Source organism: Danio rerio, chromosome 20, assembly GCF_052040795.2.
Source record: "Danio rerio strain M-AB ecotype USA chromosome 20, GRCz13ab, whole genome shotgun sequence".
Lineage (NCBI taxonomy): Eukaryota > Metazoa > Chordata > Actinopteri > Cypriniformes > Danionidae > Danio > Danio rerio.
In genome coordinates this window covers 28,172,450-28,312,780 of record NC_141040.1, presented here as the reverse complement: position 1 = coordinate 28,312,780, position 140,331 = coordinate 28,172,450, and the positions used below count along the sequence as shown (strand labels likewise).

General features: G+C 41.6%; 39 non-coding genes across 39 annotated transcripts; all 39 read left to right on the top strand.

The window, feature by feature from the left end:
- Positions 1–53,045: 53,045 nt before the first annotated feature.
- trnas-uga (transfer RNA serine (anticodon UGA)) lies at positions 53,046–53,127 on the top strand. Its single transcript has one exon. It is a non-coding gene; the product is annotated as a tRNA-Ser (tRNA).
- A 1,607-nt stretch (positions 53,128–54,734) lies between these two features.
- Positions 54,735–54,816, top strand: trnas-uga (transfer RNA serine (anticodon UGA)). Its single transcript has one exon. It is a non-coding gene; the product is annotated as a tRNA-Ser (tRNA).
- Positions 54,817–55,864: 1,048 nt separating this feature from the next.
- On the top strand, positions 55,865–55,946 carry trnas-aga (transfer RNA serine (anticodon AGA)). Its single transcript has one exon. It is a non-coding gene; the product is annotated as a tRNA-Ser (tRNA).
- Positions 55,947–58,431: 2,485 nt separating this feature from the next.
- trnas-uga (transfer RNA serine (anticodon UGA)) lies at positions 58,432–58,513 on the top strand. Its single transcript has one exon. It is a non-coding gene; the product is annotated as a tRNA-Ser (tRNA).
- Positions 58,514–59,561: 1,048 nt separating this feature from the next.
- Positions 59,562–59,643, top strand: trnas-aga (transfer RNA serine (anticodon AGA)). The gene has a single exon. It is a non-coding gene; the product is annotated as a tRNA-Ser (tRNA).
- Positions 59,644–59,980: 337 nt separating this feature from the next.
- Positions 59,981–60,062, top strand: trnas-uga (transfer RNA serine (anticodon UGA)). Its single transcript has one exon. It is a non-coding gene; the product is annotated as a tRNA-Ser (tRNA).
- Positions 60,063–61,110: 1,048 nt separating this feature from the next.
- trnas-aga (transfer RNA serine (anticodon AGA)) lies at positions 61,111–61,192 on the top strand. Its single transcript has one exon. It is a non-coding gene; the product is annotated as a tRNA-Ser (tRNA).
- Positions 61,193–61,529: 337 nt separating this feature from the next.
- trnas-aga (transfer RNA serine (anticodon AGA)) lies at positions 61,530–61,611 on the top strand. Its single transcript has one exon. It is a non-coding gene; the product is annotated as a tRNA-Ser (tRNA).
- A 337-nt stretch (positions 61,612–61,948) lies between these two features.
- On the top strand, positions 61,949–62,030 carry trnas-uga (transfer RNA serine (anticodon UGA)). The gene has a single exon. It is a non-coding gene; the product is annotated as a tRNA-Ser (tRNA).
- Positions 62,031–63,498: 1,468 nt separating this feature from the next.
- On the top strand, positions 63,499–63,580 carry trnas-uga (transfer RNA serine (anticodon UGA)). Its single transcript has one exon. It is a non-coding gene; the product is annotated as a tRNA-Ser (tRNA).
- Positions 63,581–64,629: 1,049 nt separating this feature from the next.
- trnas-aga (transfer RNA serine (anticodon AGA)) lies at positions 64,630–64,711 on the top strand. Its single transcript has one exon. It is a non-coding gene; the product is annotated as a tRNA-Ser (tRNA).
- Positions 64,712–65,048: 337 nt separating this feature from the next.
- trnas-uga (transfer RNA serine (anticodon UGA)) lies at positions 65,049–65,130 on the top strand. The gene has a single exon. It is a non-coding gene; the product is annotated as a tRNA-Ser (tRNA).
- A 1,048-nt stretch (positions 65,131–66,178) lies between these two features.
- Positions 66,179–66,260, top strand: trnas-aga (transfer RNA serine (anticodon AGA)). The gene has a single exon. It is a non-coding gene; the product is annotated as a tRNA-Ser (tRNA).
- A 342-nt stretch (positions 66,261–66,602) lies between these two features.
- trnas-uga (transfer RNA serine (anticodon UGA)) lies at positions 66,603–66,679 on the top strand. The gene has a single exon. It is a non-coding gene; the product is annotated as a tRNA-Ser (tRNA).
- Positions 66,680–68,141: 1,462 nt separating this feature from the next.
- Positions 68,142–68,223, top strand: trnas-uga (transfer RNA serine (anticodon UGA)). The gene has a single exon. It is a non-coding gene; the product is annotated as a tRNA-Ser (tRNA).
- A 1,049-nt stretch (positions 68,224–69,272) lies between these two features.
- trnas-aga (transfer RNA serine (anticodon AGA)) lies at positions 69,273–69,354 on the top strand. Its single transcript has one exon. It is a non-coding gene; the product is annotated as a tRNA-Ser (tRNA).
- Positions 69,355–69,691: 337 nt separating this feature from the next.
- On the top strand, positions 69,692–69,773 carry trnas-uga (transfer RNA serine (anticodon UGA)). The gene has a single exon. It is a non-coding gene; the product is annotated as a tRNA-Ser (tRNA).
- A 1,048-nt stretch (positions 69,774–70,821) lies between these two features.
- trnas-aga (transfer RNA serine (anticodon AGA)) lies at positions 70,822–70,903 on the top strand. The gene has a single exon. It is a non-coding gene; the product is annotated as a tRNA-Ser (tRNA).
- Positions 70,904–71,240: 337 nt separating this feature from the next.
- trnas-uga (transfer RNA serine (anticodon UGA)) lies at positions 71,241–71,322 on the top strand. The gene has a single exon. It is a non-coding gene; the product is annotated as a tRNA-Ser (tRNA).
- A 1,048-nt stretch (positions 71,323–72,370) lies between these two features.
- Positions 72,371–72,452, top strand: trnas-aga (transfer RNA serine (anticodon AGA)). Its single transcript has one exon. It is a non-coding gene; the product is annotated as a tRNA-Ser (tRNA).
- A 1,463-nt stretch (positions 72,453–73,915) lies between these two features.
- trnas-aga (transfer RNA serine (anticodon AGA)) lies at positions 73,916–73,997 on the top strand. The gene has a single exon. It is a non-coding gene; the product is annotated as a tRNA-Ser (tRNA).
- A 337-nt stretch (positions 73,998–74,334) lies between these two features.
- Positions 74,335–74,416, top strand: trnas-uga (transfer RNA serine (anticodon UGA)). Its single transcript has one exon. It is a non-coding gene; the product is annotated as a tRNA-Ser (tRNA).
- Positions 74,417–75,464: 1,048 nt separating this feature from the next.
- Positions 75,465–75,546, top strand: trnac-aca (transfer RNA cysteine (anticodon ACA)). The gene has a single exon. It is a non-coding gene; the product is annotated as a tRNA-Ser (tRNA).
- Positions 75,547–75,883: 337 nt separating this feature from the next.
- On the top strand, positions 75,884–75,965 carry trnas-uga (transfer RNA serine (anticodon UGA)). The gene has a single exon. It is a non-coding gene; the product is annotated as a tRNA-Ser (tRNA).
- Positions 75,966–77,432: 1,467 nt separating this feature from the next.
- trnas-uga (transfer RNA serine (anticodon UGA)) lies at positions 77,433–77,514 on the top strand. Its single transcript has one exon. It is a non-coding gene; the product is annotated as a tRNA-Ser (tRNA).
- A 1,467-nt stretch (positions 77,515–78,981) lies between these two features.
- Positions 78,982–79,063, top strand: trnas-uga (transfer RNA serine (anticodon UGA)). Its single transcript has one exon. It is a non-coding gene; the product is annotated as a tRNA-Ser (tRNA).
- A 970-nt stretch (positions 79,064–80,033) lies between these two features.
- trnas-uga (transfer RNA serine (anticodon UGA)) lies at positions 80,034–80,115 on the top strand. Its single transcript has one exon. It is a non-coding gene; the product is annotated as a tRNA-Ser (tRNA).
- Positions 80,116–81,163: 1,048 nt separating this feature from the next.
- On the top strand, positions 81,164–81,245 carry trnas-aga (transfer RNA serine (anticodon AGA)). The gene has a single exon. It is a non-coding gene; the product is annotated as a tRNA-Ser (tRNA).
- A 3,008-nt stretch (positions 81,246–84,253) lies between these two features.
- Positions 84,254–84,335, top strand: trnas-aga (transfer RNA serine (anticodon AGA)). Its single transcript has one exon. It is a non-coding gene; the product is annotated as a tRNA-Ser (tRNA).
- A 343-nt stretch (positions 84,336–84,678) lies between these two features.
- trnas-uga (transfer RNA serine (anticodon UGA)) lies at positions 84,679–84,755 on the top strand. The gene has a single exon. It is a non-coding gene; the product is annotated as a tRNA-Ser (tRNA).
- A 1,044-nt stretch (positions 84,756–85,799) lies between these two features.
- On the top strand, positions 85,800–85,881 carry trnas-aga (transfer RNA serine (anticodon AGA)). Its single transcript has one exon. It is a non-coding gene; the product is annotated as a tRNA-Ser (tRNA).
- A 337-nt stretch (positions 85,882–86,218) lies between these two features.
- Positions 86,219–86,300, top strand: trnas-uga (transfer RNA serine (anticodon UGA)). Its single transcript has one exon. It is a non-coding gene; the product is annotated as a tRNA-Ser (tRNA).
- A 1,048-nt stretch (positions 86,301–87,348) lies between these two features.
- trnas-aga (transfer RNA serine (anticodon AGA)) lies at positions 87,349–87,430 on the top strand. Its single transcript has one exon. It is a non-coding gene; the product is annotated as a tRNA-Ser (tRNA).
- Positions 87,431–87,767: 337 nt separating this feature from the next.
- On the top strand, positions 87,768–87,849 carry trnas-uga (transfer RNA serine (anticodon UGA)). Its single transcript has one exon. It is a non-coding gene; the product is annotated as a tRNA-Ser (tRNA).
- A 1,048-nt stretch (positions 87,850–88,897) lies between these two features.
- On the top strand, positions 88,898–88,979 carry trnas-aga (transfer RNA serine (anticodon AGA)). The gene has a single exon. It is a non-coding gene; the product is annotated as a tRNA-Ser (tRNA).
- A 1,882-nt stretch (positions 88,980–90,861) lies between these two features.
- trnas-uga (transfer RNA serine (anticodon UGA)) lies at positions 90,862–90,943 on the top strand. Its single transcript has one exon. It is a non-coding gene; the product is annotated as a tRNA-Ser (tRNA).
- A 1,467-nt stretch (positions 90,944–92,410) lies between these two features.
- trnas-uga (transfer RNA serine (anticodon UGA)) lies at positions 92,411–92,492 on the top strand. Its single transcript has one exon. It is a non-coding gene; the product is annotated as a tRNA-Ser (tRNA).
- A 1,467-nt stretch (positions 92,493–93,959) lies between these two features.
- On the top strand, positions 93,960–94,041 carry trnas-uga (transfer RNA serine (anticodon UGA)). The gene has a single exon. It is a non-coding gene; the product is annotated as a tRNA-Ser (tRNA).
- Positions 94,042–95,500: 1,459 nt separating this feature from the next.
- Positions 95,501–95,582, top strand: trnap-ugg (transfer RNA proline (anticodon UGG)). The gene has a single exon. It is a non-coding gene; the product is annotated as a tRNA-Pro (tRNA).
- The last annotated feature ends 44,749 nt before the right edge of the window (positions 95,583–140,331 follow it).

Below are 140,331 nucleotides of genomic sequence, written 5' to 3'. Positions count from 1 at the left end.
GACTAAATGTAATGTAAATCTAAATTTAAAAAGGATTAAAAACCCATGTTACCCATCTTACTTATGTTTTTAAACAAGTCTCCATGAAATATTATATATACACTGTATATGTTTAACAGGAATTTTATTTTGGCGTTTCACACTTTGTTTCACGCTTCTTTGATAAGAAAGTTGGAGAATGTCGCAGAAATTGACATTTCCTGTCATAGCATCAAGCAACAAACATGTTTTTATATAAAAGGCAATCTTCTGTGTCAGTGATTGCAAATGCTCATGCATATCCGTGTCTTAATTGTTCAGTTTTTAGCAGGTGTCAATGGCAATTTCCTTTTCTGCTATACCTAATCAGGCATTAGAAAAGAACTAGGCTTGGCCCCTGCTGTGCATAATCATATTATTTCTCTTGTGCTGTTTGTGCATCACCCACTTTTTGAAATGGCTTGATTTTATGCTGGGATTTATGGAGAGGGATTTAAAATCTTTTCATGCAGCTTCTGTTTCATGCGTTTTATGCAACTAAATTGAAAACTTTAGTAAACTTCTGCCATGCCCCCTGTTTGACAGTGCAGTATGAACAGCATGTTATCCATTATTTATGGTTTGTTCGATTTATTTCAGAAAGGTTCAGTTCAGGACTTTCAATAATTTTCTTCAACGTTTCCCAGCAAACTCTGACATGTTGGCCGGCCAAAGTTAAGCAGAGTTTTACGTTCAGTGCTGTTGCAATTTTTTGATGGAAAAAAATACTAAATCAATAAAAATATAAACATTAAATTTATTTGTCATCATTATAACAGTTGCTGTTATAACTATTATTTGAAGTATTGCTTGTGTATTTTGAAGGTCTCCTACAATGGATTTACATTTGAAGTTAGAATGTTTGTCCCCCTTTTGATTTTTTTGTTTTCTTTTTTAAATATTCTCAAATTATGACAGGGCATGAAAATTTTCACAGTATGTCTGATAATATTTTTTTCTTCTGGAGAAAGTCTCATTTGTTTTATTTCAGCCAGAATAAAAGTAAAATATTAGCCCCTTTTAGCTATTTATTTTCAATAGTCTACAGAACAAACCATCATTATACAATAACTTCTCTAATTACCCTAACCTGCCTAGTTAACCTAATTAACCTAGTTAAGGCTTTGAATGTCACTTTAAGCTGTATAGAAGTGTCTTGAAAAATATTGAATAAAATATTACGTACTGTCATCATGGCAAAGATCAAATAAATCAGTTATTAGAAATGAGTTATTAAAACTAATTATGTTTAGAAATGTGTTTAAAAAATCTTCTCTCCGTTAAACAGAAATTGGGGGGAAAAAAGGGGGTCTAATAATTTAGGGGGGCTAATGATTTTGCCTTCAACTGTACATCAATTTAAAAAAAATTAAATCAATTAAAAATGATCTTACTATATATTGCAGCGAGGCGACATGCCTCACAGCAAGAAGGTCGATGGTTCGAGTCCCAGCTGAATCCGTTGGCATTTCTGTGTAGAGTTTGCATGTTCTTGCCGTGTTTGTATGGGTTTCCTCCAGGTGTTCCAATTTTCCCGACAGTTCAAAGAAAAGATGTGCAATAGGTGAATTGAATAAACTAAATTGGGTGTATTTATGTGCGTGAATGAGTGTGTATGGACGTTTCCCAGTCCTGAGTTGCAGCTGGAAGGGCTGTGTAAAACATATGCTGGATAAGTTGACGGTTTATTCCACTGTGGCGACCCCTCATGAATAAATGGACTCAGCCAAAGGAAAATTAATGAATCAAAATATTGCAGCGGAACAAACCGCCAACTTTTCCATCATATGTTTTACACAGCCCTTCCAGCTGCAACTCAGTACTAAGATCACGTCCATACAGTCTACTTTACTCTGATTGGTCAGATGATACAGTCTGTCTCACAATTGGTCTACTGCTTACAGGCTGTGTCAGAAACCAAGCACCCATTATCATTTTTCAAATATTGCTCTGGAAATTTTATCAGCACTTGTAAACAAAGTGATGCAAACAGCAATGATTGTGTCTGTTTTTTTATATGTCAGTTTTACAATTCAAGACCAAGTCCTGATCTTTTGGAAGTGCATTCAAAGAGGATTTCCTTTTGCTATAAACAAACAAATAATAATTAGAAATTTTGACAACACAGACAAAACTTGGCTAGGCCTCAGATACAACAACAGTGTTTAAGTGCAACCAGGACCACAGGCCATTATGCAAATTTGTAACAAGTAGTTTTGTGTAGGAAGTAAAGCTGGAATTACTTATTACAGAATAAGTTCTTTCTTGTAGGTGACAATAACTTTGATCTTTGCAAATCATCTATTCACAAACTTTTTTCTTAGATAGATTAAAATGAACTTTTTAATGATTGTTTTGGGGCAAAACTGTGGCTTATTGGTAATCACTGTCACCTCACAGTATTAAGGTCGCTGGGCCAGTTGGCATTTCTGCATGGAGTTTGCATGTTCTCCCCATGTTCGTGTGGGTTTCCTTCAGGTACTCTGCTTTCCCCCACAGTCCAAAGACATGCAGTATGGGTGATTTGAATAAACTAAATTGTCCATAGTGTATGAGTGTGCGTGAGTGTTTCCCAATACTGGGTCGCTGCATAAAATAAATGCTGGAATAGTTGATTAGTTTATTCCACTCTGGCAACCCCAAAATAAAGATTAAGCCAAAATAAAATGAATCGAAGAATGAATGAATGAATGTTGGGGTATTCAGAACTTCTACTAGACAAATAAAAATATTAGACAAACCCAGAATTCAGAAGCCTTAAATTGGAAAAAGATATAAATATATTTATCGTTAAATTAACCCAAACAATTTATTCACTTTCAGCTTTAAAACAATCATTGTTTGCAGATACAAAATAAACAAATAAATTTTGTTGTTATCAAAGCCTAATAACACACTAAATTAAACGTAATATTATTATTATTATTATTATTATTATTATTATTAAATTTTTGCTTTCTATACTTCTTGTTGCATTTTTCTTAACCAGCTGTAAGGTTGTAGTTGCACATTTGTGATACATGGCTTCACATTCTTTAACCTAAGAACTGAAGGAATGCATGAATTTACAATCTATGTCAATACACAAGAGCACTAGCTTCAGGTCTGCCTCCATTACTCACAATGTGCAATGCATTCTTTGACATTTCTGTAGCATTCGGCGCATTCTTTTTTCACATGCACTGTTACTGTATACGTCCCTTGTGTAATCAGGCTGTGTACTGTATAATGCTGCTGTTTCACCTGAAGCATTGGAGCAGGTAAATAATGAGGGTCAGAGGAAAAAGAAAAAAATGAACAGCAATACAAATGCACCATTTCTCACCTTGCCAATAAACCACATTGAGATAGAAAGCAAAAGAGAGAAAAACAAACAAAGACAGATAACTGAAGAAGAGTAAATAAAAAATAAAGGATCTGAACTTCCCCAACAGGAACAGGACGTCAACATGTACCCCAACATTGTGGGACATTGCATTTTGTTTGGAAATAAAAATCAGGTTGACATCAGAACCCAATGTCAGGCCGATGTCAGTATCCAACGTCAATATAATGTTGGTTTAAGATGTTGGCTCGAAGTTGGATTTTGGTCACTTTCTGACCCAACCTAAAATCAACCAAGTATTAACGTCTGATGATTTTACAGCTTGTCGTTGTGTAGACATTACCACATTGACATCTATCAGATGTTGGATATTGGTTGCCATAACTGTCAGAATGTCAGTATTTGACATCAATATGACATTGGTTTAAGATCTTGGCTCGACGATGGATTCTGGTCATTTTTCAACCCAACCTAAAATCAACCAAATGTCACTGTCTAATGACAACTTGAAGTTGTGTGGACGTTATCACTATGGCATCTATCAGATGTTGGATTTTGGTTGCCATACTGTACCTGTCAGTATGTCAGTATTTCAATATGATGTTGGTTAAAGATGTTGTTGTTTTATCTTTGCCATGATTAGAGTAAATAATATTTTACTAGATATTTTCAAGACACTTCTATACAGCTTAAAGTGACATTTAAAGGCTTAACTAGGTTAATTAATTAGGTTAATTAGGCAGGTTAGGGTAATAAGGCAAGTTATTGTATAACGATGGTTCGTTCTGTAGACTATTGAAAAAAAAATTAGGCTATTACTAGGCTTTTTAGGGTAATTTGGCAAGTTGTAAATTGATGGTTTGTTTTGTAGACTATCGGGGAAAAAGAAAACTTAAAGGGGCTAATAATTTTGACCTTAAAATTTATTGAAACAATTAAAAACTGCTTTAATTCCATCTGAAATAAAACAAATAAGACTTTATCTAGAAGGAAAAATATTATCACACCTGCTGTGAAAATGTCCTTGATCTGTTAATCATCATTGTGGAAATATTTAAAAAAGACAAAAATAATAACTCAAAGGGGGGCTAATTATTCTGACTTATTCAACGGTATATGTTTTGTGTTTACCGTATTTTTCATGTTCTTCGTTTACTGTAAAAATAAGATATGTAAACAGCATTAGCAAAGTTGTTTTTAGTAATGAGTAATCTAAAAAAATTACTTTGTTATTTTTACTTGTTTCAACACCATTATTATTACTGACAATAAAATGCATTTGTAGAATTAGCTATAATTGAGTTCACTAAAGCAGTTTTCATCTTAGCAGGCTCTTTTAGATTTAGGACCTGCTTTTTAAGTGTTTTTTTTTTTAGATGTTTTTCTTGTAAAACCTATGAAATTTCCTTTAAAAACGTTGATAATTAGTTTTATAATGTTTTAATTTAGAGATTAACTCAGTTACTATTTTTACTGTCAGTAACACTGATCATCATACAGAGAATTGATAGCACTCTCTGAATATTACATTAATTAAATCTTGTCAGTTGATCTGTTTTAAACAGTTCATATAACATTAAAATTACACAAATTAATTGAGTAAACACATACTCAAGTGCGGTTTACTCTCTCCACTCAAAAAGAGTAAGTGAAAACTGTTTTAAAGGAGAGAAGATCCCAGTTGAGTGTGGTGCTGCGATACCCTCAGCTCTCTATAATCCCAGATCACAGTGTTTTGATAGCATCTGCTCCTCTCACTCAGGATTAACAATAAGACAGCGCAATCCAACCAGCCCTGTCACACATCCGTCAGACATGTGGCCCTTTCTCCAGTGGGTGGCCAACCAGAACACAAGCATGGGTCACTGCGCTCATTACATGATACACGCTGAGAGTAATTGATGCCAATCTGTTTAAATGGCAATTAAGCTTAAGATATTTGCTCATTGAAGCATGTCACTGAGGTATATATAATAGAGGAAGAAACACTGTTTAACAATTGAACATATTTGACAATTATTTGATTAGTCAAACAATAATATACTGATCATAAATGTATATTTAATTTTAATATTATTTATAAATGTATTAAAACTTTATAGATATAGCAGTGAATGCATTAGTGACTATAGTTTGCAGTTCCTAACTGTAAAATAATGTATGTACTGTATGTATGTATGTATGTATGTATGCATGTATTAATTAATTAATTTATTTATTATTCAATCGTTCATTCATTAAAGCAGTTTTGACCACAATATAAGGTAAAACAAGCAAGTACTAAACCCTATTAAACATCTCATAAAACACTGCAATATATCTAAATAAATATAAGAAATAATTATACTTATAATTTATGAGTAACATCGTTTTATCCTGCCTGATCTCACAAGGAAACGTGAGTATTTTACGTTTTGTCAGTTTAGTGGCTGAGTTAATTCGTGCAAAAATGTAAGATTTTTAAAAAGAGGCGTGGCACCTAACCCCACCCCTAACCCCAACGACATTGGGTGATGAGCAAATGGTACTAAATTGTACGAATTAGATCGTACGAGTTAATACGAATTAGCCACTAAAGCAAAAAGTTACAAATTGCTGTGAGATTGCGTTGTTTTGTCATATTTTGTTTGGTGAGGGTATACAATTTTTTTATTTATTTTAACGTAATTATTACATCTGCACAAATGTGTCCCCCACCCTCAATCATGAAGCAGTCCAGCTCTCAAAACAGTAAAGATTTAGCTTTAAAAAAGTAATTAGTTCATTTATTATTTGCAGACATTTTTTGCTATTTCTGCTAAGAATTTTGTAAAATAAAATAAAATAAATAAATAAATAAAAAACTGAAAAAAAAAATTTTGCAGAATAATTTTGGGAGTATCATAACAACAAACAACGTATAAAATAAAATAATAATAATTCAGTTTTACTTTTTTATTTAATGTTTACAATGCAAATCCAACTAGATGCACTAATTTGGTAAGCAAAGTAAGTCTCTCATATAATATATCAACTAAAACAGAAAAAAATTCTTTACAAACTATATTGTAAATAAATCATATGAACATTTTCATATTAGTCAATAATAATATTAAAATTAATAGGCGACGCATTGGCGCAGTAGGTAGTGCTGTCGCCTCACAGCAAGAAGGTTGCTGGTTCGTGCCTCGGCTGGCTCAGTTGGCGTTTCTGTGTGGAGTTTGCATGTTCTCCCTGCATTCGTGTGGGTTTCCTCTGGGTGCTCCAGTTTCCCCCACAGTCCAAAGACATGCGGTACAGGTAAATTGAATAGGCTAAATTGTCTGTAGTGGATGAGTGTGAATGAGTTTGTGAATGTTTCCCAGAGATGGGTTGTGGCTGGAACGGCATACGCGACGTAAAAACGTATTGAATAAGTTGGCCGTTCATTCCGCTGTGGCGACCCCAGATTGATAAAGGGACTAAGCCGACAAGAAAATGAATTACTGTAATTAATTTAAAAACTGAATAAATATAAATTTCCACACATTTACAAAAGTAAATAAATAGACTTGGCTAATGATGGGCTAAAAATCAGTGTGGGCCTAGTAATAAGCCACAACACAAAAAGAATGGAACACAACAGAAATGTTTCAAGGGAACCCAAAAATGTGACGAATACCCCTGTGCCGTGATTATTGCTCAGTGAAGTTGTTTGTGATCTTTGAAAGGTGTTTTTTGATTGTTTATTTTAATATCGCGATTCCTTAGCATCGCGAGTCTTTAGCATTTATTGGTCTTGATAACCATAACTTAAATTTCTTGAAACTATTCCGTTGTGCTGTGAGAAAATGCAGCGCGTTTTATTAATTGTTTGCATTGTGTGAAAAAGCAGCGCATTTTTAAAAAATGTGCATTTTTTGTGACTATTTGCAGCATGTATGCTGTCAAAGTGATAAAGATTTTTTCTCAGTTTTCTGGCATTTTTTTGTTGCATGTTTTCTTAAATTTCTGCACGTTAAGCTCTTTTGGCCACTGTATAATTACCTATTAAATGTTATATTGTATGTTCAGTATTAATATTATCTTTAAATAATTGTAAAAATGCATTTTACATAAATGTACGTATAACTTAACATTTTTGTAGTCATAATTTGTTGGATTGAATCAATATTTTTCACTATAAAATGCAAATATAAAAAAAAATCTATATTTTTCAGAATATCATATGCGGGTCCATTTTTCATTAAATTCCTCTATTAGTGATACATTCTCATGCTGGTTCCATTTTATATATGGAAAGGCTCATGAAGAAATAGTGTGCAATGGTGGCCCAAAGGTTTACTTTGACTGATGAGCGCTTTATGTTGATTAAAACGTGAATGAATCCATAATTTTGCCTGCAATTAAGAACCGGCATTTCAAAAGTGCTACTCAGTACAGACAACAGCTCTGCTTTACACGGCCCTCACAGCTGTGGGCAATTACGCTGTGGAGCACCAGGGCCGACACGTCCTCATCTAACTGTGTTCATCAGTTCAGTGAAGTTTAAGGAAAGCTGCTGATGCAAAGCAGTGTGCAAACAAGGTTTCCCCTTATGTTCACACTGAAGAGTAAGTCATAAAGCAGAGGGTGTACAGTATGTATGTGTATGTGAAGATAGAAGGCCAAGCCAGCAGTTCTGATTGCGCTGTCGCATCTGTTTATGTCATAAAAACATTATTTTCAGCATTTTGATGTCTGAGCAGAATGTCCTCGTCACTGTAAAACTCACATATAGAGAGCCTGCCTCTGGAGAAACTGAGTGTACTGTTCTCAAGTTGCTTTCACATCCTGGCTTGTTTCGTAAATTGTAATACTGCTTGTAAAAGTGAACCAAACCTCTTCACAGCATGAAGGTTGCTGGTTTGAGCCTCGGCTGGGTCAGTTGACGTTTCTGTGTGGAGTTTGCATGTTCTCCATGCATTTGTGTGGGTTTCCTCCAGGTGCTCCAGTTTCCCCCACAGTCCAAACACATGCGGTACAGGTAAATTGGGTAGGGTAAATTTTCCGTAGTGTATGAGTGTGAATGAGTGTGTATAGATGTTTTTCAAAGATGGGTTGCAGCTGGAAGGGCATCCGCTGCGTAAAACATATGCTGGATAAGTTGGCGGTTCATTCCACTGTAACGACCCCAGATTGATAAAGGGACTAAGCTAAAAAGAAAATAAATGAATGAATGAATAATAGGCCACCTATAGCTTCCATCATGAGGCCATCTGCATTCAAAATGGCATGAAAGTGCACTACGATGGGAGCACAATTGTCAATATATAGATTGCTAAAGCTGACTGTAAAAAAATATTTGAAAAGCAAATTACACCTAAGAGAAAAGAATTAATGTTTTTTTTTTATTTTTATAAATAATTTTCAACTTTAAGTGTTTGAACATTTTGAAAGGAATATGGCATTGGGGGATAACTGAAACTAGAACACAACCAGGAACTTTGCTTCTAACTACAGCTCTAGAGGTTTAGTTGCAATCATACAAGTTTGCGATGCAGTTTTGCAAATGTTTGTTAGAATGATGTGTTTAGGAAATGCCAACTCAATAAACTATGTTTGTACTGACAGAACTTGCAATGCTAGTTGGTTTTTGAAAACACCCCCCACCCCCCAAAGGGGGTAACCATCCCCATTTCATAATTGGCTTCATCACTCTGTCTCCTCTCCTCCAATCAGTTGGCGTGTGGTGGGCGGTCTGACGCAATATGGCCATTATCACGTCTTCCAGGTGGATACTGCACACTGGTTGTGGATGAGGAGATTTCTCCAAAAAAATTGTTTTAAGTGTCCAGAAAAAGCACTATGTAAATGTAAGGAATTATCAATTATTATTACTACATTCTCACAAAAGTGAGGTGCTTTTTACAGTAAAGCATTTTAGGTTTTGTTACAGTTACACCAGCCATTCACACTACTCTGGAATCTTTGACCCATGAAATGATAATGGTAAAGACCCTGTTTTAGTTTGGGAACACTGGTGTTCCATTCCAGTATCCCTAAATATAGATGTAGTGAAATGCAAACTTTTAAAAATGTGCTCTGATTTAAGCATCTCATATTATCATTCCACAAGTGGTAAGCTGCAAGTATGTAAGTAATTTGCACATGCCCAGTGAGCGTGAATGGTCACGTATCATACATTTTAAACAGCATAGTGTTGATGGAAATCATTTTTATGAAACACAATAAAACATCTGTCTGGATGAACAACGTTTCTCAAACTAAACGCACTATTGTAAAATCACCTAAAAGATAGCAGTCAATAAAAATACTGAATCACATAAAAAAGTGTCATGACTTTTAAAAAGGTCTGCTCTATAAATCACAATATAAACATTGAAATATTGTAATACACTTTGGCAAAACATTTTGAAAAAGGCTTTGTATACCTTGATAAAAATACTGTCTCAGTGTGGATGTGAGGCTGAAAGGGAGAAAGAAGCAAAAGAAGAATGAAGTAGCATTTTTCAAATGAAAAAGTATTAGTGTAGACAAGGCCTCAAACAGATTGAAAAACTGGCAGGGCGCACATTCCAAGTCATATTGACTCCATGCTGAATTCATCCAGACTGTTTTCAGTAACTGGCACCCTTACAAAATAGCCATCAGAGAACTCCCTCCAAAACACGGTCTCTTTGCTCTTGTTAAAAAAGACCCCTGTAGACTAGCAAAATAGTTTCCCTTCAGCATTACTGAGCAAGACGATGCTGGAAGCTCTGACAACCACCGGCCTCGATGCATATGCGAATGGATGTCAACCCACTGCCACACGCAAACTGCACAAGCTAGAGGAACAAATTCGATTCATGCATTTTAGAGTTTCTCATTATGCATGTGCAGAGTGGGTTGAGCTGGAACACTTATGCAAATCAGAAGCCAATTTGAGCCAAGTAGATGCGAAAGCACAGAAATGTTCTTAAACTGCCTGGTTTGACAGCTATTTTAGTGGAGGGCTTGTGACAAATATATTAAGGATATTAGCTTTCACCAAGTATTTACTTGGCATGGTGTGCCTGGTAATTTTTTTGCACATGATAATTATTAATTTTATTACAAAAATTAATAGTGATTATTATTTGGAAATAATGATTGTTTTTTTTTATTAATTTGTTGTTATTTATCTAATTCGATTATTTATTTATTTATTTATTTTATTAAATCACAAATGATCTTACGGGTTCCGCAAGTATCATAAAGTCAAATTTGCGACTTTTAGGACCATTATCAATGAAATTTAAGACTTATAAACACTGTAAAGATTTTTTCTAATAGAAAAAGAAAATATTTTTACTATTCTCATCCAATATATATATATATAATTTACTTATTTCCTAGTAAGATATTTTAAATGTGTATGCATCAAAACAAGCAATCTCCAGGTCAGTGTCCTCACCATAAGTAAAATACTTTTAAATGAATGTTATTGTAAGTAAAATATATGGTCACACTTTACAATAAGGTTCATTAGTTAATGTTAACTAATGCACTTACTAACATGAACAAACAATAAACAATACATTTACAACTGTATTTGTTCGTGTTAGTTAACGTTAGTTAATGAAAATACAGCAGTTCATTGTTAGTTCATGTTAACTCATCGTGCATTAACTAATGTTAACAAGCATGGACTTGGATGTTAATAATGCATTAGTAAATGTTCAATTATGATTGATAAATGCTGTACATGTGTTGTTCATGATTAGTTCATGTTAGTAAATGCATTAACTAATGAACCTTATTGTAAAGTGCAAATAATTAAACTATATTGGTAAGCAGAGGTAAAAATTAGGGCGGTACAGTGGGTAGTGATGTTGCCTCACAGTAAGAAGGTCCTTTTTTCGAGCCTCGACTGGATCAGTTGGCATTTCTGTAAGGAGTTTGCATGGTCTCCCCGTGTGCGTGGGGGTTTCCTCCATGTGCTCAAATTTCCCTTACATGTTCAAAGAGATGCACTATAGGTGAATTGGGTAAGCTAAATTGTCCATAGTGTATGTGTGTAAATGAGTGTAGGTGCTTCCCAACGATGGGTTGCAGCTGGAAGGGCATGCGCTGCATAAAACAAATTCTGGATAAGTTGGCGGTGCATTTTGCTGTGGCTAGTGACCCCTGATTAATAAAGGGGCTAGATCGAAAAGAAAATTAATAAATGAGTTAAAAATTAAACTATCTGTTAAAAGTTTTATTGAGATGAATTGTTGGTAATTAGATGATTTCGGCCTCAATGAGTAGCTTTTTGCAGACATAAGAAAATTAAGTACTATTTAAAATGATTTAAGACTTACAACACAATATTTTGGTAAATTTGAGTGTTTTTATGGTCTAAAATTTAGTTTTAGGAATTAGATTTAAGACAGTTGAAGACTTTAAGACCCTGTGGACACTAAGGACATAGAATTGGCATGGACGGAAGAAACATGTCCCCACCAATACCCGCTAATTATTGAAATGTCCCAAACAAAAATTGAATCGCCTTCAAAATAAAATAATTCTCCATGTCAGTGACAGTGTGTTCGGCTGGGCCTTTTCTGCTGTCAAGTGACTAATTGCTGTAGTTAAGTTTGGATGTGAGAACCACTAAAACAAGGACATTTTCCAGTCCTCCTTCACTGTGCAAGTGTTGTGATGAGTCAGAAGGCATTGAATCCATTTGCAAGCTTTATTAAGAGCACACATACAAACAAACACAAAGGGGCAATCCAGGAGACAGAACGTGGGACAGGCAAAAGTTCAAAGGCAGGCAGATATCTTACTGGTCAGAATAACAGGCTGGAGATCAGGGGCAGGCAGATGTCTTTCGTAATCGTAGAACAAGCACAGGGTCAGAAACACAGATCAGTCCGAAACAGGGAGTATGGAACGCTCAGAAATGACAGCCAGGCAAATCAAGACTTCGCAACGAACCGGAGCGTGAGTGCGGTATATATACACGAGAGCTGATGAGTTGCACCTGGACCGTAATCAGTGCCAGGTAGCAGGGCTTATGGGATTTTGAGTCCGTGAGTCGAATCAGAATTCTGGCGATGGTTCCCTCTGGTGGTGCACAAGAGGGTTGGCATCGCCCTCATTTACAACAGAACCCCCCTCCTGCGAGCGGCTCCTGAAGCGAGAAGGCACCTGACGCCGGGGTCTACCGCGCTGTCGGGGGGCTGGTTTCTCTGGGAACCTTTGATGAAACTCTTCCGTGAGAGTTGGGTCTAGAATATCTCTAGCATTCACCCAGGACCGTTCCTCTGGACCGTACCCTTCCCAGTCCACCAGATATTGGAGGGCGCCACCCCGACGTCGAGAGTCCAGCACTTCTCGAACGAGGTAAGCTTCCTCGCCCTCGATCATGACAGGTGGAGGGGTCCTGGTTTCCGATTCCTCCTCAACCGCCTCCTCTCGTGGACCACCAGCGGGTTTGAGTAATGACATGTGGAAAGTAGGAGAAATACGATAATGATTAGGCAAGGCTAAGCGAAAAGACACTGGAGTAATCTGGCGTACAATTTTGAATGGCCCTACATACCTGGGACTGAGTTTGCGGCAGGGCAATCTCAGACGAAGGTCTCGTGTCGACAACCACACCCACTGCCCCGGTTGATACGTGGGTCCCTGGCGTCGGTGACGGTTCGCCTGAATCTCTCTCCTCCTGACTGCCCTCATGAGATGTCTGTGAGCCTGGTTCCAGACATCCTCACTCCGCTGCAGCCAATCCGTGACAGCAGGTAACTCAGTGGGTTCTCCGGACCATGGAAACAGGGGTGGTTGGTAGCCAAGAATACATTTGAATGGCGTAATACCCGTGGCTGGCTTTATTAATGAATTTTGTGCATATTCTGCCCACATCAGATAGCGACTCCAGTCGTGCTGTTGCTGATGACAGTAGGAACTTAGAAATCGAATGACTTCTTGATTCATACGTTCAGTTTGGCCGTTGGATTGAGGATGGTACCCTAAGGTGAGACTAACATTAATATTTAGATTTTTACAGAGAGCGGACCATACCCGGGAAGTGAATTGGGATCCCCTGTCTGAGACGATATCATCAGGTAAGCCAAACATTCGAAATACATGATTGCACAGGGCTTCTGCGGTTTCAAAGGCAGAGGGCAATTTGGGCAACGGTATTAGGCGACAAGCCTTGGAGAAACGATCAACCACCGTGAGAATGACTGTGTTGTTCTGGGAAACAGGGAGATCCGTAATGAAGTCCACCGCTATATGGGACCAGGGCCGTTGCGGAACCGGTAGCGGTTGTAACAGGCCAGCAGGGGTTTGGTGAGATGCCTTCGTGCTTTGGCAAATTTTACATTTCTGAACATAATTAATTACATCCTTAGTGAGGGACGGCCACCAGAAACGGGCTTTGACTAACTCCAAAGTTGCAGTGATGCCTGGATGCCCCGAACTGGGAGTGTCATGAATATGGGTCAGTAATCTGGTACGTATGTTATTGGGTACAAAAATCAGGTGATTCGGACAGTCTACTGGAGGGTTGTTTTCTCGGTTGGCCTCTTGGATCTCGGTAAGTATGTCCCACTGTACTGGAGCCACTAGTAAGTTCGTAGGAATAATGGTTTCATCACTAATTGGGGTTTTATCCTCTGATAGCCTGGATAGTGCATCTGCCTTACTATTTTTACTCCCTGGTCTATAGGTGACAATGAAGTCGAATCTGGTGAAGAACAAAGCCCAACGAGCTTGTCTGGGATTTAGACGTTTGGCTGAGCGAAGATATTCCAGATTCTTGTGGTCAGTTAATATGGTGAATTGCTGACTAGCCCCCTCCAGCCAGTGTCTCCATTCTTCCAGGGCTAATTTCATTGCCAGTAATTCGCGATTTCCCACATCATAGTTTCGTTCTGCGCTGGACAATTTACGGGAGAAGAAGGCACATGGATACATTTTGGATGGTTGACCCTGACGTTGAGATAACACAGCACCGACTCCTGTGTTGGATGCATCCACTTCCACAATGAAAGGTAGGTCTGGATTGGGATGACGGAGAATAGGAGCTGTGGTGAATTGAGTCTTCAGATCGCTAAATGCTTGGCGTGCTTCAGAGGACCAGGGTAGTTTGTGGGAATTTCGTTTGGTCATGGCTGTTAATGGTGCGGCTATTGAACTAAAGCCTCTGATAAACCGTCTATAGAAGTTGGCAAAACCTAGAAATCGCTGCAACTCCTTGAGAGTCTGGGGTAACGGCCATCGTTGAACTGCCTGTACCTTCGTATCATCCATGGTAATCCCTTCTGCACTGATGACGTATCCCAAAAAGGCGATCTGTGTCTGGTGAAATTCACACTTCTCTAATTTGGCGTACAGACGATGTTGAATCATGCGTTGCAACACCATACGTACATGTTCAACATGTTCCTTCATCGTGTTTGAATATATGAGGATGTCGTCGATGTAAATGATGACCCAGCGATCCAGCATATCCCGAAAGACATCGTTCATAAAAGATTGGAACACGGATGGACAGTTTGACAGGCCGAAGGGCATTACCGTGTACTCATAGTGCCCCCTAGTGGTGGAAAACGCGGTCTTCCACTCGTCACCAGCACGGATTCTGACAAGGTTATATGCACTGCGAAGATCAAGCTTGGTATAATATCTAGCCTTTCTTAATTGTTCCAGGGCAGGAGGTACGAGGGGTAATGGATAGCGGAATTTTACGGTGATTTCATTGAGCCCTCGGTAATCAATACAGGGACGTAAACTGCCATCTTTCTTCTTTACAAAGAAGAATCCAGCTGAAGCAGGAGATGTAGAAGGTCGGATGAAACCCTTGGCCAATTCCTCGTCGATATATTCAGACATTGCCTTGTGCTCAGGTTGTGACAGAGGGAATATTCGACCCGTTGGAGGACTTGAACCTGGAATTAACTCAATAGCACAATCACTTGGTCGATGTGGGGGAAGTTGAGTAGCTTTTTGTTTGCTAAAAGCTTCGTGTAAGTCATGGTACTCAATGGGGATTAGTTCATCAACGAGTTCAGGTAACACATTGGTGGTTCGTAATGGAATTTTGTGAATGGGCTGGATGCACTGTTTCATGCATGACTCACTCCACTGCAATATCTGTCCGTCCCTCCAGGAGATATGAGGATCATGTCGCCTTAACCAGGGCAGTCCCAACACCAGTGGATGATTAACTGAATCAATAATGTAGAATTGCATTTCTTCAATGTGTAGAACACCAACTTGTAACTGTAGCTTATTCGTAATCATACGGATGCGTCCTTCACCCACAGGACGACCGTCTAGTGCTTCCACTGCCAGACAGGAATCATATGAGCTGAGAGATAGTTCGTGACATAAAGCAAATTTCTTAGATATAAAGTTTCCGGCAGATCCAGAGTCGACAAGAGCCGTAGTATTAATCATTCTTTTATCAATTTTAATAATCACAGGAATCAGTACACTGAAAAGTGCAGGAACATGGGAAGGACTCACCGATTGAACTGGTGTCTGAGGTCGTACGCTGCAGGTGGATTTCCTGTGCCCTGATTGACCGCAGTACAGGCATAGATGATTTTGCAATCGATGCATTCTTTCTTCATGGGTGAGACGGGTGAAACCCAGTTGCATGGGTTCATCAGGGGGCGTGTCACTTGAAACATGGAGCTGTGTGCGAGGATTTCTACGGCTGCGAATCAGATGATCAAGACGGATGGTAAGTTCAATGAGTTCGTTCAATTTCTTTCCTTCGTCACGGCAAGCCAATTCAGATTGTAGATTGGTATTCAGACCCCGTCTGAATAGTGTCTTCAGTGTATCCTCAACCCAGTTAGTTTGAGCGGCGAGAGTGCGAAATGACAGGGCGTATTCTGCAGCTGTGTTACGCCCCTGTGTAAGAGAAAGTAACTGCTCACCGGGGCTTCTCCCATCTGCTGGGTGCTCGAACACTTCCCGAAATTGCTTGAGAAAAGTTTCAAATGTGGGATAGTTACATTCCTCCTCCTTCCATATCGCTGTAGCCCATTCCAGCGCTTTCCCCGTTAACAGGTTGCATACAAAAGCCACCCGACTAGAATCAGTGGGATATAATGCAGGTTGTTGGTTAACAAATAGTTTGCATTGCAATAAGAAGCCTTTGCAGCGAGAAGGTGACCCATCAAACTTTTCAGGAAAAGCTAATCGGGGACTTACGGTAGCCGGAGCATTGGAGACATGCGTTGGTTGAGAAGCTGTCATGGTAGCAGGCGGGGTAACTGCAGGATTCGGATGACGGAGTTGCTGCATAGCTCTCACCAGTTCCTCCGTGAGAGAAGTTAGATGGGTGAGTTGTTGATGATGGGTGGCTAACTGAGTGGCTTGAGCGGAAAGTTCAGTCGAGACTTGTGCTAAAGCTGCTGGATTCTGTAGTGGCGAAGTCTTCTGTTGTGATGAGTCAGAAGGCATTGAATCCATTTGCAAGCTTTATTAAGAGCACACATACAAACAAACACAAAGGGGCAATCCAGGAGACAGAACGTGGGACAGGCAAAAGTTCAAAGGCAGGCAGATATCTTACTGGTCAGAATAACAGGCTGGAGATCAGGGGCAGGCAGATGTCTTTCGTAATCGTAGAACAAGCACAGGGTCAGAAACACAGGTCAGTCCGAAACAGGGAGTATGGAACGCTCAGAAATGACAGCCAGGCAAATCAAGACTTTGCAACGAACCGGAGCGTGAGTGCGGTATATATACACGAGAGCTGATGAGTTGCACCTGGACCGTAATCAGTGCCAGGTAGCAGGGCTTATGGGATTTTGAGTCCGTGAGTCGAATCAGAATTCTGGCGATGGTTCCCTCTGGTGGTGCACAAGAGGGTTGGCATCGCCCTCATTTACAACAGCAAGACGTGCACAAAGTCAAGAGCAAATCTATGCCCTTGGCGTACACCCTATGTTAACTACAATCTCATCGGGAACAAATGTTTAAGCAAACAAAATAAATTTATATATATATAATTTTCGTCCTGTCTTGTCGATGTGATTTTATGCATTACTACGGAGACATGTTAATGTGCGCAGCTGTCAATCAATATTGGTGGGCGGGGGGACCGCACTCCTACGCAAAGTTGCGGTCGATCTGAAAACCAACAAATTGGTCCACCGTTTTTATATTGTTAAATATTAAAAAATAAGGACTGGGTGTTTATATCACCCCAATAAGACAGTATATACACTATACTTACACACGTCTGTCCAAACAGCTTAAAAAGTAGATCTTTCACCATAGGTGCCCTTTAATGTAAAACTTAACACACATCACCTCATGTTAGTGATGTGCGCTAAAGCTATTTGAAAAGCAGAAATAATTTTGTCAATCGGAAAAACAAAAGTGAGGACAAAAATGACTAAGTGCACCTGTAAGTGCTCTGACCTTTCAAATTCCATGAAATGTAAGTATTATATATCAATCATCATCGCTGAGTATTTGGTCCCTGTCCTTGGTTGCCATGGCTCTTTTTGTCTGTAAGTGTTTATCAAAGATGTATATGAAAGAAAACACTCTCTTTTATACCACTATTATTTTCCATACCCTCTCTTGCAATGTTCTATTTCTCGCCCAGTATCCTCTGATCGTAATGACTGTTGTAAATACATTTGACATTTTTGTCAGCCAAAGCTAGAGGACAGCTGAGGATGAAGCGGCCGGCTGACATTTATGGTAATAAACAAGGTAGTGGACTTGCGCCATTGATCCTGTCTCTGGCTCCCTGTGTTGACTATGCAACGCTTTGAAGTGGGATGTTACATAAAAAAAGTTAATAAGCGATACAGCAGAGATGAAGCCTGTCAGGGCTGCTGTTCCACGTAAAAGAGGAAAACAAAAGAACACCATTTTCTCATCAAAAGATAAAGAAGATGGGTGCGAGGTGTTGTCGTCACACAGGATGGAGAACATAATGGATGGAGTGATGCGTTCTTGACCTGCATGTTTCAGCCTGCTGCATTTTTCACACAGATGAAAGAAGATGGGAGAATTTTGCACAATCACTATTTTCATATTTTAAACAGTAACAAAAGACTTTGCTGGAATGCGATTATTAGTATAGTCATTTGTTCTTGAGACAACCTTTTTTTTAGTATCTACACTTCAGAAAATCCCTTTCATGGACAAATTCATTGCTGTAGCTAAAAAATGTGGCCAATGTTCTGACATCAGTTCTGACTGATGAAAAATGAGGAGAATCAATGCATGACTGCAACAGTATATGATTTATTGGTGAATTTGTTTTTGCTAGGTAGGATGCAATCCTGTATTAAAGGTGCAGTAGGTAATTGTCGTCAGAAAAATGTTGTTGTGCTGGTGAAACTCTTATATTCCAATAGTAATGATTAAAGTAAATAATCTAAATGTATAAATACGTATTTTTATGTTTTGAGTAAGGCAGAATTGGCAGGCCAACAATTCCCATAATTCTGATAAGTAGCCCAAACTGAACAACAAAACATAAGTAAATAGCTCTATTACGCCTAACCTGCTTTACTGAGGTGAAGTTGCTTTTATATTCACATTAATCTATTTTTGAACAATAACAACCTGTGACGCCCTCCCTATATTGTCTATCATGCTATTCTGAATATTCTGTCTGAAATATCATGTAAGCATGGCTTAGTAATAAGTGTAATTCCTACATGCTGCCGGACAAGCACTAAGCAGTCTGACCTCTAGTTGCTTTAGGACAAAGCATGTGAGACCAGCAATCCTTGCATGAAACCCATGCATGAAATACTGCACATTATGACAAGATTTGCTTGCTAACTACACAACTAAAAACATGCTAGATATAATACAGTTTTCCATTCAGATTTGTAGTATTATAAAGTTCTATAAAGTTTTCTAACTGGTGAATGACATGGCTTTGGACAGCAGGGGAGGGATTGTGTTTGAAATATATTGTGCTAACCAGTTAGCATTTAGGTAGATCGCCTACTGCACCTTTAACATCTATTTTGCAACTGCATTCCTGTTTGAAAATATAATCCACTCCTAATACCTACCCCTAAAGCTAACCCTAAATATAAATTATTCACAAAATCAGAAGGGAATGATTGTTATATAACAATGATATAACCTGAGCTCGGAGATACTTGAGCCCAAGGCTCCCGCCCAGTCAATAAGCATATAAGGGGATCCGAGATCAGGTAGGTTGTTTTAGAAAATGTGTACTTTTACTTTCACTTGAGTACATTTTTAGTGCTGTATTGGTACTTTTACTACTTTTCTTTAACCTGTATGCATTACTTTTTTTATTTTTTCTTGTCTATGGTGACTGGCTAGTAGAGAAGAAGTAGAGAAGTAGAATAATCATTATACAGAACTACCTCATGACAAAATCTTTCCACGCAATGACTAAGACTGTTAAGACTTCATGTCACTGATGAGAAGATGGCGGATGTCTACTGTATGGTGACTAATCACCCAGTGTGGCCAGTCACCAAATGGCCTTAAGCAATCACTAAATGTACAACAGAATGTACAAATTGCCGCATCAATCTTTCACATCCCAATACTCACTTCTCTAAAGTGCTTTTGAAAGGGCTACTTTTTACTCATGCTTTAAGTAATATTTAGAACAGATATTTTTACTCAAAGTAATGGTACTTTTACTTGAATATGATTTTTCAGTACTCTCTTGACCACTGTGAGCAAATAATTCTAAAATGTACGAATGCGATCATACAAATTCATATACAAAAAATACCAGAGATGAGTCGTGGCTGGAAGGGCATCCGCTGCGTAAAAACTTGCTGGATGAGTTGGTGGTTCATTCTGCTGTGGCGACCCCGGATTAATAAAGGGACTAAGCCGACAAGAAAATGAATGAATGATAAATGCTATTCTAAAAACTTTCCATTCTACATAGAATCTTGAAAAAAAAAATGTGTTGCTTTTTACGACCATTTTTCCAACTGGGGCGACAGAAGTTTTTTAAAGGTCACACTGGTGTGACTGCAAAGTTTACATATAATTATGGTTGAAAAGAATGCACAGACCTATTATATTAAAGGCTCCTCCAATCACTCTCCACTTTTGCCTCACCCTCCACCATTCTATCATCCTCTCAGGTACACACATGTGGTAAAATGCTTGTCTGTCACATTTGCACATACACTTATGGTGTTTTTTTAGTTAAATAAATGTAGCCTTTGCCAGCAAAAGAAAACATGTATACCTTGTGTATACCTGCTCCTCTGAGTTGTAATTGTATAGCAAACACCACTTATCCTTAAGTATGTCTTCAAAAACATATTTTAATTGAAGAGCAACTTCACACGGAATGGAATAGAGTGCCTGCAGCAATGTGCTCCCTGACACTGTCCATGATGAAACCTTATATATGGCTGATGGAATCAATCAGAAATACCACTAAATGAGAGAGCGGCTAAGAGCAAGGCTGTTTGCAGAAAATTAAGTCATCTTACCAAAAAGATATATAAATAATTGAAGGGAAGGGCTCGTAGGGTGTTTTTGTGAGCATAAACGGATTGACCAGAATGCAAATTACCACATTTATGAATGTTTTTTGATTAATTTTTGATGCTTTAAAGTGAACCCACCTTACAGCATTTTACAAAGGACTTTCAAGTTCAAACATAATAAGCGCTTCGCTGTCAGCAGGGGTTTTCAAATATATATATTTTTCTGTCATCTATCTTCTTTTCTTTCTTTTTTCAGGAACAAACATTGTATACTTTCCGAAAGGAAACGGTCGATAAGGGTTAACCTCAGTTACTTTATTGCAAAGTGAATAGGTGAACTCGACCAACTTCAAAAACAAACTTCAAACGCTTAAAAGAGCCTCTTCATATCAAACAAGAACTGTCAGCTTTCTCAGTAGCTTTACCAACACAAGCAGCAGCCGCCGACGCCACCCTACCTGTCCTCCATCGACTCACTCAAGGTCTTCCTTCTTTAACTGATCGCATGCTGGAAACACCTCCAAAGCCTCTGTTCTGCTCCATAAGCGTTTCCTCTGCTTGTCCAGCCGTCACTGTTATAATCAGAGGCTGACAGGCTCCTGATCTCTAGAACATTCTGTGTTGAAGCGTCATTAGCCTCTGCTCGACCTTCACCTCCCTCCTGAGCTTGCTGAAAAAAGGGAACACAAAGAAAAGAGTGGAAGTGAGTGCTAAACTGACAGGTCTAGGTGTCCGAGACTTTCTCCTCAGGCAAAAGTAGAACCACTTGGTGGCCAACAGCACCAGAGATTAAATTGGTTGCTGTACTTGTTGAATTGAGTGTGGCATTAGTTCAGTCTATGAGCTCTGACTGGGCTGAATGGCCCATTCACTGTAAATGGAACCATTAATGGGTCTGTCAGGTAAAGGAGAGAGCTCTTAAACAATTATCTGCCAACACTTGAGAGCGAGGTGGTCCAGTGTAATGAGAGCGCCTGCAATGTCCATGGAACTACTAAGGCGGTTCCACGTGATCCTAATGCTAATGTTGAAATATAATATGATGGTATTGTCATGAGCCAGGGACACAAAACAGCGGCTCTTGCTTTTGCTTTATTGAATTTTTATGACGCACTCAAGGTAAGTCTAATGCAGTGTTTGTTTTTTCAGCCATTCTCATTTCCTTCAGCCAGTTCCAAATCACAGTGTGTGACACCAAAAAATACAATTATAAGTGTGCTAGCCAGAAATGCAGATGGGTTCACAAAATATTTATATTAACTGTTTCTTAACCATAATCTTATTTATGCTATTATTTTATTTTTTATTTAGACAAAGCCAGTCTAATAAAAATTTATTTTAAAAAATCTTAAAGATAATTAGGCTGACATTTATTTATTTATTTTCCTTCGGCTTAGACACTTTATTTATCAGGGGTTGCCACATCAGAATAAATCGCCAACTCATCCAGCATATGTTTTATACAGCAGATGCCCCTTCCAGCTGAAACCCAGTATTGAGAAACACCCATACAGACTCATTCACACTCACACACTACGGCCAATTTAGTTTTTTCAATTCAATTCCGGAGGAAACCCATGTAAACACAGGTAGAACATGCAAACTCCACACAGAAATGCCAACTGACCCAGCCAAGGCTCAAACCAACAACCTTCTTGCTGTGGGGCGAGCGTGCTACCCACTGTGCCCCCATGTCAACTATTTATTTATTTATTTAGAAACATTTAGCAATATTTATATTTTATAAATATTTTTCCATTTTTATATATGTATTTAGAATCAATACCCAGCAAGCTTTTTTTGTTTTTAAAAAGATGTCTAATAGACGTCTAAACATAGTTGTCTTGGCTAAAACAAGGCTAAATTTGGGCTGTAAAAATGGAATAGACAACTAAGAATAGGCCAAAATAAGACTAGTTATCGAATATACAGAAATGAATGACTTCACATATAAAGCCTGTATAATCTGTCTATTTGACTAGTCTAGTTTTGGGCTATTCTTATACATTACTATTATACATACTATTAGATTTTCACTGACAGTCCAAATTTAGCCTTGTTTTAGAAAGGCTGTCTACATTTAGATGTCTATTAGACGTCTATTAAACACAAAATTGTTTGCTGGGTATACTGTATATTTCTTCATTATTTGAACAATAGATTTAAACAACAGTTTATGTTTATACAGTTTCTACATTTTTTTGAAGTTATTGACTAATAAAATCAAACTTCAACTGTGCACCAAATTAAAACTTTTATGTCTATAAATGTTAAGATTTATTTAAAGAGGTCATCATGTTCTGGGTTTCTACTGTATATGAAGGAATTGTAATGTTTTGTTTACTTAACATTAGGGATGTCCAGATTCGGTCACGTGATTGGAAATCAGGCCAGATCGGAATCAGATGTTACCTCCCAATCAGGAATCGAATATATATATATATATATATATATATATATATATATATATATATATATATATATATATATATATATATATATATATATATATATATATATATATTCTCATTATTTTTTAACACATCTATAGTTATGCAGTGGCACAGAGTTTGACCTCTATCTTGACTTCACACAGAAACAGCAACGTGCGGCATGACATTACTTTGTGTTAAATGCTGGCAAAGTAGAACACGGACACAGCTTGCAGCAGAAAGCGTGAGTATGTCTGTAGTGTGGAGGTATTATAAAGTTAATGACGTGTAAGATGTGTGATTGCCTGCCGGGTATTTTACAGTAAGATGAGGTGCTATTTGTTTTTATATTTGATTTTTTTATATTTACTAGTGTACTAAAGTCCAAAAGGGAAGAATTTGTGTTATTTATCACTTAATTGTTCAAGCCACGTCACAGAAGTGCTCTGTTTGTTAACACAGTTGTTGAATGTTAAAATAAGGTGAATTAAATTAAAAATAAGGAACACCCTGGATCTGTTTCTTTGCTCTTCTTTATTCTTTTTTATGTATTATAGAAGTATCGGATCGGGTTTCGGTATCGGTAGATACTCAAAATCAAATGCCTCGGACTTGGATTCAAGGGAAAAAAAAAAAAAAACTGATTTTGGACAAATCTACTTCACATAACAAAGCAAATTTAACCATCATGGTGTTTTAACCTTTGCCATCTTACTAAACATTTGCACTAAAGGCTCATGTATGCTCCATGAACTGCCCCTATGGGGACAAATAAAGTCTTACTCTAAACTAACAAACTAACTAACTAACTAACTAACTAAATGTGCCATGAACACATTACTTAATCTCAGAGTTGCTCTGAGTCAATTAATCAGAAAAAAAAACTATTATAATGTCAACACACACATACACTCAAGCACCGTCATAACAACTTGTCTAAAGAAATCAGGTTTAATTTAAAAACTTGTGAGGTATCTGTCAACATTTTTACAGTAGATTACTTGTAAAAATCACAAAAAAAAACAATGTTTATTTTTTAAGGAATAATTTTCCTTCCACGTTTTGCATAGTGAACAGGAATAAACATGAAATTTTGGTTGGGTTGGGGGATTTTATTTCATACTGGTTTCTTCTGTTATTTCATTCATTCCTGAATAAATCCTGCACCTTTTGTTAAAACTCCTGTTTTAGACCATTTTACTGAGCACCGATCATGACTGAGCACAATGGCTCTTAAGCTGTGTATTGGGACAATTCTGTTCTGGCAGTATAGTTTTCTCACTGACCACACTGCATTAACAGGCATGAAAAGGCAGTTACCAGGCATTCCTCTGAGAATAGTTTCATTTCATCCAGTCTTTAGATCCCTAACCTCTGAAGGACCTGTACCACATGCCTGCCACCAGCAGCAGGAAAAACAACCAGTTGGATGCCAGTCAGATCTGTTGCAGCTTTTATAAAACCCTATAATTCATGAAGTACATGGGCAGGAAAATTCAGAAATTCGTAAAAGGGTGACATTCAAATATTTGTCAGTGAGAGGTACATTTTGATGTGGATAGACTTTGTATGTGATCTTTTTGTCTGATGTAATATTGATGGAGTCAACTGTGCTTCAAATAATATCCTGGCGTAACGGGATCAAACCAGCATAGTGATAATATACATGAGACTCTATGTGGAAAATTTCCTCAGGGGGCATCAGAGATGGAGATGAAGATATCAGGTTTGACATAATGAGCTCCTGTGAGATTTCTATTTTTTCTCACTCTCTCAATAAAAACTACAGAACACCCCAGAGGACTCTTGGAATACAAATTCTCCTCACTAAAGGATAAAGGGTTACATCACACAGCGGTAAGCAGGTGACAGAGCAAGCACACAGTTTCTTGTATACCTAATTGAAGTTTAGCTGGCTTTCTCACTGCATACCAAGAGATGCTTAACAACCAATGCTGTAATTCAATTTAACCAGGATGGAATTCAAATAATTGCTTACAGAGTTTTACGGGGCCATCTAATGTATATGTCAATGACTATTGAGTTTCCAGTGTTAATTTATTATTTTTAGCTTTTTATATAATAGAATGAATACACAGTATTCACTTATGCAAGCACTTAATTTAGCTAGCAATATTGCTAATAACCTTTTTATGATTACATAACAAAAAAGCAGCAGATTAGGAAATATGGAGGAATTAAGTCAAATCACATTGTCATTAAATATTAGTCATTGTTTGACACTATCTGGTCAATATTTTCTGATGTTCTTATTGGGGTCTGTGTAAATTCTTGGGCAGTAGCTTACCAAACAGCTTACCAAACACGAAAAAGGGTAAAAAGGTGGAGCTACACTGCAGCTGAACGCTGATTGGTTACAGAGAAACGTCACACACTGTGCATTGTCTTTCCACCACTTGAGAGGACAAGCCATAAGTGAAATAGAGGTCTCGTTGCGGTACAAGTCAATGTCTGCTTTCATCTAACAAGTATGCTGTGTTCTGCAGTCCACATGACTGTTTTTATTTCACCACAGTCTGGCAGTGCCTGCATACTGTTTTTTTCTTTGTCTGTCACCTTTTCTCCTTTTTTGTATCTTTTTAGAAAGAAACCGAAATTCTTCCACACATCCGATTTAAAACCCACTTTAGGTTCAATCATTTCCAGCTCTTTTTCTTCTCCTCTACTAGCAACGCACTCCATTTCCGCATTACTGGATCTGTAGTGACAACAGACTGCAAAGGATGATGGCCACACCTAGGCTAATGGGAATTGTAGTTCCCGCTACCTCCCATTCACTTCATTCGCCTGAGCAAACATTTCTCAGAAATATAGATTTATTGAGTCATGCGCCTACGGTAATATTGAAAAAAAATTACTATTACGGTATGACGGTATTTACAATATTATTACATCCCTAGTATATAATAACAAGCCATGGGTGACTTAAGCTCAAACAAACCTTGTCATTGTCTTGATGTACAGACACAAAACCAAGAAGAACAAACGTGTCCTGTTGTTGTTTTACAAGGACGTCTAAAGTACGAGTGGTTTTCGCTTTGTCCAGGGAGCTCGCGATCGCATCTATAGTTGATATAACAAACTTCTTGAGCTGATGATAATAACTTGTGTGTGATTATAGAAGTGTCTTTGACATCTGATACTTTCAGAAAAGGGACAAACGTGAGAGTGAAGCCTGACAAAACACAGGAGCAAATTGTTTCAGCAACCTGAATCATGAACAAACTGACATGTTTATCATTGCCTTTTAGACTATTATGAACTCGGAATGACAGAAATACTTTCTAACAGAGGTTACATGCTGGTGAAGGTAACAGACACCAATGAAAGGTTTGCACTGACTGTGGGCTATGTTGCATGTTGTTTTTGAACCCAAATACTAACTGTATGCTGTATGTAGTTTTTCTGTAATTAGTAACATATTGGAAACTGTAAGTGGCATATTAACCTGTTTATGCCAAACTCACCTTAAGCAATATTGCCAGTTTCACTGCCTTATCAACCCTTTCGCCAGGTTGTTCAGTTCTTTATGTTATTTGAGTTTTTGTCTATATGACTATGACAGTGAATTTGAAACTAGTGATGAGGAAAGCGAGGCTTCATAAAACACTGAAAAAGTCGAAGCAAATGTATCGAAGGTTCAAAACGTTTTGAAACCCAACTCTACAGGGACACCTACTGGTCATGTTTTATGTGTTGCCTTAAAACAGCTTCGGCAAAGAAACAATTATGCAAAATGAGGAATTATAGCCCACATTGTAGAGTTGAGATTTCTAGTGATTTAGTGAAGCAGTGACAGTTCCTAACTAGCATGCAGAGATAATGGTTTCATTTTTAGGGTGATACAGCTATAGACATTAGTTTCTAAATGCTTTGTTTTTGTAACATGTTTTGCTTTATCATTGGTCTGACATCCAAATTAACACTTTGAATAAATAGACCTTATTTTGGTCATAAATAATTATTGATATACAGTTGAAGTCAGAATTATTAGCCCCCTGTTTATTTTTTTCCCTAATTTCTGTTTAACGGAGAGAATTTTTTAAACTCATTTCTAAACATAATAGTTTGTTAGGTAGACTGTCAAAAAAAAAATTACAACCCTGTCAGTCAAATGCAGATTTGCAAGGTCTTGAAACGCTTCAAAAATGACTGATGCTTTGAATCGCTTTAGTCACGTGACCTGGGTGTTTCAAATCAGGTGCGTTCGACATGAAGCATGGCTGCAGCCAGTGATCAAAAACATTAGCCGAGAGCAGGCGGAGGTGGAGTTGAAAACGGAGCCGTCAAGCCGGACAGCTGGAAACTACGGGGCTCAAAGTTGCAGCAGTATGATGACCGATCGCATGGTGTCATCATTATTTATTTATAACAAAAAAATATTTACAGTATAAATAAAACAGAATATATTCTCTACAAACTAAAGTTCCTTTTTAAACATTAAGGGAATTATGAATAATTATGAATAAGGAGAAACACGAGGATTATAAAAACATACAAATGAATATGCCTATTAAATACAAGGCAATAAGCACACATTTTAGGAGTTTAAACATCCCTTTTTAGGCTAATACTTCTTGTTTAAATATGCTAAAAGGGCTTTACATTCATTTACATTTAGAGATATAAAACTTTGCAATATATATTAGTGTAAAACCTAAAACAAGGTGTTTTGATTAAGTCTAAAACAATGATTAAGATTATTTTGAATAATGAAAGAATTCAAAAAACACTCAAATACAAAAAAGATTAAACAAAAGGACATTCCTAAAATAAGTGAGCTACACTTTAAGTAGAAGTTTCCCAGAAAGAGCATAGTGGAGAGGTAAGCATGATCGAACACCCAATGAGGGGGGAAAGCATGCTCAGAGCCCGGCGGCTAATCAGCAGGACAGTCAGAAATAATAAATAACACCTGTTTATTCTAGTGATTGGGCTGGAGAGACCCTTCTTAAGAAGAACAGAAAGAGCAGCCTGGAAAGGAGAAAGATGTTTTTCCTGCCAGGCAGGCACACCGGCACACCGGCACACCGGCACACCCCTACCTTCACATGTGGTGCAATTTTAAAAAATAATTAAACATTTTTCTTACCTGTCTTCTTCTTTCCATAACAACAAACTTTACTACAAGCAGGTACATCAATGTCACTTTTAAAACTTCTGTATAAGTGGCTATACAGGAAAAAATATATATATTTTATAATCATATAAATCATTAAATGTTTAATAAAATAGTTCTTTAACTTAATTTGTTAAGAAAAAATGGTGGCAGGATCAATGATGATAATAGTTTTATTTAAAGTCTGTAAGACTTATGAGTTATATTTAGGTTATTTACTAAAATATATCATTTAAATCGTTCATGGAGCTGAATGCCGGAAATAGTCTGTATAAAAAAGGTCGAAAATAAACCTGTGCAAACAATTCAGCCTTTGTAACCAAATTATTTATTTAATTTTAGTCTTTTAATAAGCATGATTTGTACATGATAGAGAGGGTTTGAAAAGTGAATTGTTTGTTTTGAAACTTTTAAATCAGAAGTTGTCCAATAATAAATGCGAAACTCATGTGGTTGTTGTCATGCGGTGAACTCGGCGTATCATGTAATATTGGTGTCGTCATTGCAGTTCCAGCAGTCACTCTTCAGATGCTGCACTGGCTGAATCAGTCGTCTGATCTCAAAATGCGGCTGCAGTACTTTGATGCCACATGTGACAGTCACGTGGCATAAGCACAGCATCAATCCGGACCAAATTTCTAATCAGCATGTACTGCTTTAAGACAGATTTCGATCGATCTGCGCTGCATGAAGTCGAAAGCACCTATGACCTTTGTCACATGACCTGGGTGTTTCGGATCATGCTTCGGTGCAGTGTTAAAACACTTGCTCTTCAGAATCTTGACGCTTTGTAGAAACGTCAGTTTTACATCAGCCATCCCCATTTGAAACTGTTTAATATTAACATACACAAATAAATTTTAACTTATTTGTCAACACATCCACATCCTCATTTTTGAGATGGAAACATTCCTAATGCTCAGTAGAAAGTCAAGAAGTCAATTATAATTTTAACTTCTCCTTTATAGTTTTTTTTCCATTATTAAATAAACTCCCAAGGGAAATGTCACCAATAATCCTATATACTGTATTTATCTGCCACCCCTATACAGTGCAGCATATACTGCCATCAAAACCAACAGGTACATTTCAGACTCTGTTGCCAGGGGTCATATTGATGTCATTTCTTTTGATGATGTAAGCCGACCTTGCTGATCCTTTGTCAGCAAATGCCTGCAATCAAACACAATGTTAATCAAGCCCTCAAGATGGCCGTCTGTGTCGTAAGTACCTTGAGTATCGCAGCATGCAGACGTGTCTTGCTGTGACTTTTCCACCCGCTGCTCTGCTTCCCTGACTGAAGCGTCCTCTCCTGCTGAGCAGAAAGGCCTGACGAGGCTTACACGTCCTCTGTGTTTCTTTTCTTTCTGCCCACCCTTGAGCCTGGGGAAAGTAATTTTCATGCTCTGCTGTCTCAATCCAACCCCACTTCACTCCACAGTCACTGAGCATGTAGAGCTGCTCTGTCAGGGTCAGGGAGAGGAGCATCGCTGTCGTTGTCATTTCTTTTTGGGTGCCTGTAAAAATAAGGGGTGTTGCTAGACCCTCAAACTTTACAGATGAATTCATATCATACTGGTTTATGAAAATATTCAGGTTGATTTGGTAAGACAAGTTGCTCACATATTGAATCATTTGCAATGTTTTCCTGTATTGGATAAGTAATGCTATAAATAAAATAACACATATTCAACTGGATATATTTATGTATTCTATACTGAAGATTTATATCAATAACAGGTTCAAAGAAAGAGTATTAACGCATAGGGATGGCATTGTTATGGTATTGATGAAAGGTTAAAAGTCCTTTGTAAAGACTTAATGATACAACAAAGAGTCATAAAATGCTCAGAATTATCTTTTAAATGTTGCAGTAAATATATAATTTAATTAGGATGGTTACCATGCCTGTGTTTATACAAAAAAATGAAGTAACAGCATCTCTTGAATAACATAAAATGCTGTATTCACTGTGAAAAGGTCACCAAAGAAGACGGATTAGGGTAAATAAGAGTAAATAAAAAATAAAAACAACAATAGAGTGTCTTAAAACTCCCATGAAATTAAAATAGTTTTTTTTAATTTTTTTTTTATAATGTTAGTATTACTATTGTTAGTTTTTAAGATATCTATTAGATAGTCTGCTCTGAAACAGTGACAAAATCCACATTTAGAAGATATAAAAATTATAAATATGTAAAGTTTGTAGTTTGTCACTTCCACCTAAATAGATGAATGGTTTTATTCACGTCCTTCATACAACAGTTTCTCATGAAATCATAATCAAACATGCCTCGCCCCCTTTAAGATGCTTCAGATTTGCTTTTCATTTATATTCATTTATTTATCATTTTTAAACGGGAAAAGATTAAAAGATAATCGGGCCTGAATCAGCATGAATGCAGTTTTTCAGCAGGTTTCTGCTCTGCAGAACATAAAAACATACAGACACCCTTATTCATCAACACATGAGAACAGTACGAACAATCACCAAACATACAAAATGAAGAGAGACAGTCTACTATCTCAGTGGCAACAGCGGCAGTTGACCATCAGAACGATCAGTATTGGTATTGTTTTTAGATGTTGTGGGATCTCATTACAGGCCTTTGTGAAAACATAAAAGAAAGATCTCTGTCTATAACTGTTTTAACTGTTTTTAAAATCCAAACATTCATTTGTTACAGATCTGAATGATCAGTCCTTGTATTACTTTCTGGTACTCTGTAAAACCCAACAGAGAACTTTATCAAGTGTAATGTAGTTAACTCAAAATTTACTGAAAGTTAATTCTACTCATTTGAAAAGAGTTTTGAACTCGGTGTTGAGGGTAACGAGTTAATTTAAAAAAAACTTTTTTTACTCAAATGGTTTGTTGCATTTGGTTATGTCAAATGGTTCATGTTGCCTTAGCTTGTTGGGTTTTACAGTACACAGTTGGGTTCCCTTCATTTATTGGGTTTTACTGTGCTCAAATTGCTTCATTTACTCAAATGGATTAAGTTCACAGTACTCATTAGGATTAGTTTTTGAACCTAAATGGTTTGTTGCAATCAGTTTCCTCAAATGGTTTGAGTAACCTTAACTTTTTGTGTTTTACAGTGTAAAGCCTGGTTTATATTTCTGCGTCAAGTGACCAGCGTAACCAACAGCACATGCAACATGCGAAGCTGTGCATTTATATTTCTGCGCGCTGTCTCTGTTGGTCTGCATTAACACTTCCAAAACGCTAGTTGGCAGTGAGGTGTTAATGTGTCTCTGTGTCGAGTTTCTTCGCCTGTGTTTTGTTCTTTCTGAACGCTTCCTGGATGTACAAGTGGCTCAAACTTGCTCATTTTGAGGCAGGAACCGGCGGACGTGCAACAACTTTAACTATGAGGTAAACACAAATCAAAACTTTCCATCCGGAGCTCCTTCGCGGGACTCCACACTTGTAAACAATCGCTCCATTGGGCTCGCACCGCTCGCATGGCTCTGGGTCCCGCCCAGACTCATCAGCGCTATCAAGCCGACCAATCACAGAGCTTGCGCTACGCGTCATTGCGACGTGTAGTTAAATTTTTTGAGAGGTGCACGTCAGCGACGCCGACGGCCACGGCATAGGGCTATCCGTCAACGGCGTAGCATACGCGTGTGTTTGACGCAGAAGTATAAAGCCTGGTTTATACTTCTGCGTCAAGTGACCGGCGTAACCCACGGCGCATGCAAAACGTGTAGCTGTGCATTTATACTTCTGCGCGCTGTCTCTGTTGGTCTGCATTAACACTTCCGAAACGCTAGTTGGCAGTGAGGTGTAAATGTTCCTCTGTGTCGAGTTTCTTCCGTGCTGTTTTGCTTTTCCTGAACACTTCCAGGATGTACAAGTGGCTCAAACTCGCTCATTTTGAGGCAGGAACTGGCGGACGTGCAACAACTTTAACTATGAGGTAAACACAAAACAAAACTTCCCATCCGAAGCTCCTTCACGGGACTCCACACTTGTAAACAATCGCACCATTCACACTGTTCTCGGTCCCGCCCAGACTCGTCAGCGCTACCAAGCCGACCAATCACAGAGTTTGCGCTACGCGTCGTTGCGACATGTAGTTACACGGCCACGGCGAAGGGCTATGCGTCAGCGTCGTAGCATACGCCGGCGTTTGATGCAGAAGTATGAATCAGCCTTAAGTCAGCCTTTAAGAAAGCACAAAGGGCTGCTGCAGGTAACACTGTTTAAAAATTTATGGTACAGTTCAATACCTGTTTTCATAATTATGAAATGATAAAGCATTAGAGAGTGATAGAGAAAAACAATGATGTGTCCATCCAGAAAGTCTATTGTAGATCTTATAGGCCCTATTGTACAGTCTAGCTATTGGCTCCAAATTATCATTTGCTATGAGTGTCTAAACAGTCAAGGTGGACAAAATTATGGCATAAAGATAAGTTTTAGAAACAGAAAAAGAAACATTTGTCGTAATTTCCCCATAAACAAATAGCTTTTCATTCATTCATTCATTTTCTTGTCGGCTTAGTCCCGAATGAACCGTCAACTTATCCAGCAAGATTTTACGCAGCGGATGCCCTTCCAGCTGCAACCCATCTCTGGGAAAACAAATAGTGTTTGTTTCAACTTTTTATAGACTTTTTGAACATGCTTACAATAAGTAAGGTGAGTGTTCAGACTGATTCCCAAATATTGATATGTATTGATATGTAGATATTTGATTTGAGAAAGTGATGGGATTGGATATGGATATTTTTTTGCCTATTTGATGCAATTGAGCTCAACCACTCTCCCTGGCAGAGCAGTGACGAACAAAATGCTGTTAGCTGTTTTTTTAAACGGGAGAAGCTACACTATGTGCCACCCTCCCTTTCTGTTTCTGTTGAGATTACATCAAATATCAAATTAAAAATGCATATTTCAAAGCATGTCACGGGACCTTTAAAAACTCTTTTTGTGTGAGGAACTACTTTAGCCACTGAATCAAATCTCAAGCTGACCATTTTAACAGCTGAGCCCAAACTTATAGGTGATGGTAATATCTGATGAGTTAGGGATTTGATTGATTGATTGATTGATTGATTGATTGATTGTGTAGTATAGTTCGTTGTTGTGTGGGAAGAAGAAGACAGGGTCGGCGATATCAGGTAAGCAATATATTTTACTTTGCTTTTCCACAGCACTAGCAAACTGTGTGCGTGTGTGTGTGTGTGCTCCCTCCTCTCCCGACTGCTCCTCCCGTTCTCCTTAAGAAGGGAGTCTCTCCGGCCCAATCACTAGAAAGACAGGTGTTATTTATCATTTCTGATTGACCCGCTGATTAGCCGCCGGGCTCCTAGCATGCTCTCCCCCCTGATTGGGTGTTCGATCACGCTTACCTCTCCACATACCCCCACCGCCCGCCTCAGGCCGGGGAGCCGTCCGGCCTGCAGCCCTCCCCCCCCCCGCCCTCGAGAGGAAGTCGGCTACAGCCATTTGTACGCCCGGCCTGTGGATCACCTTGAACTTAAAAGGTTGTAAAGCTAGATACCAACGGGTGATCCGCGCATTGGTATCCTTCATGCGGTGAAGCCACTGGAGAGGAGCGTGATCTGAACAGAGAGCGAATTCCCTACCCAGGAGGTAATAGCGGAGAGTGAGAACGGCCCACCTGATCGCCAGGCACTCCTTCTCTATGGTGCTGTACTTAGCCTCACTCTTGCTGAGTTTGCGGCTAATGTACAGCACCGGCCGTTCCACTCCCGCCACCTCCTGCGAGAGAACCGCCCCCAGTCCCTGATCGGATGCGTCCGTCTGTAAAACAAAGGGGAGAGCAAAGTCAGGAGCGTGCAATAGCGGCCCCCCGCAAAGTATAGATTTTACCTTTGAGAAGGCCTGTTGGCACTGCTCCGACCATTGGACGGTATCCGGTCCCTCCTTTTTAGTGAGATCAGTCAATGAGCTGACAAGGGCCGAATAATTAGGGACAAAACGCCTATAATATCCTGCCAGCCCCAAAAACTGTCTCACCTCCTTTTTGGTGGTTCCTTCAGATACCTTACCTCCACTCGCCCAATTGCGCACTTCCGTGGGTTGGCCGTGAGCCCGGCCCGTCTCAGCGCCGACAATACCGCCCTCAAATGTTGCATATGCCGCTGCCAGTCATTACTGTAAATGATGATATCATCTAGATAAGCAGCGGCATATGCTGTGTGAGGGCCGAGTATTTTGTCCATCAGGCGCTGAAACGTCGCCGGTGCCCCGAACAGCCCGAACAGAAGCGTCACAAATTGGTGCAATCCAAACGGCGTAGTGAAGGCTGTTTTTTCGCGGGATATTGGAGATAAGGGGATCTGCCAATAGCCCTTCGTTAAATCCAATGTCGAGTAATATCGAGCAGCACCTAACCGGTCGAGCAACTCGTCAATACGCGGCATTGGATAAGCGTCAAATTTTGACACAGCATTCACCTTGCGATAATCCACACAGAACCGGACCGAGCCGTCCGTCTTAGGCACCAAGACAATCGGGCTGGCCCAGTCGCTGTGGGATTCTTCCACTACTCCCATTTTCAACATATTACTCAATTCTTCCTGAATCACTTTTTTCTTGTGTTCAGGTAGGCGATACGGCCGGGTCCTAACGACCACGCCCGGTTCGGTCTCGATATGGTGCTGAATCAGGTTAGTACGACCGGGCAGGGGCGAAAACACGTCAGAGTATTCACGTTGGAGGTGCCGGATGTCGAGGAGCTGGCTCGCTGAGAGATGATTGCCCCCGGTGACCAGAGCGCTCGGCCGTTCACGGCCGGAGCTCTCCGGCCCCAGGTCATCCTCGTTAGTAACAAGCGTAGCCAGCGCCACGTCCTCCGGCTCCCTCCACTGCTTAAGCAGATTAATGTGATAAATCTGACGCGAGTCAGCCCTGTCCGAACGAACCACCTCGTAATCGAGATCACTGACTCGTCGTGTGACCACAAACGGCCCTTGCCACTTGGCGAGTAATTTAGAGCTGGAAGTGGGTAGCAGTACAAGTACTTTATCTCCCTGTGAAAATTTACGGAGTTTAGTGCCCTTATCATATCGCCGGCGTTGGTCATCCTGAGCCTTAAGCAAATTCTCTGTAGAGAGCCGACCCAGTGTGTGGAGTTTTGCTCTAAGGTCCAGGATATATTGAATTTCATTCTTACTATTAGAAGGCTCGTCCTCCCAAGCCTCTCTAACAACATCCAAAACCCCTCTGGGCTGTCTGCCGTAGAGAAGCTCGAAGGGGGAAAACCCCGTGGAGGCTTGGGGAACCTCCCGCACAGCGAATAATAAGGGCTCCAACCACTTATCCCAATTTTTCGCGTCCTCGTGAACGAATTTACGGATCATTGATTTAAGCGTGCGATTAAATCTTTCCACCAGCCCGTCTGTTTGTGGGTGATAGACGCTGGTGCGAATAGATTTAATGCCCAATAATCCGTAAAGCTCGCGCATCGTGCGTGACATGAACGCGGTGCCTTGATCAGTGAGAATCTCCTTGGGGATTCCCACACGGGAGATGAGGCGAAACAGCGCCTCCGCAACGCTCTTTGCTGAGATGTTACGGAGCGCGACTGCTTCCGGGTAGCGGGTTGCATAATCCACCAGAACTAATGCAAACCGATGCCCGCGTGCAGATCGCTCTAATGGCCCGATGAGATCCATACCAATTCTCTCGAAGGGGATCTCCATAATTGGTAAAGGGCGCAACGGCGCTTTTGGGGTGGCCGGCGGATTTACCAGCTGACATTCACTGCACGCCGCGCACCATCTGCTGACGTCACCGTGAATGCCCGGCCAAAAGAATCGGGTCATGAGGCGATTTAGTGTGGCCGCCTGACCTAAATGTCCGGCCATAGGATTAGAATGAGCCGCCTGAAAAAGCATTTCCCGGCGGCTCTTTGGTACTAATAACTGGGTTGTATCTTCTTTTGTCTGAGCGTCTTGGGTCACTCGATACACCCTATCATTAATAACCGCAAAATACGGATAGGAGAGGGGTCTATCAGGCTGGAGGATTTTCCCATCAATAACCTGCACTCTTTCGAGTGCATGTTTTAGCGTGTCATCACGCGACTGCTCCAGGGGAAAGTCTTTACACCGGGAAATTCCCAGCCCTTCCCCTGAGTCAGCGCGTGACGTCACCGCCTGGGATTCCCCCAGCTGAGCGACACGTCCCCTATCCGGCGATTTCTTCTTCCAAGAAGCACCCGCACATAAGACTCCCAATAATCTATTAAATCCAGGCCAATTAGTTCCCAGAATTAGCGGGTGTTTGAGGTGCGGGTTAACTGCTACCTCTACTCTATGTTTTTTCCCCCGAAATTGAATGTCTATTGCCGTCAGCGGGTAGTGAATTATATCCCCGTGCACACACCTTACCCTTACCGTGCGGCTCATATCCAATGCCGGGTCTTGAAGCAGGCTTTGGTGGATGGAAGTCTGGTTACACCCCGAATCCACCAAAGCTTGATATGTACCCCCTTTTATACTCACTGGTACCCGGTATAGCCCGTTGCGACCGGGGGCGACGATTGGCGTGGCGGGGACGCGAATCAGCGCACTCGCCTCCTTCACGGAGCAGATTTTTGGTGCGCTATCCTCGTGCCCGCGACGCAAATGCATCGGCCCAGACCTTCCTACTATACCCCCGGGGCCAGCAGGAGCAACCGATTGAACCGGAGAGAATCCTGGCAGTGTCTGGGCAACCGCCAGGGGTCGTTGCTCCACCCCTCTGCCCGAATGAGGCCCCGCCCCTCTTGGGACATTTGGCAGATCCGCCATTGCGCACCGCCGTCTGGGTGCAGGTGTGGGCGGTCTCCGCAGTCTGGGCCTGGGAACAGGAAGAGAGAGAGAGAGAGGGGGAGAAGAGAGAGAGGTTATTTCGCCAACCCTGGACCTCGCCACCAGGTGATCCTCCGCCAGTCGGATGGCCGTCTCCAGATCATCAGGCCGGTGGCACTGGACCCACTCCGATGTTCGGGAGGGGAGGCGGGTGATGAATTGCTCCAGCACCACGGCATCCACCAGTTGGGCGGTGGTTCGGCCATCCTGTATCAGCCATCTGCGGCAGGCGTCACGGAGCTGCTGGGCGAACGCAAAGGGCCGGCCGCCTTCAGCCAAAACCAGCGATCGGAAGAGCTGACGTTGCTCCTCCGGGTTGCGGCCGGCCCGCTGGAGAATAGCTCGCTTCAGATGAGCGTATTCCAGGAGATTCTGGGCCGGTAGCTGCTGTGCGGCGATCTGGGCTTCGCCCGAGAGCAGCGGGATGACTCGTACCGGCCACTCAGCCCGCGGCCAGCCACACGCCTCAGCCATCTTTTCAAAAAGATCCAGGAACACTTCCGGATCATCCTCCGGCACCATTTTCTGTAAGGTGATGGGAGGGTGGGCGGCAGATGTCGGAGCAGGCCGGATCCCCTGGGACAGCAGACTCCGGATTTGCTCGCGGTCCTCCCGCTGGGCCTCCATGAGGACTTGGAAATGTTGTTCCTGGATGTTCTTCAGTTCCACCAGCGTCTCATGTTGTTGTTGGTGGAGGACCGAGAGGGCCTGGATAGCTTCCGCAAATGGCATTCTTGACGGAGTGGTCATTCTGGCAGTGAGGCTCTTCTCCTTCCCCGGATTTCGGCACCACTGTAGTATAGTTCGTTGTTGTGTGGGAAGAAGAAGACAGGGTCGGCGATATCAGGTAAGCAATATATTTTATTTTGCTTTTCCACAGCACTAGCAAACTGTGTGCGTGTGTGTGTGTGTGCTCTCTCCTCTCCCGACTGCTCCTCCCGTTCTCCTTAAGAAGGGAGTCTCTCCGGCCCAATCACTAGAAAGACAGGTGTTATTTATCATTTCTGATTGACCCGCTGATTAGCCGCCGGGCTCCTAGCATGCTCTCCCCCCTGATTGGGTGTTCGATCACGCTTACCTCTCCACAGATTGATTCACTAATAAATAAATTAATTAATTCAAAATATATTTTATTTAAAACTTTAAAATAAAATAATTATTAACCATTCAAATAATCAACAATTTAATGATTAAAATGTTTATCATAAAAGGCTGTATGCCATGATTTGATGTTTGTATTGTTCTATTTCATTGCTGTTCTTTGAAACTTCTTTACCTCAAACTATTTTAAAATGTATATTGTAATTGAAATAGTATTGAAGTTATCATTGCATGTTTCTAAACAAACAGATGCTCTGCTGAGTATTTCAAAAGTATCAAAAATATATAATCATTCCAAAAATTGGAATCTGCAAGATTTGAACACTCTTGAAAGTCTTTTTGCTCCCTAAAGGCTGCATCTGTTTGATCAGAAATACATCTGTTATACTTTTTTTTTTTTTTTTGTAAGGAAGAGCTGAGTTCAGGTAAGCTCTGTGTTCCTGAACTACGGTTCACTGGAGACTGTGATATGCTCTTGTTACCCATATCTCACCTCTTAATGTGCTGAGCTCGGTACTCAGAAACAGATGGGTAAAAGACTGCAACCTGTTCTCCCTCTGCAGGGAAACCTTGACAATTTTATGACAACACTAAATGAGAAAAAGGGCCTTGGACTCAATATAAACCCTCAGGTCAGGTTAGTGTAGAGCAGAGGTAGTGGCACATGAAAAATCAGATCACATCTATATTTGCTCGTGGTTTGTGTTTGAAGTTATTCAGGTCATGTGTTTTACAGCTTGAAAACCCATTAAGGATTAATGTAGAGGCTAATTCAGCTAAAGGCTGTTCGAAAATGCAGCAATGAGATATTGACATTGCTATAGTCAACTTTATTGAGTTTTAATATCTGAGATCATTGAGAAAATTCCTAACTTTGCAGTAAAATATCAGGATCAGGGAGTTTTTGCAATATGCCATCTATTTAATTAATTTATCCTGTTGTTCTGTTCAACATGCTACTAATTTATGCTATTTTAAAGATTTTGAATATTGCATTAGAGGTCTCCAACATCTCCAAGGTCAAATCATTGATTAAATGCTTGATTGAAATCTAATTGGTTGATAAGATAGAATGCAATATGAATCATTTACATAGGGAAGAAGCTTTGGTGCAATACAGTGGTTGTTCTAACTTGATTTCCCCAAGTAATGCCTTATTCACACTATCAGTGACTTTGTAGCTGCCTGTCACTCTGGGTGGCTAAATTATGGAAAAATTATGGCATGAAGATAAGATTCAGAATCAGAACAAGACAAATTTGTCCTAATTTCCGCCTATACAAATAGCTTTTGTTTCAGCTTTTTATAGACATTTTGAACATGCTTACAATAACTAAGGTGAGTGTTCAGACTGATTCCCAAATGTTGATATGTAGATATAATAGAAAGTTTTTGATTTGAGAAAGTGATGGGATTAGATATGGATATTTTGGTAACGCTTTCTTTTACAACTCGCAAAGTACCGCGTAAGTGCAGTGAAATTACAGTGTACTTTTCTGTACGTACTGTGTAAGTATAATGAACGTATATGTAGGTATAAGGAAACAAACCGTAATGCTTGGGTAATAAGGGGGTAACAACCAGATGCTCATCATGAAAATTACCGCGTAAGTACAGTGAAATAACGGTGTACTTTTCTGTACGTATAGTGTAAGTATAAATAACGTTCACGTAGGTATAAAGGAACAAACTGTAATGCTTGGGTAATAAGGGGGTAACAACCAGATATTGAGCATGAAAAGTACCGCGTAAGTACAGTGAAATAACATTGTACTTTTCTTTAAATTGCAAAAGAACAAACCATAATGTATGCTTAATAAGGGAATAACAATAAGATATTCATCACGCAAAGAACCTGGTAAGTATATTATGGTTATGATGTACTTTTCTTTAAGTATTGTATACATATAAAGAATTATGCAAGGATGGTGATAACCTATTGCTATCTGCAAATGTACTGTACATGCACCTGCGTGAGTACATTAGTACTCTTATTGTCACCGACTCGGTCCCAGTCATTCCCCTCGCTGGCCAGCAGAGGTCATCATCACCGGACTATTGACATTACATCATCCACTTACACTGATTGCAGACACACCTGACACGCATCCAGCAATCACCTTCCACACACATATAAGCAGCACTTACACGCTGCTTCATTGCGAAGTCATGTTTTGCCCCGGCTAACACTACTGAGCGTTCTCATCCTTGTCTGCCTTCCCGTTGTGATCCTGCTTCATTTACTGACCCAGTCTTGCCTGTCGCCTGCCTTGTACTTCAGCCTGAATCCTGACTTTGATCCTAGCTGCCTGCCTTTGAACTCTAGCCTGCTTACCGACTCTGATACTAGCCGCCTGCCTCTGACCCATGCCTGCTAAGTCATCCTGTGTTTACCTGCCGCCAGCCAAACGACTACATACTACTGTGTTTGATGTGAGTTTGCGCACGCACAACATCTGTGTGCTATTGTTTATTAAACTGTGTTTAATAAAAATACTGCAAATGGATCCCTCTGTGTCAGCCACTTCGTTACAAAAGACTTTGCCAGACATGGATCCCGCAGCCCTACAGGTCCTTTTTAACAAACTCACAACTCAGGCTCAAGTTCTAGCGACCCACCAGCAACAGCTTGCTCATCTTTGCTCATCAACCTTCGGTAACCTTTACTTCTCATCATACCAGTCCCCGCCAGACATTCCCTGACAAATTTTAAGGTAACCCTTCCAAATGTAAAGGTTTTCTGCTTCAATGCAAGCTGTTTGTCGCCCAACAACCCCATATGTTTTCTGATGAGAATAGCAAGATCGCCTTCGTTTGCTTGTTGCTCTCCGGAAAAGCCCTGGAGTGGGCTACTGCAGTCTGGCCTGATAACACCCCCACCTTTCCAACTTTTAAAGAGTTTCTCCAGCGATTTTGTGTGGTGTTCGATCACCCTGAGGGAGGTCGAAATGCAGGCGAAGAATTATTATCTATCCAGCAAAATTATCAACCAACGGCGGAATTCGCTCTGCATTTTTGCACTTTGGCTGCACAAACTGGCTGGGCTGACGATCCTCTTAAAACTCTCTACCGCAAAGCATTGAACCCTGAATTGCAGACTGAATTAGCATGCAGAGATGATGGCAAATCTCTCGATCAGCTCATTAAGCTTTTGATGAGGCTGGATAATCTGCTTCGCACCCGCAAACACTCACCGGTCACCCTCTCCTGTCCCAGTCAGGAATCCACACCAGCTCCTTCAAGTTCAGGTGAACCCATACAACTGGGTCGAGCCCATTTGTCCCCGAAAGAGCGTGAAAAACGCATCAAGAATAACCTCTGCCTGTATTGCTGTCTTGGGGGTCATACGAAGCTCAAATGTCCCAATAAACCTCCATCCAAACTGAATCGGTGAGTGTAACCTCCATTCTTGCCATCAATAAGAGCGCTATGGTTGTTCCCATTGTGGTGTGTTGCAGGAACACCAATATTGACACTGTCGCCTTAGTAGACTCAGGAGCCGCTGGCAACTTCATGGTTGAGGCTTTTGCTCGCAGTCATAACATCCCACTAACCTCTTGTAATTTTCCCCTGGCAGTCACGGCAGTAGACGGACACCCCCTAGGGGATGGAAAAATCACTTGCCATACTATTCCCCTATCACTTCAGACTGGCTCACTTCACAAGGAGAAGTTGGACCTGCTAATTACCAAATCTCCGCAAAATCCCATTATTCTCGGCTTACCATGGTTACAGGCGCACAACCCCTTTATTTCCTGGAGAACCGGTGAGATCATAAGTGATTCATGTGTTAAAAATTTTCTATGTTCTATCGTCCCTGTTCAGCTCAACAATGTGACAACCAGTCCTGAAATCTCTGAAATCTCCATGTATCCTGATGAGTATAAAGATTTGGCCGAAGCTGTCAGCAAGTAGAAGGCCACCACACTCCCACCTCACCGTGAGTACGATTGTGCAATAGATTTGCTACCTGGTACAACGCCCCCTCGTGGGAGAATCTTCCCTTTGTCCCAAAAGGAAACTGAAACCATGAATGCCTACATTAAGGAGGAGCTGGAGAAGGGGTTCATTCGCCCGTCCACATCACCTGCATCCGCCGGCTTCTTCTTCGTTGAGAAGATGGTACTCTCCGCCCATGCATCGATTGCACAGGTTTGAATGACATTACAGTGAAATACAGATATCCTTTGCCTCTAGTCCCAGCTGCCCTGAAGCAATAACGCTAAGCCAAGTATTTCACCAAGCTTGATCTTCGCAGTGCTTACAACCTCATACGCATAAGGCAGGGCGACGAGTGGAAGACCGGGTTCTCAACGACCACTGGGCACTACGAATACCGGGTGATGCCCTTCGACCTGGCAAACAGTTCCTCTGTATTTCAATCATTCATCAACGAGGTATTTCGGGACATGTTGAATCAATGGGTCATTAAATATATTGATGACATTCTTGTATACTCAGAGATGCTCGAAGATCACCATAACCATGTATGAGCTGTCCTCCAGAGGCTAATCAAGAACCAGCTGTACGCTAAGTTATCCAAATGCGAGTTTCACCAGATGTGCACTTCCTTCCTGGGGTACATAATTAGCGCAGACGTTATGGATGAGAGCAAGGTAAATGCTGTGTAAAATTGGCCCAGACCCAAAACTGTAAAAGAGATGCAACGCTTTCTGGGATTTGCGAATTTCTACAGGAGATTCATTTGTAATTTCAGTTCAGTAGCTGCACCACTTACTTCCCTGGTTTAAATCAACTAATCTAAAACTCAAGTGGAACTCAGATGCAGAAGGAGCATTCACCCTCCTGAAAACCCGATTCTCCTCGGCACCAATTCTCTGTCACCCTGATCCTAAACTCCCCTTCACCCTGGAAATTGATGCTTCCAATACAGGCATTGGCGCTGTACTATCTCAGAAACAAGCCACAACAAACAAGCTCCATCCTTGTGCGTTCTTTTCCAGAAAGTTAAACTCAGCTGAAAGAAATTATGACTTGGGCAACAGAGAACTTTTGGCCATGAAATCAGCGATGGAGGAATGGAGGGACTGGCTAGAAGGAGCATTACAACCTTTCTCTGTCATAACAGACCATAAAAACCTCGAATACATCCATTCAGTTAAGAGACTAAACCCCCGAAAAGCAAGATGGGTTCTATTCTTTACTCGATTCCGTTTCACTGTGACATACATTCCCGGACCCAAAAACATCAAAGCAGACACACTTTCCCGTCTATCTGATGAGGATCCCAAGATCGAAGATGACCAACCTATTATACCCGACTCCATGATTCTGGCACCCATCTCTTGGGATATTGAAACCGAAATTGCCCAATCCACAGCTAAACATCCCTCTCCTCCTACCTGTCCAGCTGATAAAATATTTGTCCCATTACCACTCAGGAGCAGAGTAATGGAAGAAGTCCATACCAACCCCAGTTCCGGTCATCCAGGCATCGCAGGCACCCTTGATCTCATTCTTAACCCTTACTGGTGGCCCGAAATAAGAAAAGACGTCTTTGTGAAGAACTGTGTTCCCTGTAACATGAACAAACACTTCTGTCACAGTCGAGCCGATCTCCTACAGCCTCTTGAGGTTCCCTGTCGCCCATGGTCACACATCGCCATAGATTTTATCACCGATCTTCCCTTATCTATGGGTCACACTACCATACTCACTGTCATAGACCGCTTCTCCAAGGCTTGCAGGCTGATCACCATACCAAAACTTCCCAAAGCACTTGAAACAGCTGAGCTCTTAAGGCTGATTTATACTTCTGCATCAAACGCCGGCGTATGCTACGCCGCTGACGCATAGCCCTTTGCCATGGCCGTCACTGTCACTGACGTGCACCTCTCAAAAAATGTAACTACACGTCAAAACAACGCGTAGCGTAAGCTCTGTGATTGGTCGACTTGGTAGCGCTGACGAGTCTGGGTGGGGCCGAGAGCCACGCGAATGGAGCGAGCGATTGTTTACAAGTGTTGAGTCCCGTGAAGGAGCTCAGCATGGAAAGTTTTGTTTTGTGTTTACCTCATAGTTAAAGTTGTTGCACGTCCGCCGGTTCCTGCCTCAAAATGAGCGAGTTTAAGCCACTTGTACATCCCGGAAGTGTTCAGGAAAAGCAAAAAAGCAGCGAAGAAACTTGACACAGAGGAACATTTACACCTCACTGCCAACTAGCGTTTCGGAAGTGTTAATGCAGACTGACAGAGACAGCGCGCAGAAGTATAAATGGACAGCCACGCGCGTTGCATGCGCCGTGGGTTATGCCGGTCACCTGACACAGAAGTATAAATCAGGCTTTATGCAACCAAGTTTTCAGATTCTATGGGCTACCGGAGGATATTGTGTCTGTAAGAGGTCCCTAATTTACTTCAAGAGTATGGTCTGCTTTTTTTAAAAACCTCAATATCAACATAAGTCTAACTTTCGGTTATCACCCCCAGTCCAATGGCCAGGTAGAGCGGCTGAATCAGGAGATTGGAAGATTTTTAAGAACGTACTGTCATCAGCACCAAACCAATTGGAGTCGTTTTCTAATGTGGGCCGAATATGCCCAAAACTCCTTTAGAAAAGCAGCAACTGGCCTAACACAGTTTCAAGTCATTCTAGGGTTTCAACCCTCCCTGTTCCCATGGTCTGGCGAACCATCCAAACTCCCTGCCCTTGATCAGTGGTTCCAACAGTGTGAGACAACCTGGAACGCAGCCCATACACATCTCTCCCATGCAGTCCGAAGATTTAAAGAACAGGCTGATCGTCACCGCCGTCCCAGTCCCACTTACACTCCCGGTCAATAGGTTTGGCTTTCTACCAAGGACCTTCGCCTTAAACTCCCATGCAAGAAGCTCAGTCCCAGGTATGTTGGCCCTTTCACTATTGATCGCCAAATTACACCTGTTTCCTACTAACTTAACCTGCCTAATCACTATCGCATCTCTCATACGTTCCATGTATCACTGCTCAAGCCAGCTGCTGGTCCAGCCGAGGTTGATAGGGAGGTGGCAGCCGGTGATCAGGGTCCCCCACTAATCATCATCGATGGAAAGGAGGCGTACCAGATCCGTGAGATCCTGAGGTCTAGACGCCGAGGGGGACATCTACAATACCTGATTGACTGGGAGGGGTACGGTCCGGAGGAACAATCATGGATCAACCACAAGTGAGTTTCATCGTCTACATCTGAAAATGCCGGCCCCTTGTCCCCGTGGTAGACCCCGGCGTCGTGGCGCCCCTCACTTCAGGAGCCATTCGCAGGAGGGGGGCTTTGTCACTGACTCGGTCCCAGTCATTCCCCTCGCTGGCCAGCAGAGGTCATCATCACCGGACTATTGAGATTACATCATCCACTTACACTGATTGCAGACACACCTGACACGCATCCAGCAATCACCTTCCACACACATATAAGCAGCACTCACACACTGCTTCATTGCGAAGTTTTGTTTTGCCCCGGCTAACACTACTGAGCGTTCTCATTCTTGTCTGCCTTCCCGTTGTGATCCTGCTTTGTTTACTGACCCAGTCTTGCCTGCCGCCTGCCTTGTACTTCAGCCTGAATATTGACTTTGATCCTAGCCGCCTGCCTTTGAACTCTAGCCTGCTTACCGACTCTGATACTAGCCGCCTGCCTCTGACCCATGCCTGCTAACTCATCCTGTGTTTACCTGCCGCCAGCTAAATGACTACATACTACTGTGTTTGATGTGAGTTTGCGCACGCACAACATCTGTGTGCTATTGTTTATTAAACTGTGTTTAATAAAAATGCTGCAAATGGATCCCTCTGTGTCAGTCACTTCGTTACACTTATTCAGTGCTTGGGTTTTATATGGGGTGTTTAATGAATAAAAGGTTTACAACTTGTGAAATTATGAACCCTTATTGTATACTGTATGTATTTTAAATCTGCAATTCAATAAAAAATATCTTTCCATACACTACTTACCTTATGTTTACTCGTCGATCTCACCAAAGCCATCAATGTCTTCATAACTCACTATTAACAAATAACTTTGCATGATATAGGCCTACCATCAGGGTTCAATGCAGATTAAAACAGGCTCCCATCTTTACTGCTGTTTGCATTTCAGTAAACTTATAGCTGATGCTTTATAGAAAAATGTAGTAATTTGGTCTTCAATCAATAAAAACTGCTGCTGTAGTTTTCTCTGTTCTTATGGCCCATTTCCACTGAGTGGTACGGTATGGTACGGTTTGGTTTGGTACGCTTTTATGGCCGTTTCCACTGTCAAAAGGCGTACCGAACCAAACCATACCGTACCACTTTTTTGGGACCCTTTCAGTCCCAAACTGCAGAAAGGGTCCCAAAAGGTGGAGCTACACGCGCAGCTGAACGCTATTGGTTTACAGAGATACGTCATTCGTAGACTCAACAAGCCAGAATGTAAACAAAGGACCCGCCATGTTTGAAATACACAGCGAGAGATTACAGCGGAATTATAAATACATATGCAGCCATGGTCAATCCTGCAAACAAACCCTGTCGTCATGATAAACAGCCACAAAGCCATGGAGAGGAGCAGATTTACCCTGTGCCGCGTAGTTTTTAACGAGCCAGTCTGAAGCCCGAGTGGTTTAGCTTTCTTTCTTTCGCTCGCCGCGAGCTCTATCTGAAATAACAAACTTCTTGATCTGATAATAATAACATGCACTTGATTATTGACAAGCTTTGGAAACCCGATCCTGAGAGAAGCTGACAAACGCGACAGTGACACATTCAGAAAGAAAAGGACAATCGCGAGAGTGGAGTGTGAAAACAAGGCGAAGCCAAGGAGCACGTTATTTCTTCAGCAAACGTGAACAAACTGCCTTGTTTTAATCTTTATTATCACCTTTTGGACTAATATGAACTGGGAATGATGGAATGACTCTCTAACAGAGGCTTCGTGTGCTGCTGAAGATTACAGACACAGATGAGAGGTTTTCACTGACTGTAGGCTATACTTTGTGTTGTTTTGAGCCTAATTAACGACGAAATGTCTGCTTTGAGTAGTTCTTCTGTAGTTGGTAACATATCGGAGACTGTAAGGGTCTGTATGTGTTCATATATGTTAATTTATTTATTTATTTAATATATTTATAGACGTTACAGTAGGCTATTTCGCACCGTCATTGATCTGCAGTTATAATCAACTCCTGTTTATAGAAAAGTTATAGAAAAGTTAGTAATAAACATTTATACACAAGTATTTATGTGTAAAGCATCTGTTTTGTGAGAAGTGCTTTTCATATGATATGTGAATGACCTGTGCAGCTTTATTGTAGACATTTTCACGAGCGAAAAATGACGTCGACTTAAACTTTTGCATATACAACGCCTACCAAAAGGGTACCCTTTGTAGGGAAAACGCAAGCCTGATAAAGGTGACCCGTACTGACCCGAACCGTACTGTACTGTACCAGTCAGTGAAAACGAGCCATTAGTGTTTAAGTATACACTAGTGTGTTAAAGTTCAGCTTCTTCCCTCTTTGTTCCCTGTAGTTAAAGGGTAAAAACAGTATTTGTTCCGTCCTTATTCCCTGTACTTTTAGGGTAAATACCACATTTGAGGGTTGTAAATTAAAGTGAAGCATTGCTCCTCCCTTGTTACCCCCTTGTTCCCTGTACTTAAAGGGTAAATACCACATTTGAGGGTTGTAGATTAAAGTGAAGCATTGCTCCTCCCTTGTTACCCCCTTGTTCCCTGTACTTAAAGGGTAAATACCACAGTTGAGGGTTGTAAATTAAAGTGAAGGATTGCTCCTCCCTTCTTACCCCCTTGTTCCCTGTACTTAAAGGGTAAATACCACATTTGGGGGTTGTAAATTAAAGTGAAGCATTGTTCCTCCCTTGTTACCTGTAGTTAAAGGGTAAATACATTTGTTCCCCCCTTGTTCCCTTTAGTTTACAATGTAAAATCTTGAAGGCAGTAAAATAAATATACAAACACACAATATATTTCTTCTTTACTTTGTAACCTTTATTTTAATAAATAAGCATTTTAAAACACTTCTTCTTAATCAAACATTGTCTTGTCAATTATTGACTTTACTCATTCATTTTCTCTTCGGCTTTGTCCTTTTGTTAATCTGGGGTCGCCACAGTGGATTGAACCACCAACATATCCAGCATGTTTTACGCAGTGGATGCCCTTCCAACTGCAACCCATATCTGGGAAACATCCATACACACCCATTCACTACGGACAATTTAGTCTACCCAATTCACCTGTACCGCATGTCTTTGGACTGTGAGGGAAACCGGAGCACCAGGAGGAAACCCACGCGAACGCAGGAAGAACTCCACGCAGAAACGCCAACTGACTCAGCCGAGGCTCGAACCAGCAACCTTCTTGCTGTGAGGAAACAGCACTACCTACTGTGCCACTGTGTTGCCACCCAGCTGCAACCCATCACTGGGAAACATCCATACACACATACACTACGGACAATTTTTTGCTTACCCAATGTCACCACATATTTTTGGACTTGTGGGAGCACCCGGAGGAAACCCATGCTAACATGGGGAGAAAATGCTAACTCCACACAGAAATGCCAATTGACCCAGCCGAGGCTCCAACCAGCGACCTCCTTGCTGTGAGACAATTGTGCTACCCACTGCCCCTGCCTATACTCAAACAGCAAAATAACACATTATTTCCTTCCCCCTTTTTTCTGGCATCTCTTGCTTAGCTTCCTCTTCTGCTCTTCTCAGCTTCCACTGAGGACTCTGATGGTGAGTGGCTGATGAAATCCCATGGGTCTTGCTGCTCTGCATTTATATAAAATATATGAACAGACATAAAGGCTTTTAGTAAGCTATAGACATGTTTATTTTGCTGTTTAATGTGTGTGTGGTGGTTGTCCAACAATTTCACACACTAAACATTTACAGATACCATATAGACACTATACATTACTATCTAGCAGAAGTACTATCATCATGTCATACAGGAGAATGTGATCATTTATAATGATAATCATTAAAGCGCGGGGGGGGGGGGGGGAGGCTATGTGCAGGCATTACAGACTTTGAAGTAAAGATTATTTGCAGTTCAGTGTACATATTTAAATTCTGTGTTACTCATTAAATGGTAAGTAAATGTAACGTTTGGGTGAACTACCCCTAAGGTTAGTTTTTGATTAAGTACATGTCTTAAACCATCATTAGTCCTAAATAAATTGAAAGATAACATAATATGGTTGATGTACTGTTATGGACCCTTTTTACATTTCAGCGCAGTGAATGGTTGGATTTTCGGTTGGATTGAGACAGAGGTTAAGGTGATGGACTTGAAATCCGTTGGGGTCTCCCACACAGGTTCGATCCCTACCGACTACGTTGGTTGGCACTTCCACAATGTGGACTGTTCCTTTTGGCTCATTTCTCCTTAAAGGAAATACCTTCCTTCTCTGCATCTCACAAACAAGGCCATGTCCCTTTATGTCCAGACCATTGCAGTGTGAGCAAGTGTTGTGCCGTGATCGTATAGTTGTCAGTACTCTGCGTTGTGGCCGCAACAGCCCTTGTTTAAATCTGAGTCACAGCAGCTTGTTACTGCTAACTGTAAGTAATGCATGGGCTGCTTTTAACAACCTCAGGCCATTGAATGCATTCTCCCGCAATCTGTGCTGTGTCCAGTGTTGCCCAGGGCTGGACTGGGGCAAAAAATCGGCCCTGGCATTTTGGGCCAGAGCGGCCCACTAAATTAAATCAAAATGCTATCTATCTATGCACATCCAATATTTTTATCAACTCATATTCTACAAAACACAAAAGCCATATTTATGAAATAAATAAATAAACACAAACTTTAATCTCAATTTAATTTCTGTGTACTGTCCATAAAGATATTTGTTGAGTTCTAAAAAATACACTATTCATTCATTTATTTTTCTTCGTATTAGTCCCTTATTTATCAGGGGTTGCCGCAGTGGAATGAACTGCCAACTATTCCAGCATGTTTTATGCAGCAGATGCCTTTCCAGCCACAACCCAATATTGGAAATCACCCAAACACACTCATTCACACACACTCATACACTACAGCCAATTTAGCTTATTCAATACACTATTCACTCAGCCTATATTCAATAATAAACATAACAAAATCTGCCTGCTAATGCATGGTTAAATCTTCAAAGGGAACAGTGTTACATTTTAACCTCTTTCACCTCTTTCACCTCATCCTCATCTAAACAATGAAAACATAATATAAGTCAAATTTGTTTCATTTTGATATTATGATTAACAGACACAAAACAGCCTCGTGTAGCTGCATATTTATATGAGCATCATCTTCACTCTGCATATTTATAACAAAACAGGGCTAAAATATAACTGTCTCCTTTCATTTCCATTGAAAAGAATGATCTTTACCCTGTCTCTTTTGCAGAATATCAGTTTTAATAATAATGGCCATTATAACAGTATACGTACATTAAATTTAAACGATAAAGGTAAGCAATCAGTCAATGTGCAGAATCAGTGTATTTGGTTACATATATGAATATATTAGCTTATCTTTGCACTCAGCCAAAACAGTTAACTGAGAACAAGTGATTCAAAAGACATAAGAATTGTTAGATAGAGACAACAAGATGAATTCAATATCACGTTTAACAACTATAGTGAGATGAGATCATCCAGCAGATGAACTGTCTGGCATGCACTACACTCTCACCTGGGGTTTATGCTCGCCCGCTGAACTACTGGCTCTAGGCAGAGAGTGGGCATGTGTGTGGTCATGTGATTTGCACTTTTAGCCGTGTACTAGAATGAACTGAGAACTTTTCAGAACCGCTAAATGAAACGCTGGTGTATTTCCCGCGATTTCTCTGCGCCTCCCTTGCTTTTCTTCTCTCTGACTCTTGACTATTTTGACAAATACACACAGACGACGCACGCTCACACGGAGTCCAAAATAGGAGTTTGTGATTGGGCCAGCCCAACGTCAATGCCGAAAAGAGCCAATGGGCTCCAGAGTGTCACATGGGCCGGCCCGGTCTGTCTGTCCGGGAAAAAAGCATCTCACTTTCAAAGAGTCACAGATCACAGCAGCGTCAATTAATAAGGCAGAAAAAACGATAGGCTGTTACGCCTTTTATGGGCCGATCAGATCATGAGACGATGATCAGCCCGGCCCAAAAAGTACGTTGGCCCACCGAGAAAGTGCCCGGTCTGCCAGATGGCCAGTCCGCCCCTGGTGTTGCCCACATCCAACTGAGAAAGTCAATGGCTATCCTGACGGGTAGTCGAGACCGAGAAGTTAAGGTTGTGGACTCAAAATCCATTGGGGTCTCCCCACCCAGGTTTGAACCCTGCCGACTATAGAACAACCAGTTGATTTTGCTTTTTCTCTCTGTGAGAGGACATGTGGCTTTCATGTCGTTTTGTTGCAGGCCAGGTGTTTAATCCCTCTTTGAGCAATTCAAGTCCATTCTGATGTTGTCTAGAGAAACATTCAAAAAATCGACACCACCATCTTGTATGGTTCAATGTTGAGGCGAAAATTGGGATTTGATTGTTTCCTCCAAGTCGCCTATTCTTTTTTTAGGCTCTCCATTTCTGGCACATTTTTTTCCCCATTCCATCTGCTGCTGGAAAGTTAATTTATACACGGCTCCTTTCAAGACTGATGCTAGCACAGTTCCAAAAGGCTCAACCAGAATGTGCTTTTGGACCGTGGCTTTGGTTACACCAAATGACTTCAAAGTCTTCCATGGTGCAGCTCAGCAGTGGCATGGCACAGTTCTGAAACGCCGTTTCCTGGAGGATACTGCTTCTGTTTTTTTAGAGGATGCAGGTCAGTGCTGCAGTGGTCCAACTCCACAAAGCAGTATATGTGTGCTGGCTTTTAAAGAGCCTGGATAGCTCAGTCGGTAGAGCATCACACTTTTAATCTGAGGGTCCAGGGTTCAAGTCCCTGTACGGGCGAAGGACTGTCTTGTTGTTACAGACTTTGTAATGCTTTAATATCACTTGGTGGCTGTCCATTGGGATGTGGCCCGACGCGAGAGCACAATGCTCTGAATTCAGATCAACCTTTTAATCTGAGGGTCCAGGATTCAGGTCCCTGTTTGGGCGAAGGACTGTCACAATGTCAGGAACCTCGTCATGCTTCAATATCACTTGGTGCCTGTCCGTTGGGGTGTGGCCCAATGCGAGAGCACATTGCTCTGATTTAGATCGTCAGCTTGTGAGAAAAGAGGGCTCATGATGTTAGCTGAGTGTGTTAGATTAGAGAGTTGCGCTGTCTCTGCTTCCCAGAGACTGTACGCAAAAGTTGCACAAGAGATAGTGCGGCTTGATCTACCCTTGTTGACCCCGTGTTTTGTTGGCACCTCAGCAGGGGAGAGGGAGGGGACATCTGTAGTCATAGCCGAGTGGTTAAGGCGATGGACTAGATTGGGGTTTCCCCGCGCAGGTTCGAATCCTGCCAACTATGCAATTTTGCAAGTCCACAATGCTGTTCTCTTTTCTTTCAATTCTCCTATACCTGAATGCAGTCTTCCTCTACATATCGTAAACAAGCCCCCATTTCTTAGTGATCAGGCAGCTGTGGCTGAGCGACAGTGGTTTGCCGTGATTGGAAAGTGATCAACACACTATGTTGTGGCCAGAGAAACCCTGGTTTGAATCCTGGTCACAGCAGCATGTACCTGTTAACGGAAAGCCATGCTGGGCTGATCTTTTGTCGCCATCGGCTGGATTTCTTATCCAACTTCTTATGTATCTAGTGTTGACCATATATGGCCATGAGAGCCACAAAGCTACAGCCAGGGGTAGTCGTGGCTGAGAGGTTAAGGCGATGGACTTGAAATCCATTGGGGTATCTCCGCGCTGGTTCGAACCCTGCCGATTATGTTGATTGGCACTTCCACAATATGGACAGCTCATTTCTCCCCAACTGAAATACCGTCCTTCTCTGTATCTTGCAAACAAGCCAATGTCCCTTTGTGTCCTGGAAACTAAGGTGTGAGCCAGTGGTGTTCTGTGATCGTATAGTGTTACGTACTCTGCGTTGTGGCCCCAGCAAGCCTACTTCAAAACTGGGTCACTGTAGCTTGTTACTGCAAAAAGTAAGTAATGCATGGGCTGATTTTTACAACCTCAGGCCATTGACTGCATTCTCCCGTATTCTGTGATCGTATAGTGTTCAGTACTCTGCGTTGTGGCCCCAGCAAGCCTAGTTCAAAACTGGGTCACTGTAGCTTGTTACTGCAAAAAGTAAGTAATGCATGGGCTGATTTTTACAACCTCAGGCCATTGACTGCATTCTCCCGTATTCTGTGCTGTGTCCAGTGTTGCCCACATCTAACTAAGAAAGTCAATGGCTATCTCTAACGTGTAGTCGTGGCCGAGAGGTGAAGGTGATGCAAATGAAGCCCATTGGGGTCTCCCTACTCAGGTTCGAACCCTGCTGACTATAAAACAACCAGTCGATTTTGCTTTTTCTCTCTGTGAGAGGAATTGTGGCTTTCATGTCATTTTGTTGCAGGCCAGGGTGTTTAATCCCTCTTTGAGTAATTCATGTCCATTCTGATGTTGCCTAGAGAAACATTAAAAAAATCGACAGCACTATCTTGTATGGCTTCAACGTTGAGGAAAAAAAATTGGGATTTGATTGTTTCTTCCAAGTCGCCTATTCTTTTTTTAGGCTCTCCATTTGTGGCACATTTTTTCCCCATTCCATCTGCTGCTGGAAAGTTAATTTATGCACGGCTCCTTTCAAGACTGATGCTGATGCTAGCACTGATGCTGTTTGGACGGAGGACTGTCTCAATGTCAGGAACCTCGTCATGCTTCAATATCACTTGGTGCCTGTCCGTTGGGGTGTGGCCCAATGCGAGAGCACATTGCTCCGATTCAGATCGTCAGCTTGTGAAAAAAGATTGCTCATGACGTTAGCTAAGTGTGTTAGATTAGAGTTGCGCTGTCTCTGCTTCCCATAGACTGTTCGCAAAAGTTGCACAAGAGATAGTGCGGCTTGATCTACGCTTGTTGACCCCGTGTTTTGTTGGCACCTCAGCAGGGGAGACAGAGGGGACATCTGCAGTCGTGGCCGAGTGGTTAAGGCGATGGACTAGAAATCCATTGGGGTTTCACCGCGCAGGTTCGAATCCTGCCGACTATGCAATTTTGCATGTCCACAATGCTGTTCTCTTTTCTTTCAATTCTCCTATACGTGAATGCAGTCCTCCTCTACATATTGTAAACAAGCCCCCATCTCTTAGTGATCAGGCAGCTGTGGGTGAGCGACAGTGGTTTACCGTGATTGAAAAGTGATCAGTACACTATGTTGTGGCCAGAGAAACCCCGGTTTGAATCCTGGTCACAGCAGCGTGTACATGTTAAGAGAAAGCCATGCTGGGCTGATCTTTTGTCGCCATCGGCTGGATTTCTTACCCAACTTCTTATGTATCTAGTGTTGATCATATACGGCCATGAGAGCCAAAAAACTACAGCCAGGTGTAGTCGTGGCCGAGAGGTTAAGGCGATGGAATTGAAATCCATTGGGGTATCCCCGCGCAGGTTCGAACCCTGCCGACTACGTTGGTTGGCACTTCCACAATGTGGACAGCTTCTTTTTGCTTATTTCTCCCCAACTGAAATACTGTCCTTCTCTGCATCTTGCAAACAAGCCAATGTCCCTTTGTGTCCTGGAAGCTAAAGTCTGAGCCAGTGGTGTGCTGTGATCGTATAGTGCTCAGTACTCTGCGTTGTGGCCCCAGCAAGCCTAGTTCGAATCTGGGTCACGGCAGCTTGCTACTGCCAACCGTAAGTAGTGCATGGACTCATTTTTACAACCTCAGGCCATTGACTGCATTCTCCCGTATTCAGTGCTGTGTCCAGTGTTGCCCACATCCAACTAAGAAAGTCAATGGCTAACTCTAACGTGTAGACGTGGCAGAGAGGTTAAGGTGATGCAAATGAAGCCCATTGGGGTCTCCCCACTCATATTCGAGGCCTGCTGACTATAAAACAACCAGTTGCTTTTGCTTTATCTCTCTGTGAGAGGAATTGTGGCTTTCATGTCATTTTGTTGCAGGCCAGGGTGTTTAATCCCTCTTTGAGTAATTCAAGTCCATTCTGATGTTGCCTAGAGAAACGTTAAAAAAATCGACAGCACTATCTTGTATGGCTTCAACGTTGAGGCAAAAATTGGGATTTGATTGTTTCTTCCAAGTCGCCTATTCTTTTTTCAGGCTCTCCATTTGTGGCACATTTTTTCCCCATTCCATCTGCTGCTGGAAAGTTAATTTATGCACGGCTCCTTTCAAGACTGATGCTGATGCTAGCACTAATGCTGTTTGGGCGAAGGACTGTCTCAATGTCAGGAACCTCGTCATGCTTCAATATCACTTGGTGCCTGTCCGTTGGGGTGTGGCCCAATGCGAGAGCACATTGCTCCGATTCAGATCGTCAGCTTGTGAGAGAAGAGTGCTCATGAAGTTAGCTGAGTGTGTTAGATTAGAGTTGCGCTGTCTCTGCTTCCCAGAGACTGTACGCAAAAGTTGCACAAGAGATAGTGCGGCTTGATCTACGCTTGTTGACCCCGTGTTTTGTTGGCACCTCAGCAGGGGAGACAGAGAGCACATCTGTAGTCGTGGCCGAGTGGTTAAGGCGATGGACTAGAAATCCATTGGGGTTTCCCCGCGCAGGTTCGAATCCTGCCGACTACGCAATTTTGCATGTCCACAATGCTGTTCTCTTTTCTTTCAATTCTCCTATACGTGAATGCAGTCCTCCTCTACATATCGTAAACAAGCCCCCGTCTCTTAGTGATCAGGCAGCTGTGGGTGAGCGACAGTGGTTTGCCGTGATCGAAAAGTGATCAGTACACTATGTTGTGGCCAGAGAAACCCCGGTTTGAATCCTGGTCACAGCAGCGTGTACCTGTTAACGGAAAGCCATGCTGGGCTGATCTTTTGTCGCCATCGGCTGGATTTCTTACCCAACTTCTTATGTACATTTACATTTAGTCATTTAGCAGACGCTTTTATCCAAAGCGACTTACAAATGAGGACAAGGAAGCAATTTACACAACCAAGAGCAACAATGAATAAGTGCTATAAGCAAGTTTCAGGTCTGTAAAGTCTAAGAAGGGAAGTATTAGTAGTATTAGTATTTTTTTTTTTTTTGTACAGTTAGTGTGATATTCAGAGAGGCAATTACAGATTAGGAAGTGTAGTGGAGACTAAATAGTTGAGTTTTTAGTCGTTTCTTGAAAATAGCGAGTGACTCTGCTGTTCTGATGCAGTTAGGGAGTTCATTCCACCAACTGGGCAGATTGAGCGTGAGCGTTCGCGAAAGTGATTTTTTCCCCCTTTGGGATGGAACCACGAGGCGACGTTCATTCACAGAACGCAAGTTTCTGGAGGGCACATAGATCTGCAGAAGCGAGAGCAGATAAGAAGGAGCAAGGCCAGAAGTCGCTTTGTAAGCAAACATCAGAGCTTTGAATTTGATGCGAGCAGCAACTGGCAGCCAGTGCAAACGGAGTAGCAGCGGATGGAAAGCCATGCTGGGCTGATCTTTTGTCGCCATCGGCTGGATTTCTTACCCAACTTCTTATGTATCTAGTGTTGACCATATATGGCCATGAGAGCCACAAAGCTACAGCCAGGGGTAGTCGTGGCTGAGAAGTTAAGGCGATGGACTTGAAATCCATTGGAGTATCTCCGCGCTGGTTCGAACCCTGCCGATCATGTTGATTGGCACTTCCACAATATGGACAGCTCATTTCTCCCCAACTGAAATACCGTCCTTCTCTGCATCTTGCAAACAAGCCAATGTCCCTTTGTGTCCTGGAAGCTAAGGTGTGAGCCAGTGGTGTGCTGTAATCGTATAGTGTTCAGTACTCTGCGTTGTGGCCCCAGCAAGCCTAGTTCGAATCCGGGTCACGTCAGCTTGCTACTGCCAACCGTAAGTAGTGCATGGGCTCATTTTTACAACCTCAGGCCATTGACTGCCTTCTCCAGTATTCTGTGCTGTGTCCAGTGTTGCCCACATCCAACTAAGAAAGTCAATGGCTAACTCTAACGTGTAGTCGTGGCCGAGAGGTTAAGGTGATGCAAATGAAGCCCATTTGGGTCTCCCCACTCAGGTTTGAGGCCTGCTGACTATAAAGCAACCAGTTGCTTTTGCTTTATCTCTCTGTGAGAGGAATTGTGGCTTTCATGTCATTTTGTTGCAGGCCAGGGTGTTTAATCCCTCTTTGAGTAATTCAAGTCCATTCAGATGTTGCCTAGAGAAACATTAAAAAAATCGACAGCACTATCTTGTATGGCTTCAACGTTGAGGCAAAAATTGGGATTTGATTGTTTCTTCCAAGTCGCCTATTCTTTTTTTAGGCTCTCCATTTGTGGCACATTTTTTCCCCATTCCATCTGCTGCTGGAAAGTTAATTTATGCACGGCTCCTTTCAAGACTGATGCTGATGCTAGCACTGATGCTGTTTGGACGGAGGACTGTCTCAATGTCAGGAACCTCGTCATGCCTCAATATCACTTGGTGCCTGTCCGTTGGGGTGTGGCCCAATGCGAGAGCACATTGCTCCGATTCAGATCGTCAGCTTGTGAGAGAAGAGTGCTCATGAAGTTAGCTGAGTGTGTTAGATTAGAGTTGCGCTGTCTCTGCTTCCCAGAGACTGTATGCAAAAGTTGCACAAGAGATAGTGCGGCTTGATCTACGCTTGTTGACCCCGTGTTTTGTTGGCACCTCAGCAGGGGAGACAGAGGGGACATCTGTATTCGTGGCCGACTGGTTAAGGCGATGGACTAGAAATCCATTGGGGTTTCCCCGCGCAGGTTCGAATCCTGCCGACTACGCAATTTTGCATGTCCACAATGCTGTTCTCTTTTCTTTCAATTCTCCTATACGTGAATGCAGTCCTCCTCTACATATCGTAAACAAGCCCCCGTCTCTTAGTGATCAGGCAGCTGTGGGTGAGCGATAGTGGTTTGTCGTGATCGAAAAGTGATCAGTGCACTATGTTGTGCCCAGAGAAACCCCGGTTTGAATCCTGGTCACAGCAGCATGTACCTGTTAACGGAAAGCCATGCTGGGCTGATCTTTTGTCGCCATCGGCTGGATTTCTTACCCAACTTCTTATGTATCTAGTGTTGATCATATACGGCCATGAGAGCAAAAAAGCTACAGCCAGGTGTAGTCGTGGCCGAGAGGTTAAGGCGATGGACTTGAAATCCATTGGGGTATCCCCGCGCAGGTTCGAACGCTGCTGACTACGTTGGTTGGCACTTCCACAATGTGGACAGCTCCTTTTTGCTTATTTCTCCCCAACTGAAATACCGTCCTTCTCTGCATCTTGCAAACAAGCCAATGTTCCTTTGTGTCCTGGAAGCCAAGGTGTGAGCCAGTGGTGTGCTGTGATCGTATAGTGCTCAGTACTCTGCGTTTTGGCCCCAGCAAGCCTAGTTAGAATCCGGGTCACGGCAGCTTGCTACTGCCAACTGTAAGTAATGCATGGGCTGCTTTTTAGAACCTCAGGCCATTGACTGCATTCTCCAGTATTCTGTGCTGTGTCCAGTGTTGCCCACATCCAACTAAGAAAGTCAATGGCTTACTCTAACGTGTAGTCGTGGCCGAGAGGTTAAGGTGATGCAAATGAAGCCCATTGGGGTCTCCCCACTCAGGTTCGAGGCCTGCCGACTATAAAACAACCAGTTGCTTTTGCTTTATCTCTCTGTGAGAGGAATTGTGGCTTTCATGTCATTTTGTTGGAGGCCAGGGTGTTTAATCCCTCTTTGAGTAATTCAAGTCCATTCAGATGTTGCCTAGAGAAACATTAAAAAAATCGACAGCACTATCTTGTATGGCTTCAACGTTGAGGCAAAAATTGGGATTTGATTGTTTCTTCCAAGTCGCCTATTCTTTTTTTAGGCTCTCCATTTGTGGCACCTTTTTTCCCCATTCCATCTGCTGCTGGAAAGTTAATTTTTGCACGGCTCCTTTCAAGACTGATGCTGATGCTAGCACTGATGCTGTTTGGGCGGAGGACTGTCTCAATGTCAGGAACCTCGTCATGCTTCAATATCACTTGGTGCCTGTCCGTTGGGGTGTGGCCCAATGCGAGAGCACATTGCTCCGATTCAGATCGTCAGCTTGTGAGAGAAGAGTGCTCATTAAGTTAGCTGAGTGTGTTAGATTAGAGTTGCGCTGTCTCTGCTTCCCAGAGACTGTACGCAAAAGTTGCACAAGAGATAGTGCGGCTTGATCTACGCTTGTTGACCCCGTGTTTTGTTGGCACCTCAGCAGGGGAGACAGAGGGGACATCTGTAGTCGTGGCCGAGTGGTTAAGGCGATGGACTAGAAATCCATTGGGGTTTCCCCGCGCAGGTTCGAATCTTGCCGACTACGCAATTTTGCATGTCCACAATGCTGTTCTCTTTTCTTTCAATTCTTCTATACGTGAATGCAGTCCTCCTCTACATATCATAAACAAGCCCCCGTCTCTTAGTGATCAGGCAGCTGTGGGTGAGCGACAGTGGTTTGCCGTGATCGAAAAGTGATCAGTACACTATGTTGTGCCCAGAGAAACCCCGGTTTGAATCCTGGTCACAGCAGCATGTACTTGTTAACGGAAAGCCATGCTGGGCTGATCTTTTGTCGCCATCGGCTGGATTTCTTACCCAACTTCTTATGTATCTAGTGTTGATCATATACAGCCATGAGAGCCAAAAAGCTACAGCCAGGTGTAGTCGTGGCCGAGAGGTTAAGGCGATGGTCTTGAAATCCATTGGGGTATCCCCGCGCAGGTTCGAACCCTGCCGACTACGTTGGTTGGCACTTCCACAATGTGGACAGCTCCTTTTTGCTTATTTCTCCCCAACTGAAATACCGTTCTTCTCTGCATCTTGCAAACAAGCCAATGTCCCTTTGTGTCCTGGAAGCCAAGGTGTGAGCCAGTGGTGTGCTGTGATCGTATAGTGCTCAGTACTCTGTGTTTTGGCCCCAGCAAGCCTAGTTAGAATCCGGGTCACGGCAGCTTGCTACTGCCAACTGTAAGTAATGCATGGGCTGCTTTTTAGAACCTCAGGCCATTGACTGCATTCTCCAGTATTCTGTGCTGTGTCCAGTGTTGCCCACATCCAACTAAGAAAGTCAATGGCTTACTCTAACGTGTAGTCGTGGCCGAGAGATTAAGGTGATGCAAATGAAGCCCATTGGGGTCTCCCCACTCAGGTTCGAGGCCTGCCGACTATAAAAAAAACAGTTGCTTTTGCTTTATCTCTCTGTGAGAGGAATTGTGGCTTTCATGTCATTTTGTTGCAGGCCAGGGTGTTTAATCCCTCTTTGAGTAATTCAAGTCCATTCAGATGTTGCCTAGAGAAACATTAAAAAAATCGACAGCACTATCTTGTATGGCTTCAACGTTGAGGCAAAAATTGGGATTTGATTGTTTCTTCCAAGTCGCCTATTCTTTTTTTAGGCTCTCCATTTGTGGCACATTTTTTCCCCATTCCATCTGCTGCTGGAAAGTTAATTTATGCACGGCTCCTTTCAAGACTGATGCTGATGCTAGCACTGATGCTGTTTGGACGGAGGACTGTCTCAATGTCAGGAACCTCGTCATGCTTCAATATCACTTGGTGCCTGTCCGTTGGGGTGTGGCCCAATGCGAGAGCACATTGCTCCGATTCAGATCGTCAGCTTGTGAGAGAAGAGTGCTCATGAAGTTAGCTGAGTGTGTTAGATTAGAGTTGCGCTGTCTCTGCTTCCCAGAGACTGTACGCAAAAGTTGCACAAGAGATAGTGCGGCTTGATCTACGCTTGTTGACCCCGTGTTTTGTTGGCACCTCAGCAGGGGAGACAGAGGGAACATCTGTAGTCGTGGCCGAGTGGTTAAGGCGATGGACTAGAAATCCATTGGGGTTTCCCCGCGCAGGTTCGAATCCTGCCGACTACGCAATTTTGCATGTCCACAATGCTGTTCTCTTTTCTTTCAATTCTCCTATACGTGAATGCAGTCCTCCTCTACATATCGTAAACAAGCCCCCGTCTCTTAGTGATCAGGCAGCTGTGGGTGAGCGACAGTGGTTTGCCGTGATCGAAAAGTGATCAGTACACTATGTTGTGCCCAGAGAAACCCCGGTTTGAATCCTGGTCACAGCAGCATGTACCTGTTAACGGAAAGCCATGCTGGGCTGATCTTTTGTCGCCATCGGCTGGATTTCTTACCCAACTTCTTATGTATCTAGTGTTGATCATATACGGCCATGAGAGCCAAAAAGCTACAGCCAGGTGTAGTCGTGGCCGAGAGGTTAAGGCGATGGACTTGAAATCCATTGGGGTTTCCCCGCGCAGGTTCGAATCCTGCCGACTACGCAATTTTGCATGTCCACAATGCTGTTCTCTTTTCTTTCAATTCTTCTATACGTGAATGCAGTCCTCCTCTACATATCATAAACAAGCCCCCGTCTCTTAGTGATCAGGCAGCTGTGGGTGAGCGACAGTGGTTTGCCGTGATCGAAAAGTGATCAGTACACTATGTTGTGCCCAGAGAAACCCCGGTTTGAATCCTGGTCACAGCAGCATGTACTTGTTAACGGAAAGCCATGCTGGGCTGATCTTTTGTCGCCATCGGCTGGATTTCTTACCCAACTTCTTATGTATCTAGTGTTGATCATATACAGCCATGAGAGCCAAAAAGCTACAGCCAGGTGTAGTCGTGGCCGAGAGGTTAAGGCGATGGTCTTGAAATCCATTGGGGTATCCCCGCGCAGGTTCGAACCCTGCCGACTACGTTGGTTGGCACTTCCACAATGTGGACAGCTCCTTTTTGCTTATTTCTCCCCAACTGAAATACTGTTCTTCTCTGCATCTTGCAAACAAGCCAATGTCCCTTTGTGTCTTGGAAGCCAAGGTGTGAGCCAGTGGTGTGCTGTGATCGTATAGTGATCAGTACTCTGCGTTGTGGCCCCAGCATACCTAGTTCGAATCCGGCTCAAGGCAGCTTGCTACTGCCAACTGTAAGTAATGCATGGGCTGCTTTTTAGAACCTCAGGCCATTGACTGCATTCTCCAGTATTCTGTGCTGTGTCCAGTGTTGCCCACATCCAACTAAGAAAGTCAATGGCTTACTCTAACGTGTAGTCGTGGCCGAGAGGTTAAGGTGATGCAAATGAAGCCCATTGGGGTTTCCCCACTCAGGTTCGAGGCCTGCCGACTATAAAAAAAACCAGTTGCTTTTGCTTTATCTCTCTGTGAGAAGAATTGTGGCTTTCATGTTATTTTGTTGCAGGCCAGGGTGTTTAATCCCTCTTTGAGTAATTCAAGTCCATTCAGATGTTGCCTAGAGAAACATTAAAAAAATCGACAGCACTATCTTGTATGGCTTCAACGTTGAGGCAAAAATTGGGATTTGATTGTTTCTTCCAAGTCGCCTATTCTTTTTTTAGGCTCTCCATTTGTGACACATTTTTTCCCCATTCCATCTGCTGCTGGAAAGTTAGTTTATGCACGGCTCCTTTCAAGACTGATGCTGATGCTAGCACTGATGCTGTTAAGGCGGAGGACTGTCTCAATGTCAGGAACCTCGTCATGCTTCAATATCACTTGGTGCCTGTCCGTTGGGGTGTGGCCCAATGCGAGAGCACATTGCTCCGATTCAGATCGTCAGCTTGTGAGAGAAGAGTGCTCATGAAGTTAGCTGAGTGTGTTAGATTAGAGTTGCGCTGTCTCTGCTTCCCAGAGACTGTACGCAAAAGTTGCACAAGAGATAGTGCGGCTTGATCTACGCTTGTTGACCCCGTGTTTTGTTGGCACCTCAGCAGGGGAGACAGAGGGGACATCTGTAGCCGTGGCCGAGTGGTTAAGGCGATGGACTAGAAATCCATTGGGGTTTCCCCACGCAGGTTCGAATCCTGCCGACTATGCAATTTTGCATGTCCACTATGCTGTTCTCTTTTCTTTCAATTCTTCTATACGTGAATGCAGTCCTCCTCTACATATCATAAACAAGCCCCCGTCTCTTAGTGATCAGGCAGCTGTGGGTGAGCGACAGTGGTTTGCCGTGATTGAAAAGTGATCAGTACACTATGTTGTGCCCAGAGAAACCCCGGTTTGAATCCTGGTCACAGCAGCATGTACCTGTTAACGGAAAGCCATGCTGGGCTGATCTTTTGTCGCCATCGGCTGGATTTCTTACCCAACTTCTTATGTATCTAGTGTTGATCATATATGGCCATGAGAGCCAAAAAGCTACAGCCAGGTGTAGTCGTGGCCGAGAGGTTAAGGCGATGGACTTGAAATCCATTGGGGTATCCCCGCGCAGGTTCGAACCCTGCCGACTACGTTGGTTGGCACTTCCACAATGTGGACAGCTCCTTTTTGCTTATTTCTCCCCAACTGAAATACCGTCCTTCTCTGCATCTTGCAAACAAGCCAATGTCCCTTTGTGTCTTGGAAGCCAAGGTGTGAGCCAGTGGTGTGCTGTGATCGTATAGTGATCAGTACTCTGCGTTGTGGCCCCAGCATACCTAGTTCGAATCCGGCTCAAGGCAGCTTGCTACTGCCAACTGTAAGTAATGCATGGGCTGCTTTTTAGAACCTCAGGCCATTGACTGCATTCTCCAGTATTCTGTGCTGTGTCCAGTGTTGCCCACATCCAACTAAGAAAGTCAATGGCTTACTCTAACGTGTAGTCGTGGCCGAGAGGTTAAGGTGATGCAAATGAAGCCCATTGGGGTTTCCCCACTCAGGTTCGAGGCCTGCCGACTATAAAAAAAACCAGTTGCTTTTGCTTTATCTCTCTGTGAGAAGAATTGTGGCTTTCATGTTATTTTGTTGCAGGCCAGGGTGTTTAATCCCTCTTTGAGTAATTCAAGTCCATTCAGATGTTGCCTAGAGAAACATTAAAAAAATCGACAGCACTATCTTGTATGGCTTCAACGTTGAGGCAAAAATTGGGATTTGATTGTTTCTTCCAAGTCGCCTATTCTTTTTTTAGGCTCTCCATTTGTGACACATTTTTTCCCCATTCCATCTGCTGCTGGAAAGTTAGTTTATGCACGGCTCCTTTCAAGACTGATGCTGATGCTAGCACTGATGCTGTTAAGGCGGAGGACTGTCTCAATGTCAGGAACCTCGTCATGCTTCAATATCACTTGGTGCCTGTCCGTTGGGGTGTGGCCCAATGCGAGAGCACATTGCTCCGATTCAGATCGTCAGCTTGTGAGAGAAGAGTGCTCATGAAGTTAGCTGAGTGTGTTAGATTAGAGTTGCGCTGTCTCTGCTTCCCAGAGACTGTACGCAAAAGTTGCACAAGAGATAGTGCGGCTTGATCTACGCTTGTTGACCCCGTGTTTTGTTGGCACCTCAGCAGGGGAGACAGAGACCTCATCTGTAGTCGTGGCCGAGTGGTTAAGGTGATGGACTAGAAATCCATTGGGGTTTCCCCGCGCAGGTTCGAATCCTGCCGACTACGCAATTTTGCATGTCCACAATGCTGTTCTCTTTTCTTTCAATTCTCCTATACGTGAATGCAGTCCTCCTCTACATATCGTAAACAAGCCCCCGTCTCTTAGTGATCAGGCAGCTGTGGGTGAGCGAAAGTGGTTTGCCGTGATCGAAAAGTGATCAGTACACTATGTTGTGCCCAGAGAAACCCCGGTTTGAATCCTGGTCACAGCAGCATGTACCTGTTAACGGAAAGCCATGCTGGGCTGATCTTTTGTCGCCATCGGCTGGATTTCTTACCCAACTTCTTATGTATCTAGTGTTGATCATATACGGCCATGAGAGCCAAAAAGCTACAGCCAGGTGTAGTCGTGGCCGAGAGGTTAAGGCGATGGACTTGAAATCCATTGGGGTATCCCCGCGCAGGTTCGAACCCTGCCGACTACGTTGGTTGGCACTTCCACAATGTGGACAGCTCCTTTTTGCTTATTTCTCCCCAACTGAAATACCGTTCTTCTCTGCATCTTGCAAACAAGCCAATGTCCCTTTGTGTCTTGGAAGCCAAGGTGTGAGCCAGTGGTGTGCTGTGATCGTATAGTGATCAGTACTCTGCGTTGTGGCCCCAGCATACCTAGTTCGAATCCGGCTCACAGCAGCTTGCTACTGCCAACTGTAAGTAATGCATGGGCTGCTTTTTACAACCTCAGGCCATTGACTGCATTCTCCAGTATTCTGTGCTGTGTCCAGTGTTGCCCACATCCAACTAAGAAAGTCAATGGCTAACTCTAACGTGTAGTCGTGGCCGAGAGGTTAAGGTGATGCAAATGAAGCCCATTGGGGTCTCCCCACTCAGGTTCGAGGCCTGCTGACTATAAAACAACCAGTTGCTTTTGCTTTATCTCTCTGTGAGAGGAATTGTGGCTTTCATGTCATTTTGTTGCAGGCCAGAGTCTTTAATCCCTCATTGAGTAATTCAAGTCCATTCAGATGTTGCCTAGAGAAACATAAAAAAAATCGACAGCACTATCTTGTATGGCTTCAACGTTGAGGCAAAAATTGGGATTTGATTGTTTCTTCCAAGTCGCCTATTCTTTTTTTAGGCTCTCCATTTGTGGCACATTTTTTCCCCATTCCATCTGCTGCTGGAAAGTTAGTTTATGCACGGCTCCTTTCAAGACTGATGCTGATGCTAGCACTGATGCTGTTTGGGCGGAGGACTGTCTCAATGTCAGGAACCTCGTCATGCTTCAATATCACTTGGTGCCTGTCCGTTGGGGTGTGGCCCAATGCGAGAGCACATTGCTCCGATTCAGATCGTCAGCTTGTGAGAGAAGAGTGCTCATGAAGTTAGCTGAGTGTGTTAGATTAGAGTTGCGCTGTCTCTGCTTCCCAGAGACTGTACGCAAAAGTTGCACAAGAGATAGTGCGGCTTGATCTACGCTTGTTGACCCCGTGTTTTGTTGGCACCTCAGCAGGGGAGACAGAGAGCTCATCTGTAGTCGTGGCCGAGTGGTTAAGGCGATGGACTAGAAATCCATTGGGGTTTCCCCGCGCAGGTTCGAATCCTGCCGACTACGCAATTTTGCATGTCCACAATGCTGTTCTCTTTTCTTTCAATTCTCCTACACGTGAATGCAGTCCTCCTCTACATATCGTAAACAAGCCCCCGTCTCTTAGTGATCAGGCAGCTGTGGGTGAGCGACAGTGGTTTGCCGTGATCGAAAAGTGATCAGTACACTATGTTGTGGCCAGAGAAACCCCGGTTTGAATCCTGGTCACAGCAGCATGTACCTGTTAACGGAAAGCCATGCTGGGCTGATCTTTTGTCGCCATCGGCTGGATTTCTTACCCAACTTCTTATGTATCTAGTGTTGATCATATACAGCCATGAGAGCCAAAATGCTACAGCCAGGTGTAGTCGTGGCCGAGAGGTTAAGGCGATGGACTTGAAATCCATTGGGGTATCCCCGTGCAGGTTCGAACCCTGCCATGTCGGTTGGCACTTCCACAATGTGGACAGCTCCTTTTTGCTTATTTCTCCCCAACTGAAATACCGTCCTTCTCTGCATCTTGCAAACAAGCCAATGTCCCTTTGTGTCTTGGAAGCCAAGGTGTGAGCCAGTGGTGTGCTGTGATCGTATAGTGATCAGTACTCTGCGTTGTGGCCCCAGCGTGCCTAGTTCGAATCCGGGTCACGGCAGCTTGCTGCTGCCAACTGTAAGTAATGCATGGGCTGCTTTTTACAACCTCAGGCCATTGAATGCATTCTCCAGTATTCTGTGCTGTGTCCAGTGTTGCCCACATCCAACTAAGAAAGTCAATGGCTAACTCTAACGTGTAGTCGTGGCCGAGAGGTTAAGGTGATGCAAATGAAGCCCATTGGGGTCTCCCCACTCAGGTTCGAGGCCTGCTGACTATAAAACAACCAGTTGCTTTTGCTTTATCTCTCTGTGAGAGGAATTGTGGCTTTCATGTCATTTTGTTGCAGGCCAGGGTGTTTAATCCCTCTTTGAGTAATTCAAGTCCATTCAGATGTTGCCTAGAGAAACATTAAAAAAATCGACAGCACTATCTTGTATGGCTTCAACGTTGAGGCAAAAATTGGGATTTGATTGTTTCTTCCAAGTCGCCTATTCTTTTTTTAGGCTCTCCATTTGTGGCACATTTTTTCCCCATTCCATCTGCTGCTGGAAAGTTAGTTTATGCACGGCTCCTTTCAAGACTGATGCTGATGCTAGCACTGATGCTGTTTGGGCGGAGGACTGTCTCAATGTCAGGAACCTCGTCATGCTTCAATATCACTTGGTGCCTGTCCGTTGGGGTGTGGCCCAATGCGAGAGCACATTGCTCCGATTCAGATCGTCAGCTTGTGAGAGAAGAGTGCTCATGAAGTTAGCTGAGTGTGTTAGATTAGAGTTGCGCTGTCTCTGCTTCCCAGAGACTGTACGCAAAAGTTGCACAAGAGATAGTGCGGCTTGATCTACGCTTGTTGACCCCGTGTTTTGTTGGCACCTCAGCAGGGGAGACAGAGAGCACATCTGTAGTCGTGGCCGAGTGGTTAAGGCGATGGACTAGAAATCCATTGGGGTTTCCCCGCGCAGGTTCGAATCCGGCGACTACGCAATTTTGCATGTCCACAATGCTGTTCTCTTTTCTTTTAATTCTCCTATACGTGAATGCAGTCCTCCTCTACATATCGTAAACAAGCCCCCGTCTCTTAGTGATCAGGCAGCTGTGGGTGAGCGACAGTGGTTTGCCGTGATCGAAAAGTGATCAGTACACTATGTTGTGCCCAGAGAAACCCAGGTTTGAATCCTGGTCACAGCAGCATGTACCTGTTAACGGAAAGCCATGCTGGGCTGATCTTTTGTCGCCATCGGCTGGATTTCTTACCCAACTTCTTATGTATCTAGTGTTGATCATATACGGCCATGAGAGCCAAAAAGCTACAGCCAGGTGTAGTCGTGGCCGAGAGGTTAAGGCGATGGACTTGAAATCCATTGGGGTATCCCCGCGCAGGTTCGAACCCTGCCGACTACGTTGGTTGGCACTTCCACAATGTGGACAGCTCCTTTTTTGCTTATTTCTCCCCAACTGAAATACCGTCCTTCTCTGCATCTTGCAAACAAGCCAATGTCCCTTTGTGTCTTGGAAGCCAAGGTGTGAGCCAGTGGTGTGCTGTGATCGTATAGTGATCAGTACTCTGCGTTGTGGCCCCAGCATGCCTAGTTCGAATCCGGGTCACGGCAGCTTGCTACTGCCAACTGTAAATAATGCATGGGCTGCTTTTTACAACCTCAGGCCATTGACTGCATTCTCCAGTATTCTGTGCTGTGTCCAGTGTTGCCCACATCCAACTAAGAAAGTCAATGGCTAACTCTAACGTGTAGTCGTGGCCGAGAGGTTAAGGTGATGCAAATGAAGCCCATTGGGGTCTCCCCACTCAGGTTCGAGGCCTGCTGACTATAAAACAACCAGTTGCTTTTGCTTTATCTCTCTGTGAGAGGAATTGTGGCTTTCATGTCATTTTGTTGCAGGCCAGGGTGTTTAATCCCTCTTTGAGTAATTCAAGTCCATTCAGATGTTGCCTAGAGAAACATTAAAAAAATCGACAGCACTATCTTGTATGGCTTCAACGTTGAGGCAAAAATTGGGATTTGATTGTTTCTTCCAAGTCGCCTATTCTTTTTTTAGGCTCTCCATTTGTGGCACATTTTTTCCCCATTCCATCTGCTGCTGGAAAGTTAATTTATGCACGGCTCCTTTCAAGACTGATGCTGATGCTAGCACTGATGCTGTTTGGACGGAGGACTGTCTCAATGTCAGGAACCTCGTCATGCTTCAATATCACTTGGTGCCTGTCTGTTGGGGTGTGGCCCAATGCGAGAGCACATTGCTCCGATTCAGATCGTCAGCTTGTGAGAGAAGAGTGCTCATGAAGTTAGCTGAGTGTGTTAGATTAGAGTTGCGCTGTCTCTGCTTCCCAGAGACTGTACGCAAAAGTTGCACAAGAGATAGTGCGGCTTGATCTACGCTTGTTGGCCCCGTGTTTTGTTGGCACCTCAGCAGGGGAGACAGAGGGAACATCTGTAGTCGTGGCCGAGTGGTTAAGGCGATGGACTAGAAATCCATTGGGGTTTCCCCGCGCAGGTTCGAATCCTGCCGACTACGCAATTTTGCATGTCCACAATGCTGTTCTCTTTTCTTTCAATTCTCCTATACGTGAATGCAGTCCTCCTCTACCTATCGTAAACAAGCCCCCGTCTCTTAGTGATCAGGCAGCTGTGGGTGAGCGACAGTGGTTTGCCGTGATAGAAAAGTGATCAGTACACTATGTTGTGCCCAGAGAAACCCCAGTTTGAATCCTGGTCACCGCAGCATGTACCTGTTAACGGAAAGCCATGCTGGGCTGATCTTTTTCCGCCATCGGCTGGATTTCTTACCCAACTTCTTATGTATCTAGTGTTGATCATATACGGCCATGAGAGCCAAAACACTACAGCCAGGTGTAGTCGTGGCCGAGAGGTTAAGGCGATGGACTTGAAATCCATTGGGGTATCCCCGCGCAGGTTCGAACCCTGCCGACTACGTTGGTTGGCACTTCCACAATGTGGACAGCTCCTTTTTGCTTATTTCTCCCCAACTGAAATACCGTCCTTCTCTGCATCTTGCAAACAAGCCAATGTCCCTTTGTGTCTTGGAAGCCAAGGTGTGAGCCAGTGGTGTGCTGTGATCGTATAGTGATCAGTACTCTGCGTTGTGGCCCCAGCATGCCTAGTTCGAATCCGGGTCACGTCAGCTTGGTACTGCCAACTGTAAGTAATGCATGGGCTGCTTTTTACAACCTCAGGCCATTGACTGCATTCTCCAGTATTCTGTGCTGTGTCCAGTGTTGCCCACATCCAACTAAGAAAGTCAATGGCTAACTCTAACGTGTAGTCGTGGCCGAGAGGTTAAGGTGATGCAAATGAAGCCCATTGGGGTCTCCCCACTCAGGTTCGAGGCCTGCTGACTATAAAACAACCAGTTGCTTTTGCTTTATCTCTCTGTGAGAGGAATTGTGGCTTTCATGTCATTTTGTTGCAGGCCAGGGTGTTTAATCCCTCTTTGAGTAATTCAAGTCCATTCTGATGTTGCCTAGAGAAACATTAAAAAAATCGACAGCACTATCTTGTATGGCTTCAACGTTGAGGCAAAAATTGGGATTTGATTGTTTCTTCCAAGTCGCCTATTCTTTTTTTAGGCTCTCCATTTGTGGCACATTTTTTCCCCATTCCATCTGCTGCTGGAAAGTTAATTTATGCACGGCTCCTTTCAAGACTGATGCTGATGCTAGCACTGATGCTGTTTGGACGGAGGACTGTCTCAATGTCAGGAACCTCGTCATGCTTCAATATCACTTGGTGCCTGTCCGTTGGGGTGTGGCCCAATGCGAGAGCACATTGCTCCGATTCAGATCGTCAGCTTGTGAGAGAAGAGTGCTCATGAAGTTAGCTGAGTGTGTTAGATTAGAGTTGCGCTGTCTCTGCTTCCCAGAGACTGTACGCAAAAGTTGCACAAGAGATAGTGCGGCTTGATCTACGCTTGTTGGCCCCGTGTTTTGTTGGCACCTCAGCAGGGGAGACAGAGGGAACATCTGTAGTCGTGGCCGAGTGGTTAAGGCGATGGACTAGAAATCCATTGGGGTTTCCCCGCGCAGGTTCGAATCCTGCCGACTACGCAATTTTGCATGTCCACAATGCTGTTCTCTTTTCTTTCAATTCTCCTATACGTGAATGCAGTCCTCCTCTACATATCGTAAACAAGCCCCCGTCTCTTAGTGATCAGGCAGCTGTGGGTGAGCGACAGTGGTTTGCCGTGATTGAAAAGTGATCAGTACACTATGTTGTGCCCAGAGAAACCCCGGTTTGAATCCTGGTCACAGCAGCATGTACCTGTTAACGGAAAGCCATGCTGGGCTGATCTTTTGTCGCCATCGGCTGGATTTCTTACCCAACTTCTTATGTATCTAGTGTTGATCATATATGGCCATGAGAGCCAAAAAGCTACAGCCAGGTGTAGTCGTGGCCGAGAGGTTAAGGCGATGGACTTGAAATCCATTGGGGTATCCCCGCGCAGGTTCGAACCCTGCCGACTACGTTGGTTGGCACTTCCACAATGTGGACAGCTCCTTTTTGCTTATTTCTCCCCAACTGAAATACCGTCCTTCTCTGCATCTTGCAAACAAGCCAATGTCCCTTTGTGTCTTGGAAGCCAAGGTGTGAGCCAGTGGTGTGCTGTGATCGTATAGTGATCAGTACTCTGCGTTGTGGCCCCAGCGTGCCTAGTTCGAATCCGGGTCACGGCAGCTTGCTACTGCCAACTGTAAGTAATGCATGGGCTGCTTTTTACAACCTCAGGCCATTGACTGCATTCTCCAGTATTCTGTGCTGTGTCCAGTGTTGCCCACATCCAACTAAGAAAGTCAATGGCTAACTCTAACGTGTAGTCGTGGCCGAGAGGTTAAGGTGATGCAAATGAAGCCCATTGGGGTCTCCCCACTCAGGTTTGAGGCCTGCTGACTATAAAACAACCAGTTGCTTTTGCTTTATCTCTCTGTGAGAGGAATTGTGGCTTTCATGTCATTTTGTTGCAGGCCAGGGTCTTTAATCCCTCTTTGAGTAATTCAAGTCCATTCAGATGTTGCCTAGAGAAACATTAAAAAAATCGACAGCACTATCTTGTATGGCTTCAACGTTGAGGCAAAAATTGGGATTTGATTGTTTCTTCCAAGTCGCCTATTCTTTTTTTAGGCTCTCCATTTGTGGCACATTTTTTCCCCATTCCATCTGCTGCTGGAAAGTTAGTTTATGCACGGCTCCTTTCAAGACTGATGCTGATGCTAGCACTGATGCTGTTTGGGCGGAGGACTGTCTCAATGTCAGGAACCTCGTCATGCTTCAATATCACTTGGTGCCTGTCCGTTGGGGTGTGGCCCAATGCGAGAGCACATTGCTCCGATTCAGATCGTCAGCTTGTGAGAGAAGAGTGCTCATGAAGTTAGCTGAGTGTGTTAGATTAGAGTTGCGCTGTCTCTGCTTCCCAGAGACTGTACGCAAAAGTTGCACAAGAGATAGTGCGGCTTGATCTACGCTTGTTGACCCCGTGTTTTGTTGGCACCTCAGCAGGGGAGACAGAGAGCTCATCTGTAGTCGTGGCCGAGTGGTTAAGGCGATGGACTAGAAATCCATTGGGGTTTCCCCGCGCAGGTTCGAATCCTGCCGACTACGCAATTTTGCATGTCCACAATGCTGTTCTCTTTTCTTTCAATTCTCCTACACGTGAATGCAGTCCTCCTCTACATATCGTAAACAAGCCCCCGTCTCTTAGTGATCAGGCAGCTGTGGGTGAGCGACAGTGTTTTTCCGTGATCGAAAAGTGATCAGTACACTATGTTGTGGCCAGAGAAACCCCGGTTTGAATCCTGGTCACAGCAGCATGTACCTGTTAACGGAAAGCCATGCTGGGCTGATCTTTTGTCGCCATCGGCTGGATTTCTTACCCAACTTCTTATGTATCTAGTGTTGATCATATACAGCCATGAGAGCCAAAATGCTACAGCCAGGTGTAGTCGTGGCCGAGAGGTTAAGGCGATGGACTTGAAATCCATTGGGGTATCCCTGTGCAGGTTCGAACCCTGCCATGTTGGTTGGCACTTCCACAATGTGGACAGCTCCTTTTTGCTTATTTCTCCCCAACTGAAATACCGTCCTTCTCTGCATCTTGCAAACAAGCCAATGTCCCTTTGTGTCTTGGAAGCCAAGGTGTGAGCCAGTGGTGTGCTGTGATCGTATAGTGATCAGTACTCTGCGTTGTGGCCCCAGCGTGCCTAGTTCGAATCCGGGTCACGGCAGCTTGCTACTGCCAACTGTAAGTAATGCATGGGCTGCTTTTTACAACCTCAGGCCATTGACTGCATTCTCCAGTATTCTGTGCTGTGTCCAGTGTTGCCCACATCCAACTAAGAAAGTCAATGGCTAACTCTAACGTGTAGTCGTGGCCGAGAGGTTAAGGTGATGCAAATGAAGCCCATTGGGGTCTCCCCACTCAGGTTCGAGGCCTGCTGACTATAAAACAACCAGTTGCTTTTGCTTTATCTCTCTGTGAGAGGAATTGTGGCTTTCATGTCATTTTGTTGCAGGCCAGGGTGTTTAATCCCTCTTTGAGTAATTCAAGTCCATTCAGATGTTGCCTAGAGAAACATTAAAAAAATCGACAGCACTATCTTGTATGGCTTCAACGTTGAGGCAAAAATTGGGATTTGATTGTTTCTTCCAAGTCGCCTATTCTTTTTTTAGGCTCTCCATTTGTGGCACATTTTTTCCCCATTCCATCTGCTGCTGGAAAGTTAGTTTATGCACGGCTCCTTTCAAGACTGATGCTGATGCTAGCACTGATGCTGTTTGGGCGGAGGACTGTCTCAATGTCAGGAACCTCGTCATGCTTCAATATCACTTGGTGCCTGTCCGTTGGGGTGTGGCCCAATGCGAGAGCACATTGCTCCGATTCAGATCGTCAGCTTGTGAGAGAAGAGTGCTCATGAAGTTAGCTGAGTGTGTTAGATTAGAGTTGCGCTGTCTCTGCTTCCCAGAGACTGTACGCAAAAGTTGCACAAGAGATAGTGCGGCTTGATCTACGCTTGTTGACCCCGTGTTTTGTTGGCACCTCAGCAGGGGAGACAGAGAGCACATCTGTAGTCGTGGCCGAGTGGTTAAGGCGATGGACTAGAAATCCATTGGGGTTTCCCCGCGCAGGTTCGAATCCTGCCGACTACGCAATTTTGCATGTCCACAATGCTGTTCTCTTTTCTTTCAATTCTCCTATACGTGAATGCAGTCCTCCTCTACATATCGTAAACAAGCCCCCGTCTCTTAGTGATCAGGCAGCTGTGGGTGAGCGACAGTGGTTTGCCGTGATCGAAAAGTGATCAGTACACTATGTTGTGCCCAGAGAAACCCCGGTTTGAATCCTGGTCACAGCAGCATGTACCTGTTAACGGAAAGCCATGCTGGGCTGATCTTTTGTCGCCATCGGCTGGATTTCTTACCCAACTTCTTATGTATCTAGTGTTGATCATATACGGCCATGAGAGCCAAAAAGATACAGCCAGGTGTAGTCGTGGCCGAGAGGTTAAGGCGATGGACTTGAAATCCATTGGGGTATCCCGGCGCAGGTTCGAACCCTGCCGACTACGTTGGTTGGCACTTCCACAATGTGGACAGCTCCTTTTTGCTTATTTCTCCCCAACTGAAATACCGTCCTTCTCTGCATCTTGCAAACAAGCCAATGTCCCTTTGTGTCTTGGAAGCCAAGGTGTGAGCCAGTGGTGTGCTGTGATCATATAGTGATCAGTACTCTGCGTTGTGTCCCCAGCATGCCTAGTTCGAATCCGGGTCACGGCAGCTTGCTACTGCCAACTGTAAATAATGCATGGGCTGCTTTTTACAACCTCAGGCCATTGACTGCATTCTCCAGTATTCTGTGCTGTGTCCAGTGTTGCCCACATCCAACTAAGAAAGTCAATGGCTAACTCTAACGTGTAGTCGTGGCCGAGAGGTTAAGGTGATGCAAATGAAGCCCATTGGGGTCTCCCCACTCAGGTTCGAGGCCTGCTGACTATAAAACAACCAGTTGCTTTTGCTTTATCTCTCTGTGAGAGGAATTGTGGCTTTCATGTCATTTTGTTGCAGGCCAGGGTGTTTAATCCCTCTTTGAGTAATTCAAGTCCATTCAGATGTTGCCTAGAGAAACATTAAAAAAATCGACAGCACTATCTTGTATGGCTTCAACGTTGAGGCAAAAATTGGGATTTGATTGTTTCTTCCAAGTCGCCTATTCTTTTTTTAGGCTCTCCATTTGTGGCACATTTTTTCCCCATTCCATCTGCTGCTGGAAAGTTAATTTATGCACGGCTCCTTTCAAGACTGATGCTGATGCTAGCACTGATGCTGTTTGGACGGAGGACTGTCTCAATGTCAGGAACCTCGTCATGCTTCAATATCACTTGGTGCCTGTCCGTTGGGGTGTGGCCCAATGCGAGAGCACATTGCTCCGATTCAGATCGTCAGCTTGTGAGAGAAGAGTGCTCATGAAGTTAGCTGAGTGTGTTAGATTAGAGTTGCGCTGTCTCTGCTTCCCAGAGACTGTACGCAAAAGTTGCACAAGAGATAGTGCGGCTTGATCTACGCTTGTTGGCCCCGTGTTTTGTTGGCACCTCAGCAGGGGAGACAGAGGGAACATGTGTAGTCGTGGCCGAGTGGTTAAGGCGATGGACTAGAAATCCATTGGGGTTTCCCCGCGCAGGTTCGAATCCTGCCGACTACGCAATTTTGCATGTCCACAATGCTGTTCTCTTTTCTTTCAATTCTCCTATACGTGAATGCAGTCCTCCTCTACCTATCGTAAACAAGCCCCCGTCTCTTAGTGATCAGGCAGCTGTGGGTGAGCGACAGTGGTTTGCCGTGATAGAAAAGTGATCAGTACACTATGTTGTGCCCAGAGAAACCCCAGTTTGAATCCTGGTCACCGCAGCATGTACCTGTTAACGGAAAGCCATGCTGGGCTGATCTTTTTCCGCCATCGGCTGGATTTCTTACCCAACTTCTTATGTATCTAGTGTTGATCATATACGGCCATGAGAGCCAAAACACTACAGCCAGGTGTAGTCGTGGCCGAGAGGTTAAGGCGATGGACTTGAAATCCATTGGGGTATCCCCGCGCAGGTTCGAACCCTGCCGACTACGTTGGTTGGCACTTCCACAATGTGGACAGCTCCTTTTTGCTTATTTCTCCCCAACTGAAATACCGTCCTTCTCTGCATCTTGCAAACAAGCCAATGTCCCTTTGTGTCTTGGAAGCCAAGGTGTGAGCCAGTGGTGTGCTGTGATCGTATAGTGATCAGTACTCTGCGTTGTGGCCCCAGCATGCCTAGTTCGAATCCGGGTCACGGCAGTTTGGTACTGCCAACTGTAAGTAATGCATGGGCTGCTTTTTACACCCTCAGGCCATTGACTGCATTCTCCAGTATTCTGTGCTGTGTCCAGTGTTGCCCACATCCAACTAAGAAAGTCAATGGCTAACTCTAACGTGTAGTCGTGGCCGAGAGGTTAAGGTGATGCAAATGAAGCCCATTGGGGTCTCCCCACTCAGGTTCGAGGCCTGCTGACTATATAACAACCAGTTGCTTTTGGTTTATCTCTCTGTGAGAGGAATTGTGGCTTTCATGTCATTTTGTTGCAGGCCAGGGTGTTTAATCCCTCTTTGAGTAATTCAAGTCCATTCTGATGTTGCCTAGAGAAACATTAAAAAAATCGACAGCACTATCTTGTATGGCTTCAACGTTGAGGCAAAAATTGGGATTTGATTGTTTCTTCCAAGTCGACTATTCTTTTTTTAGGCTCTCCATTTGTGGCACATTTTTTCCCCATTCCATCTGCTGCTGGAAAGTTAATTTATGCACGGCTCCTTTCAAGACTGATGCTGTTGCTAGCACTGATGCTGTTTGGACGGAGGACTGTCTCAATGTCAGGAACCTCGTCATGCTTCAATATCACTTGGTGCCTGTCCGTTGGGGTGTGGCCCAATGCGAGAGCACATTGCTCCGATTCAGATCGTCAGCTTGTGAGAGAAGAGTGCTCATGAAGTTAGCTGAGTGTGTTAGATTAGAGTTGCGCTGTCTCTGCTTCCCAGAGACTGTACGCAAAAGTTGCACAAGAGATAGTGCGGCTTGATCTACGCTTGTTGACCCCGTGTTTTGTTGGCACCTCAGCAGGGGAGACAGAGGGGACATCTGTAGTCGTGGCCGAGTCGTTAAGGCGATGGACTAGAAATCAATTGGGGTTTCCCCGCGCAGGTTCGAATCCTGCCGACTACGCAATTTTGCATGTCCACAATGCTGTTCTCTTTTCTTTCAATTCTCCTATACGTGAATGCAGTCCTCCTCTACATATCGTAAACAAGCCCCCGTCTCTTAGTGATCAGGCAGCTGTGGGTGAGCGACAGTGGTTTGCCGTGATCGAAAAGTGATCAGTACACTATGTTGTGCCCAGAGAAACCCCAGTTTGAATCCTGGTCACAGCAGCATGTACCTGTTAACGGAAAGCCATGCTGGGCTGATCTTTTTCCGCCATCGGCTGGATTTCTTACCCAACTTCTTATGTATCTAGTGTTGATCATATACGGCCATGAGAGCCAAGACACTATAGCCAGGTGTAGTCGTGGCCGAGAGGGTAAGGCGATGGACTTGAAATCCATTGGGGTATCCCCGCGCAGGTTCGAACCCTGCCGACTACGTTGGTTGGCACTTCCACAATGTGGACAGCTCCTTTTTGCTTATTTCTCCCCAACTGAAACACCGTCCTTCTCTGCATCTTGCAAACAAGCCAATGTCCCTTTGTGTCTTGGAAGCCAAGGTGTGAGCCAGTGGTGTGCTGTGATCGTATAGTGATCAGTACTCTGTGTTGTGGCCCCAGCATGCCTAGTTCAAATCCGGGTCACGGCAGCTTGCTACTGCCAACTGTAAGTAATGCATGGGCTGCTTTTTACAACCTCAGGTCATTGACTGCATTCTCCAGTATTCTGTGCTGTGTCCAGTGTTGCCCACATCCAACTAAGAAAGTCAATGGCTAACTCTAACGTGTAGTCGTGGCCGAGAGGTTAAGGTGATGCAAATGAAGCCCATTGGGGTCTCCCCTCTCAGGTTCGAGGCCTGCTCACTATAAAACAACCAGTTGCTTTTGCTTTATCTCTCTGTGAGAGGAATTGTGGCTTTCATGTCATTTTGTTGCAGGCCAGGGTGTTTAATCCCTCTTTGAGTAATTCAAGTCCATTCTGATGTTGCCTAGAGAAACATTAAAAAAATCGACAGCACTATCTTGTATGGCTTCAACGTTGAGGCAAAAATTGGGATTTGATTGTTTCTTCCAAGTCGCCTATTCTTTTTTTAGGCTCTCCATTTGTGGCACCTTTTTTCCCCATTCCATCTGCTGCTGGAAAGTTAATTTATGCACGGCTCCTTTCAAGACTGATGCTGATGCTAGCACTGATGCTGTTTGGACGGAGGACTGTCTCAATGTCAGGAACCTCGTCATGCTTCAATATCACTTGGTGCCTGTCCGTTGGGGTGTGGCCCAATGCGAGAGCACATTGCTCCGATTCAGATCGTCAGCTTGTGAGAGAAGAGTGCTCATGAAGTTAGCTGAGTGTGTTAGATTAGAGTTGCGCTGTCTCTGCTTCCCAGAGACTGTACGCAAAAGTTGCACAAGAGATAGTGCGGCTTGATCTACGCTTGTTGACCCCGTGTTTTGTTGGCACCTCAGCAGGGGAGACAGTGGGGACATCTGTAGCCGTGGCCGAGTGGTTAAGGCGATGGACTAGAAATCCATTGGGGTTTCCCCACGCAGGTTCGAATCCTGCCGACTATGCAATTTTGCATGTCCACTATGCTGTTCTCTTTTCTTTCAATTCTTCTATACGTGAATGCAGTCCTCCTCTACATATCATAAACAAGCCCCCGTCTCTTAGTGATCAGGCAGCTGTGGGTGAGCGACAGTGGTTTGCCGTGATCGAAAAGTGATCAGTACACTATGTTGTGCCCAGAGAAACCCCGGTTTGAATCCTGGTGACAGCAGCATGTACCTGTTAACGGAAAGCCATGCTGGGCTGATCTTTTGTCGCCATCGGCTGGATTTCTTACCCAACTTCTTATGTATCTAGTGTTGATCATATACGGCCATGAGAGCCAAAAAGCTACAGCCAGGTGTAGTCGTGGCCGAGAGGTTGAGGCGATGGACTTGAAATCCATTGGGGTATCCCCGCGCAGGTTAGATCCCTGCCGACTACGTTGGTTGGCACTTCCACAATGTGGACAGCTCCTTTTTGCTTATTTCACCCCAACTGAAATACCGTCCTTCTCTGCATTTTGCAAACAAGCCAATGTCCCTTTGTGTCCTGGAAGCCAAGGTGTGAGCCAGTGGTGTGCTGTAATCGTATAATGCTCCGTACTCTGCGTTGTGGCCCCAGCAAGCCTAGTTCGAATCTGGGTCACGGCAGCTTGCTACTGCCAACTGTAAGTAATGCATGGGCTGCTTTTTACAACCTCAGGCCATTGACTGCATTCTCCAGTATTGTGTGCTGTGTCCAGTGTTGCCCACATCCAACTAAGAAAGTCAATGGCTTACACTAATGTGTAGTCGTGGCCGAGAGGTTAAGGTGATGCAAATGAAGCCCATTGGGGTCTCCCCACTCAGGTTCGAGGCCTGCCGACTATAAAACAACCAGTTGCTTTTGCTTTATCTCTCTGTGAGAGGAATTGTGGCTTTCATGTCATTTTGTTGCAGGCCAGGGTGTTTAATCCCTCTTTGAGTAATTCAAGTACATTTAGATGTTGCCTAGAGAAACATTAAAAAAATCGACAGGCGATGGACTAGAAATCCATTGAGGTCTCCCCGCGCAGGTTCGAATCCTGCTGACTACGCAATCTTGCATGTCCACAATGCTGTTCTCTTTTCTTTCAATTCTCCTATACGTGAATGCAGTCCTCCTCTACATATCGTAAACAAGCCCCTGTCTCTTAGTGATCAGGCAGCTGTGGGTGAGCAACAGTGGTTTGACGTTTTCGAAAAGTGATCAGTACACTATGTTGTGGCCAGAGAAACCCCGGTTTGAATCCTGGTCACAGCAGCATGTACCTGTTAACGGAAAGCCATGCTGGGCTGATCTTTTGTCGCCATCGGCTGGATTTCTTACCCAACTTCTTACGTATCTAGTGTTGATCATATACAGCCATGAGAGCCAAACTGCTACAGCCAGGTGTAGTCGTGGCCGAGAGGTTAAGGCGATAGACTTGAAATCCATTGGGGTATCCCCGCGCAGGTTCGAACCCTGCAGACTACGTTGGTTGGCACTTCCACAATGTGGACAGCTCCTTTTTGCTTATTTCTCCCCAACTGAAATACCGTCCTTCTCTGAATCTTGCAAACAAGCCAATGTCCCTTTGTGTCCTGGTAGCCAAGGTGTGAGCCAGTGGTGTGCTGTGATCGTATAGTGCTCAGTACTCTGAGTTGTGACCCCAGCAAGCCTAGTTCGAATCCGGGTCACGGCAGCTTGCAACTGCCAACTGTAAGTAATGCATGGGCTGCTTTTTACAATCTCAGGCCATTGACTGCATTCTCCAGTATTCTGTGCTGTGTCCAGTGTTGCCCACATCCAAGTAAGAAAGTCAATGGCTTAATCTAACGTGTAGTCGTGGCCGAGAGGTTAAGGTGATGCAAATGAAGCCCATTGGGGTCTCCCCACTCAGGTTCGAGGCCTGCCGACTATAAAACAACCAGTTGATTTTGCTTTATCTCTGTGTGAGAGGAATTGTGGCTTTCATGTCATTTTGTTGCCGGCCAGGGTGTTTAATCCCTCTTTGAGTAATTCAAGTCCATTCTGATGTTGCCTAGAGAAACGTTAAAAAAATCGACAGCACTATCTTGTATGGCTTCAACGTTGAGGCAAAAATTGGGATTTGATTGTTTCTTCCGAGTCGCCTATTCTTTTTTTAGGCTCTCCATTTGTGGCACATTTTTTCCCCATTCCATCTGCTGCTGGAAAGTTAATTTATGCACGGCTCCTTTCAAGACTGATGCTGATGCTAGCACTGATGCTGTTTGGACGGAGGACTGTCTCAATGTCAGGAACCTCGTCATGCTTCAATATCACTTGGTGCCTGTCCGTTGGGGTGTGGCCCAATGCGAGAGCACATTGCTCTGATTCAGATCGTCAGCTTGTGAGAGAAGAGTGCTCATGAAGTTAGCTGAGTGTGTTAGATTAGAGTTGCGCTGTCTCTGCTTCCCAGAGACTGTACGCAAAAGTTGCACAAGAGATAGTGCGGCTTGATCTACGCTTGTTGACCCCGTGTTTTGTTGGCACCTCAGCAGGGGAGACAGAGGGAACATCTGTAGTCGTGGCCGAGTGGTTAAGGCGATGGACTAGAAATCCATTGGGGTTTCCCCGCGCAGGTTTGAATCCTGCCGACTACGTAATTTTGCATGTCCACAATGCTGTTCTCTTTTCTTTCAATTCTCCTATACGTGAATGCAGTCCTCCTCTACATATCGTAAACAAGCCCCCGTCTCTTAGTGATCAGGCAGCTGTGGGTGAGCGAAAGTGGTTTGCCGTGATCGAAAAGTGATCAGTACACTATGTTGTGCCCAGAGAAACCCCGGTTTGAATCCTGGTCACAGCAGCATGTACCTGTTAACGGAAAGCCATGCTGGGCTGATCTTTTGTCGCCATCGGCTGGATTTCTTACCCAACTTCTTATGTATCTAGTGTTGATCATATATGGCCATGAGAGCCAAAAAGCTACAGCCAGGTGTAGTCGTGGCCGAGAGGTTAAGGCGATGGACTTGAAATCCATTGGGGTATCACCGCGCAGGTTCGTACCCTGCCATGTTGGTTGGCACTTCCACAATGTGGACAGCTCCTTTTTGCTTATTTCTCCCCAACTGAAATACCGTCCTTCTCTGCATCTTGCAAACAAGCCAATGTCCCTTTGTGTCTTGGAAGCCAAGGTGTGAGCCAGTGGTGTGCTGTGATCGTATAGTGATCAGTACTCTGCGTTGTGGCCCCAGCATACCTAGTTCGAATCCGGCTCACGGCAGCTTGCTACTGCCAACTGTAAGTAATGCATGGGCTGCTTTTTACAACCTCAGGCCATTGACTGCATTCTCCAGTATTCTGTGCTGTGTCCAGTGTTGCCCACATCCAACTAAGAAAGTCAATGGCTAACTCTAACGTGTAGTCGTGGCCGAGAGGTTAAGGTGATGCAAATGAAGCCCATTGGGGTCTCCCCACTCAGGTTCGAGGCCTGCTGACTATAAAACAACCAGTTGCTTTTGCTTTATCTCTCTGTGAGAGGAATTGTGGCTTTCATGTCATTTTGTTGCAGGCCAGGGTGTTTAATCCCTCTTTGAGTAATTCAAGTCCATTCAGATGTTGCCTAGAGAAACATTAAAAAAATCGACAGCACTATCTTGTATGGCTTCAACGTTGAGGCAAAAATTGGGATTTGATTGTTTCTTCCAAGTCACCTATTCTTTTTTTAGGCTCTCCATTTGTGGCACATTTTTTCCCCATTCCATCTGCTGCTGTAAAGTTAATTTATGCACGGCTCCTTTCAAGACTGATGCTGATGCTAGCACTGATGCTGTTTGGACGGAGGACTGTCTCAATGTCAGGAACCTCGTCATGCTTCAATATCACTTGGTGCCTGTCCGTTGGGGTGTGGCCCAATGCGAGAGCACATTGCTCCGATTCAGATCGTCAGCTTGTGAGAGAAGAGTGCTCATGAAGTTAGCTGAGTGTGTTAGATTAGAGTTGCGCTGTCTCTGCTTCCCAGAGACTGTACGCAAAAGTTGCACAAGAGATAGTGCGGCTTGATCTACGATTGTTGGCCCCGTGTTTTGTTGGCACCTCAGCAGGGGAGACAGAGGGAACATCTGTAGTCGTGGCCGAGTGGTTAAGGAGATGGACTAGAAATCCATTGGGGTTTCCCCGCGCAGGTTTGAATCCTGCCGACTATGCAATTTTGCATGTCCACAATGCTGTTCTCTTTTCTTTCAATTCTCCTATACGTGAATGCAGTCCTCCTCTACATATCGTAAACAAGCCCCCGTCTCTTAGTGATCAGGCAGCTGTGGGTGAGCGACAGTGGTTTGCCGTGATTGAAAAGTGATCAGTACACTATGTTGTGCCCAGAGAAACCCCGGTTTGAATCCTGGTCACAGCAGCATGTACCTGTTAACGGAAAGCCATGCTGGGCTGATCTTTTGTCGCCATCGGCTGGATTTCTTACCCAACTTCTTATGTATCTAGTGTTGATCATATATGGCCATGAGAGCCAAAAAGCTACAGCCAGGTGTAGTCGTGGCCGAGAGGTTAAGGCGATGGACTTGAAATCCATTGGGGTATCACCGCGCAGGTTCGTACCCTGCCATGTTGGTTGGCACTTCCACAATGTGGACAGCTCCTTTTTGCTTATTTCTCCCCAACTGAAATACCGTCCTTCTCTGCATCTTGCAAACAAGCCAATGTCCCTTTGTGTCTTGGAAGCCAAGGTGTGAGCCAGTGGTGTGCTGTGATCGTATAGTGATCAGTACTCTGCGTTGTGGCCCCAGCGTGCCTAGTTCGAATCCGGGTCACGGCAGCTTGCTACTGCCAACTGTAAGTAATGCATGGGCTGCTTTTTACAACCTCAGGCCATTGACTGCATTCTCCAGTTTTCTGTGCTGTGTCCAGTGTTGCCCACATCCAACTAAGAAAGTCAATGGCTAACTCTAACGTGTAGTCGTGGCCGAGAGGTTAAGGTGATGCAAATGAAGCCCATTGGGGTCTCCCCACTCAGGTTCGAGGCCTGCTGACTATAAAACAACCAGTTGATTTTGCTTTATCTCTCTGTGAGAGGAATTGTGGCTTTCATGTCATTTTGTTGCAGGCCAGGGTGTTTAATCCCTCTTTGAGTAATTCAAGTCCATTCAGATGTTGCCTAGAGAAACATTAAAAAAATCGACAGCACTATCTTGTATGGCTTCAACGTTGAGGCAAAAATTGGGATTTGATTGTTTCTTCCAAGTCGCCTATTCTTTTTTTAGGCTCTCCATTTGTGGCACATTTTTTCCCCATTCCATCTGCTGCTGGAAAGTTAGTTTATGCACGGCTCCTTTCAAGACTGATGCTGATGCTAGCACTGATGCTGTTTGGGCGGAGGACTGTCTCAATGTCAGGAACCTCGTCATGCTTCAATATCACTTGGTGCCTGTCCGTTGGGGTGTGGCCCAATGCGAGAGCACATTGCTCCGATTCAGATCGTCAGCTTGTGAGAGAAGAGTGCTCATGAAGTTAGCTGAGTGTGTTAGATTAGAGTTGCGCTGTCTCTGCTTCCCAGAGACTGTACGCAAAAGTTGCACAAGAGATAGTGCGGCTTGATCTACGCTTGTTGGCCCCGTGTTTTGTTGGCACCTCAGCAGGGGAGACAGAGGGGACATCTGTAGTCGTGGCCGAGTGGTTAAGGCGATGGACTAGAAATCCATTGGGGTTTCCCCGCGCAGGTTCGAATCCTGCCGACTACGCAATTTTGCATGTCCACAATGCTGTTCTCTTTTCTTTCAATTCTTCTATACGTGAATGCAGTCCTCCTCTACATATCATAAACAAGCCCCCGTCTCTTAGTGATCAGGCAGCTGTGGGTGAGCGACAGTGGTTTGCCGTGATCGAAAAGTGATCAGTACACTATGTTGTGCCCAGAGAAACCCCGGTTTGAATCCTGGTCACAGCAGCATGTACTTGTTAACGGAAAGCCATGCTGGGCTGATCTTTTGTCGCCATCGGCTGGATTTTTTTACCCAACTTCTTATGTATCTAGTGTTGATCATATACAGCCATGAGAGCCAAAAAGCTACAGCCAGGTGTAGTCGTGGCCGAGAGGTTAAGGCGATGGACTTGAAATCCATTGGGGTATCCCCGTGCAGGTTCGAACCCTGCCATGTCGGTTGGCACTTCCACAATGTGGACAGCTCCTTTTTGCTTATTTCTCCCCAACTGAAATACCGTCCTTCTCTGCATCTTGCAAACAAGCCAATGTCCCTTTGTGTCTTGGAAGCCAAGGTGTGAGCCAGTGGTGTGCTGTGATCGTATAGTGATCAGTACTCTGCGTTGTGGCCCCAGCGTGCCTAGTTCGAATCCGGGTCACGGCAGCTTGCTACTGCCAACTGTAAGTAATGCATGGGCTGCTTTTTACAACCTCAGGCCATTGAATGCATTCTCCAGTATTCTGTGCTGTGTCCAGTGTTGCCCACATCCAACTAAGAAAGTCAATGGCTAACTCTAACGTGTAGTCGTGGCCGAGAGGTTAAGGTGATGCAAATGAAGCCCATTGGGGTCTCCCCACTCAGGTTCGAGGCCTGCTGACTATAAAACAACCAGTTGCTTTTGCTTTATCTCTCTGTGAGAGGAATTGTGGCTTTCATGTCATTTTGTTGCAGGCCAGGGTGTTTAATCCCTCTTTGAGTAATTCAAGTCCATTCAGATGTTGCCTAGAGAAACATTAAAAAAATCGACAGCACTATCTTGTATGGCTTCAACGTTGAGGCAAAAATTGGGATTTGATTGTTTCTTCCAAGTCGCCTATTCTTTTTTTAGGCTCTCCATTTGTGGCACATTTTTTCCCCATTCCATCTGCTGCTGGAAAGTTAGTTTATGCACGGCTCCTTTCAAGACTGATGCTGATGCTAGCACTGATGCTGTTTGGGCGGAGGACTGTCTCAATGTCAGGAACCTCGTCATGCTTCAATATCACTTGGTGCCTGTCCGTTGGGGTGTGGCCCAATGCGAGAGCACATTGCTCCGATTCAGATCGTCAGCTTGTGAGAGAAGAGTGCTCATGAAGTTAGCTGAGTGTGTTAGATTAGAGTTGCGCTGTCTCTGCTTCCCAGAGACTGTACGCAAAAGTTGCACAAGAGATAGTGCGGCTTGATCTACGCTTGTTGACCCCGTGTTTTGTTGGCACCTCAGCAGGGGAGACAGAGAGCACATCTGTAGTCGTGGCCGAGTGGTTAAGGCGATGGACTAGAAATCCATTGGGGTTTCCCCGCGCAGGTTCGAATCCTGCCGACTACGCAATTTTGCATGTCCACAATGCTGTTCTCTTTTCTTTCAATTCTCCTATACGTGAATGCAGTCCTCCTCTACATATCGTAAACAAGCCCCCGTCTCTTAGTGATCAGGCAGCTGTGGGTGAGCGACAGTGGTTTGCCGTGATCGAAAAGTGATCAGTACACTATGTTGTGCCCAGAGAAACCCAGGTTTGAATCCTGGTCACAGCAGCATGTACCTGTTAACAAAAAGCCATGCTGGGCTGATCTTTTGTCGCCATCGGCTGGATTTCTTACCCAACTTCTTATGTATCTAGTGTTGATCATATACGGCCATGAGAGCCAAAAAGCTACAGCCAGGTGTAGTCGTGGCCGAGAGGTTAAGGCGATGGACTTGAAATCCATTGGGGTATCCCCGCGCAGGTTCGAACCCTGCCGACTACGTTGGTTGGCACTTCCACAATGTGGACAGCTCCTTTTTGCTTATTTCTCCCCAACTGAAATACCGTCCTTCTCTGCATCTTGCAAACAAGCCAATGTCCCTTTGTGTCTTGGAAGCCAAGGTGTGAGCCAGTGGTGTGCTGTGATCGTATAGTGATCAGTACTCTGCGTTGTGGCCCCAGCATGCCTAGTTCGAATCCGGGTCACGGCAGCTTGCTACTGCCAACTGTAAATAATGCACGGGCTGCTTTTTACAACCTCAGGCCATTGACTGCATTCTCCAGTATTCTGTGCTGTGTCCAGTGTTGCCCACATCCAACTAAGAAAGTCAATGGCTAACTCTAACGTGTAGTCGTGGCCGAGAGGTTAAGGTGATGCAAATGAAGCCCATTGGGGTCTCCCCACTCAGGTTCGAGGCCTGCTGACTATAAAACAACCAGTTGCTTTTGCTTTATCTCTCTGTGAGAGGAATTGTGGCTTTCATGTCATTTTGTTGCAGGCCAGGGTGTTTAATCCCTCTTTGAGTAATTCAAGTCCATTCAGATGTTGCCTAGAGAAACATTAAAAAAATCGACAGCACTATCTTGTATGGCTTCAACGTTGAGGCAAAAATTGGGATTTGATTGTTTCTTCCAAGTCGCCTATTTTTTTTTTAGGCTCTCCATTTGTGGCACATTTTTTCCCCATTCCATCTGCTGCTGGAAAGTTAATTTATGCACGGCTCCTTTCAAGACTGATGCTGATGCTAGCACTGATGCTGTTTGGACGGAGGACTGTCTCAATGTCAGGAACCTCGTCATGCTTCAATATCACTTGGTGCCTGTCTGTTGGGGTGTGGCCCAATGCGAGAGCACATTGCTCCGATTCAGATCGTCAGCTTGTGAGAGAAGAGTGCTCATGAAGTTAGCTGAGTGTGTTAGATTAGAGTTGCGCTGTCTCTGCTTCCCAGAGACTGTACGCAAAAGTTGCACAAGAGATAGTGCGGCTTGATCTACGCTTGTTGGCCCCGTGTTTTGTTGGCACCTCAGCAGGGGAGACAGAGGGAACATCTGTAGTCGTGGCCGAGTGGTTAAGGCGATGGACTAGAAATCCATTGGGGTTTCCCCGCGCAGGTTCGAATCCTGCCGACTACGCAATTTTGCATGTCCACAATGCTGTTCTCTTTTCTTTCAATTCTCCTATACGTGAATGCAGTCCTCCTCTACCTATCGTAAACAAGCCCCCGTCTCTTAGTGATCAGGCAGCTGTGGGTGAGCGACAGTGGTTTGCCGTGATTGAAAAGTGATCAGTACACTATGTTGTGCCCAGAGAAACCCCGGTTTGAATCCTGGTCACAGCAGCATGTACCTGTTAACGGAAAGCCATGCTGGGCTGATCTTTTGTCGCCATCGGCTGGATTTCTTACCCAACTTCTTATGTATCTAGTGTTGATCATATATGGCCATGAGAGCCAAAAAGCTACAGCCAGGTGTAGTCGTGGCCGAGAGGTTAAGGCGATGGACTTGAAATCCATTGGGGTATCCCCGCGCAGGTTCGAACCCTGCCGACTACGTTGGTTGGCACTTCCACAATGTGGACAGCTCCTTTTTGCTTATTTCTCCCCAACTGAAATACCGTCCTTCTCTGCATCTTGCAAACAAGCCAATGTCCCTTTGTGTCTTGGAAGCCAAGGTGTGAGCCAGTGGTGTGCTGTGATCGTATAGTGATCAGTACTCTGCGTTGTGGCCCCAGCGTGCCTAGTTCGAATCCGGGTCACGGCAGCTTGCTACTGCCAACTGTAAGTAATGCATGGGCTGCTTTTTACAACCTCAGGCCATTGACTGCATTCTCCAGTATTCTGTGCTGTGTCCAGTGTTGCCCACATCCAACTAAGAAAGTCAATGGCTAACTCTAACGTGTAGTCGTGGCCGAGAGGTTAAGGTGATGCAAATGAAGCCCATTGGGGTCTCCCCACTCAGGTTTGAGGCCTGCTGACTATAAAACAACCAGTTGCTTTTGCTTTATCTCTCTGTGAGAGGAATTGTGGCTTTCATGTCATTTTGTTGCAGGCCAGGGTCTTTAATCCCTCTTTGAGTAATTCAAGTCCATTCAGATGTTGCCTAGAGAAACATTAAAAAAATCGACAGCACTATCTTGTATGGCTTCAACGTTGAGGCAAAAATTGGGATTTGATTGTTTCTTCCAAGTCGCCTATTCTTTTTTTAGGCTCTCCATTTGTGGCACATTTTTTCCCCATTCCATCTGCTGCTGGAAAGTTAGTTTATGCACGGCTCCTTTCAAGACTGATGCTGATGCTAGCACTGATGCTGTTTGGGCGGAGGACTGTCTCAATGTCAGGAACCTCGTCATGCTTCAATATCACTTGGTGCCTGTCCGTTGGGGTGTGGCCCAATGCGAGAGCACATTGCTCCGATTCAGATCGTCAGCTTGTGAGAGAAGAGTGCTCATGAAGTTAGCTGAGTGTGTTAGATTAGAGTTGCGCTGTCTCTGCTTCCCAGAGACTGTACGCAAAAGTTGCACAAGAGATAGTGCGGCTTGATCTACGCTTGTTGACCCCGTGTTTTGTTGGCACCTCAGCAGGGGAGACAGAGAGCTCATCTGTAGTCGTGGCCGAGTGGTTAAGGCGATGGACTAGAAATCCATTGGGGTTTCCCCGCGCAGGTTCGAATCCTGCCGACTACGCAATTTTGCATGTCCACAATGCTGTTCTCTTTTCTTTCAATTCTCCTACACGTGAATGCAGTCCTCCTCTACATATCGTAAACAAGCCCCCGTCTCTTAGTGATCAGGCAGCTGTGGGTGAGCGACAGTGGTTTGCCGTGATCGAAAAGTGATCAGTACACTATGTTGTGGCCAGAGAAACCCCGGTTTGAATCCTGGTCACAGCAGCATGTACCTGTTAACGGAAAGCCATGCTGGGCTGATCTTTTGTCGCCATCGGCTGGATTTCTTACCCAACTTCTTATGTATCTAGTGTTGATCATATACAGCCATGAGAGCCAAAATGCTACAGCCAGGTGTAGTCGTGGCCGAGAGGTTAAGGCGATGGACTTGAAATCCATTGGGGTATCCCTGTGCAGGTTCGAACCCTGCCATGTTGGTTGGCACTTCCACAATGTGGACAGCTCCTTTTTGCTTATTTCTCCCCAACTGAAATACCGTCCTTCTCTGCATCTTGCAAACAAGCCAATGTCCCTTTGTGTCTTGGAAGCCAAGGTGTGAGCCAGTGGTGTGCTGTGATCGTATAGTGATCAGTACTCTGCGTTGTGGCCCCAGCATGCCTAGTTCGAATCCGGGTCACGGCAGCTTGCTACTGCCAACTGTAAGTAATGCATGGGCTGCTTTTTACAACCTCAGGCCATTGACTGCATTCTCCAGTATGCTGTGCTGTGTCCAGTGTTGCCCACATCCAACTAAGAAAGTCAATGGCTAACTCTAACGTGTAGTCGTGGCCGAGAGGTTAAGGTGATGCAAATGAAGCCCATTGGGGTCTCCCCTCTCAGGTTCGAGGCCTGCTGACTATAAAACAACCAGTTGCTTTTGCTTTATCTCTCTGTGAGAGGAATTGTGGCTTTCATGTCATTTTGTTGCAGGCCAGGGTGTTTAATCCCTCTTTGAGTAATTCAAGTCCATTCAGATGTTGCCTAGAGAAACATTAAAAAAATCGACAGCACTATCTTGTATGGCTTCAACGTTGAGGCAAAAATTGGGATTTGATTGTTTCTTCCAAGTCGCCTATTCTTTTTTTAGGCTCTCCATTTGTGGCACATTTTTTCCCCATTCCATCTGCTGCTGGAAAGTTAATTTATGCACGGCTCCTTTCAAGACTGATGCTGTTGCTAGCACTGATGCTGTTTGGGCGGAGGACTGTCTCAATGTCAGGAACCTCGTCATGCTTCAATATCACTTGGTGCCTGTCCGTTGGGGTGTGGCCCAATGCGAGAGCACATTGCTCCGATTCAGATCGTCAGCTTGTGAGAGAAGAGTGCTCATGAAGTTAGCTGAGTGTGTTAGATTAGAGTTGCGCTGTCTCTGCTTCCCAGAGACTGTACGCAAAAGTTGCACAAGAGATAGTGCGGCTTGATCTACGCTTGTTGACCCCGTGTTTTGTTGGCACCTCAGCAGGGGAGACAGAGGGGACATCTGTAGTCGTGGCCGAGTCGTTAAGGCGATGGACTAGAAATCAATTGGGGTTTCCCCGCGCAGGTTCGAATCCTGCCGACTACGCAATTTTGCATGTCCACAATGCTGTTCTCTTTTCTTTCAATTCTCCTATACGTGAATGCAGTCCTCCTCTACATATCGTAAACAAGCCCCCGTCTCTTAGTGATCAGGCAGCTGTGGGTGAGCGACAGTGGTTTGCCGTGATCGAAAAGTGATCAGTACACTATGTTGTGCCCAGAGAAACCCCAGTTTGAATCCTGGTCACAGCAGCATGTACCTGTTAGCGGAAAGCCATGCTGGGCTGATCTTTTTCCGCCATCGGCTGGATTTCTTACCCAACTTCTTATGTATCTAGTGTTGATCATATACGGCCATGAGAGCCAAGACACTATAGCCAGGTGTAGTCGTGGCCGAGAGGGTAAGGCGATGGACTTGAAATCCATTGGGGTATCCCCGCGCAGGTTCGAACCCTGCCGACTACGTTGGTTGGCACTTCCACAATGTGGACAGCTCCTTTTTGCTTATTTCTCCCCAACTGAAATACCGTCCTTCTCTGCATCTTGCAAACAAGCCAATGTCCCTTTGTGTCTTGGAAGCCAAGGTGTGAGCCAGTGGTGTGCTGTGATCGTATAGTGATCAGTACTCTGTGTTGTGGCCCCAGCATGCCTAGTTCAAATCCGGGTCACGGCAGCTTGCTACTGCCAACTGTAAGTAATGCATGGGCTGCTTTTTACAACCTCAGGCCATTGACTGCATTCTCCAGTATTCTGTGCTGTGTCCAGTGTTGCCCACATCCAACTAAGAAAGTCAATGGCTAACTCTAACGTGTAGTCGTGGCCGAGAGGTTAAGGTGATGCAAATGAAGCCCATTGGGGTCTCCCCTCTCAGGTTCGAGGCCTGCTGACTATAAAACAACCAGTTGCTTTTGCTTTATCTCTCTGTGAGAGGAATTGTGGCTTTCATGTCATTTTGTTGCAGGCCAGGGTGTTTAATCCCTCTTTGAGTAATTCAAGTCCATTCTGATGTTGCCTAGAGAAACATTAAAAAAATCGACAGCACTATCTTGTATGGCTTCAACGTTGAGGCAAAAATTGGGATTTGATTGTTTCTTCCAAGTCGCCTATTCTTTTTTTAGGCTCTCCATTTGTGGCACCTTTTTTCCCCATTCCATCTGCTGCTGGAAAGTTAATTTATGCACGGCTCCTTTCAAGACTGATGCTGATGCTAGCACTGATGCTGTTTGGACGGAGGACTGTCTCAATGTCAGGAACCTCGTCATGCTTCAATATCACTTGGTGCCTGTCCGTTGGGGTGTGGCCCAATGCGAGAGCACATTGCTCCGATTCAGATCGTCAGCTTGTGAGAGAAGAGTGCTCATGAAGTTAGCTGAGTGTGTTAGATTAGAGTTGCGCTGTCTCTGCTTCCCAGAGACTGTACGGAAAAGTTGCACAAGAGATAGTGCGGCTTGATCTACGCTTGTTGACCCCGTGTTTTGTTGGCACCTCAGCAGGGGAGACAGAGGGGACATCTGTAGCCGTGGCCGAGTGGTTAAGGCGATGGACTAGAAATCCATTGGGGTTTCCCCACGCAGGTTCGAATCCTGCCGACTATGCAATTTTGCATGTCCACTATGCTGTTCTCTTTTCTTTCAATTCTTCTATACGTGAATGCAGTCCTCCTCTACATATCATAAACAAGCCCCCGTCTCTTAGTGATCAGGCAGCTGTGGGTGAGCGACAGTGGTTTGCCGTGATCGAAAAGTGATCAGTACACTATGTTGTGCCCAGAGAAACCCCGGTTTGAATCCTGGTGACAGCAGCATGTACCTGTTAACGGAAAGCCATGCTGGGCTGATCTTTTGTCGCCATCGGCTGGATTTCTTACCCAACTTCTTATGTATCTAGTGTTGATCATATACGGCCATGAGAGCCAAAAAGCTACAGCCAGGTGTAGTCGTGGCCGAGAGGTTGAGGCGATGGACTTGAAATCCATTGGGGTATCCCCGCGCAGGTTAGATCCCTGCCGACTACGTTGGTTGGCACTTCCACAATGTGGACAGCTCCTTTTTGCTTATTTCACCCCAACTGAAATACCGTCCTTCTCTGCATTTTGCAAACAAGCCAATGTCCCTTTGTGTCCTGGAAGCCAAGGTGTGAGCCAGTGGTGTGCTGTAATCGTATAATGCTCCGTACTCTGCGTTGTGGCCCCAGCAAGCCTAGTTCGAATCTGGGTCACGGCAGCTTGCTACTGCCAACTGTAAGTAATGCATGGGCTGCTTTTTACAACCTCAGGCCATTGACTGCATTCTCCAGTATTGTGTGCTGTGTCCAGTGTTGCCCACATCCAACTAAGAAATTCAATGGCTTACACTAATGTGTAGTCGTGGCCGAGAGGTTAAGGTGATGCAAATGAAGCCCATTGGGGTCTCCCCACTCAGGTTCGAGGCCTGCCGACTATAAAACAACCAGTTGCTTTTGCTTTATCTCTCTGTGAGAGGAATTGTGGCTTTCATGTCATTTTGTTGCAGGCCAGGGTGTTTAATCCCTCTTTGAGTAATTCAAGTCCATTTAGATGTTGCCTAGAGAAACATTAAAAAAATCGACAGCACTATCTTGTATGGCTTCAACGTTGAGGCAAAAATTGGGATTTGATTGTTTCTTCCAAGTCGCCTATTCTTTTTTTAGGCTCTCCATTTGTGGCACCTTTTTTCCCCATTCCATCTGCTGCTGGAAAGTTAATTAATGCACGGCTCCTTTCAAGACTGATGCTGATGCTAGCACTGATGCTGTTTGGGCGGAGGACTGTCTCAATGTCAGGAACCTCGTCATGCTTCAATATCACTTGGTGCCTGTCCGTTGGGGTGTGGCCCAATGCGAGAGCACATTGCTCCGATTCAGATCGTCAGCTTGTGAGAGAAGAGTGCTCATGAAGTTAGCTGAGTGTGTTAGATTAGAGTTGCGCTGTCTCTGCTTCCCAGAGACTGTACGCAAAAGTTGCACAAGAGATAGTGCGGCTTGATCTACGCTTGTTGACTCCGTGTTTTGTTGGCACCTCAGCAGGGGAGACAGAGGGCACATCTGTAGTCGTGGCCGAGTGGTTAAGGCGATGGACTAGAAATCCATTGAGGTCTCCCCGCGCAGGTTCGAATCCTGCTGACTACGCAATCTTGCATGTCCACAATGCTGTTCTCTTTTCTTTCAATTCTCCTATACGTGAATGCAGTCCTCCTCTACATATCGTAAACAAGCCCCTGTCTCTTAGTGATCAGGCAGCTGTGGGTGAGCAACAGTGGTTTGACGTTTTCGAAAAGTGATCAGTACACTATGTTGTGGCCAGAGAAACCCCGGTTTGAATCCTGGTCACAGCAGCATGTACCTGTTAACGGAAAGCCATGCTGGGCTGATCTTTTGTCGCCATCGGCTGGATTTCTTACCCAACTTCTTACGTATCTAGTGTTGATCATATACAGCCATGAGAGCCAAACTGCTACAGCCAGGTGTAGTCGTGGCCGAGAGGTTAAGGCGATAGACTTGAAATCCATTGGGGTATCCCCGCGCAGGTTCGAACCCTGCCGACTACGTTGGTTGGCACTTCCACAATGTGGACAGCTCCTTTTTGCTTATTTCTCCCCAACTGAAATACCGTCCTTCTCTGAATCTTGCAAACAAGCCAATGTCCCTTTGTGTCCTGGAAGCCAAGGTGTGAGCCAGTGGTGTGCTGTGATCGTATAGTGCTCAGTACTCTGAGTTGTGACCCCAGCAAGCCTAGTTCGAATCCGGGTCACGGCAGCTTGCAACTGCCAACTGTAAGTAATGCATGGGCTGCTTTTTACAATCTCAGGCCATTGACTGCATTCTCCAGTATTCTGTGCTGTGTCCAGTGTTGCCCACATCCAAGTAAGAAAGTCAATGGCTTACTCTAACGTGTAGTCGTGGCCGAGAGGTTAAGGTGATGCAAATGAAGCCCATTGGGGTCTCCCCACTCAGGTTCGAGGCCTGCCGACTATAAAACAACCAGTTGATTTTGCTTTATCTCTGTGTGAGAGGAATTGTGGCTTTCATGTCATTTTGTTGCCGGCCAGGGTGTTTAATCCCTCTTTGAGTAATTCAAGTCCATTCTGATGTTGCCTAGAGAAACGTTAAAAAAATCGACAGCACTATCTTGTATGGCTTCAACGTTGAGGCAAAAATTGGGATTTGATTGTTTCTTCCGAGTCGCCTATTCTTTTTTTAGGCTCTCCATTTGTGGCACATTTTTTCCCCATTCCATCTGCTGCTGGAAAGTTAATTTAGGCACGGCTCCTTTCAAGACTGATGCTGATGCTAGCACTGATGCTGTTTGGGCGGAGGACTGTCTCAATGTCAGGAACCTCGTCATGCTTCAATATCACTTGGTGCCTGTCCGTTGGGGTGTGGCCCAATGCGAGAGCACATTGCTCCGATTCAGATCGTCAGCTTGTGAGAGAAGAGTGCTCATGAAGTTAGCTGAGTGTGTTAGATTAGAGTTGCGCTGTCTCTGCTTCCCAGAGACTGTACGCAAAAGTTGCACAAGAGATAGTGCGGCTTGATCTACGCTTGTTGACCCCGTGTTTAGTTGGCACCTCAGCAGGGGAGACAAAGTGGACATCTGTAGTCGTGGCCGAGGCGATGGACTAGAAATCCATTGGGGTTTCCCGGCGCAGGTTCGAATCCTGCCGACTGCGAAATTTTGCATGTCCACAATGCTGTTCTCTTTTCTTTCAATTCTCCTATACGTGAATGCAGTCCTCCACTACATATCGTAAACAAGCCCCCGTCTCTTAGTGATCAGGCAGCTGTGGGTGAGCGACAGTGGTTTGCCGTGATCGAAAAGTGATCAGTACACTATGTTGTGGCCAGAGAAACCCCGGTTTGAATCCTGGTCACAGCAGCATGTACCTGTTAACAGAAAGCCATGCTGGGCTGATCTTTTGTCGCCATCGGCTGGATTTCTTACCCAACTTCTTATGTATCTAGTGTTGATCATATACGGCCATGAGAGCCAAAAAGCTACAGCCAGGTGTAGTCGTGGCCGAGAGGTTAAGGCGATGGACTTGGAATTCATTGGGGTATCCCCGCGCAGGTTCGAACCCTGCCGACTACGTTGGTTGGCACTTCCACAATGTGGACAGCTCCTTTATGCTCATTTCTTCCCAACAGAGAGCATCTCTCAGAGAGATCCCTCTGCATCTCGCAAACAAGCCAATGTCCCTTTGTGTCCTGGCAGGTACAGTGTGAGCCAGTGGTGTGCTATGACCGTATAGTGGTCAGTCCTCTGCGTAAAGTAAGTGTAGGTGGAAAAATTGAGCATTTCACAAGCATCAAACAGTTAACAGTTTTTTAACAGAAAAAATTAGAGCATCTACCGCGCAGGAATGAGAAATATTCGATCTACTTTTACTTTCGCTCTCAAGGATAGGGAAACCTTGACGCACAGGCATCAATTAGCCTATGGATAATTAATTTAGTTTGTTAAGCGCAAATAGTTGTTTCAAAACTATTTCTAAATTCAGTTCTAATTTCCAGCAAACTAATAAATGAACAATAATAACGAAGTGTGTTCAAAAACCTAACTTATATCTTAAAACACTTGCTGTGCCCCATATGGTCTAAAACCTGCTGGTGGGCAAATCTAAGCTTGCTTTTAATAAAACAAATATAAATATAAATATGGATATAATAAATAATACTGCTAATAATATTAACATTATACAAAAGCAAATTGTTATGAATGAACTGAAAAAGCCTCCCGAGATAAAGAAGGCATAAAAGCAGTGGTTTTTCATATTTATGTAGGCTAGAAAATAATATATTTTGTAATGTTTTAATCCTTTATATTTATATATTATATACATTCTTATTATATCCTGTATATAGGCCTATCCTTAATATTTTATTTTTTTCATATGTAAAGATATTTGTGTATTGCTCTACATCTTGTGTGTAAGCTATTAAGCAGTCGTGTAAGCGAGGCGCAACTTTGCGCTGGAGTTTTGACCTGGTTTGTTTTGGTCTGATGAAAAATCTATTATAGTTTCTTAAAATAGTGACGCGCCAGCAGTGCGCCTCAGAACGCCTTCCTTTTTAGACCAGAACGCCTATGAGCGCACATATGAGCACAAATGCATTTGCTATTTAAAGAGCGTGGCGCAACACCTCAAAACGACTCTTGCGCCAAGCTGAAACTAGCAAACAAGCATTGCGCCACGCCTTGCGCCACATTGTGCCGGGTGTATGATAGGGCCCTTAATCTGAGGGTCCAGGCTTCAAGTCCTTGATCGGGCGAAGGACTGATTTTTTGTTACAGACCTTGTGATGCTTTAATATCAATTGGTGGCTGTCCATTGGGGTGTGGCCCGACGCAAGAGCACGTTGCTCTGAATTCAGATCATACTTTTAATCTGAGGGTCCAGGATTCAAGTCCCTGTTTGGGCGAAGGACTGTCTCAATGTTAGGAACCTCGTCATGCTTTAATATCACTTGGTGCCTGTCCGTTGGGGTGTGTCCCAATGCGAGAGCACATTGCTCTGATTCAGATCGTCAGCTTGTGAGAAAAGAGTGCTCATGAAGTTAGCTGAGTTTGTTAGATTAGAGAGTTGTGCTGTCTCTGCTTCCCAGAGACTGTACGCAAAAGTTGCACAAGAGTAGGCTTGCCTCATTAGTTTGACCTGCAAGAGTTGGTACAGACAGCATGGTGAGATCTCAATGCAGTAACATGTTAAATGCTCCTGATTATTCTACTTCTGGTTATCAGGCCAATGTGGTAAAGGAAATATAGTTTGTTTTTAATTATTTATTTATTTTCATTATTATTATGTTGTGATTGTGTAAAAGATTTGGTTTGTTTGTTTGTTTATCTATTTAGTTTTCAAGGTGTTATATAAATAAAATGCATGCATGGACATTAGTATTTGGGAAGTGTGGTCTGTTTAATAACCACTGCATAGTTATATTTACAGTTATGGTTGGCTTTTGGGGTAAGGGTAGGGAATAGGTATGGATTACATTTTTGAACAATTATGTTCCAGGATAAATTTAGATGTAAATCCAGGATTGCATTGTACTTGGCAAAATCATGATGTGCGAACGATTGTATGGAAGTTAAAGGTTCTTAATGAAAACATGTTTATTTTAAAAAGTGTAGGCATAAAGTCTAAAAAGAATATAAACCAATCAATCCTTGATTGTATGCTCCTTTCACACAGAGATACCAGTAAATATCCTGAATATTTCCCGCAACGACTTGACAACATTCAAAAACTTGACTTGTACATTCAAAAAAATGCTGTTCACACAGGCAAGGACTTTACATAATTATTCTGGAAAAGACCATTCACACATCCATTCCAAAATGCTGGTGAATTCTGACATCATTGACCAGAAAGGAGCTCTAATTGGCTGCTCTTGTATTTGTAAACATAGAGGTGGTTGGGCCTTTGTTGATGGTTTCACTTTTAAATAAATCTTTAGCATTCATAAAGCTGTTTTTTAGACATCCAAAGGCAAAAGTGCGAACTACAGCTAAATATTTACACATTTGACTAGATTGCAAATTACCTGTTATTGGAAGTAGAAACTGACACCTAAAATCAATTTTAAAAATCTAACTTAAAAAGAGGCAAATAATACATTTTTATGAACCAAACTGAACAAATGCCTTTTGGTCAACAAATGTAACATCTGAATAATGACCATGGTATGGTGACTGTGGCATATACACAGAATATAATTCTTTCTTCAGTACATTGCAACATCACTTTTGCCACAAGCATTTTCTGTCACAGCATCTGAAACGATTTGTTAAATGATTCAGTTTCTAATCTAAGACTGCACGATATTGGAAAAATCTAATATTGTGATATTTTATTTTTCTGTCATAAAATATTGCAATATGAATTAAGTTTCACATAGTTTGAGTAGCTCTATTCGACTTTTTTTTTATTACAGTATTCAGTTACAGAAATTGAATAATCACAATGCAAAAATGCTTTTCTTATTTTGCTTGTCTTATTTTGCTTGTCTGGCCCTTTTTCTAGTCCAAATATCTAAACAAAAATATTAGTTTAAGTAAAAATATTATTTTGTAAGTAGAGTTTTTCTTTAAAACAAGCAAAATTATCTGCAAGTGGACTAAAATACTCTTGTTTTTGTTTTGAAATGTACACATTTGGACTGGAAGCAAGACAAAAATGCTAAGCAAGTAAAACTTTTTTTTCTTTTGCATAAATCGTAAAAATACCATATAAATACGGTAATTAAATACAATTCTTTAGCTCCTGGTCAATTATAATTCAGACTCTGCTTTGCATATGTTGCAACTTGACTATTGCACATGCACCAATCGGCAACCTCCTGCTCTCCCTTGTGAAGCTAATACGGAAGCAAATACTACTTCATATCATTTACAGTCTATGAGATGCACACATTGCGATATTGATGTTGAAACGATATATTGTACAGCCCTAGTCTAAACTCTTTTTTTCTTGAGCCTGCTCTGCTCCGGCTGTTAGAAACCAAACAGCCATTTATAAATTTCAGCTTCAGATGCTTTCTCAGCACTTGTAAACACAGACATGAGAACTACAGTGATGTGGTCGGTTTTCTCATATTAAGCTAGAGTCCTCATCTCTTTTAAGTGCATGCTGAGTGGTTTTGCTTTTGCAGCGCAGAACACAGCATCTTCTCAACATGTCAATAGCACGAGCCAAACTCGTTCATGCCTCAGCTACAACTACAGTGTTTGAGGATCAAAGTAGTCACTGTTCACTGGCAGTTAATGAAGACCACAGGCTGGTATTATGCAAATTCATTACAAACCAATGTGGGTTTGAGCAGGAAGCAAAGCTGTAATTACCGACGACTCATTTCAGGTTCAGTATAGAGTCTTTCTTTAAGGAAAAAACACCTCCATTTATCCTGCACTTTGATCTATATTTGCAGACCTTTTATATGCACAAACAGATACATTATGAACTACATGAACAGTAACAAGCCAGAAAAAGCATGCTAAGGGTACACTATCTGGTTCAAGGCTTGTTTGAAGAATTAATCTCCGCTGAGATAAATGTTTCCCGCAATAACATTAGCTAACCACTGTCAACACATTATGAGCCACTCTTTCATATTGCCTCTGAGAAGCTTGATGTGTTTTCATCAGCAATATTTTTTCATTTGCGCAATTTCACCAACCCAGTCATCATTCTGTCTGATGATGTAGCCAGCAAGATGCATCTTGACGTGAGCAAGATGAGAAGTTGTCTTTGTTTTTTCAAAATGTCGTTTTGCCCATTTCATCACAGGCCATTTCAACCTCTCAAGGAAAGAGAAATTGTGTTTTCCATTGTGCAAATCAAACGAATAAGCTCTTTCTCTCATATACCAGTCACAACATGAATTTGAGTGACAGAGATTGCAGAGGATAAGGTTTCAGACCACAAATTTCTGGCTAAAAACACACTTTGAAAATCTGGCTTAGCACTGAAGCATGAAGAACTGGCTTTGGAGACAAATTTACTTTCATGGAAAGTTTGTGTCTTGCAAAGGACTTTGGGCAAAGGTCTTCACCTTGGAAAAACTAAACTTTCAGTTAAAAATGCATGTTGAAACACATTAAGTTGAGTATTGCTCATGTTTTAACTGTCCATATATTGAAGTGATGTTCAGGTTGAAATAAAATTAATAAAAATTATCTATTTCAAGACTCCATTCCCATCTGATACCCCTTGTTAATAATAGTGCTGTTGATTGCATCATAGAAATAGGCTTTTGTAAGCAATTCAAGATGCAATGGAGCTTAATTAACAAAGAAAGCAGACACGCTTGCAAAGAAAAACAGTCAAATAGCTCTTGAAAGTCTGAATGCAAAATAGTGCAACTGTTTAGCAAATTCAGTTTGTTTTGCATAAGATGACAGATTACAGCTCCTGGTAAGGAAGAGCATGTGTCAGTCTGCTTTTGTTGAACAGGAGAAGTTACTATTTTCCCTCAATTGTAGTTTCCCGCAGTTTCTTTTTATTTAGTTCCAATGAAGGGAAACCTATCTCACGGCAGCTGACTTTTTCAATCTAATTTGATGGCCTGTCAGTAATACAGAACAAACTGATAAATAGAAATGCCTTTACAATGGCTGGAGTTATTTACAGTACTCTATCAATCTACTAGTGTCCTATTTCAGTTTCTGCATTTTCTTTCTCCTTAGTTGAAGGTAAGGGGGTCATTCACTTAATGACAATACTAAACTACAAAATATTACAAATAAATGAACAATATGACATGCACTTAAAAAATGTTTTTTATTTATTTATTGTAGAAAATGCTGTATTTTTTCCTGTTAACAAACTGAAAAAGTGAAGGAAATGTAAAAAATTGCTACGGTATCTGGATGTAGCCTTGATGATGCAAGCTGAGACTGCATATCTCAGAAATGCAATGTCAAACACAATGCACTCAAAAGAGCTAGTGACGTCACCGTGGGGGGAAGGGTTAGGGGTGGGGTTAGTTGAGCACATTAAAAAGCATTGGATGCAGCTCAGATTGCACTGCACCAGTTAAAGACAAATTAACTGCTGTTGAAAATAATATTACATGATTATATAAATGTACTAAGCTAAAATGTATTTATTAATATCACTCTTTTACTTTTTTGTTTGTCCATTTGTTTATTTTATTTTTTTTAAATCGTTTGAGTATAAGAAATGTTGGAAAAATAGGATCAAAGATTTTTTCATAAAAAAATATATTCTATTTTTCAATGAAAGGATCCGTAAAACAAATAGCATGTATACTTTAATGTTTCTAATCATTAAAGTAGAGATACTATTTGATTTACAGATGCTTTATATGAAAAATAACTTATTTTATAAGCATCTGTAAAACATCTGTTAATCAAAAAACATGCCTACTTAAATGTTTCTAATCAATAAATAATTAAAAACCTAATTGTTTGAAGTATTGTGACAAACTAAAAACATTTAAAATGACAATTAGTTAATAATGAACCTACATTTTATGCTCAGAAAAAAATATAATTAAAAAGCAGGGTTCTTGTGTACAAGAAAAATACAAAAAAAAAGACTGTTTTGTTTTTAAAAAAATAATCTTAGTGACAAGGAATGCTTATCATGCCTTGATTTCTTGACATTTAGAATTACTGTCTAATTTGGAGTGGAGATTAAACTAGTAAAAAATAAACCTGTTATTTATCAAATCAAATCACTTTTATTGTCACATCATCAGAGGCACATGTGCTATGATAAGTGAAAGCTTAGGTGCTGGCTCCAGATAGTGCAAAATACAGACAATGAAATTGCAATGACAGTGCAAAATACAGACAGTGCAAATACAACGACAGTGCAAAATACAACAGCATACTCCCAAAAAAAAAAACAGGACAATGTAAAATTGACAGCGATATGTACAATAAATAGGTATACACATAGTTGTAGGCACTATTGTTTTAAGTATGGATTGGTTAAAGTGCAGTGCATGCTACATATTGATGGTGTGCAGTGAAGGTATGGAAGAGTCTGTGTGAGGTGTGTTAAGTGTTTATCAGTCTGATAGTCTGAGGGAAGAAACTTTCCTTCACTCAGCTGGTGCGGGACCGGATGCTGCGGAACCATCAACCTGAGGGAAGCAGAGAGAAAAGTCTATGGCTTGGGTGGCTGGAGTCGCTGATAATTCTTTTGGCCTTCCTCATGCACCGCCTGGTGTAGATGTCCTGGAGGGAGAAAAGTTCACCTCCTACTATGCGTCCAGCAGTTCGCACAATCGTATGTAGGTTTTTGCGATTGCTGCTGGTGCTATTTCCATACCAGGTGGTGATACAAGCAGACATACAGATTATGACTTATTATGACTTGCTACAAAATAATACAAACTACTACCATGACTTTTATTAGCACACCCAAATAAATGATCATCTACAAAAATAACAAACAAAAAAAAAGGCATGAGCAGTTTTATTTTTTTCTTCATTCATTCAAAACTGCGTTCAGATCAGCAGATCCTAACAGACTATACAACATTTGCCTTGTCACCACTCTTAATCTGCAATGTATCTATTTGGTACCAGTTTTTCTTGTTAAACCCCTCCCTTGCTCCCTCCATAGAACTATTTGCGGCATATAAAAACTCTAATCAAAAGCATTTAAATTAGTCACTTCTAAAAGCACACCAATCAGAGGAATTTAGATTAATTACCTTTAGAAACACACCAATCAGGGGTCATTCGAGTAAACTGCACAAAAAACACACCAATCAGAACCCTTTAGAGTAGACACCATCGAAAACACACCAATCAAAGGGTTTTTAGAGTCGCCAGCACGGGAAACAAACCAATCAGAGACATTTAGATTAATCACCTCTACACAGTAAAATCCGCTGTGTTAATTAAACTGTGTTAACCTGCATTTACTCATAATGAGTTAATTTTACAAGAAACAGTGAAAGACACCCCCTTGTGTTGGTGAAAATTAACAGAGTTGTATTCTACGTCGTTAACTTTGCTCTGTTAAGTTCCGCCCCTCAATCTACCCCCTGCAGAGAGCTTATTGGAGTTTTGTCCTTGCCATTTTCTGCTCCCTAGTGCGTATAGGTAAGCTCTCTTGTTTAACGTCTTAAAACATAATTTTATCTATTTATGTGAGTAAATGTGCTAATATTATGACATATGGTGTACCTTGATGCATTTTGTTTGCTAAAACTTTGAATATGAGTCACTTTGTGACCATGTCATTCGATCGATTTCATCACAGTGTGGTAACGTTAAAGATAAAGTTTAAACAATGCCAATGATCTTACTTAAATCTTTTTTGTGAGATTTTTTCTGATAATACTTTTATATCCATTTAGTTTTGAACAGGGAACTCTGAAAAATGCTTTAGGTAATTCAGTATTTTGTTGTTTCAACATGTACGTTATTAAGATGATTATACAAACATACAAACAGTTATACGATATCAACTAAATATGTAGTGTTAAATCAACTGTCTCTTTAAGGCTGTCGAGCTCACAGCTGGTTAAATATTTTCAGTTACATTTCAAATGATTTCCTAATTAATTTTTCTCTGTTAAGAAGTTGCCTTTGAACAGCTTGTTAGTATTGTCATGATACTGTATTTCCGTAACTATAACTGAAATTCGCTGTTAAGCGCCGTCCTAAACCCCGCCGTTTGACCGCGGGCATCATTTGGTCATCATCAGTTCACTGCACTTAATGGCTGTACTGAGTGCAAACACTGATATGGAGTGCAGATCATTTTAAAGCTGTGATTCATTAGCAGATCTCTTATATGTCCGCCCATCAGCCCCATGCAGAGACTAGAATTTTGGGGGGGGTGTCGCACACAAACTGAAAAGCGAGGTGTGTCTGTGTGTGTGTGGGGGGGGGGGGGGGGGGTTGTGGGGGTTGTCGCACGAGTACTGAAGAGCAGAGATATCACTGGAGCACTTCAGATCGTTTTGAAAATGCACTTTCTAACTAAGACTAAAAAGTGCATATGCACTGCACATGGTCCAGGATCAACGTCAGGGAATTTGAATCTTGATGGTTCAGGATCTGCATCAATGAATTTAAATCTTGATGATCCAGGATCAACATCAGTGAATTTTTATCTTGATGATCCAGGATCAACATCAGTGAGTTTCAATCTTGATGGTCCAGGATCAACACCACTGAATTTAAATCTTAATTGCCCAGGATCAGTATCAATGAATTTGAATCTTGATGGTCCAGGATCAACTTCAGTAAATTTTAATCTTGATGGTACAGGATCAACATCAGTAAATTTTAATCTTGATGGTCCAGGTTCAACATCTGTATATTTTGATTTTGATGGTCCAGGATCAACATTAGTGAATTTGAATCCTAATGATCCAATATCCACATCTGTAAATTAGAATCTTAATGGTCCAGGATCAAAATCAGTGAATATTAATCTTGATGGTCCAGGAACAACATCAGTGAATTTTAATATTGATGGTCCAGGATCAACAAAAGTGTATATTTTAATTTTGATGGTCCGGGATCAACATCACTGAATTTAATTCTTGATGGTCCAGAATCAACATCAGTGATTTAGAATCTTGATGGTCCAGGATCAACATCAGTGAATTTTAATTTTAATGGTCCAGGATCAACATCAGTGAATTTTAGTCTTGATGGTTCAGGATCAGCATCACTGAATTTTAATCTTGATGGTCCAGGATCAACATCAGTGAATTTGAATCTTGACGGTCCAGGATCAACATCGGTATATTTTAATTTTGATGGTCCAGGATCAACATCAGTGAATTTAATTCTTGATGGTCCAGGATCAACATCAACGAATATTGATCTTGATGGTCCAGTATCAACATCAACGAATGTTGATATTGATGGTCCAGGATCAACATCAACGAATATAAATCTTGATGGTCCAGAATCAACATAAGTGAATATAATCTTGATAGTTCAGGATCAACATCATTGAATTAGAATCTTAATGGTCCAGGATCAACATCAACAAACATTGATCTGGTTGGTCCAGGATCAGCATTATTGAATTTTAATTTTGATGGTCCAGGATCAACATCAGTGAATTTTAATTTTGATGGTCCTGGATCAACATCAGTGAAGTTGAATCTTGATGGTCCAGGATCAACATCATTGATTTTTTATCTTGATGGTCCAGGATCCACATCTGTAAATTAGATTCTTGATAGTCCAGGATCAACATCAGTGAATTTTAATTTTGATGGTCCAGGATCAACATCAGTGAATTATAATCTTGATGGTCCAGGATCAACATCACTGATTATTAATCTTGATGGTCTAGGATCAACATCACTGAATTTGAATCTTGATTGTCCAGGATCAACATCATTGATTTTTAATCTTGATGGTCCAGGATCAACATCTGTAAATTAGAATCTTGATGGTCCAGGATCAATATCGGTATATTTTAATTTTAATGGTTCAGGATTAACATCACTGAATTTAAGTTTTAACGTCCAGGATCAACATCAGTGTATTTTAATCTGGATGGTCCAGGATCAACATCACTGAATTTGAATCTTGATGGTCCAGGATCAACATCTGTAAATTAGAATCTTAATGGTCCAGGATCAACATCAGTGAATTTAATTCTTGATGGTCCAGGATCAACATCAACGAATATTAATATTGATGGTCTAGGATCAACATCAACGAAAATTAATATTGATGATCCAGGATCAACATCACTGAATTTTAATCTTGATAGCCCAAGATCAACATCTATAAATTAGAACCTTAATGGTCCAGGATCAACATCATTGAGTTTTAATTTTGATGGTCCAGGATCAACATCATTGACTATTAATCTTGATGGTCCAGGATCAACATCAACGAATATTGATCTTTACGGTCCAGGATCAACATCAATGAATATTAATCTTGATGGTCCAGGATCAACATCTATAAATTAGAATCTTGATGTTCCAGGATCAACATAAGTGAATTTTAGTCTTGATGGTCCAGGATCAACATCAGTGAATTTTAATCTTGATGGTCCAGGATCAACATCAGTAATGAGATTCTTGATGGTCCAGGATCAACATCTGTAAATTAGAATCTTAATGGTCCAGAATCAACATCAGTGAATTTAAGTCATGATGGTCCAGGATCAACATCACTAGATTTTTATATTGATGGTCCAGAATCAACATCAGTGAATTTTAAATCTCGATGGTCCGGGATCAACCTCACTGATTAGTAATCTTTATGTTCCAGGATCAACATCAGTGAAATTTACTCTTGATTGTCCAGGATCAACATCAGTGAATTTAATTCTTGATGGTTCAGGATCAACATCACTGAATTTTAATCTTGATGGCCCAAGATCAACATCTATAATTTAGAACCTTAATGGTCCAGGATCAACATCAGTGAATTTTAGTCTTGATGGTCCAGGATCAACATCAGTGAATTTTAATTTTGATGGTCCAGGATCACCATCACTGAATTTGAACCTTGATGGTTCAGGATCAATATCACTGGATTTTAATCTTGATGGCCAGCATCTGTAAAATAGAACCTTGATGGTACAGGATCAACATCTGTAAATTTAATTCTTGGTGCTCCATGATCAACATCAACGAATGTTGATCTTGAAGGTCCAGGATCAACATAAATGAATATTAAACTTGATGGTCCACAATCAACATCAGTAAATTGTATTCTTGATGGTCCAGGATCAACATCAGTGAATTTGAATCTTGATGGTCCAGGATCAACATAAGTGAATTTTAATCTTGATGGTCCACGATCAACATCTGTAAATTAGAATCTTGATGGTCCAGGATCAACATAAGTGACTTTTATTCTTCATGGTCCAGGATCAACATCAGTGAATTTAATTCTTGATGGTCCAGGATCAACATCAACGAATATTGATCTTGATGGTCCAGTATCAACATCAACGAATGTTGATATTGATGGTCCAGGATCAACATCAACGAATATAAATCTTGATGGTCCAGAATCAACATAAGTGAATATAATCTTGATAGTTCAGGATCAACATCATTGAATTAGAATCTTAATGGTCCAGGATCAACATCAACAAACATTGATCTGGTTGGTCCAGGATCAGCATTATTGAATTTTAATTTTGATGGTCCAGGATCAACATCAGTGAATTTTAATTTTGATGGTCCTGGATCAACATCAGTGAAGTTGAATCTTGATGGTCCAGGATCAACATCATTGATTTTTTATCTTGATGGTCCAGGATCCACATCTGTAAATTAGATTCTTGATAGTCCAGGATCAACATCAGTGAATTTTAATTTTGATGGTCCAGGATCAACATCAGTGAATTATAATCTTGATGGTCCAGGATCAACATCACTGATTATTAATCTTGATGGTCTAGGATCAACATCACTGAATTTGAATCTTGATTGTCCAGGATCAACATCATTGATTTTTAATCTTGATGGTCCAGGATCAACATCTGTAAATTAGAATCTTGATGGTCCAGGATCAATATCGGTATATTTTAATTTTAATGGTTCAGGATTAACATCACTGAATTTAAGTTTTAACGTCCAGGATCAACATCAGTGTATTTTAATCTGGATGGTCCAGGATCAACATCACTGAATTTGAATCTTGATGGTCCAGGATCAACATCTGTAAATTAGAATCTTAATGGTCCAGGATCAACATCAGTGAATTTAATTCTTGATGGTCCAGGATCAACATCAACGAATATTAATATTGATGGTCTAGGATCAACATCAACGAAAATTAATATTGATGATCCAGGATCAACATCACTGAATTTTAATCTTGATAGCCCAAGATCAACATCTATAAATTAGAACCTTAATGGTCCAGGATCAACATCATTGAGTTTTAATTTTGATGGTCCAGGATCAACATCATTGACTATTAATCTTGATGGTCCAGGATCAACATCAACGAATATTGATCTTTACGGTCCAGGATCAACATCAATGAATATTAATCTTGATGGTCCAGGATCAACATCTATAAATTAGAATCTTGATGTTCCAGGATCAACATAAGTGAATTTTAGTCTTGATGGTCCAGGATCAACATCAGTGAATTTTAATCTTGATGGTCCAGGATCAACATCAGTAATGAGATTCTTGATGGTCCAGGATCAACATCTGTAAATTAGAATCTTAATGGTCCAGAATCAACATCAGTGAATTTAAGTCATGATGGTCCAGGATCAACATCACTAGATTTTTATATTGATGGTCCAGAATCAACATCAGTGAATTTTAAATCTCGATGGTCCGGGATCAACCTCACTGATTAGTAATCTTTATGTTCCAGGATCAACATCAGTGAAATTTACTCTTGATTGTCCAGGATCAACATCAGTGAATTTAATTCTTGATGGTTCAGGATCAACATCACTGAATTTTAATCTTGATGGCCCAAGATCAACATCTATAATTTAGAACCTTAATGGTCCAGGATCAACATCAGTGAATTTTAGTCTTGATGGTCCAGGATCAACATCAGTGAATTTTAATTTTGATGGTCCAGGATCACCATCACTGAATTTGAACCTTGATGGTTCAGGATCAATATCACTGGATTTTAATCTTGATGGCCAGCATCTGTAAAATAGAACCTTGATGGTACAGGATCAACATCTGTAAATTTAATTCTTGGTGCTCCATGATCAACATCAACGAATGTTGATCTTGAAGGTCCAGGATCAACATAAATGAATATTAAACTTGATGGTCCACAATCAACATCAGTAAATTGTATTCTTGATGGTCCAGGATCAACATCAGTGAATTTGAATCTTGATGGTCCAGGATCAACATAAGTGAATTTTAATCTTGATGGTCCACGATCAACATCTGTAAATTAGAATCTTGATGGTCCAGGATCAACATAAGTGACTTTTATTCTTCATGGTCCAGGATCAACATCAGTGAATTTTAATCTTGATGGTTCAGGATCAACATAAGTAAATTTTAATCTGGATGGTCCAGGATTAACACAACTGTTTTTTTTATTTTGGTGGTTCTGGATCAACATCACTGATTATTAATCATGATAGTCCAGGATCAACATCAGTAAATTTGACTCTTGATTGTCCAGGATCGACATCAGTGAATTTGACTCTTCATGGTCCAGGATCAACATCAGTAAATTTGACTCTTCATGGTCCAGGATCAACATCAGTGAATTAGAATCTTGATGGTCCGGGATTAACACCACTGAATTTGAATCTTGATGGTCCAGGATCAACATCAGTGAATTTGAATCTTGATGGTCCAGGATTAACACTACTGAATTTGAATCTTGATGGTCCAAGATCAACATCAGTGAAGTTTACTCTTGATGGTCCAGAATCATTATCAGTGAATTTATAAGCTTGATGGTCCAGGATCAACATCAGTGAATTTGAATCTTGATGGTCCAGGATCAACATCAGTGAGGTTTACTCTTGATGGTCCAGGATCAATATCAGTGAATTTTGGTCTTGATGATCCAGGATAAACATCAGTATATTTTAATTTTGATGGTCCAGGATCAACATCAACGAATGTTGATCTTGATGGTCCAGGATCAACATCACTGAATTTGAGTCTTCACGATCCAGGATCAACATCAGTGAATTTGAATCTTGATGGTTCAGGATTAACACAACTGATTATTAATCTTGATGGTCCAGGATCAACATCAGTGTATTTGAATCTTGATAGTCCAGGATCAACATCAGTGAATTTGACTCTTGATGGTCCAGGATCAACATCAGTGAATTTGAGTCTTCATGGTCCAGGATCAAAATCAGTGAATTTGAATGTTGATGGTCCAGGATCAACATCAGTGAATTTGAGTCTTCACGATACAGGATCAACATCTGTGAATTAGAATCTTTATGGTCCAGGATAGACATAAGTGACTTTTATTCTTGATGGTCCAGGATCAACATCAGTGAATTTTAATCTTGATGGTCCAGGATCAACATCAGTGAATTTTAGTCTCGATGGTCCAGGATCAACATCAGTGAATTTTAATTTTGATGGTCCAGGATTAACATCAGTGTATTAGAATCTTGACGGTCCGGGATTAACACCACTGAATTTGAATCTTGATGGTCCAGGATCAACATCAGTGAATTTGAATCTTGATGGTCCAGGATTAACACTACTGAATTTGAATCTTGATGGTCCAAGATCAACATCAGTGAAGTTTACTCTTGATGGTCCAGAATCATTATCAGTGAATTTATAAGCTTGATGGTCCAGGATCAACATCAGTGAATTTGAATCTTGATGGTCCAGGATCAACATCAGTGAGGTTTACTCTTGATGGTCCAGGATCAATATCAGTGAATTTTGATGGTCCAGTATCAACATCAACGAATGTTGATCTTGATGGTCCAGGATCAACATCACTGAATTTGAGTCTTCACGATCCAGGATCAACATCAGTGAATTTGAATCTTGATGGTTCAGGATTAACACAACTGATTATTAATCTTGATGGTCCAGGATCAACATCAGTGTATTTGAATCTTGATAGTCCAGGATCAACATCAGTGAATTTGAGTCTTGATGGTCCAGGATCAACATCAGTGAATTTGAGTCTTCATGGTCCAGGATCAACATCAGTGAATTTGAATGTTGATGGTCCAGGATCAACATCAGTGAATTTGAGTCTTCACGATCCAGGATCAACATCTGTAAATTAGAATCTTTATGGTCCAGGATCAACATAAGTGACTTTTATTCTTAATGGTCCAGGATCAACATCAGTGAATTTTAATCTTGATGGTCCAGGATCAACATCAGTGGATTTTAGTCTTGATGGTCCAGGATCAACATCAGTGAATTTTAATTTTGATGGTCCAGGATCAACATCAGTGTATTTGAATCTTGACGGTCCAGGATCACCATCGGTATATTTTCATTTTGATGGTCCAGGATTAACATCAGTAAATTTAATTCTCTATGGTCCAGGATCAACATCAACAAACATTGATCTTGATGGCCCAGGATCAACATCACTGAATTTTAACCTTGATGGTTCAGGATCAACATAAGTAAATTTTAATCTGGATGGTCCAGGATTAACACAACTGATTTTTTATCTTCATGGTTCTGGATCAACATCACTGATTATTAATCTTGATGGTCCAGGATCAATGTCAGTGAATTTGAATCATGATAGTCCAGGATCAACATCAGTGAATTTGACTCTTGATTGTCCAGGATCAACATCAGTGAATTTGACCCTTCATGGTCCAGGATCAACATCAGTAAATTTGACTCTTCATGGTCCAGGATCAACATCAGTGAATTTGAATCTTGATGGTCCTCGATCAACATCAGTAAATTTTAATCTTAATAGTCCAGGATTAACACCACTGAATTTGAATCTTGATGGTCCAGGATCAACATCAGTGAATTTATAATTTTGATGGTCCAGGGTCAACATCAGTGAATTTGAATCTTGATGGTCCAGGATTAACACCACTGAAATTGAATCTTGAAGATCCAGGATCAACATCAGTGAATTTATAAGCTTGATGGTCCAGGATCAACATCAGTGAATTTGAATCTTAATGGTCCAGGATCAACATCAGTGAGGTTCACTCTTGATGGTCCAGGATCAACATCAGTGAATTTGAATCTTGATAGTCCAGGATCAACATTAGTGAATTTTGGTCTTGATGATCCAGGATCAACATCAGTATATTTTAATTTTGATGGTCCAGGATCAACATCAACGAATGTTGATCTTGATGGTCCAGGATCAACATCACTGAATTTGAGTCTTCACGATCCAGGATCAACATCAGTGAATTTGAATCTTGATAGTCCAGGATCAACATCAGTGAATTTGACTCTTGATAGTCCAGGATCAACATCAGTGAATTTGAGTCTTCATGGTCCAGGATCAACATCAGTGAATTTGAATGTTGGTGGTCCAGGATCAACATCAGTGAATTTAAGTCTTCACAATCCAGGATCAACAATAGTGAATTTGAATCTTGATGGTTCAGGATTAACACAACTGATTATTAATCTTGATCGTCCAGGATCAACATCAGTGAATTTGAATCTTGATAGTCCAGGATCAACATCAGTGAATTTGACTCTTGATGGTCCAGGATCAACATCACTGAATTTGAGTCTTCATGGTCTAGGATCAACATCAGTGAATTTTTATCTTGTTGATCCAGGATAAACATCAGTGAATTTGAATCTTGATGGTTCAGGATTAACACAACTGATTATTAATCTTGATGGTCCAGAATCAACATCAGTGAATTTGAATCTTGATAGTCCAGGATCAACATCAGTGAATTTGACTCTTGATGGTCCAGAATCAACATCAGTGAATTTGACTCTTGATGGTCCAGAATCAACATCAGTGAATTTGAATGTTGATGGTCCAGGATCAACATCAGTGAATTTGAGTCTTCACGATCCAGGATCAACATCTGTAAATTAGAATCTTAATGGTCCAGGATCAACATAAGTGACTTTTATTCTTGATGGTCCAGGATCAACATCAGTGAATATTATTCTTGATGGTCCAGGATCAACATCAGTGAATTTTAGTCTTGATGGTCCAGGATCAACATCAGTGAATTTTAATTTTGATGGTCCAGGATCACCATCAGTGAATTTGAATCTTGACGGTCCAGGATTACCATCGGTATATTTTCATTTTGATGGTCCAGGATTAACATCAGTATATTAATTCTTGATGGTCCAGGATAAACATCAACAAACACCACTGAATATGAATCTTGATGGTCCCGGATCAACATCAGTGAAGTTTACTCTTGATGGTCCAAAATCAACATCAGTGAATTTATAATCTTGATGGTCCAGGATCAACATTGGTATATGTTAATTTTGATGGTCCAGGATCAACATCATTGAATATTATACTTGATGGTCCAGGATCAACATCAACGAATATTGATCTTGATGGTCCAGGATCAACATCACTGAATTTGAGTCTTCACGATCCAGGATCAACATCAGTGAATTTGAATCTTGATGGTTCAGGATTAACACAACTGATTATTAATCTTGATGGTCCAGGATCAACATCAGTGTATTTGAATCTTGATAGTCCAGGATCAACATCAGTGAATTTGACTCTTGATGGTCCAGGATCAACATCAGTGAATTTGAGTCTTCATGGTCCAGGATCAACATCAGTGAATTTGAATGTTGATGGTCCAGGATCAACATCAGTGAATTTGAGTCTTCACGATACAGGATCAACATCTGTGAATTAGAATCTTTATGGTCCAGGATAGACATAAGTGACTTTTATTCTTGATGGTCCAGGATCAACATCAGTGAATTTTAATCTTGATGGTCCAGGATCAACATCAGTGAATTTTAGTCTCGATGGTCCAGGATCAACATCAGTGAATTTTAATTTTGATGGTCCAGGATTAACATCAGTGTATTAGAATCTTGACGGTCCGGGATTAACACCACTGAATTTGAATCTTGATGGTCCAGGATCAACATCAGTGAATTTGAATCTTGATGGTCCAGGATTAACACTACTGAATTTGAATCTTGATGGTCCAAGATCAACATCAGTGAAGTTTACTCTTGATGGTCCAGAATCATTATCAGTGAATTTATAAGCTTGATGGTCCAGGATCAACATCAGTGAATTTGAATCTTGATGGTCCAGGATCAACATCAGTGAGGTTTACTCTTGATGGTCCAGGATCAATATCAGTGAATTTTGATGGTCCAGTATCAACATCAACGAATGTTGATCTTGATGGTCCAGGATCAACATCACTGAATTTGAGTCTTCACGATCCAGGATCAACATCAGTGAATTTGAATCTTGATGGTTCAGGATTAACACAACTGATTATTAATCTTGATGGTCCAGGATCAACATCAGTGTATTTGAATCTTGATAGTCCAGGATCAACATCAGTGAATTTGAGTCTTGATGGTCCAGGATCAACATCAGTGAATTTGAGTCTTCATGGTCCAGGATCAACATCAGTGAATTTGAATGTTGATGGTCCAGGATCAACATCAGTGAATTTGAGTCTTCACGATCCAGGATCAACATCTGTAAATTAGAATCTTTATGGTCCAGGATCAACATAAGTGACTTTTATTCTTGATGGTCCAGGATCAACATCAGTGAATTTTAATCTTGATGGTCCAGGATCAACATCAGTGGATTTTAGTCTTGATGGTCCAGGATCAACATCAGTGAATTTTAATTTTGATGGTCCAGGATCAACATCAGTGTATTTGAATCTTGACGGTCCAGGATCACCATCGGTATATTTTCATTTTGATGGTCCAGGATTAACATCAGTAAATTTAATTCTCTATGGTCCAGGATCAACATCAACAAACATTGATCTTGATGGCCCAGGATCAACATCACTGAATTTTAACCTTGATGGTTCAGGATCAACATAAGTAAATTTTAATCTGGATGGTCCAGGATTAACACAACTGATTTTTTATCTTCATGGTTCTGGATCAACATCACTGATTATTAATCTTGATGGTCCAGGATCAATGTCAGTGAATTTGAATCATGATAGTCCAGGATCAACATCAGTGAATTTGACTCTTGATTGTCCAGGATCAACATCAGTGAATTTGACCCTTCATGGTCCAGGATCAACATCAGTAAATTTGACTCTTCATGGTCCAGGATCAACATCAGTGAATTTGAATCTTGATGGTCCTCGATCAACATCAGTAAATTTTAATCTTAATAGTCCAGGATTAACACCACTGAATTTGAATCTTGATGGTCCAGGATCAACATCAGTGAATTTATAATTTTGATGGTCCAGGGTCAACATCAGTGAATTTGAATCTTGATGGTCCAGGATTAACACCACTGAAATTGAATCTTGAAGATCCAGGATCAACATCAGTGAATTTATAAGCTTGATGGTCCAGGATCAACATCAGTGAATTTGAATCTTAATGGTCCAGGATCAACATCAGTGAGGTTCACTCTTGATGGTCCAGGATCAACATCAGTGAATTTGAATCTTGATAGTCCAGGATCAACATTAGTGAATTTTGGTCTTGATGATCCAGGATCAACATCAGTATATTTTAATTTTGATGGTCCAGGATCAACATCAACGAATGTTGATCTTGATGGTCCAGGATCAACATCACTGAATTTGAGTCTTCACGATCCAGGATCAACATCAGTGAATTTGAATCTTGATAGTCCAGGATCAACATCAGTGAATTTGACTCTTGATAGTCCAGGATCAACATCAGTGAATTTGAGTCTTCATGGTCCAGGATCAACATCAGTGAATTTGAATGTTGGTGGTCCAGGATCAACATCAGTGAATTTAAGTCTTCACGATCCAGGATCAACAATAGTGAATTTGAATCTTGATGGTTCAGGATTAACACAACTGATTATTAATCTTGATCGTCCAGGATCAACATCAGTGAATTTGAATCTTGATAGTCCAGGATCAACATCAGTGAATTTGACTCTTGATGGTCCAGGATCAACATCACTGAATTTGAGTCTTCATGGTCTAGGATCAACATCAGTGAATTTGAATCTTGATGGTCCAGGATCAACATCAGTGAAGTTTACTCTTGATGGTCCAGAATCAACATCAGTGAATTTAAAAGCTTGATGGTCCAGGATCAACATCAGTGAATTTGAATCTTGATGGTCCAGGATCAACATCAGTGAGGTTTACTCTTGATGGTCCAGGATCTACATCATTGAATTTGAATCTTGATAGTCCAGGATCAACATCAGTGAATTTTTATCTTGTTGATCCAGGATAAACATCAGTATATTTCAATTTTGATGGTCCAGGATCAACATCAACGAATGTTGATCTTGATGGTCCAGGATCAACAACACTGAATTTGAGTCTTCACGATCCAGGATCAACATCAGTGAATTTGAATCTTGATGGTTCAGGATTAACACAACTGATTATTAATCTTGATGGTCCAGAATCAACATCAGTGAATTTGAATCTTGATAGTCCAGGATCAACATCAGTGAATTTGACTCTTGATGGTCCAGAATCAACATCAGTGAATTTGACTCTTGATGGTCCAGAATCAACATCAGTGAATTTGAATGTTGATGGTCCAGGATCAACATCAGTGAATTTGAGTCTTCACGATCCAGGATCAACATCTGTAAATTAGAATCTTAATGGTCCAGGATCAACATAAGTGACTTTTATTCTTGATGGTCCAGGATCAACATCAGTGAATATTATTCTTGATGGTCCAGGATCAACATCAGTGAATTTTAGTCTTGATGGTCCAGGATCAACATCAGTGAATTTTAATTTTGATGGTCCAGGATCACCATCAGTGAATTTGAATCTTGACGGTCCAGGATTACCATCGGTATATTTTCATTTTGATGGTCCAGGATTAACATCAGTATATTAATTCTTGATGGTCCAGGATAAACATCAACAAACACCACTGAATATGAATCTTGATGGTCCCGGATCAACATCAGTGAAGTTTACTCTTGATGGTCCAAAATCAACATCAGTGAATTTATAATCTTGATGGTCCAGGATCAACATTGGTATATGTTAATTTTGATGGTCCAGGATCAACATCATTGAATATTATACTTGATGGTCCAGGATCAACATCAACGAATATTGATCTTGATGGTCCAGGATCAACATCAACGAATATTGATCTTGATGGTCCACGATCAACATCAACAAATATAAATCTTGATGGTACAGAATCAACATAAGTGAATTTTAATTTTTATGGTCCAGGATCAACATAAGTGAATTTTATTCTTGATGTTCCAGGATCAACATCAGTGAATTTGAATCTTGATGGTCCAGGATCAACATCAGTAAATTTAATTCTTGATGGTCCAGGATCAACATCAACGAACATTGATCTTGATGGTCCAGGATCAACATCAACGAATATTGATCTTGATGGTCCACGATCAACATCAACAAATATAAATCTTGATGGTACAGAATCAACATAAGTGAATTTTAATTTTTATGGTCCAGGATCAACATAAGTGAATTTTATTCTTGATGTTCCAGGATCAACATCAGTGAATTTGAATCTTGATGGTCCAGGATCAACATCAGTAAATTTAATTCTTGATGGTCCAGGATCAACATCAACGAACATTGATCTTGATGGTCCAGGATCAACATCACTGAGCTTGAATCTTTATGGTCCAGGATCAACATCACTGAATTCGAATGTTGATGGTCCTCGATCAACATCAGTAAATTTTAATCTTGATGGTTCAGGATCAACATCACTGAATTTGAATCTTGAGAGTCCAGGATCAACATCAGTGAATATTACTCTTAATGGTCCAGGATCAACATTTGTGAATTTGAATCTTGAAGGTCCAGGATCAACATAAGTATACTTTATTTTGATGGTCTATGATCAACATTAATGAATATTGATCTTGATGGTCCAGGATCAGTATCACTGAATTTGAATCTTGATGGTCCAGGATCAACATCAGTGAATTTTAATGTTAATGGTCCAGGATCATTATCAATATATTTTAATTTTGATGGTCCAGTATCAAAATCAGAGAATTTAATTCTTTATGGTCCAGGATCAACATCAAAGAATTTTATTCTTGATGGTCCAGGATCAACATCAACAATTATTGATCTAGATGGCCCAAGATCAACATCTGTAAATTAGAACCTTGATGGTCCAGGATCAATATCTGTAGATTTGATTTTTGATGGTCCAGGATCAACATCAGTGAATTTTAATTTTGATGGTCCAGGATCAACATCAGTGAATTTGAATCTTGACGGTCCAGGATCACCATCGGTATATTTTCATTTTGATGGTCCAAGATCAACATCAACAAACATTGATCTTGATGGTCCAGGATCAACATTACTGAATTTTAATCTTGATGGTTCAGGATCAACATAAGTACATTTTATTCTGGATGGTCCAGGATTAACACAACTGATTTTTTATCTTGATAATTCTGGATCAACATCACTGATTATTAATCTTGATGGTCCAGGATCAACGTCAGTGAATTTGAATCATGATAGTCCAAGATCAACATCAGTGAATTTGACTCTTGATTGTCCAGGATCAACATCAGTGAATTTGACTCTTCATGGTCCAGGATCAACATCAGTGAATTTGAATGTTGATGGTCCTCGATCAACATCAGTAAATTTTAATCTTGATGGTCCAGGATCAACATCAGTGAATTTATAATCTTGATGGTCCAGGATCAACATCAGTGAATTTGAATCTTGATGGTCCAGGAATAACACCACTGAATTTGAATATTGATGGTCCAGGATTAACATCAGTGAAGTTTACTCTTGATGGTCCAGAATCAACATCAGTGAATTTATAAGCTTGATGGTCCAGGATCAACATCAGTGAATTTGAATCTTGATGGTCCAGGATCAACATCAGTGAGGTTTACTCTTGATGGTCCAGGATCAACATCAGTGAATTTGAATCTTGATAGTCGAGGATCAACATCAGTGAATTTTGGTCTTGATGATCCAGGATCAACATCAGTATATTTTAATTTTGATGGTCCAGGATCAACATCAACGAATGTTGATCTTGATGGTCCAGGATCAACATCACTGAATTTGAGTCTTCACGATCCAGGATCAACATCAGTGAATTTGAATCTTGATAGTCCAGGATCAACATCAGTGAATTTGAATGTTGATGGTCCAGGATCAACATCAGTGAATTTGAGTCTTCACGATCCAGGATCAACATCAGTGAATTTGAATCTTGATGGTTCAGGATTAACATAAGTACATTTTATTCTGGATGGTCCAGGATTAACACAACTGATTTTTTATCTTGATGGTTCTGGATCAACATCACTGATTATTAATCTTGATGGTCCAGGATCAACGTCAGTGAATTTGAATCATGATAGTCCAGGATCAACATCAGTGAATTTGACTCTTGATGGTCCAGTATTAACATCAGTGAATTTTAGTCTTCATGGTCCAGGATCAACATCAGTGAATTTGAATGTTGATGGTCCTCGATCAACATCAGTAAATTTTAATCTTGATGGTCCAGGATTAACACCACTGAATTTGAATCTTGATGGTCCAGGATCAACATCAGTTAAGTTTACTCTTGATGGTCCAGGATCAACATCAGTGAATTTATAATCTTGATGGTCCAGGATCAACATCAGTGAATTTGAATCTTGATGGTCCAGGATTAACACCACTGAATATGAATCTTGATGGTCCAGGATCAACATCAGTGAAGTTTACTCTTGATGGTCCAGGATCAACATCACTGAATTTGAGTCTTCATGGTCCAGGATCAACATCAGTGAATTTGAATGTTGATGGTCCAGGATCAACATCAGTGAATTTGAGTCTTCACGATCCAGGATCAACATCAGTGAATTTGAATCTTGATGGTTCAGGATTAACATCACTGATTATTAATCTTGATGGTCCAATATCAACATCAGTGAATTTGAATCTTGATAGTCCAGGATCAACATTAGTGAATTTGACTCTTGATGGTCCAGTATCAACATCAGTGAATTTGAGTCTTCATGGTCCAGGATCAACATCAGTGAATTTGAATGTTGATGGTCCTCGATCAACATCAGTAAATTTTAATCTTGATGGTCTAGGATTGACACCACTGAATTTGAATCTTGATGGTCCAGGATCAACATCAGTAAAGTTTACTCTTGATGGTCCAGGATCAACATCAGTGAATTTATAATCTTGATGGTCCAGGATCAACATCAGTGAATTTGAATATTGATGGTCCAGGATTAACACTACTGAATATGAATCTTGATGGTCCTGGATCAACATCAGTGAAGTTTACTCTTGATGGTCCAGAATCAACATCAGTGAATTTATAATCTTGATGGTCCAGGATCAACATCAGTGAATTTGAATCTTGATGGTCTAGGATCAACATTGGTATATGTTAATTTTGATGGTCCAGGATCAACATCATTGAATATTATACTTGATGGTCCAGGATCAACATCAACGAATATTGATCTGGATGGTCCAGGATCAACATCAACGAATATTGATCTTGATGGTCCACGATCAACATCAACGAATAAAAATCTTGATGGTACAGAATCAACATAAGTGAATTTTAATTTTGATGGTCCAGGATCAACATACGTGAATTTTATTCTTGATAGTCCAGGATCAACATCAGTGAATTTGAATCTTGATGGTCCAGGATCAACATCAGTGAATTTTAGTCTTGATGGTCCAGGATCAACATCAGTGAATTTGAATCTTGATGGTCCAGGATCAACATCAGTAAATTTAATTCTTGATGGTCCAGGATCAACATCAACGAACATTGATCTTGATGGTCCAGGATCAACATCACTGAGTTTGAATCTTTATGGTCCAGGATTAACATCACTGAATTCGAATGTTGATGGTCCTCGATCAACATCAGTAAATTTTAATCTTGATGGTTCAGGATCAACATCACTGAATTTGAATCTTGAGAGTCCAGGATCAACATCAGTGAATTTTACTCTTGATGGTCCAGGATCAACATTTGTGAATTTGAATCTTGAAGGTCCAGGATCAACATAAGTATACTTTATTTTGATGGTCTATGATCAACATTAATGAATATTGATCTTGATGGTCCAGGATCAGTATCACTGAATTTGAATCTTGATGGTCCAGGATCAACATCAAAGAATTTTATTCTTGATGGTCCAGGATCAACATCAACAAATATTGATCTAGATGGCCCAAGATCAACATCTGTAAATTAGAACCTTGATAGTCCAGGATCAATATCTGTAGATTTGAATTTTGATGGTCCTGGATCAACATCATTGAATATTAATCTTGATGATCCAGGATCAACATCAGTAAATTTTATTCTTGATGGTCCAGGATCAACATCAGTGAATTTTAATCTTGATAGTCCTGGATCAACATCAGTGAATTTGAATCTTGATGGTCCAGGATTAACACCACTGAATATGAATCTTGATGGTCCAGGATCAACATCAGTGAAGTTTACTCTTGATGGTCCAGGATCAACATCACTGAATTTGAGTCTTCATGGTCCAGGATCAACATCAGTGAATTTGAATGTTGATGGTCCAGGATCAACATCAGTGAATTTGAGTCTTCACGATCCAGGATCAACATCAGTGAATTTGAATATTGATGGTTCAGGATTAACATCACTGATTATTAATCTTGATGGTCCAATATCAACATCAGTGAATTTGAATCTTGATAGTCCAGGATCAACATCAGTGAATTTGACTCTTGATGGTCCAGTATCAACATCAGTGAATTTGAGTCTTCATGGTCCAGGATCAACATCAGTGAATTTGAATGTTGATGGTCCTCGATCAACATCAGTAAATTTTAATCTTGATGGTCTAGGATTGACACCACTGAATTTGAATCTTGATGGTCCAGGATCAACATCAGTAAAGTTTACTCTTGATGGTCCAGGATCAACATCAGTGAATTTATAATCTTGATGGTCCAGGATCAACATCAGTGAATTTGAATATTGATGGTCCAGGATTAACACTACTGAATATGAATCTTGATGGTCCAGGATCAACATCAGTGAAGTTTACTCTTGATGGTCCAGAATCAACATCAGTGAATTTATAATCTTGATGGTCCAGGATCAACATCAGTGAATTTGAATCTTGATGGTCCAGGATCAACATCAGTGAATTTTAATTTTCATAGTCCAGGATCAACATCAGTGAATTTGTATCTTGATGGTCTAGGATCAACATTGGTATATGTTAATTTTGATGGTCCAGGATCAACATCATTGAATATTATACTTGATGGTCCAGGATCAACATCAACGAATATTGATCTTGATGGTCCAGGATCAACATCAACGAATATTGATCTTGATGGTCCACGATCAACATCAACGAATAAAAATCTTGATGGTACAGAATCAACATAAGTGAATTTTAATTTTGATGGTCCAGGATCAACATACGTGAATTTTATTCTTGATGGTCCAGGATCAACATCAGTGAATTTGAATCTTGATGGTCCAGGATCAACATCAGTGAATTTTAGTCTTGATGGTCCAGGATCTACATCAGTGAATTTTAATTTTGATGGTCCAGTATCAACATCAGTGAATTTGAATCTTGATGGTCCAGGATCAACATCACTGAGTTTGAATCTTTATGGTCCAGGATTAACATCACTGAATTCGAATGTTGATGGTCCTCGATCAACATCAGTAAATTTTAATCTTGATGGTTCAGGATCAACATCACTGAATTTGAATCTTGAGAGTCCAGGATCAACATCAGTAAATTTTACTCTTGATGGTCCAGGATCAACATTTGTGAATTTGAATCTTGAAGGTCCAGGATCAACATAAGTATACTTTATTTTGATGGTCTATGATCAACATTAATGAATATTGATCTTGATGGTCCAGGATCAGTATCACTGAATTTGAATCTTGATGGTCCAGGATCAACATCAGTGAATTTTAATGTTGATGGTCCAGGATCATTATCAATATATTTTAATTTTGATGGTCCAGTATCAAAATCAGAGAATTTAATTCTTGATGGTCCAGGATCAACATCAAAGAATTTTATTCTTGATGGTCCAGGATCAACATCAACAAATATTGATCTAGATGGCCCAAGATCAACATCTGTAAATTAGAACCTTGATAGTCCAGGATCAATATCTGTAGATTTGAATTTTGATGGTCCTGGATCAACATCATTGAATATTAATCTTGATGATCCAGGATCAACATCAGTAAATTTTATTCTTGATGGTCCAGGATCAACATCAGTGAATTTTAATCTTGATAGTCCTGGATCAACATCAGTGAATTTGAATCTTGATGGTCCAGGATCAACATCGTTATATTTTAATTTTGATGGTCCAGGATCAACATATGTGAATATAAATCTTGATGGTCCAGGATCAACATCTGCAAATTTGAATCTTGATGGTCCAGGATCAACATAAGTGAATTTTAATCTTGATGGTCCAGGATCAACATCTGTAAATTAGAATCTTGATGGTCCAGGATCAACATAAGTGAATTTTAATTTTAATGGTCCAGGATCAACATCAGTGAATTTTAGTCTTGATGGTCCAGGATCAACATGAGGGAATTTTAATATTGATGGTCCAGGATCAACATCAGTGAATTTGAATCTTGACGGTCCAGGATCAACATTGGTATTTTTTCATTTTGAGGGTCCAGGATCAACATCAGCAAATTTATTTCTTGATGGTCCAGGATCAACATCAACGAATATTAATCTTGATGGTCCAGGATTAACATCAATGAACATTGATCTTGATGGTCCAGGATCAACATAACTGAATTTTAATCTTGATGGTTCAGGATCAACATAAGTGTATTTGAATCTTGATGGTCCAGGATCAACATCACTAGATTTTTATATTGATGGTCCAGGATCAACGTCACTGAATTTGAATGTTGATGGTGCTCGATCAACATCAGTAAATTTTAATCTGGATGGTCCAGAATTAACACAACTGATTTTTTATCTTGATGGTCCAGGATTAACAACACTGAATTTGAATCTTGATGGTCCAGGATCAACATTGAATTTTAATCTTGATGGTCCAGGATCAACATCACTGATTATTAATCTTGATGGTCCAGTATCTACATCAGTGAATTTTACTCTTGATGGTCCAGGATCAACAGCAGTGAATTTAATTATTGATGCTCCAGGATCAACATCAACAAATATTGATCTTGATGGTCCAGGATCAATATCAATGAATATTAATCTTGATGGTCCAGAATCAACATCAGTGTATTTGAATCTTGATGGTCCAGGATAAACATCTGTAACGTAGAATCTTGATGGTCCAGGATCAACATAAGTAAATTTTAATCTTGATGGTCCAGGATCAACATCACTGAATTTAAATGTTGATGGTGCTCGATCAACATCAGTAAATTTTAATCTTGATGGTCCAGCATGAACACAACTGATTTTTTATCTTGATGGTCCAGGATTAACAACAGTGAATTTAATTCTTGATGGTCCAGGATCAACATCAGTAAATTTTATTCTTGATGGTCCAGGATCAACATCAGTGAATTTTAATCTTGATGGCCCAAGATCAACATCAGTGAATTTTAGTCTTGATGGTCCAGGATCAACATCAGTGAATTAGAATCTTGATGGTCCAAGATCAACATCACTGAATTTTAATCTTGATGGTCCAGGATATCATCAGTGAATTTTACTCTTGATGGTCCAGGATCAACATCACCGATTTTGAATCTTGATGGTCCAGCAACAACATCACTGAGTTTTAATCTTGATGGTGCCCATAGACATGCCAGCTCATCTTCACGGCTTTAAAACAATCAAGTTGCGTGTATCTGTGCTTGCACCCGGTAAACAGTGGTGACAAGTAGTGATGGGTCATTCTTAAATGATTCTTTTGTTTAAATTTTTAACTGATATTGAGTTTGGTTTTCTGTTTTATTTGTTGTTTAACTGTATGTTCAGTAGCATAAAAAATTTGCACCAGAGTGAAATAATGACAGTTAAAGCAATACCATATGGTTTGAAAACCGACTCTTTATTAGTGATGTATTAACATTTAATTTCTGTGTGGTGTTAAATTAAGGAACACCAGTCAGAGTCATTTCTCAATAGAGTAAAACAACTTAACAATTTTCATTGTTGACCAGTGATAAATTTTAACTCAAAATCGAGTTAATTTTACTCTGAAAATATAACACAATGAAAAGTCTTAATTTAACACCAATCCTGAGTGGGACCAAATACACTCACTTGCAGTGTTAAATTTAACTCTTTAAAAGTTTCTTTAACACAGCTAAATTTACTGTGTAGAAACACACCAATCAAGGCTCTTTGGAGAAGATAGTACAGAAAACACACCAATCAGAGGCCTTTAGAGTAGACACCACTGAAAACACGCCAATAAAAGGGGTTTTAGTGTAGCCAGCACAGGAAACAAACCAATCAGAGGCTTTTAGAGTAATCACAGCAGAAAACATAGAAATCAGAGGATTTTAGTATAGTTCCCATCGAAAACACACCAGTCAGAGGATGTTAAAGTAGTCACTATTGAAAATAGCAATCAGCAACATTTGAATTAGTCACCGCTAAAACATACCAATCAGTAGCTTTTACGTAGATTAATCACCTCTGAAATCACACCAATCAGAGGTGTTTGGATTAGTCACAGCTAAAACACACAGTCAGATGCTGTTATGGCCCATCTATTAGTGGAAGACATTGCATTTCACAACCACACATTAAGTGTCGTCTTACCAGAATGAATCCACCACTTAAAACAACATCAAAATGACACCACGGAAATGGAAACCACAAAAATTACTCACAAATACAGTCTAACAGGGCACTGCATAGCAGACAGGTAACTTTTGTATTCATTTATAAGACAGTGACAAAAATATAGTCCAAAATATAGTATATCAAATCAAATGTAAATCAAACACATAACATTGGTATAAAAAAATTTAAGTGATTACATGTATTTTAGTGCTGATTTAACTATATCAAACAAAGCTGACTCCTATGGTATTTCATCTTCACGAATCTCCCCACCTGTCTGTCTGCACTGCAGTAGAAAAATCATATGGTTAACACATAATTAACACAAAAAAATAAATAGTTAACACATACTTCTCTATCAGAAAAGTGAACACTCAAATAATTCATAGAAGATGAAGAAAGGTGTATCATCAAAATACCACACAGGCAGCAATTAAAAAGTCAAAGAAAAATTAACCAACCATACTTACACACCAAGCCTTTCACAGCACCACTGCCAAAGTGTGTGTGGTTGTGTTTTTACATTTATAGTCCGCAAATGTTTTTTTTTTTTTTTTCACAATACTCTGGTAATCTACAATAACCTGCAATCATTCATTTTCTGTTTAGCTAATTCCCTTTAATAATCAAAGGTCGCTACAGCGAAATGAACCACCAACTTATCCTGCACATGTTTTACACAGCTAATACCCTTCCAGCCACAACCCATTACTCAGAAACACCCATACGCACACATACACTATGGTCAATTTGACTTACCCAATCTACCTACACCACATGTCTTTAGACTTTTGGGGGAAACTGAGGCACCCGGTGGAAGCCCACGCAAACACAGGGAGAACATGCAAATTCCACACAGAAATGCTAACTGACCCAGCTGAGGCTTGAACTAGTGACCTTTATGCTGTGAGGCGACAGCACTACCCGCTGCTCTGCCACAATCAACAATAACAATACTGTGAAAATGAAATGTTTGACTTTTATTTGTACTGGTCTGTACGACTTTTTAAATTTGAGTGAGAATGACGTTGAATGAGGGACAGCTATATTGGGTAGGGCTGGTAAGCTAAATTGTCATTAGTGTATGTTCAGTTACTATAACCATTTATGTAAAGCTTCTTTGACACAATCGACATTGTTAAAGCGCTATACAAATGAAGCTGAATTGAAAATTAAATATTTGTGTAAATGAGAGTGTATGGGTGTTTCCCAGTGGTGGGTTGTAGCTCGAAGGGCACCCACTGTGTAAAACATATGCTGGATAAGTTTGCAGTTCATTCTGCTGTGGCGACCTGATTAATAAAGGGACTAAGCCGAAAAGAAAAATGAATTAATGAATAAATAAATGAAATAATGAAAGAAAGAATGAATGAATGAATGAATGAATGAATGAATGAATGAATGAATGAATGATGTTGAATGTAGCTTTTTGGCATACGCCATGCCTACCAAGTAGAGATACTGTTGACAGTGGAAACTCAAGCCTGATTAAGGTGACCCGTATTAAACTGTACTTTACTGTACTGAACCATACCACTCAGTGGAAACAGTGGAAATTGTTCACCTCTGAAAACCAACCAATCATAGCCGTTTAAAAATAATCGGAAAGTTCTTTTTCTCGCAAAACCAATATCAACCAACAGGTCTATAAGTTGTTTGTCACTTTCCTGAAATGTGATCCATAAAAGCATTTACTAAAATGGTGCCCTACCACAAATAAGACATAATGCATTGCATGATTTCATCTATGCTAAAACATATTAATAATGTAGCTGCCAAATGCATAAATGTAAAACCAGTGTTGTCAGTTTGAAAAAGGAAAAATTGTTCATAGGAAGCCCTCTATGAAATCCACGCTGCTTTCAAACGTATCTGCATTTTGGTTAGTTATGTCAATCGTACATAATTTTTTGAAGTGCAGAACAACATTTTTTAATTTCTACTAGTATATATACAGTTTTATACTAGTGTCCGAATTCAGAGCTCACACAAGTGCAGGTCTCAAAAAAATGTATTCGATCACAAAAAAGCTACAGAAATCCCCAAAAGACTTTAAGCAAAGGGAGGAATTAAAAAGAAGAAATCAAAAACTGCTCCAAAGAAGACAAAAATAAGATTAAGGCATACCTGCCAACACTCCCATTTTTCCCTAAAGTCTCCCGTATTTCGGACTATTCTCCCGTATTGTTTTGTCTCCCGGAAAACTCCTGAGATTGGAGAGATAATTGGCCAAACCACAAGGATAAATCAAGGAATAACTGACCGGGAGCCACGCTGAAACTGAAAGAAAATGGACAACACACATACATGCGACAACTATCTGACAAAAGACAACAAAGGAGAGTGTAATAAATAGAGGGGGAATTATGGCAAAACGAGGAGAACAGGTGGGTAAAATCTTGACCTAACTGAATGATAGGAAGGAATCAGGAAGATGGGTGGAGACATGTCCATGTAATTGTACAAAGAGTGTGATCAAAACACACCATGTGCTAAATGACATGTAAACACTACTGAACAGACAAAAACCCCAGGTGATCAGACAGAGGACCTGACAACAAAAGTTACGAAGTATGCCAACCATCTCAGATGCAGAAAAGCCAGTTCATGCTTTTATGACTTCTAGGCTGGATTACTGTAATGCTCTGTTCGCTGGTTGAATAGCATCCTCTATTAATAACCTTCAGCTAGTACAAAATGTAGCTGCCAGAGTTTTTACAAGGTCTAGAAAATATGATTATATCACCCCAATTTTATCCTCCTTATGCTTGCTGCCTGTTAAGTTCTGTATTGATTCTAAAATATTGTTTACCTTCAAAACTTTAAATAATCCAGCTCCTATTTATCTACAAACCTACTGTCTCACTACAATCCAACCCGCTCTTTAAGATCTCAAAACTCAGGGCAACTTCTGGTAGTACCTAGAATAGCAAAGTCGAGTAAAGGAGGTCGAGCCTTGTCATTTATGGCTCCTAAACTCTGGAATAGTCTTCTGACCATGTCTGAGGCTCAGACACACTCTTGCAGTTCAAAACTAGATTAAAGACCTATCTTTTTAGTAAAGCATACACTCAATGCATTGCACAACAGTATGATGCATGAGTATGCTCCACGCAGGTGAGCTGGCTTGACAACCACCTGCAGGACACACTCCTCCTTAATACACCAGACATTGTGTTAGAAACTCTCATATGCTTTAGATATTTTTTTCCAATCTATATTTATATAACTGCTATTTTTGTTTTAAACACACCATTTTCACATCTTGTTTAAACGCACTATGAACCGCAGCTACGCTAATAATTTTCTTCTATTTCCACCTGGGGATACTTATTCGGAGGTCCCTAAAGACTATGCAGCGCCATGGATGCAATCCAAGACCTGTGAAGAGATGATCCCAAGGTATCCATAATCCTGGACCAGACCATATCCGGAGCTGATGCTTTGGTCGTAATGGAGGAATGGAGTGCATGAGACTAATCCCTGAAAGACCACCGTGATAGACGAGTCCCCGCATTGATCCCGTGGGCCAGCCTGACCTCCTGCCATTACCCTACTCACACCTGCAGCTTCTCAACGATGGACGTCCAGCTTCTCCAGCCTCCGGTGCCCAGAATGCATTTCCACATAGGAAGTTTGGCCAGAAGAATAATGGTTGTGCTCAATAGAGCAGGGTTTCTTATCAGGGTTTTTATCCCTTCATTTTGTCAATTGGTGAAGGTTTTTTTTCTCGCCACTGTCGCCACTGGCTTGCTTGGTTTGGGACTTGTAGAGCTGCGCTTTGGTGGATTTGCTCTACAGTGTTTGGACTTTCAGCAGTGAAATTTGAACCACATTGAACTAAACTAAACTTAAACTCCAATTCTTAAATCTGGACGTTACTGGAACTATGTTAGGCTGCTTTCACACAATCTATATTGTGAAAAGCGTTATATAAATAAACATGAATTGAATTGAACAACTAGAGGAAACTTTACTTTTAAATGCAACTCTTGGTTATAAGCTGCTTGCACAAATGACCTATTTGGTATCTTTTTAGATGAGAAAACTCTCCATCGAACAGACTGCACAACAATGCACTTGGTCTGAATTGCCTCATCACCACTTTTAATCTGCAGATTTATCTATTTGGCACAAGTTTTTCTTGTTAAACCCCTCCCGTGGTCCCTCCATTGACCTTTGCACGGCAGACACCATCATTAGTGGCAGGCCTGTCCTCACCCAGACACCACTGGCCACACAGAGAGCCTGCCTTGCTGCCTCAGGTGCTAATGACATCACGGCTCTCTGCTGTCCAGCGAAAGGTCACGGATGATATGCATTTCACTGGAGCCCTTTCAGAGCATCCCTGGCCAAATACATTCACACACCCACACAGCTCTCTCTTTTTCAGTGCACACAGTATCGAAAGCCTCCAGACAGACTCTCAGACAGACTCTTGCAGATGTAGAATGACTGAATAAACAGAGAATGGAAAGATTGGTCTGTATTTGCCACATGCTTGTTTGATTTAAATTATGACCAGCTTAAGGAGGGCTGTATGGCTTTGTCATTTAAGTAAAACCGAGTAAATATATCATAGCGAATATAATTAGATACACACAGGTAATCCTGAGAGCATGACTGAGAGTGTGACCCAGTTCTTAGAGAGCAGGAGCCACACAGTGTGCCGCCAGATGATTATGAGTCCTAAGAGAAAGGATGAAAGAGAAAGTGACTGTTTACAAATTAGGCCACTCTTCAAGGATGATAAGTTGGGCAAAGTTGGTGTAAGGGGATATGGAATAAAGCTGGACAGATTTTTGCCTTATGTGAATATACTACTTGACAAAAGTCTTGTCGCCTATCCAAGTTTTAGGAACAACAAATAATAACTTGCCTTCTAGTTGATCAGTTGGTATCAGAAGTGGCTCATATAAAAGACAAAGACCTATAGATTATGCTTATTTTACCAAAATAAAATATGATTATGCCTTGATTTTAAATTATTTAATTAGGAGAGTAAAGTCTGACATTGCAAAAACATGTCTTGTCAGAAATTAGGACTCAAATAACGTTTTAATAAAGTCATCTTGAATGGCAAATAAAGTGTTCTTGCAGGACTCCCAGAGTTCATCGAGATTCTTTGGATTCATCTTTAATGATTTCATCTTACCCCAGACATGCTCTATATTTGTTCATGTCTATTGACTGGGTTAGCCAATCCTGGAGCACCTTGACCTTCTTTGCTTTCAGAAAATTTGATGTGGAGGCTTCAGTATGAGAAGGAGCACTATCCTGCTGAAGAATTTGCCCTTTCCTGTGGTTTGTAATGTAATTGGCAGCACAAATGTCCTGATACCTCAGGCTGTTGATGTTGCCATTCACTCTGCAGATCTCTCGCACGTCCCCATACTGGATGTAACCCCAAACCATGATTTTTCCCTCACCAAACTTCCATGCGAGTTCCAATAGGTTTTGCTGCAGGATTTGTGAAGATTGGAAAACAGTTCAATAGATAAATCTACCTTCTGACACTTTCCAATTGAGGAACTAGAAGTCAAGTTATTTTTTGTTGCTCTTTTGTCAGGTGTACGTTTAATAGGCTTGATTAATGTTTTTTTTTTAAGTCAAACTTTTATTTTCTTTAATTTTATTTCATCTCTAAAACTATTGGAATGAATACTTGAATATTATTAGTTGAACACGATTTAAGTAGTGAATGACAGATTTTAAGCTACAATTTTTTTTTTCTTTTTTGATGAAAGCATTGCATCAGTGTCCAAAAATAAATAATTAAATAAAAAGATCATAGACTACAGATTTTTATGTTTAAAGGGAATGGCAAATCTGAGACACATTTTTGGCTCAAAATTGATGTCTTTTATCCTATTTGCAATTTGAGATCCTACACGTGTAATACAAAAAAATTGCTCTCTAAATTAATATTTCATGAATTTAAATGTTCCATTTGTTCTTGTAAGATCAGGATTATTGTCTAATAGGAATACATGCATTTTCTTTCATTATTTCATTAGTAAATATTGAAATTCACATACAACTTGATTATATATTCAGATCACTTTATTTAAGTGTTCTTGTTCTGTTTACTTACTATAGTAACAACAGTAAATTATGCATAATTGCAAAATCAAACCCAATTCTATAGTAAATTCCTGATGTTAGTTAATATTACACAGTACTTAATTGTGTAATTAAACTACAACAAAATAATCATAAGTTTGTAACTACAAAACATTTTTTCATTGTTTTATCATGTTACAAATTGCAGAGAATTAAAGTTAACAAACGTAACTGCACTAAAAAACTCGAAAGAAATGGAAGTACTGGCTATAACATGATTTTAACTTCGTCCATCATGAAAAAGTACTGAAACACACAAAGCCTTCCAATTTGCCTGACAATTTCCTGAATACAAAGGTGGCAATTTGTCTGCGCTATTTTTGAAAACAGTCACAAGAACGTTCTCACACCTTTAAAGTTGCCAAGGCACCAGCCTCCACTTTGAGAGTTGCTTGACAAGGTAATCAGTAGCCGGCTCAGCCGCAAATAAGCCTGACCGCACTCTGTTAATGCTGCCAGAGACATGTTCAAGGTTATTACTGCTGATACAGACCGTGCTCTGCTTTATTTCACTCTGAGTGGTAAAGAAGCTGTATGAGGGGGAGAGATAGAGAGACTTGAGAATCTTTTGTTTCATTCCACTCCCCTCATTTCTTCAAAGTAATCCATTGTCATCAAATAATAAAACAGGCAGAGACACTGGAATCAAACCTATAACTGTGGGATTTTCTGTTCTACACTTCCAGGGTTTGCTGTGAAGCTTGGAAATGTCAGCCGCACTTTTGTAAAATGCATGTCATATAGGCAACATTTTATCCTCAAAATATTGATCAATCTCTGTCAGGCAAACCATGTGTGATTTTAATGAAAGTTAGTGTTTTGCAGTGATGTAAACTCCTGCATGTATGTTTGACAGGTAACATCCCTCATAGATGGACACTGCGGTTATTTAAGTTAAAAACTGATACATCCTCTAAAATGATCTGTAGTAACAGACAAAGTAATAGTAAAATTGAAACAACACAATTCTTGAGCATTTACAAGACAACATTGTTTTAGGTTCAATTCACTTAAATTTGTGGAAACACTTGAGCTAATTTAATTGATTTGTGCTGGGAAAACATAGTGGGAAAAAACAGCATTGTAAGTTGTGTTTATGTTCCTGTCTGTTATTTTGTCTAGCTTGCTACATTTCCTGTCCCAACATATATTCATTGCCATTCCTATCTTAACATCGATTCACTTCCATTGGTTATACTTCATCTTCTTTCCATTAGTTGTTTGGATCATACTTTAGTTTAGGTCATAATTCATGCTATTACCTATACTAGCATATTGCCTGCCTTTTATTAAGATATTAAATGTTCATTTGTAGTAATAAAGTATGATCTTATTCTGCTTCCCTAATCCTTCCCAAAACCTAAACCCAACCATTAATAAACAGCTAATAAGTAGTTTATTAGTAGCGTTAGTTAATGGTTTGTTAATACTTGTGACCAAAACTACTGTAAAGTGTTATAGTTGTTTGTTGACTTGTGGTCTCCTATTGTTTATAAGAAGACCTATTTCTAAATGTGATTTTGACTTTAAAATTTCAACAAAAAATATTAGAAATAACCAAAATATTTTATACATACAACAAAAATAATTCAGAAATTCAGTTATGTGTAATAAAATTAAATCATACAGGGGAAAAGTACTAAACACATGAAGAAAGGGATGTGTATTTAGACATGGAATACCCAGACAGCAGCTGAAATCTTTCATTATTAGAACACAACTCTGCTCCTCATCAGGGTAAATTAATATAAGCCACTTCAGTCCCAACAGATACATTATCAGATGATGAAGATGAAACCAGGGTGGACATTTCAGCAAGTTATAAATCCCAAACGAAAAGAAAATAAAGCTGCTAAAATGGCTATTAAATACATTTTAGCGGTTTAGTACTTTATCCTTGTGTCACTTAATGTTTTTAATATACTTATTGCTTGACAGGGTAATAGAAACTTACTTGTATTTGTACGTGTACTTGTAAAAGAAACTAATTGTTTTTAACTTGCATTGCATGTTATGAATTATTTCAATTCAAGTCATCTTTATTTCTATACCATTTTTACAATGTAGACTGCAGTGTCAAAGCAGCTGAACATAGATGAAGAAAAGCGAGTAAAACCCATAATCACTACTGCAGTTTTTTTTTAGGTATACCTGTTTGCTAAGTAGTTGTTTGACAGTAACCAGCGGTTCCCTGGTTAGTTCCGAGGGTGCTCTGGGCTGTTCCCATGGAGTCTGTAGCTGGCCTTTAATAAATGTAAAAAGCTAAATGTGTATTAATTAACATTTTAAACTTCATGTGTCAGAAATTATGAGAACAAATGTGTGAATTAATCTCACTAATTACATATGTCTGTGGTTTCTCCTGGCCAGAAGGCACAATTGGCCAGAATGGCCTTTGAAAAAAGTCAAAATGAACCAATTAGGTGTAAGTTAATTGCTCCATTTATATTAATGACCCAAGGCCTGTCCTATTTTAAATATGCCCTGAGCCATTAAAAACAAGTGTTTTCATAATTCTTAATTTTCTGTAGACAAACCTTTCAACTAAACTTGTAAAGATATTTTATTTTTATCAAAAAATATTTATACAATTAAAAAGTGGCTGCTTAATATGACTTTAAGACCAAAAATGAGCCTCTTCCAATCAGTATCAACAGTTAACAGTCATCTATGTAACATTAGTGAGCTAGCATAATTTTTACATTACCTATACATTATATTCTGAAAAATAATTTCCATATTGTTACAGTACAAGAATAATAATGTGGTGCAGTTTTTTTTCTTTCTAAGAAGATAATGCCCCTAAATGTTCCAATGAAAGACAATCCAAACAATGTCCAAACAGCCTGTGACTAGCATTCCTTAATTGCCCCTTCCTAACAGGCCTTGAAAAGTGTAAAATCATTGTGTTAGTCATGTAGTCAGAATGATGAGGAATTTAGGAAATTTGATTTTAATGAAGATGGTTAAAAAAATGTCACATTAAATCTCAATTAGAAAGTCTCAGCTACTTGAGAAATGTTAATCTCTAATACTTACATCATTATTTAATAACCAGTTCGCGTTTTATTTGTTGTGTGAATGAAAGCTGGAATTAAATGGTAATTTCATAATAAATGCTATTGATTTTATTGTGAAGTATTTATCCACACATGTCTTTCTTTATTTACCTTATCATTACTCAGTGTTCCTTCAAATATTTAATTATCAAGCAATAAACAAAATCAGGTCATATGAGCACAGATCTAAGCTCTTCCATGCACAAACAATGGACAATGCTTTCAAACATGATGAAAAGAAAGCGAGATGATGGTATTGGTGATGTTAAGTGCAATTATGGAATTCATAAACTTTTTGTGGAACTTTTACAAGACTACTTTCTGATGGCTAAAAGGTCACAACAAGAATGTCAAATTCTGATAGCATAAATGTTATTAAAGACATCAAGCAATGGTTTGGAAGAAACATGCAGTCTGAATGTTTTTTGCTCACTACACAAGAAGAATGGAGGATTAAAAATATGCATAATCTGACATAAAATATAATGCTGAAGAAAATATCTGTTGTTGCTTGTTACATCTCACATTTTTCTAAAGGTTCAAGCAACTTTCTTGAAGGAGCTGTGGATCTTCAAAATTAAAGATAATGATACAAAAATGGGGTGGCATGGTGGCCCAGTGGTTAGCACTGTCACCTCACAGCAAGAAGGTCACTGGTTTGCGTCCCGGCTGCCCAGTTGGCATTTCTGTATGGAGTTTTTATGTTCTCCCCTTGTTGGCATTGGTTTCCTCCGGGTGCATCCCACAGTCCAAAGACATGCATTATAGGTGTATTAAATGAACTAAATTGACAGTAGTGTGTGTGAATGAGTGTGTATGGGTGTTTCCAACATAGACTCATTCTGAAAACGAAGCCCAATATACATTTCTGGAGAAAGTGAATTATGTAGCCAGAAGTACTTAAGGCTGATCACGATGACAGTGTTCGAGTCCAGCAAAGAATGATTCCAGAAAGCAGGTATAAAACAAAAGCCAAAAAACAAAATAAATAAGTAATTAGCAGGGTGAGAATGTGGTAAAATCTGAAAATGTGGTAAAATCAGGCTGCCGCGAGGGCTTTTCTTTTTCTGGATTGCTTTTTAAAACCTTCAGTTGGGTTTAGGGAAGTGGGTGGGTGGGTCAAACTGTGCTTTTAAAAAAATTATTGGTTGGGTTTAAGGAAGGAGGAGGGTGGGTCAGTCAATCAGTCGGCCAGTCAGTCGAGAGCCGCGAATGGCACTTGTGAGAGAATTTGATATCTAAAAAAGTGTACACAGCAGCCTCAAGTGGATTCGCAAAAACAAAAACTGCAAAAATGTAGCTCCTGTGACGTGTTTGGTATTCTCCAGAAATGTATATAGCGGTACATCACAATGACATCACAAAAGTTAATAAAGACCTCAAGCAATGGTTAGGAAACAACATGCAATCTGAAATGTTTCTTGCCCACTACACAACAAGAATTTAGGATTTAAAAAATGTATAATCTGAAAATAAAAAAATTTTAATAATAAAGAAATAGATTGTCTTTTATGGTGTCAAGTGTTACTTTTATTTTTTAATTGTATGTTTCAATTGGACATACATCACAATCCTGAAAAAAACATCTATCGCTGCTTGTTACAGCTTACATTTTTCCAAAGGTACAAGATATTTTCAAAATTAAAGACAACCTTACAAAAATATTTATCATTTCTGGCCATCTCTGTTCATTACACTTGTGTTACTATAGTGAAAGTACATAACACAAACTCTTCATTCTGAGCATGATAAAAACATAGAGCAAGAATTAAACTCTCACATAAGTTGCACGGATAATTGCAAAAACGACCCCCTGCTGGAATCCCTTTTCTCTAGGTATTACATTTAGTTAATTTTCACCGAAATGGGAGAGCTGAAATTGAGTGTCATTCAGACCCCCTGACTCACTACTGAATTTGTGGTGAAATGTCCAAATTAAACTTCAATGACCTTTATGGAACATGAAATACCATGGGTCTCATTATCGCCCAACATGACGAAAGAGACAGAGAGACTATCCACCAGAGGTCTCACCTCCCACTCCCTGCCAGCTCTATATCTAATTAAACATAATTCCTTTTACTCCGGCCCCTGCTGGAATTACGCATTTGACACATTCTAACAGCACTATGCGCGAAATACATGCACCGATGTATGTGCTGATTACCTGTGGTGTCATTTTATAGGGAGGACGCCGATTGCATCACCTATGATGAAAAACACATGCGATCGAAATTTTACGAGACAGCAAACAGAGCAATCTACCTTGATTACAGACACATTTGCAGTCGGTTTCATGCGACTTTCACATGACACAAGCATGGATCTGTCAGGATAGTTGGCACTCGCGTGCACAGCAGGTGTGAGACAAAAGGTATGAAAATGATGGCTTGCGGTCTACGTGATCAACCACGCTTAACGGTGGCAGAGCCCACAGCAATTCTCACGATGTGATTGTCGCTAGGCATAAATATTCATTAAACACACATACAGGAGCGAGCTGCCTTGATGAGGTCACAAAAAATGGGAGAGTATGGCTGCATTAAACAGCAGGAGGTGGAAGATTTTCAACAGACAAAGACTTTGTTCCATCTTTGATAGTATATATGAGGACGGATATGATATTTCTGGGCCACTGGCCAACAACGAGGCCCATTGGAACCCAATGCTCTCTAGACAAGACAAATGCTGGAGGACTTCTAAGCACTGTCATTATTTAGTTAGTTTTGAAAAGAGCAAATCGGAATGAGAAATGATTAGAGGTCATGTTGGGACTGAGCCAGGAGGACAAACTGTCTCTATTTGGGACTTGGAATTGGAATGGTGTTATTGTTGCGTGAGATTAGCGGACTTTGGTGTAACGCTTACTCAGAGGCTTGGTCTGGTTTCCTGAGACTGATTACTTTTCCATGTTCCCTCCATAATGTACATTATGAAGAAAGGAGGTTTAAATTAGTTGACATTGAGCTCATAATCTTGGTATGAATAAAACATAAATGTCACAATATGTAAAGTAAAGGAAATGAAAAATTCATGCATTTAAGGACCTTCAGGAAACGGAGCACATCTTCAGAAAAATTAAAAGGCTCTCGTCGTTCTTCTCTGACAGCGTGACTGTTAAATTTCCATGTCCACTGAAGCTAGTAAATAGCTTAACGCAGAGCTACCGCTCATTGTTACGGCTGCTAATTGCGTGGTGACTTTTACATGACTTCCCGCAAATGAGGATGAGACGAAGAGGCTGGGCTGTATGCGGCAAGATGCATTGTCTTCCTTTAAATGCCCCATTAGTCCCAAGCCAAAGGATTATGAGAAGGCTCATTAGCCGGCCTATTCCTCACGGTGACAAACTATCTCTTATGGGCATCTCTTGCCCTAACTCCAGGGAACTCTCTGTGGTCAACAAGGATTTCTGCTGAAAGAGAAAACATGAGGTATTAATGTTTATTGCACCATATTTCTTGGCTGGCTCGGCTGTGCGAAATAGCTCATTTAGCCAAAAATAACTACCATAAAAATCTGCTTTTGTACAAAGGCTAATTATTCATTCTTGTAAATTCAAAACCACAATTTGTGATGGAATAGCAACAGCTCTTTCTTTGGAGATCTATTAAATCCTTCAAAAATACATGTGATTTACAAACACAATGAATACGCTGAACACTAATTTTGGCCATCAGAGGAAAACAACTGTCCTAATTATCAGAACGGGGAAAGCTTAATTAAAAGAATGAAACTAATGAGAAGGGGAAAAAACTTCTGTTCCCATTAATAGAGTAATGTGGTGAAACCAATATGTTGAAACATACAGTTAGTAATCAAACAGTCTTACTTAATTTCTTACTCCCAGAACCATTAATATACATTGATTTTTATCCGCACCATGTTGGTATTTCGTAACATCTAATTTTTTTTTTTTACGAGGTGGATCGCTAGCCCAACGTTAACCACCAACCCGGAGGACCAGGGCATACACACATACACTCGGGACAATTTAGCTTCCCCAATTCACCTATAGCACGTCTTTGGATTTGTAGGGGAAACTGGAGCACCCGGAGGAAAACCACGCCAACACTGGGAGAACATGCAAACTCCACACAGAAAGGCCAACTGACCCAGCCAGGCTAACTTCTTGCTATGAGGTGACAAAGCTACCCACTGTGCCGTCCAATCAAACAATTAATCAAATAAATTAATCAGTCAATCAATAAGTGAAGTTTCACTGACTACTTTTAAGAGGAGCATGTGATATGATTGATCTTGGCTGGTCTCCCTTCCGTAATAATTAGTAAACTTTTCAGATTTATCCAAACTCACTACAAATGGCCGTCTACTACTCCTTTTTCTTTTTTAAAGAATCCCCATCCACCCCAACTCCCCCTTTCCCTCCTTTACCAGGGGGAGGTCTTGAGAAGTACCTGATCTCGTACCCCCCTTGCATGCTTATCGATCAGGCAGGATCAATTATCTCTAAGCTCAGGGTTCTCTCTTGGGACAGCATGCCAAACCAGCTAATAGGGCTGGGTCAATAAACAATATTATACATAATCACAATAAACCTTGTCAATTACATAGATAAGCTCTGAACCTTTTTACTCTATGTTGCGCGGAGGGGGGAATAAGGCTTTTTGTTGGTGGAAAACTAATACGATAACTGGCACACTAGAACCAAATTACCACTGAAACTATTGCTATTAAAGCTCAACTACGCCCCCCAGTAAATTACCTGGGACATGAAATACAGGTTTGTATCTCTGACAAAGACAATGAGACGTGGATATAAAAAAATATGGTTTCTTTTATTAACAATTCAATTATCTTTGGACCACAAATATTAAAAGACAGGCACATACACTCTTTAAAAAAGCACCAGTGGAGGCAAACACAAAAAAATATATCTTCTTCCAACCAGAGGAGCTGGGGCTTACCACAATCGGGCAGGCTAGGCACCGGGCCCCAAAAGGACCCAAAAATGTACATTTAGATTCAAAACAACCGTATAAGACACCCCCAGCTCTTAGGTAAAGAAGAAAACCACAATTAGAAATGGCAAAACATGAACAAAATCCAACAATCTCACATAATAATTAATAGGGTCACAGAGGCAGCAAAAATTATAAACTACATGGGAGAGCAGCTACCAGCCACCCATGGGCATGGAGGCGACAGGCCCCAGCCAAATCACAAATAGTGTACATTAAAAGTTAAAGCATAAGGCTGCAATATAAGAGCAGGACAAAGCACAGCAAGTGCAACATTTGAGGCCAAGCAGGAAAAGACGCTCAAGCCGCAATGCAATCACTACACCAGATGCCAGTCCTCCCTCCGGCAGAGCAAGGCGTCTGTACTAATAACGACCGGGAAGACAGCAGTCACGGGAGCACGCAAAAATGTCAACAAACATCGCGCGGAAAAGTTCAGCAATATGAAACGTGATTTCATAAAGCTCATGATGGCCCGCAGCAGCCACTACTACGGTGCAACAGGAGCCGAACAGACACCAGCCAGATGCACGGCAGCGACACAACCACCACAGAGTCAGCTGAACGATGACGCAATGTCCTCTATTCTCGCATGGGCTTTTATACACCTCTTTGCCATATCACCCAGCCATACCTGCTAATACAATCAAGCAATATCTAACGGTGCTTTCACATCTGTAGTTCGCTTTATTTGGTCCAGACCAAGGGCAGTAAATGATACATTGTCACTCAAAAATAAAAATTTAAATAAAAAAAAATTTAAAAGTAACTCAATGGTTACAGGCAGTTTGACAG